This window comes from Ambystoma mexicanum, chromosome 2q (assembly GCF_040938575.1).
Source record: "Ambystoma mexicanum isolate Mex_15411 chromosome 2q, UKY_AmexF1_1, whole genome shotgun sequence".
Lineage (NCBI taxonomy): Eukaryota > Metazoa > Chordata > Amphibia > Caudata > Ambystomatidae > Ambystoma > Ambystoma mexicanum.
This window is the reverse complement of record NC_090924.1, coordinates 164,249,268-164,393,446: the sequence shown is the minus strand read 5'-3', so window position 1 is coordinate 164,393,446 and position 144,179 is coordinate 164,249,268. Positions and strand designations below refer to the sequence as shown.

Below are 144,179 nucleotides of genomic sequence, written 5' to 3'. Positions count from 1 at the left end.
TCTATTTCAGTACTTGTCTCTGGGGACTCTGGGGGGTGATAGGGTATAGTGACACTAATCTCGTCCGCTGTGGTAGACGTCTCCTTCTCCGTAGGTGATGCTGTCGCTGTTCTTCCAATGGCCTTGTCGGTAATGCTAGGCCGGGTCTGGAGTTTGCAGATCTTCACGTCGTGTAGGTAATTCCAAGCACGCTTATCCTGCAACTTCACCGCTCTCGTAGATACCTCCTCTACCAAGTGGGGACCAGTGAAGCGTGGGCTGTTCCACCTTCTATTGAAGTTGCGGAGTAGCACGTGGTCACCTTTAGCAATTTTGCACAGTCTTTCCTTTTCCAATTCTTTGTCGGCGTCTTCTTGTTGGTAACTCTTAGACCCGCCCTGCATGCGCTCGAGCTGTTGAGACACAAACGCTACACTAGTAATCAAAGAAGACACATACTGGTACATTTCATCACCAAGAACAGTTGCAGTATTTTCATAGTCTGTGAATGCTCTTGATGTTGGCGTTAGGGGAAGGTGCATCTGACGTCCGGTCACCACCTCGTGAGGAGTGAGGTGGTGGTCGGACCCTGGCCTATTCCTTAGCTCAAATAGAGCTAGCGGAAGACAATACAGCCAACTCTTCTTTGTTGTTTGCTGTATTTTTGCGATTGCCTCCATCAATAGGCCATTCAGGCGTTCACATAAACCGTTGGCCTGCGGGTGATATGCACACGCAAATTTATGCTTGATGTTCAGTAGGGACGTGATGTGCTGAAACATTTCATTAGCGAAGTGCTGGCCGTTATCTGACCGCAGTACTTTGCACACTCCCCACCTGGGGAAAACCTCCCTCACTAGAAATTTAGCTGCTCTGAAAGCATCCGCATGTGAGCAGGGTCCTGCCTCAATCCACCTGGAGAATGGGCATGCCACTACAATCATATACCTATTTCCTTGACATACATTGATCATATCAACGTAATCAATATGAATGTGCAGGAAGGGTCCCTCTGGCCGGGGTATAGTACCTTTTATCACTTGCAGCATGTGACCGGCCGTAAACTGTTGACATGTAAGGCAATTGCTGATAAAATTTGTTACATGAGAATTTAACTCGGGGCAGAACCAGTCTTCCCTAATTCGTGCTGCAATAACTTCCTTCCCTGTATGAGCTGGGTGATGGAGCTGGCTCAGGGCGGTGTTCAATAGTGCCAACGGCATGACCATTTTTCCAGTGTTACCCTGACGCCATAGTGCATCAGTTGGTGACATTGTACATCCTCTTTTTACCCATATCTCCTTTTCTGCCATTGGTGCGCCCGCTTGTAATTCCATTATCTGTGTGGCTGGGAGATGGGTGTATCCTTCTTTCATCAAAATCTCTTTAGCTATCCCCTCCCTCTCCCTCTCTCTGACTCTGGGGGGTTCCATATTTCACCAAAATACGCAGCATACTTGGCATGTGCGTCTGCTGCTTCATTCCCTTTTGAGATATGATCTTCTCCATTAGTGTGTGCGGGACATTTAACCAAAGCTAGTTTCTGGGGATTATTTATTACTTCAATTAATTCAGCTAACAAGAGAGCATGTTGCACTGGGGTGCCGTCAGCTATCCTAAACCCCCTTCTCCGCCATTTTGTCAATCCCGAGTGGACAGTTGACGTGACATATGCGCTATCAGAATATATAGTAACTCTTTTGTCAAAACTTTCCTTCAACGCCAAGATCAGTGCAACCAATTCTGCTGCTTGAGCAGAATAATGCTGTGGTAACTGTACACATTTCACCGCGACACACACCAATTCCTCTGTCATTTTTACAACGGCTGCACCAGTTCTCCTTATCCCATCACTCTGGTCAATTGTCGATGACCCATCAATGACAAGAGCTCTCCTCCATTTAGCGCATCCTCCTCGACTTTTCTAGTAAATGAGTACATTTCAGTAGTCTGGGTACAATCATGAGCATAGTCACCTTCCTTGATAACTTCCGCTATAAACCTTGCAGGATTAACTGTACTGCATCTAACAATAGATAGTTCTGGTCTAGATAAGATAATCTCATAACCTGACGCTCTCTGCGTGGTTAGTGTGGACTTAGGCTTGTTCAATATTGCAAATAGTGCATGCTCCACAAATAGTGTGGTTGGGCACCCTATTGTAATAGATGATGATTTCTCTACCGCAAAGGCAGCTGCGGCAAGGCCTTGTTCACAAGGGAAGTGACCTAGCATAACAGGGTCCAAGCGACCGCTGTAAAATGCTATTGGCTTGTATCCCAGGCTTGTTTTCTGAGCCAATACTGCTTTCATTACTGCTGAGTCGCAATGTGAAAAGATAAAGAACTGTCGTTCATAATCTGGGGTGGCCAGTACCAGAGCAGTTGATATTGCGTGTTTCAATTCGTCAAATGCTTCCTTCATTTCCATTGTCCACCCCAATTTTTTCTCCCCTTCGTTTGCTTCTCTCAATGCTTCAAGTAGGGGTCCTATGTATGAGCTGTAATCAAAAACCCATGCTCTGCAGTAGTTGCACAATCCTAGGAACTGCTGCAGCTCCCTCACTGTTTGTGGCAATGGCGTGTTTGATATAGCCTGTGCTCTTTGTGGTGCAATCTTTCTTCCGTGTTGGGATATCAATGTATAATACCTGTTCCTGACAGTACTGTAACTTTTCTTTGTCTACCTTGTACCCATTTTCAGCCAATATTGTCAGCATTTTCAATGAGTCCTCTGTGCACCTTTCTTCGCTTGTGCTGCAAATTATTATGTCATCAACATACTGCAGCACCGTACTTTCCAATTCAATGTTTCCTAAGTCCATCTGTATTACTCTGTTGAAAATTGAGGGTGACTCGCAGTACCCTTGTGGTAACCTGGTGTGTTTCCATTTTGTGTTTCTGTACGTGAAGCTTGTCAGGTCTTGTGAATCTGGATGCAGGGGTATTGAGAAAAAGGCATTTTTGAGGTCAATCACTGTAAATCGTGAGGCCTCTGCTGGAATTCCACATAATATGGTGGCTGGGTTTGCTGCTATGGGGTTTTCTGCTTCTACAATGTTGTTCAAGGGCCTGAGGTCCTGGATGAAACGCCAAGACCCTCCTTTAGCTTTGCGCACTGGATACACGGCCGTGTTACATGGTGACTCTGATGGTACCAGTATGCCGTTATTTATAAGGGCCGTTATTGTTTCATATATGCCCTCATCTGCCTCTTTTGATAGTGGGTATTGCTTCACTCTAGGGAGTATTGCACCCTTTTTCAGTTTTATTCTTACTCCCCTGATACTCTTTATGCAACCCACGTCATAGGGACTAGTGGTCCACAGTGATGTTGGAACCTTTGCCATATCCTCCTCATGAAAGGGAACTGGGGTAGATGTGGGTGCTTCAAGTGCCATTGCAATTTTCTGTGCCACTTGCTTGTATGTCACTCTTAGCCATATATCTACACTCATTATAAATACCATTTCACCCTCTTCCTTGTCTTCTGAAAAGAGCTCCTCATCTGACACCTGGGTGAGTCTGCATCCCTCAGCCAGTGCTATCACTGCCCTACATGCTCTTCCTTCCCGGTCTTGGGCATGTACTGCGATATAATCAGCAGTCGCTATAATGCTCTCGATGCTCACTGAAATCACCTTTCCTTCTGGTTCATTGGCTGGTGTTTCAGGTCTGAACAGATAGGCTGCTGGCCTCCTCCAGATCTTCCCTTCCATTCCTGGCATCCATGCTAATGCTATGTCTGTTCCGTACTGGAACAGTTCGCCATCTACTGGCTCAGCCCTAGTCACTGTCTGCCCACAGTATGCTTGCATAATTTGCCGTGCAGTGAGCATGTTTATTCCAGGGGTGGAACAAATTATGCCGTCCTCCGTGAAGGAGATTGTCATATTCTACCTGCTCATTATGTCTCTCCCAAGTATGTTTACTGGCGAGTCCCTTGAATATAAAAGCGGGACGGACATGTCATAATCCCCTATTGATAAGGGGATGTTATCAGTAAAGGGAACCAACCCCCTAGCGCCAGAGAATCCTTGGGTGGTCATGGCCTCACCTGACATCTTAAATTTACCTTCCCTTATGCAAGACCGGGTTGCCCCAGTGTCAACAAGGAATGATAACTTTTTGTCACCTATCATTACCTCTTTGCGTGGTTCCTCCGCACTATTAGGTGTTACCGACAGGATGGGACACACCAAGGACGTCTGTGGGCTGTCCTATTGTGGGTATAATGATTGACCACTTCCTGTGTAAGGGTTGTGTCCCAGGACAGTCACCCTTCCCAGTTGTGTTTGTTGTAGCTGTGTATTGGTGGAGGTTACCTTATGGTCTTGAATTTGAGTGGGCTGCTGTACTTGCTGCACTTGGTGTTGTTGTGCTACCGCTACCTGTTGTTGCGGTTGTGAATATGTCTGTGGCTGTTGCTGCGTTACTAACTGTTGCTGCGTACTACCCTGTTGCAGTGCCTGCTGTTGCTGGTGACCCTGCTGTTCCCTTGTAGGCCCTTGTTGTCCCTGTTCTCCCCACCCAGGTGTGGAGGGTCTCATTCTACATGTGCGTGACATGTGTCCTAACAATCCACAGATCCAACATACAGGTGGTTCTCTGGTCTGCCATGGGAAACTTCCTGAATTGTCCTGGTATACTGGTTGCCCAGTGGGGTAGAAGCTTCTGAATCCTCCCCCCTGCTGTTGTGCGTTATAGCCGTATCCCATCCCCCTCATCATTCCTCCCCTTCCCCTGTTGTAACTATAATATCCAGCTCCTGGTTTTGAGTATCCTCCTCCCAGTCGTGTATGGTGGGGGCGGTGGCAGCTGTTGTGCTACAATCTGTGGTGATTGTATTTGGGAGGGATCTTGTGCGGCCACTACTTGCGTGGGGTTTGGTGTCATTGTTGTAGGTGTAGTTATTAGTGCACCTTCCATCGTGTACTTAGTAAGTTTTTTCTGCACTAATTTAGCCTCTTCCGCTTTCCTATCCTCTTCCTTTTGTTTCATCTTTTCTTGCCATGTCCTACAATGATGTACTATCGTCAGTTGTATTTCCGGCCAAGCCTTTGCTTCCATCCCCACTACTTTCTTTAATTGTTTCTGCACTGCTTCCGGGAGCCCTTGTATATGATAAAATATTGCTGGTGTCTTGTCCCATTGCTCTCTAGTTTCCATACGCCACTTCTCTTGAATTTCCTGGATATAATCAACAGGATCTTCGTTCTCACGCATCTTGCGCGATGTAATTACTCCTTTGTCTGATGTGTCTGGGTACTGTACCCTCAATGCTTGCCATAATGCATGTCTGCAGTTTGCGAATGGCGCCCCGTCGTGGGATGTGTTTGTTATTGTGACCCCAGGGAAGCCCGCTCTCTTCCAGATGTCATCTGCTGAATCCCCCAATATTGATATTAGTAGGCCCTTCACGTCTCCTACTGCCAGTTTCTGTCCTGTGGTGTGTTTTTCCATCTCATATATCCATTTCCCCGCACCTCCACTTAGTGATGGGAGCCTGCACTTTATATTTTCCTTGTCTGCATGCTTCCAAGGGACGTATTGTGGTCTAACCCCTCCTCTCTCCAAAAGTGGCATTAGGTTGTGTCCTACCTTACCCCCCGGGTTCCCCAGTGTTGAGTCCGTATACCCTGTCTTCTACATCGTGTCTTCTACATCGTCTGTTATGTCCATATTTCCCCTGCTTGTAACTGTTTCCCCTCCATCTCTTCCCCTTCGTTTATCATTTCCTTTATTTGATGTGGGCGTGTGTATTCGTTCTTCCTGCCTGCGTCCAGGGAGATCTCTAAGCCTGCCAGCGTAGGGTGTGTGTTCATGAGGGGCGGATGCGGGTGTAGGTGGGCATGTTGCACGGGATGAGTGCAGGGTGGTGGAACATGTTAGACGGGATGATGAGGGTGTAGCTGCACGTGTGTGCCTTCCCACCATTCCTTGCTCTTCTCCCTCACTTCCCCCCAGTTCTTCCTTCCTTCTGCAGGCCCATGGTGATTCCCTGTTAGTCCGGGTGATGTACAATTTATCTAAGCTTTCCCTTTCCCTATTTCTTCCTTCTCTCTCCATTCCTTCTTCTTCCTCGCTGCAAAACTCATCCAGGAGTGACAACCCCCAATCCGTCTTTTTCCCCCTAATCGTCACTGTTTTTAAATCTATTAAATCCGTTCCTCCCGTTTCCTCTTTACCAATTGCTCCCCTTTGCGCTGATGTTGTTGCTACTTCTGTGTTCCTGCGTACATATTTCCTTATTTCACTCTCCCCTCCCCTATCTTCTCGTTCCGCTTCTTTTTTCTCTACTATCTCTCCACCTATTTCCTCTCTTTTCTTTTTTAATTCCTCCATTACTTCACTACTCATCTTTTCCAATAGCCTTTCCTCCTCTCTCCTCCTTTCCCATCTCTCTCTTTCCCGTTCTAATGTGCTTTCTATCACCCTCCCTTCTTCATATTTCTTTGTCGTTTCTGATAGTATTTTCCTCTTCCATATTTCCATTTCCTTTCTCTTCTTCCTCCCTTTTCTTGTCGCGCTGTGCTGCTCCAGATACCCTTTCTGCTGCTGCCTTCACCCTTTCAGCTTCCCTCTTTCGTTCTTCAGTTCGTTCCCTCATTTTTTCCAACTCATTCTTACTTTCTTTCCTTTCTCGTCTTCTCTCTCTTTCCTCCCTCTCAAGCTGTTTGATCAGGGCCTTTTGCTCATTCCTTAACTCCGCTAATCGTTCCTCCAAAATCTCTTCTTCTTCTCGTAACAGCTCTTCCTCCTTTCTTTTCCCCCCTTCCCCTTTCATCTCGCTCTTACTGTCGTTGTCCTCGTCCATTTTCCTTACTTCCTCCTTCTCCTCTCCTGTTAATGAACCTCGCAATTTTAATAACACCTGCGCAGCTACCCATTCGTCGAGTCCTATGGCTGCAATTTTTTCTTCGCTAGTCTTCCCTTCCCCCACGGGCATCTTTGTATAAGTTGACCCTACCGTACTTGTCGCCTCTCCTCCCGTGTAGCCACCTGTAGCTGTATATGGTGGTGGGCTGTATGCTGGGTTCGAATACCCCTCAGCCGCCCTTAATTGTTCTCTCACTATTTCTCGTAGTTCCGTTATAGGATATAAGCCCCCTTCCTCCTTTTTCACTACTTTCGCTAGGGGCATGTCGTCGCCCTGTTCCTTTTTTATTTCTGCTTCATCTGCGTTGCTACTCTTTTCTCCTCCCTCTTGTCCTTTGCCCGTGCAATGTGTGCTTTCACTCTCTTTTTCCCCATTCTGTTCTTCCTCCTTAACCTTCTTCTCCTCCTTTGATTCCCCCACAGTGAACATTCTGTTCGGTCCTGGTCGGGACCCCTGGAACATCCTCCATAAGATAAACACCTCCACATTGTGTGACAACTTCTTCCCCTTGTATGTGTTATGTAGATGGGTCAATAGTGAGTGTTGGACATATGGGTCAAAACTGCCATTAGGCGGCCAGGGTGTTGTCATTTTGTTGTCCGTCCCCTGTGTCCATTCTATGCTGTATTTAATCAGTTTCTCCCTATGGGGTGACAGTGTTTTACATATATGCTGTAGCGGGGTAGTGAGGGTGTTCCCCCACCCTCCCGATCCTGTCCCGTATGACATGGTAGCACTGTGTTGTTATCCTCCCTCGATATGGTAGCGGTTATCTTTCTAATAATAAACGCTATACAATTTCAGATATTTTACCTGGCCCCGTAATTTTGAGGACTTGCGATCGTCCGCTAAAAGAAAATAATAAAATATAGCATTTGCAATCATGTATTCTTTTCTGTCTTTTCTTTTTTTCATCTAACACTGTTACGGCCCCTCTACGGCCGAGGCGCACGTAGCCCCCTGCGGCTGCGTGCCCTGTGTGACGTGCTTATACAGCCGTCCCACTTAATTTCACCCCTCCTCCTCTTCTCCTCACTCGTCGTGGCCGGCGTTCACCGTGCACGGTCACGTCCCTCTCTCCACCTCGCCCCGATATAATCGTTACCGTTTACCTCCGTGTCCACTCCCTTACCACTATTCTCTTCCCCACCACTCTTCAACAATGCTTTGTGCTCGGGTAATCTATGAAAGCCCTACCGGTGACGTCACCAACCTCTTCCAAAACTACCGGTAAGTTCTTTTCATGTTTCAAAAGTTCGAAATAAGTTTGCTATCTATCCCCGTTAACCCCACAGCTGTCTTCTTGTCACGCCTGGAACAAGTAATCAACAATATAATCAGACTGCGCACACTGCGTCGCCTCGCGTGTGATACGCCCCTCAACAGGAGGGCTTAACCAGCCAATTATCTTCCGTATTAGGCAACCAGCTAGCTACCGCCTACAGGAAACCGTCATCTATCTATCGAGTTTCTCTGCTCGATCAATAGGGATCCTCATCTACTCACTGATCAATAATCGCCAATTCGTAGGAAACCGCACACACACACACACACACATCCCCTTACAGGTGGTCGCGACCTAGGCCAATCAGTGTCTACGAGCGGCCACACGTGATGTTTTCGTGCTCCGCCCACCCTTCTTCGTAGCGTAGCGGACTGCTCTCGCACTTGTCCAACTACCATTCACTTTACTGTCAACACTAATTATCAAATCTTCGCCGCGCACCTTGGTAACACCTCCCACCTCCCGTATTCTATTCATCCCCCCTCCCTCACAATTTCACATTGTTTGTTGGGTGTGGCATACTCACCAAGAACTCTTGATGCGGGGCCGCTCGACTGCGTGCACCCCTCCAAGCGGCTCGCCACCTCCCCTCCTCCGGACCACGTCTGGACACTCGCCAACCGCGGGCGGGATACTTCTCAACCGGCTCCCGAGGGCCAATATCCGGATTGCGCTGTCCGGTCTTCTCGCAGTTCCGCGATGGTCCTGTAGTCCTCAAAAAAGGGGGCAGCGGCAGAGGGGGCCGCGCCGTCGGGCCTCCTCGCAACGAGAGCACTCGGAAAAATAAAAGGCAGATCTTAAACAGATCTCAGCAGTGCCTCCAACTTGTTGGGGGGTTTCTCCCGGGGTCGGCTGGCCTTCCGCGGACCTCCGGGCTGGGAGGCCCCAACTCCTCCCGCGTATCCCAAAAATGAGTATGAGACACACACAAGAAGCAACGTGTTTCTGCTGTTTATTGAATAACGGCAGGGATGGGTCTAGGATCGTACGCGTCCGTCCAGACTCTCCAAATTCGTGGGGCCCGCAGGCCCCTTTTTGCCTCAGTATGATGCGCTACTTGCGTCACCTGGGAAAGTTAGCAAAAAACCTATCGCCACTCTGGATTGGTTCCTCGAGTGGTAGGGTTAGTATAGCATAGGTATAGAGAACGCTGTTAGTGGTTAAGGGTCAGTCAGGTGGTATACTTGGGTTGTCCCTTCTATTAGATACTTGAAAATTGTTACACAAAGACCCCTAATGATTGGTTAATGTTAGTGGCGTCAGTGATGAGTGCCCCATGTTCTGATTGGTCGACTCGCGAGCCCCCCAGCCTGGGACCATCGTTGTTCCCAGCTTGCGGTTTACCTGTCATTTGCAACAATATGTAATTATGTGTTTGTGCAGACAATGCGTGGATTTGCTCATATGCCTGAGAGCAGACCATTCCCATCGCTGTAGGTGTCCATTGGGTCATTTCATTTTATGCCGCCTGTGTCTCAAACGTGGGACCCAGGCGACTTCTCCCTCCTGGGTCTGGCACCCTGTCAGGTTTGGCTTGGTCACGTGAGGAGGGACAGTGGTTGAGGCAGAATTCTGCACATTTAAAGTTGTATTTTCCACTGTGTATCTGGTTTAGCTTGCAGGTGTGACCTTGGCGTCGGCTGGTGGCATGCGAGTTGCAACTACGCTACCTTGGCTGTCAGTTCTCGCTGGGTGCATTCTGCAGGGTTAGCAATTGTACTCTTGCTCGTCCAATGTTCGTGGAGGCTCTTGCTTGCGGCCTACTTGGGCCTGGTGCATAGGTGGGGATGTTTAATGCACGGCACTTTAAGTTGCGGTATCACATTGCTTCATAGGCGGGATCATGTCTTCGTTGTATTTTCATCACAATGCAAGGGTTAGGAGAAGCGTCTGCAAGTATTTAGATGTGTGCTTTGTGCGTCTTGCGTTTCTGCATTTCGAAAAAAACCTATGTGAAAAATAATAAAGATGCGCATCAGTGGGTGAGTCCGTCACCTACGTCATAGCACTGAGTATGTTCTTCGTGTGGATTGGTGTGGGGGTGTCCAGTGTGCATGGTTGCACGAGTGTTCTGACAGTTGGCTAGGTCGTCATGGCATCTCTAACGATGTGTTTATTTACTGTTGAAGGGTTTAGTCGAGTCCATCCATGCCGCAGGTGTCGGCTTGAGCAGGGCAGGCTGGTGGGCAGGCTGATAGGCACATCCGTATGTTCCTTTACCAGGGTATTTGGTCGTCTGGTAGATAGGCAAATTCATCTCGTGGCGGGTGTCTGGGTCGCAATCCTCTAGGCCAGGGGCGCGAGGAGATTGGGGGGAGTCTTTTCTCCCATTCTCCCACTTCAGGAACTATCAGTCCTTCTCGCTTCCCCAGGGCGTTCTGGATCCATGCCAGGGGCTCTACTACTGCAGATCCCGATTATGAGGGCTATGTTGCAATGTTCAGTGTCTGCAGTGGACGTACACTGTGCAGTATGCCAAATGCCCTTCCCTCTCCACTAGTCAGGAGTATTTGCACCTCAGGGCTTGTTACTATGAGGCCACTCCACTATCTGTTGGGTTGTACCATTGTCTCTCTTTGCAACCTACGCCTCAGGCTGTGCTGGTGTCTTTGCTGGGTGTGTGTTTCCTCTTTTGCACTTGTAGGTATCTGGTCATTCTATCGAATGGCAAACCATCTAACACCAAACCATCAAATTTTATCCATCGAAATACCATTCCAAAGAATGGTCATTTTGTTGCATAAAATTTGATGGATCTATCGAAACGTAATGTTAGGGTTAGGGTTGGGGCTAGGGTTAGATTAAAGGTTACATTAGGGTTGGGGGTTCGGGTTGGGGCTAGGGTTAGATTAAGGGTTACATTAGGGTTGGGTTTAGGGTTGGGGCTAGGGTTAGAATAAGGGTTACATTAAGGTTAGGATTGGGGCTAGTGTTGGGGTAAGGGTTGGGGCTATGGTTGGGGTTAGGGTTAGGGTTAAGGCTAGGGTTGGATTAAGTGTTACATTAGGGTTAGGGTTATGGTTGGGGCTAGGGTTAGGTTGGGGCTAGGGTTAGATTAAGGGTTATATTAGGGTTAGGGTTAGGGCTAGGGTTGGATCAAGGGTTACATTAGGATTAGGGTTATGGTTGGTGCTAGGGTTAGGGTTGGGGCTAGGGTTAGATTAATGGTTATGTTAGGGTTAGGGTTGGGGGTGGGCGTGGGGGTTGGGAGGACTTGGGGAGAACCCCCAATATACAAAAAAAGTTACTGAAAAAAGCATTGAAATGCTATCTTTTACATGTAAGGTGCCTTTCCATTGAAACCAGTCCATTTGCATTTTCGATGGACTGGTTTTGATGGAAAGGCACTTTTACATGTAAAGGATAGCCTGTAGAACCTTTGGCATTAGATTCTTTGTATTTGATTGTTCGGTATGTAGACCCTATTTTCGAAGCAATCACTATAAACCACACTTGTATTAATGACAGGTGGGGGGGCATTTTTTGGTGTCTCTTATAGCACTTTTGCAAGGTTATTACCTCTTCTTTTTTCTGGCCTCCTCAGCAGGCATGTGCCATTTCTGCGACTTCATTTGTTATGCACAGCAGGTCTATAAACTATTCTGCCTCCTCCTGGGTTTCAGAAACATGCGTGCCATTTCATCTAGAGAGTGCGAGAGCACTGATGAATATTATTAGAGCCCCCAGTTACTGTGGTGCTAGTTGTCTGGCAGCCCAATGTTTCTTATTCCATTTTCTATGGGGCATGTCCTTGCTCGTGGTACTTAACGGCACGCAGCCAGCTGCGTCCTATCTTTGTGACCCTGTGGGCCACAGTTCTCCTACTTCGCTTGTCTCAGGATTCAGCTGGGGCCCGTGCAGGGCAGGGTATGGATTTTACCTTGCCGCCTCCTGTAATGCAGGGGTTAATCTCGAGTCTCCATTTCCTCGGGGCTTGTCGACTGCATCCACCCAACACCATCTCCATCATGGATCTGTCGGCCACCAGCTGCGCTCCTCGTCTCGAATACGGGCATTCCCTCCTCGGCAGCGCGATACATTCCTCAACGTCTCCGAGTAGTGCGTTATGTCTCCATATGTCTTGCTGCCTCATTTTCAGCAAGGCAGGCGCGCCTTCCGGGGTCAGTCCGATTGTGTCGGTGCACCGACACTCTGCACCTTCCTTTCAGTCTGCATGATCCTTAGGAGAGGCCCAGCCACACTCACCTACAGATGCGGCACGCCTGCCCCTCCCTCCGGCAGGCCTCCCGAGTACCGCCCTCAAGTATCTCCTGCACATTCTCCGCTCGGATGACTGTTCCGGGCTGCAATCTCGTACTTCCCTGGTCTTTTTTGTTACTGCTACACCGTTGTTGTTATGTCACCATGTGATTCCCGGGCTCACCAACTCCCGTTTCATGTTCTACTCTTTTATCTTCTGGAGCTTCTAACTTTTACGGCACTAGTTAGGATACATTTTATATAGGATATTGCCTGCCACGGAGCTCCAGATTCAGGCAGCCATTTCCTTTGCTGCTCAAAGGTGACCCCAAATGCGTCATTTCTAAGATCACACGTGGCAATAACAATGAAAATGTTTAATCTACTGGCAGACTAAGAAAGTTCTGTAGGATAAGAACGTCCATTACATTACACCCAGGTTATTGACATGTATGTACTTATGAAGGTTTCTTTCGAAGAGCACATTATTATCTTTTGGCTTTTTGATGGCAAAGGAGAAACCCTAGTAAAAAAGAAATCCACTTTTTGGATTGTTTGGGGATTGCTTCTGGCTTGTTTTCAAGCTGAGGATTTTTTTTGCATTTATTTTGGATTGTTTGGGGATTTTTCCAAGCAAGGATTTATTTGACTTGGGTTAGAGGATTTATTTTGGATTTTTACTGACTTGTTTTTCAGTGAAAACAATCCACTAACACTAATTGGTAGGCACGCATTTTTACAGGATTAATTTTGGATTTTTACTGACTTGTTTTTCAGTGAAAACAATCCACTAACACTAATTGGTAGGCACGCATTTTTACAGGATTAATTTTGGATTTTTACTGACTTGTTTTTCAGTGAAAACAATCCACTAACACTAATTGGTAGGCATGCATTTTTACAGGATTAATTTTGGATTTTTACTGACTTGTTTCTCAGTAAAAACAATCCACTAACACTAATTGGCAGGCACGCATTTTTACAGGATTTATTTTGGATTTTTTGACAAGCAAGGATTGTTTGGTCTTAAGTGGAGGATTTCTTTTGGATTTTTTCCGACTTGTTTCTCAATAAAACCAATCCAGCAACATAGTCACACATTTTTACTGCATTTATATGTTGGTAAAATAATGTCAAACTAGTTTCAATGTTGGTTGCAGTTATTTAGCATTTTAAAATGGCTAAACATTCCACAGAGTTTAGGTTCGATTATTTTGCATTTTATTTGTCCAACTGCACTTGACTAATTCTCCAGTAAATAATGCCTAGTCGCTAACATTCTGGGTATACAAATTTGCAGCAATGGGTAGAAGAAATGGCTAACACTTCGGCCATCCCTTCTCCCATCGCGCCACCTGACTAGCTAGACGGTGGCCGCCTGTCTCCTGCCTGCCACCTGGTACAGCTGTGACCCTCCTCTGTGCCCTTCTGTATACCAGTGATCAAAGTGAGGGAGAGCGGGTGTTAACGGTGCTCCTCTACTTTTTTTTTCCACTGTTACCATTCCTATATTTTTATTTTAAAAAGAAACCGCTCCGGTGCGGTTCTTTTTAAAATAAAAGTATAGGGTTTTAGGACGAGAAGTCAATCAGCAGCACTGCACTCTCTGACTGAGAGATACAGGCTGCAGCAGACTGTATCACACTTGCATAGCCTTGGCCCACGCCTGCGCATTGAGCAGTGACATTGTGTAATTTCCTCACATGCCCACACTATGCGCAAGCGTGGGCCAAGGCAGCGGTCAAGCCTAAACACTGTTGCTGGCAATACCTCACTGGATGCAGCCGCGGAGCCGCCAGCTGAGCCCCGACAGTGGAGGTCGGAGTTGCATTGTTGGTAGGGAATGGTGGAGGAGGCAGAGGCCAGTGTACTACTGGGTCGGGAGAGAGGGACGGTTCAGTGGACTTCATTGAACACTGTCAGTGAAGTCCACTGTAACTGGTGAACAGCCCCTCTCTCCCGACTATATTCCTATTTCAGATGAGACGGGACCGTCACCTTCAGCCTGCCTCATTGCTCTGCAGAGGCAGGCATAGCCATAATCTTCCCATTTGGAACCAATAACGAGGGCATGTCTTCCGCACTAAAATATTGGAAATATTTGAGTGCGGAACACAGGCCTTGCCTCGTTATTGGCACCAAATACATGTTCTATTGTTCGTTTTGAGTTTGTATTCTGCTGGAAAACTCTGTCAAGTTGACAGCATTTCCCGGCTGAATACAAAGTCAAAATAACAATAACACGGGACCCACCCTATTAGCCTGCATTTCCTTGCTGTGCAGAGTGTTGTTGAGGCATTATATATTAAAAACGAGTTGTTAATTGTATGACCTTCTGCAATTCCTTATAAAAAACAAGTGCTATATTTATAAAAATGTGTTTGGGTTAGGCTGCTGGTCGCTTGCTTATATTCAGGGCGGAGGTGGAAGTACTTCTGCCCCTGTAGTGGAAATCAAAAGTTGGCACCCATGAACCCACAGTTTAATTTCGTAATAACTGCTCTCAGCACAACAGAAGCATTTATTTGTGATTAAGCAGTTTACAATAGAAAGGTTTCTAAGCAGCAGCACTTGGTTACTGAACACAGTGTCCAGGCTTCTCCTTGCCATAGGCTAAAATTCAAATGGTTGGCGGGAGTGAGGGGGCAGCAAATTGAATATTCCCTAAATAATAGGGGCAGAGACCTTATCCCCTCCACCTATTGCTCTTGTCCACGGTGCTGGCTGCAGTGCCCTGTATTAACTCAGAGCTCCTTCACTGAGCTTTGGGCAACAGAGGCACTTTTGTGACTACCGGTAATCACTGAGCGAGAGATTTTAAGTTGCCCCAGGTGAGTTGTAAGTGCTACATACAGTTCAGGTTTTCATTGCATTCTGGTACTTGTAGTCCTGCCTTTAAAATAGGGACTAAAACATCAGAATTTGAAGAAAACAGCAAGACTAGGTGTGCTGCTTATGTTACGTTTGACACAGAGCAGTCTGAGACCAAAGTTGTACATTCTCCGCTACTGGCACTGTGAACCGAGAAAACACATCTGTGGGCACTTCTATGGGCAACCGCACTCACTAGTTGTGCAAAGATTTTGCCCCTGTACACACCTAGCCCACATCAGTGGGTACCTGTACCCACTATGTGTGCATTGACACTGCTCTGTGTAACTCTCAGCAACTTCTGTGACCACCTTTTCTCACTTTGCATTCACCCACATTAGCTCTGCGAGCACCTGTGGCACATCTGCTGGCCCGCTTGCCACCAGGGATGCCCATGCACTGCCTTGGCAGCTAGGACACATTAATGGGCTCCTGGAGGGAGTTACTCTGCATGCACCAGCACATCCTGTGAGCACCGAGGACGTATCTGCGTATAAATAACACATCATTATCATTATCTGTGGGCACACGTCCTGATCTGCATGTAATGGCACTGCCTCTGTGAGCACCCAGGGCGCATCTGCAAGCACATACTAACGCTCTAACTGCTAACTTACTCCCAGACCCTACCTCTTTTGACCATCAAAACCCTTATTACTGTTCCAATCTCCCACTTCATCTTCGTCCTCTTGACCTCTCTAATTGCCCCTCTCTGTCCATTTGTACTCGAATCTAAAGCCTGCATATATATATATCCTGCATTACATCCTCCAGGGATTTCTTTATGACGGCTCTATCAAGCAATAGCATCAAACTTCACACTGTAAACGCCTGCCAGTGCAATTTCTAAACAGTCTTCTGAGATGTATAATCAGAGTTGTAAAAGCTAATCTGGTGTAACAAAAATGTCTTAGCCAAGTGTGCCTTCAGCCACTTGATTTATAAGAAGCTTGCATGAATTGCGCTGAAGTCCTGTTAAAACGCGTATTGACAAAGACAAGAGTTTTTGGCTTTTTTATAGGCATTATATAGATAATTGTCTCACATTAATATCATATTTCCGTTTAATTACACTATATTGGATGAAATAGTTGCACGTTGTTAGGCAATGTGGCACAACACAAGGCAAGACGCCAACGGACCGCAAAGCGCAAGCTATTTTGGTGAATGGTGAAATGATATGATTATACCAAGTGTCAGAAAAATAAAATGCATTTTATTAAGTCATTTTTATTGTAATATGGTATGTGTATGTTTTCTATATGTTTATGAAATATTGTGCTATGTTGCTTACTTTTGAAACCCATCCAAAGCGTTTCTGGTGCTTTCTTTTTCTGCTTTTTTGGATGGGAGTTAGTTTGTTTTGGGCTTTTTTCGGAAGGACATGCGGCTTGTTTTTCCATTCCGACTTCCGGCCTGGCAACAATTGTAGCAATGGCGAATGATGAGGAATCGAGCGTGGGCCAGCGGCTGAACATCACAAGCTTAAGGTAAGGATCGGGCTGGTGAGCACCTTTCTAGGCTCGTTTATTTCACAGTGCACCTCTCAGCACACGAGGCTAGCTTGATTTATGAGCTGGCCTGGCACATGCACGAGCTGCGCAGCTCGTGTGCTTCATAAATCAAGCTACCCTTTGTGTGCTCTTGCTCCCGGCAGGCGCCGTGGAATGGCTGGGCTTTCCTGCACTACGGGATTTAAAACGAAAGCTTTCTGTGAACGTTTTACAGACACAGGACAAGTTTTGAGCTCGGCTGAATGCCTCAGTCGGGCATTCCCTTTATCTGATGAGAAGGCGATTTCTCTATGGCAACACACTGACCAATTCGTGACCACCTGCAAGTCCTCATCAAAGCAGAGAGAGGCTCGGTAGCGCTTTGCTTTCAGGATTCAGTTGACTGGGGATTGACCCCAGAAGCAGACTCGCTTTTTTTTCCAGGTAAAAAATACGCACGCAACCAGTCCTGTTTTGTCTGTGCCTTCTAGGATGCATAGTCGAAGACCTGCCACCCGAAAATCACAACTACTAGTACCAGGAGGCAAAGGGCACCTCGTTAGAAACTGTAAGAGATGAGTGATTGACCTGCTGACTAAGACATTTTGGCAGTTGTACGACAGGCTTATATCTTTTGCCAAGATCAACCATACATGTGCAATTTGCTGGCACTTTATTTTGTACCTCCATATCATTAATCCTTCCCTGGATTGAACTAAATACTTGTACCAAATTTCGGTTTATTCATTTTAATTGTTTGGCAACAATAGCAAGGTCCCCCCTTAGAGGTGCGATTGTTTCATGCAAGGCAACACAATTGGCACAAACCCTTTGTTCTAATGCAGCTCACTCCCCGCCTAATTGTTCAGTTTGGGTGCCTGTCAACCGCAGTTGCCAGGTTTGTAGGCTGGACACTTCAGCACTGCACTATATAACCTGATATAAACAACTAAAGATGAAATGTCCCATTTCGGTATTGCAAGTCCTAGAGATAACATTTATATTGGTTCTTGGAGTTTAAAACATGCACACCTTTTAATGTTTTGAGTGACTTCTGCTGTCTCTTCTGTCTTCTTGCCCCCTCTGTGTCTCCTGCTCTCCCTCCATGTGACCTGCTATCTCTTCTGCTGTCTTGCTCTCTCTCGCCACAAAAGAGAGCTGAACATAAATGCAGGGAGCAAATATGTAAATCATACACATTGCAATCTCTCTGAAGTTACATGGTAGTGCAAAGTGAGTTTGGAGTGTGTGCGAGATGTGGGTAGAAAGTCATTTTGTGACTGTTTTCTCATATGCAATACTAGAGACTGATCTTGCTGGTGCACACATTGTTTTGTAATTGATCTCTTTGGGCCCCCCTCTTCTCTCCTCCCTCTCCCCCTTCACACCTGATGAGGTCTCTAGACAAATCCTGGTAATTGTCACCCACCCAAAACTGCCTGCGGGCCACCCCTTGCACTGGGGTACCATACAGTTGCCCCCCCCTCTTTTTCTTCATGCACTTATCAGGCATAACCTGTCTGCTCCCCTAACCCAGCACTTGCCTTAACCCAGCACTTGCCACTTGCTGGCTGCACTGCCACTGTTTGTTGCCTTTTTATTATTTATTTTCTATAATGTATCTGTTTCTACTCTGCTCCACACTTCCCGCCCCCTCAATGCACTTTTCCCCTTTCCCTCTCCCATGCACTTGCGCGTTCTCAATGTCACTGGGCCTAGTAAGATTGTTGTTTTTGTTCCTCCCTTGCTCAAATAGCATGCATTACTAGTTGCTATTTTTCATAAAGTTTATATCAGCGAATAGTTGAAATTAAATATCCGTTTTTAAATTTAGAAAACTATTTTGTGCCTTGCATTGGGTATTTAACATTTGGGTGTCTTTCAGACCACCGATACCATTCAGTGCTTGGGAAGAGAGGATTTGGAGTTTATTACTGACGACTTGCGTGGCAATGATTTGTGCCTTTTTTGATACTGTAGAACTGGACCACGATGGAAAAGATGCGATTATGAAAAAGGATTACTCTGGAACAATTGTATTGTCGGGTGGTAAGTTGTTGTGAGTCACTAGTTGATACTATGCCGGCCATCTGAATCTCTCGTAGCTTCTCAAGGTGTATTTCAATAATGCAAGGGGTATTTGTTAAGAATCATATAGGAATGTTTATGATGAGTTGATTTGTGTAGCGCACCACCACCACCATTATTACAGTCCCCCGGTGCTCACGTGCCCCAGGACATAGCCCATTGTGAACAATACACTGAACATTTAGACATGAGCAGTGTCTTGAGGGGGGGGGGCATGGAATCGTCATTTGGAGATTATGGACCAGGGACAACAGAAGGTTGATTGGCCCCCGATAGACAAAGATGACAATATGGTGGAAAGCTTAACCGGTATGTGCTTTGAAAAACTGCATTGTATTAAAATGTGTAATATTATTTGTGCTATTATTTCAGCATACTGGGACACAGTGGATTCCCGTCAGCAGGTAGCATTTGTGCACTGCTTGGAACTGGCCTTTCAGTGGATAAAGAGGCGGAGGCGGGAGCCACAGAAAGTTTTCCCCAACCCTGGTCCATCAAAAGCATCAGAGGTAAGTAAGTGCCATTAGAGTTAAACAAAAGTTGATTTGTGCCCCTATGAAATAAATGTTTCTCTATTCTAACTTCATCCTATTCTAACTTCATCATAGACAACAATAACATTACAGTAGCCAAGGAAGTTAAAACTCAAAAAACAAGTAAACTCCATGGCCTCCGCTACTGCTTACACCTGCAAGCTAATTAGAGCAGCTAGGCCTTTCCTTACACCCAATAACTGCATCATACTAGCAAGAGCCCTGGTAATATCCAAATTGGACTATTGTAATGCTCTATATGTAGGGTGTAACAAATATATCACCAACAAAATTCAGATCCTACAAAATAATGCTTTGAGAGAGCATTCCTAAAAAAGCCCACATATCTGACCTCAGAAGATCAAATAACTGGCTCTCCACTAAAGATAAAATCTTCCTCAAATCAGCTTCCCAGGCTCATAAATGTTTACACATGGCCACCCCACAGTACCTCACCACTAGATTCCTGTGACAATCTACCAACCGCCCCTCCAGAACAGCCACTGCCAACCTACTTCGAGTGCCCAGATTTCAAACACATGAAGGCAGGTGGTAATAGCTTCCTGGTCAAAGCAGCCCAAAATTGGAATTCTCTCCCACCAAGACATGTCTTGGATTAAGGGACATGACATCTGACTTCCTACCACTACTACTACTACTGTATATAATTGTCTGATGCCTCCTGCCACCATTTGCTTACTTGTATGATATCTGCCAGCACTGTTTATCATGTATTGTACTGTAACACACAGCAATGTAACCTAAGCTGAACAGCCCTCTTTTGCTTTTTGTGCCCTAATACCTTTGGGTCTGGTGCACTTTATAAATAAACAAACAAAAAGTACTTTGATAGCTCTTTTCAAACTTTTTATACATCTTTTTTGCATTTCAGAATGTATCCATGTTAAAGCCAGGGAAATTGGCATTCCAGTACTCTCTGCATCAGAGTACAGAAAAGCCCCCCAAAATAAAATTGGGAACTACCGGATGAAGGAGCCAAACCTCGTCTTTTCTACACAAGTGTAGTTCTGCATTCCCCTGCTCTTTGGCTTCGCCCTGGATACTTGTCTGGACTGGTTCTGTGTCCCCTCTCACCCTTGCTCCCTGGGCTGGACCCCACCGGACTTGCTTGCTCCCTGGGCTGGGTCTAGATACTCGTGTGATTTCCCTGGACTGGTTCTGGGACCGCTCCAACCCTTGCACCCTGGGCTGGACCCCACCGGATTTGCTTACTGCCTGGATACTCGTGTGACTTTCTGGACTGGTTCTGGGTCCCTTCACCCTTGCTTCCTGGGCTGGACCCCACCGGACTTGCTTGCTCCCTGGGCTGGGCCTGTATACTCGTGTGACCCCCCCCCAATCTCCCTGGACTGGTTCCGTGTCCCCTCTCACCCTTGCTCCCTGGGCTGGACCCCACCAGACTGGTTCTGGGGCCCCTCTCACCCTTTATTTTTAAATTGTAAAGCACCCGTGTTTGGGATTGAATAATGTTGTGTTTGTGTGTTATGCACACAGTGTCCGATTGAATCTCTGCCTCTTTTTAATAAATATAGTGGGGGAAAAAATGTGTTGCTTCTTTTAAAAAAAGTTAATATGCCATTACATGGTCTTGATTTTCATGGCCATTTTACCTAAATGACTGACCTAATAAGTCATCACTATAGTTCTAAAAACAATTCAAAATGCAACTCTCTAAAATGGGCAGCAGTTAAGCCACAGTGAGGCTTTTAAAGCCCAATTCAACAAGGTGCACCAAATGTGTTTTTTAAGCGTTTCTTTTCAGGATTATAGTAAAAATTATTTTTTGAACTCCTAAATTTATTTCCAGCTCATAAACCAAAACAATGACTATATTGTTAAAGGATATTTTTGGGATTGCTTTGTTTTTTTGATTTGTAAAGTATTATTTGGTGACTACATTAATTGCTTTTGGATCTCAAAAGGTTTATTTGGGGAATGCATTGCATTGCTTTTGGATCTCTACGAGGGTGCATTAAGCCAAAAGGAAGCCAGATGTAATCCATTGCTTTTGTATTTATTTAGGGATGGCACTGCTTTAGGATTTTTATAGGATTGTTTGGGGATTGCATTGTTTTGGGATTTTTGCTGGATTGTTTGAGGATTGGATTGCTTTTGGATTTTTATAGGATTGTTTGGGGATTGGATTGATTTTGGATTTTTATAGGATTGTTTGGGGATTGGATTGTTTTGGGATTTTTAGTGGATTGTTTGGGGATTGGATTGTTTGGGGATTTTTAGTGGATTGTTTGGGGATTGGATTGTTTTGGGATTTTTAGTGGATTGTTTGGGGATTGGATTGTTTTGGGATTTTTAGTGGATTGTTTGGGGATTGGATTGTTTTTGGATTTTTAGTGGATTGGATTGTTTTTGGATTTTTAGTGGATTGGTTGGGGATTGGATTGCCTGGATTGTTTTGGGATTGCATTCCACTGAGGATTGCTAATTAACATATTTCAGGGTGCATGAAGCCAAAAAGAAGCCAAAAGCAATCCTCTCAGTACAATGGGAGTTTCTGGAGTTAAAGAGGATTTAAAGAGGATTTAAATGTTTGGGAAAATCCAGTAGCAATCCACTTTCAATCCAGATTTTTTTGGTAGGGAAGATTACATTGAAGGGATTGTAGGAGGTGAGGAATAGTAGAGAGGAGGTGAGAGTCAAAATAATTGAAGGTCTGATGGCAGGTTTCAGCATAATTAACAAGTGAGAAGATGACTAGCAAAGAGAAATCCAGTGATGGACTTTTCCCTCTGCCCACACAGGGTTATCATTTTGAACGGGAATGATGCATATTGGAAGCTGGGTATGGTGGTTTAGAAAAGATAAACTGTGGACAGAGAGTGGGGCACAGAAATAAATGGGGGTCATTATGAGTTGGGCAGTAAGGGGTTAACGGCGCCGGTAAAGGTGCCGGAGCTGTCAACCCCTTACCGCCCTATTACGAGGTCTCCTCGCGAGACATGCTAAGGCCGCCTGGTAAAACAGGGCGTCCTTAGCGGGTCCCGCGAGGAGATCAGCATGCTAACAACGGGCCCGTTATTAATGGGCCCGTTGTTAGTATGTTCCCCATTCCCATTGAGCCCTATGGGGGCTCGAATGGGAATGGGGATGTACGAGGTCCGGGTTCCTTGAATGAGGAATTACCGGGCCCTCCAAGGTTGCAATGGCCCGGTAATTCCTCATTTAAGGAACCCGGACCCAGTACCCGATAAGGGGGTAGCCATGCCACTAATAGCGGCATGGCTACCTCCTAACTGGTAATGACCCCCAAATGTCTGTATTTGTGTATTTATTTGTTAAACTGGGATGTCAATTTCGAACAGAAAGCACTTACAATGATACATTTACAGAAGGTGGCAGCATTCCTATGATGGGTCCCGGTACAATAGCGCACAAATAAGAACAAATAGTGAGTCATTTTATGATGAAGTACGAAAATTAGAACATATAACAGGAACAAAACAACCCAAACAGAAACAAAATGTATGTAAGTTAGCAGATGACTTACAAAGGCAAAATTAACCTCAGAGGGCAAGTGCATCAACCTGAAGAGGAGTGCTAATTAAATATGTAAAATTACATTATTATGCATCACCAGAGGCAATGGTGGTGTCAGGTAGGGAGAATGGGGAAGAGGGCTGGGAGAGCTCCCTCTCTAGAAAGTAAGTGAAGTTTAAGCCAAACTTTAAAGAGAGTTGGGGCTGCCTTTGGTGGCTATTGGCAGTTGGTTCCAGTGGAATCTAGGGAGAAAGAGCGAAAGCGAGAGGAGACACAAAGTAAGGTTCAGTGCAGTAGAGGATCAGAGAGAACGAGAAGGTGAGTAAATTGTGGAAGTATACGTTTTGACAGTGGCACAATTGTTCACAGCCAAAATGACTGTGGTCCATTCAGCCATGAAGCCAATTTTGCTGTGCCCAAAACAGCCCTAATTAAAATCCCCCAGCCCCCACCCACCCTACTTACCTTTTTGGTGCCCATGCATATAATTATCCTGCGGTGTCGGATCTGCCGTCCTACGCGGGTCGGATCCGATGGCGCAGGGTCCACTTTTCCTTTTTTATTTTAATTTTTAATTTTTTTGTCCCTGTCTCCAGACCTCCAGAAGGGGGGTACACCCCTGCTACCCCCAAAGGCAATCACTACCAAACATGGGGAGCAGAGGACAACCCCGCAACCTCTGCTACCCATGTTAGATAGTGATTACCTAAAGTGGTTGTTTCAAAACAACCAAATGGTACTGGCCAGTTGTACCATACGCGTAATATGAAACAACCAATTTGGGTAATACCTAAATTGAGATACAATCAGACTGGTACTGAAGAGCAAGACCATTGATAGCTCTGTAGAGTAGGAGAAGTTCGAAAAGAGAGCGGTTGTGCATGTAGAGCCAACTAGCATGTTAAAGGACTATGGGCCTCATTACGACCCTGGTGGTAGGGGGTTAGCCCCCTACCGCCTCATTACGAGGTCCTCATTACGAGGTCCGCTTTTACCAGACGTCCTTTTTACCAGACGTCCTTAGCGGGTCCCGCGAGCGGCCCAGCATGCTACCAACGGGCCCGTCATTAACGGGCACGTTGTTAGCATGCTCCCCATTCCCATTGAGCCCTATGGGGGCTGAAATGGCAGTGGGGATGTAGCGGGTTCCCTGAATGGGGAAATACCGGGCTCTCTAAGGTCAGAATGGCCCTGTATTTCCCCAATCAGGGACCCGGACCCGAGTTTGGGGGTAGCCATGCCCTTATTAAGAGCATGGCTACCTCCAAACTCATAATGAGGCCCTATGTCTAAAAAGGAGGAGGTAGTAGAGACGAAGGCCTAGTAGTAGGCTTGACCAGCAGTCCAGTTTGCTGAGTAGCAGCACGGATATTAGAGTGTTTATGGAGTGGTTAGTAAGAAAAGGACACATTTTCCAAATGTTGAGGAAGTTAATACAAGCAGCCGAGATAGTGGGAGTGGGGAATTGATGCTGTCGTGGATCATTAACAAAAAGGACCACAAGATTGTAAGCCTTTTATCAGGAAACAAGAAGGTCAGGAGGGAAGGAGATAGGAGAGCGGTGGAAAGGGATGGCATTGGAGCAGGGAGAATGATGACTACTGTTATTGAAGAGCTCAGCATGAGGCAGCAAGAGCAATCCTGTGTAAAATTTCAGTGAGGCAGTTCGTAATCTGTTCTGAGATGGCTGCGGTGAAGGATGCAAAGGAGAAAAATATTTGAATGTCGTAAGTAAAAAGTTGATAGTGAAAGCCCAAAGATAAGATAAGTCTTTCTAAGGCAGAGGGATACAGGGTGAAGCGCAGAGGTCCAAGGGCTGATCAATGGGGGATGCTGACAGGCAGAGGGTTGGGGTCAGGGGTTTGCGAGTTCCAAGAGATTTGAAAGGATTGGCCTTCAAGGTAGGAGGCGATACAGGCAAGAGATGATTTCCAGAACCCAAGGTCCTGGAAAGTGATGAGGTGAAGAGAGGAATTGTCAACAGTGTCAAAAGCAGCAAAAAGGTCCAAAAGGTTGAGCATAAAAGAGAGTTGGGAGTGGTGACTGAGCATTAGAGAGAAAGTAAGAGACATGCAGTCTGAGTGGAGTGTTTAAAATGGAAGCCATATTGAAGTGGATCTTCCAGGCTATTATCCTCAACGTACATAGTGATCCGGTCGAAGAACAACAACTGGGGAAAGAGAGAAACTGGGTGATATTTTGCTGAAATATTTTCATATGTGAAGGGGGCAGGGAAGAGTCCAGTGGAGAGAGAGAGGTTAAAGAGCCCAGCAAGATAAGGGCAAGTGATTGAGACTAAGAGCTCGATTCATGGAAATGTGTGCAGAAATCCTACAGAAAGAAAAATGCCTGGAATTTACAGCGCAAAGTAAACATAATCGCAAGTCTTGCCCAGAACGCCCCCGACACACCCACACGCAAAGCATAAACAGCCAGAACAGCAAATTTGGCACGCTCCACTGGGCGTGCATACACGTGTCCGTCAAACAGTGTGTGGGGTCCCCGTAAGTAGGCCTGTGACTCTTGGACCTTGCACAGAGTCCCCCGTAACCATATCCAGCACCCCGAAAATATGTGTATAAAAAATCGTAACTCAGTAAATCTATGTGTGAACCCCCGTAAAACATTCCTGCACCCTGCTACTCTGCTTACTCACACCCCTAAGTTACATTGCAATCATGATTGAGTACACGTACCCCAAATTCCGAAATGAAACCCCACCAGCACACCGAAATCCTACTTGCAAGTGTACTTTTGCCTTCCTTTGGGTGGCGGATCGTATCAAGGACTTGCATGGCCATTAACTAGCCGAGTTGTGCGATCCAATCCATGAATACGTCTCGTGCTGCTCAATTGTGGGAGAGCGAGAGACTGCTTGCAGGCTGTCTGTTAGAACGCCTACTTATTTGCAAGTTCCTCCCTTTTTTGGTGTTCCACCCCCTTTCCAGCCCTCTGCAGAAGCCAAGCCCACCTACTGCTTGGAGTCTCGCGCAAAGCCCCTGACAGCTCGCACAGATGTGCCAAGCCAGCGCAAAATCCACGCAATCCCTGGAAAAGTCCTGCGCATTCCATTCCATGAATCGATGAAGGTGGATTTGAGTGCAGTAGTGCACGCAAGTACCCTATTTTCCATGAAGATAATTCCATGAATTGGGCCCTAAGTCTGGACGATACCAATGGATGATACTAGTTCAATAGGAAAGTAGTAGTTGAGTGCAGAAGAGGTTGGGGAGATGAGGTGGACGGAATGATGGTTGTGAGTCTCACACATATTATAGATTTTAGAGGAAATTTAGTGAGCAAAGTCATTAGCAGAAAGGGAAGAGGCTATGGATATTGGCTTGGGAGGTGAGAGCAAAGACTGGAGCGTATATAAACGTTTGTGGGAATTAATTGTGAAGGGAGGCGATTAGGTTTGTGAAGTAGCAGGATTTGGAAGAGTCCAGTGCAGAGGATACGGCATAGGGCAGCAAGGGAATTTTTGTAGGTTAGGAGTAGGGAAGGTGTCTGTAATTTGTGCCAGTGTTGTAGGTCATGGCACATATTTGTTATGAGGGTCTGCATTTCAGAGGTGGTGCAAGGCTGAAGATGGGTTGGGAAAGTATGCATGTGTCAGCAGAACAGTGTTGGTCAAATCAAGTCCTAATTGCATAGTGGAAGTCAGACAAATCACAGATAAAGGAAGAGGGATGAATAGAGGAAAGAGACAGGAGAGAGGTCCTCGCATAATCAAGGTATGGGGCAAGTGACTAATGCCTTAATTTCCTCATAATCATCAAAGAGGGGATATGAGAGTTAGAAGGTGGAGGGACCATTATGTTAAAGTGAATAATTAAGTGATCAGAGGGAGAGGGGTCAATATAGAGTTCAGTGTAGGGGAGTGAATTCGAGAGAAAGTCAAGGTCTAGAGACTTCCCACCAAAGTGTTTATGCTGGTTGTGGATAGAGTAGAGGGAATAGTCAGATAGGAGGCATTTAGGTTTAAGGCAGGTGCTGGCAGAGTGCATGGGAAAATTTAAGTCCAAGAGCATGACACTGGGGACGTCATTAGGAACAGACTCAAGGAGAAGGGTCAGATCTGGGAAAGAATTGAGAGGACCAGGGGGTTGATAGAGAGCCAAAACAGTTATGGGGGTAGGTGGGAGGAGTTGAATAGTGGCATATTGTAAAGAGAAAGAGCTGTTGTTAGAGGGGGTAGAGGGCAGGGCTGAGGGACTTGTTGATATGGAACCCCACTCATCCACCCACTTTACAAAAGGTCTGTGAGAGTGGGAGAATGAAGCAGTGCCAGTCTGGAGAGCTGCTAGTAAAACTCAGTCATGAGGGGAGATCCAGGTTTCTGTAATAGCAAGAAGTGAAAGTTGAGTGTGATAAGAGAAGAAGTGGTCAGTTATGTAGGATGACTTGTAGCAAGGGGATTGTTCATTCCAAAGGCCAAGCGAAAGAGTGACAGGAGGTGGGGGAGGGGAGCTGGTGTTGTACAGTAGGGGAGGAGGATAGACGAGGTTGGAGATGCTGGAAGCACAGGAGTGTCCTTTTTGATTTAAAACATGAACAATACAGGCTTGGAGCCATTACATAGGCCGCACACATTTACATTATTAGCCTACATAAGAGGCTTGTGCAGGTGAGGAAGGGTAGTCTGCGCCAGTTTGCATGGAGTGGTAACTGGGTGGGGTACACCCGTCTATTGGTTAGAAAATGCAGCTTAATCTGATCTTTAACAACTCGCCAGATGGGCTGGCTTAACTGTCCCTGGTTAGGGCACTCCAGTGGAGAGGGAAAGAAGAGAGAAGTATCTTTAGGTGAATGGGAAGTGGGGGACAGAAAATTTGAGGACTGAGGAAGATCATATATTTTGCGAGAGGGATAGAGTACAGAGAGATGCAGTTAGCAAGGAAGAGGGTTTAACATTTGGATGGATTTATGTAAGAGGAATTGTAATTTAAGGAGAGAGTGGTTTTTCATGGATTGTTTTCCAGCATGATGATGGTGTGCACAGGTAGGTGAGAATCTAATTAAGCTGTGAAGAGTGTGTTTAGTGAAGCTTGTTAAGGAGACAGAAAGAGTAGAGGGGAAGACCAAGGAATAGGCTTCAGCAATATTCAAATGTTCTATTTCCATGTGTTAATATCCCCGCAAAAATATTCCCATACATGAATATTGTCATATTTATGCAGCGATATTGACCCATGGAACCTGCGGGGGGGACACCCGCAATCCCCATATTTCTTTTAATTGAGCGGGTTACACCCCTGCTATCCCGGTCCCATTTACCCCATAAATTATCCGCACCAATAATATCACCTATGGCCTTTCCCCACGACCATATAGATGGTGATATTATTGGTGAGGATAATATTACCTGAGACCAATTTTCTGTGGTTAGGGACTAGAGTTTTATCAGAGTGCTTGGTGTAGTGAGGGCAGTACTGAGATGTTACGTCCTATCAACTGATGTCATAGCTGTAATAAACATCAGAAGTCTGAGATCACTGTCAAAATGGATTCCAAGTTTGCAAGATTTTGCTGAGGGTATTATGAGATTAGAAGTTCAGGAGTGAAGGTGATTTGAGATGGTAGTGTCGGGTTAGCATTGGAGGCTGGGAGAAAGATTACTCCATCTTGGAGGAGTTGACCATCAGGCAGCATACATATAGAGCTACTTAGTGATGGATGGTTAGGTGGCAGTTGGTGATTCTTTCACAGATGTCTGGGTGAAGGATGGAAATGATGAAAAAGATCTGCGCCTCATCAGCAAAAAGGGTTTAGTGGAAGCCAATGGATGAGCTTAGTTTGCACAGAGAGGAGGTGTAGACCATGAAGAGGAGTGATCTGAGGACGGATCCTTTGGGGTCTCCTTCTGGGAGAGGCATGGGGAGAAGGTCTTAGAGTTTCATGCAATGGAGAGGGAGCAGTCTGAGTGAAAGGAATCATCCCAGTTTAGACTAGTGTCCTTGAAACCAAAGCAGAAAAGCTGAAATCCTTTTGTAGTGGGAGAGATATTGAAAAGGTTGGAGGGGTGAGAGGTAATTACAGCTGCAAACTCTTTAGTTTTGTCTGGTGCAGAGGGGTCAAGATGAGTCACAATGGGTCAGCTGAGTGGAGTATATGTAGGCATTTGATTGGGCAGTTGGGGAGAAGTGAGCTAATGAGGAGAGGATCAGGTGACTGGAGGATTAGAGATAGAGGAAGGAGTTTGGGGGATACAATATTTGACATGGTGTCCCATAATTTTGCAATTTTGGAGAGGAATTAAGAGGTTATGTCATCATCTGAGAGAGAATACTAGGTATTTTTTGTGGGGTAGTCTGGAGGGTCATAGAAACCTATTTGCAAGAGTGTGAAGGGAGAGAGGATATTTTAGACTGTTCACCTCCTTGCAAAACAATTCTTTTCCCACTATCATCCTTAAGGTTGTTTCTTCTTTCCAATGCCTTTCAGCAGGAAGCTTAAGGTGGAATAGTATTTTTATTGTCAGGGGACCTGCTATATTTGTAGATGGAGTGCTGTGCATACATCATGTTAGCACATAATCACACAACTAACCCAACAAGCATGCACACCCTCCATGCTTATATTCCAATTATTACAGTCTCATGTTCCCCCATACTCAAGCACTGACAAGCATCTGCTGGTAATTCCTTTTTGGTCTGACATTTATGACACTTCTTGGGTCATGACGGGGTAACCATGGTTTAAATGGGAGCACATTCCTTCTGAAGGCGAGGGAAGAAAGGAAGAGGCTTCTCTTCTAGCGGGATTGTGCTTTTCTTAAAGGTGGGCCTGCATTTTTCCACTTGCAAATTCTACTTCACAGACAGCCTTCTAGAATATTTGCAAATGTATTTTGGACATTTGTTTGGTATTTATAGAACTCTTCATGCCAAAGTTTGAACAAGAATTAAAATAAACGAGACACAATAGGAAGCAGATAAAATATCCAAACTAATAGCAAATGGAAAGAGGTTACTTGGCAGAAAGAGAAAGAGAGGGCAGAAGATGGTTCTTCAATCTAGTATGAAGAAATGTGTAGTGAAGGAGAAGGCTGAATATCGGGATGCAGAGAGTACCAACGTTTTGCTGCAAGAAAAAAAAGAACAGAATTTTGAAGGTGCACAGAGATATTTTGTCACAGAAAGTAGATGCAGGCATGGAGATCAGAGGGCATGGGAGGGGGTTGAGGGTGATATCAGAGACCACAGGTAGATTAGGGCTTGGCCATGGTAGCATTGAATAACTATGATAAGGATATGGAAAAGGAGACAAGATTCAAAGTGAGGGAAATAAATGGACAGAACAGATGAAGTGATAGAAGATCAGGTAGGTGAAGAAAAAATCACCTGTGTTGAAGAATTAAAGACTGAATGAAGTGGAGAGGGATGGAAGAACCACTAGGAGGGCAGAGCAGTAATTAAGTTGAGAGACAATAGAAGTGGATATAGACATTTGGTAGTGTGAAAGTAAAGGTCACATATGACATACATTATAAGGATATGGCAACAGATACCGGCGGTAGTATAAGTATGCTGTGAGAAAGATTGTGAAGAATCAAACATGATCACAAGCTCATGAGAATGAAGGTAAAGGGCAAGAAAGGTAGGAGAGAAGGACAGACCATAAGGGGAGGGCGATGGGGGAGTGAAGGAAGGTTTGAAGAAGAAAATGTCCATCTTGGATGTGTTGAGATGAAGAAAGTGGAAAGACATCTAAGACTGAACAGTAGAGAGGCAGACTGAGACAGCAGAGTGAAGAGAAAGTCAGAGAAGGAGGAGAAAGAAACGAAAATTGGAGAATTGTTGGCATAGAATTGGCATAAAAAGCTCTAAAGACAGAATGACTGCGGTAAGAGGAATAGTGTAATCAAGAAAAGTGGTGGCCTGAGAATCCTTTGGAACCCCATTAAGAAGAGAATTTGGGGTGGAGGTAAGACTAGCCCAGGATACAGAGTAAACGTTGGAAGAAAGATACAATTGCAACCATTGAAGAGCGCCACTAGAGAAACCAAGAGATGTAAGGGAAGCTTACTCAACCCAAGACATTGTGCAAGGCTGTCAGGACTGGATTAAGCTATGTATAAAGTAGCACTGCCCTCTAAGACAAAGACAACTTCCTGGAGAAAAGGTTTGAATTTGGGCTAATATGCATATACACAATGCCTGTCTGTTGCAGCTCAGAACTGGAGGTGAACTTTCGGCAATAGCTACAAGGTGATGTTGTAGAATGTGTGGCTCAATTGGACTATCTTACTTTCACATTTAAGGTTAACTTTTTTTCCCAAACACTTTTTAAGCCCACCATAGCTTTTACATATAAGCAAATCACATTCCATGCATTACATGAATGTTATATTATCATGAAAAACAGGACTATTAAAAAGTGTACTATACATGAACCCTAATTACATACTTTTTTACCTCACTGCTTCCTGGATCAAAAATGTAGGCACAACATCTGCCACCCAAATCTACACAGGTTTAGATTTTTCCAGGAGAAACCAGACTTCAATAGCGTGCCTCTGAATGTACTTTTTATGTATTTGGAAACTCTAAAGCTGCAATTACACAAATCTTTTCCGGACATGTTGTCAGCATCTCCCCTTGTGCTTTGGTGACCTCATTTCTCTTAGGGAAGAGGATGCATTGAATTTGTGGTTGGAAAACGTCAACAAACAGAACTCTTGGAAAGAGGGTTGGAAGCTGGAACTCAGCAATGAAGTAATACTTATAAAAAAGACTATGTTTCCTGGTCTGATATTTTACATGCTACTTTGTTTTTGGAAGTATGCTGCATACATGAGCACTCATTTTGAATTCTATTTAAAAATATTTGTTTTAGTGCTTTGTTAAAGATATATTAGGCCTTTTCAAGTGCACCCAAAAACGAATTTACGTATGCGCTCATAAATTCAACATTTGGACAATGGTGTTCTAACAGAGATGCAGCATGTTATGATGTAATGTTGTGTTATGTTACTTAGCTTTTATAATGCAATAATCACCACTGTATTAGTTTTAACTTAAGTGCCACAATCATGGGCTGTGACCACTAAGAGAAATCCGGAAGCCAGGCGAAGGTCGGAACCTCTTGAAAGACGGTGAATTTAAAGCCGTTGCAGGGGCATGTCTTGCCATACGTCTCCCACGTGCAGAACGTGTCAGCTGACACGAACTCCGCTGTGGTTTGTACAGGCGCCATGGCAACCAGCATCTGCTCCACAATGGAGCTTGCAGACGTGCCGTACTAAGCCGGGAAGCCCGAAGTGTAACAGCTGATCCCTTTCGTTGCTTTGAAACTAAGCAGGTTAATCTCAGTTTTGCCTGCATGGGAAACCCACTGTTGCTGTAAAAATGTCATTTCTTTTTTATTATTGACTCGGAGAATACAAATACCAGAAAGCAATTCTGCGAAAGGCAAAAGGCAAACAAAATGGAGTGCAAAACTTTCAAGGACTGACAGAAGTAGGGTTTAAAAAATAAAATAACGTGGATGCTTATTTGTTCGCCCATCCATGCAGTAACCGGGACTGACCCTGCTTAGATTCAAAGCAAGGAAAGGTCCGGCCCATTTCTCTAAGTGGTTTTGTGCTTTTGGCTCATTTATCTGGCAACATGGCTTGAGGAGGCTGGCCCCTTCCTCACTTTGAAGCTAAGCAGGATCTGTCCTGGTTACTGCATGGATGAGACACCAGGCTGGCAATTGTGTCAATGGCAATGGCCAGTGATCTTTCATCTCTGATGTCACTAAAGCTGTAAAAATATCTTTAATAAAAAAACTGTAACCGCAGGTACTGAACTACACATAACCTCGGCTATCTGTAGTCCTTTACAGCTGGGAAAATCAGCAATACAGCAGGAAAAAAATGCTATAGTACCCTCTTATCTTTGCCAGCTTCCCCACCCCCCAAATGGCCTCCTCACCTCCCCTGCTCTCTCCCTTTCCCCTCACAATTCACGCTGTTTCTGTAAGCCTGTTTGTTTTGATATGACAGCTGTTGGTGGCTACAGAAAGCTTTATGTTGCAAACTCAGAACCTAGACCCCCTAAACCTCCCACATTTCGCAGGGTGTCCTCCAGCCACCCCCCCACCTCAGGTCTGATGGCATTTGCAAATTCTTTGACCTGCAAATAGCTTTTTTCCCTGTGCTCATTTTCCCATATCCTCGGCTATAACCTTGAAAATCTCTCGCATCGAGAGAAAAACAAGATGGCTATCGTTTCATGTCTAAAGACCCCCGGTTTCAGGTAAATCCCCAAGATACAGCTATCTATCTTTGAGCAGGGGGCACCCCCTTCTCTAGCAAATATTTAAATAACTACTGTATGGAATAACCCCAAGCCATGCATTGATTGCGAGTTAATGCTTCATGCCCACGTTGTTTCGGACCTGGTCCAAATCTGTCAAGCGGTTTGGGCTGTGCGCTTTGGCAAAAATGTACCTTGTTTGTATATGAAAATGAACGGAAAGTAGGCTGCACTTCTGGAAAAATTGAATTTTTGGTCTTTTTAATAACATTTTTATTTATGAATAGATCTTCCAAAACTTTGCAGTCTGGGGCGGCCTGTGAGTCCTTAAACATTTTCTAACTTTCAGTCAAATCCGTTACTTGAATCAAAAGTTATTAACGATAGAATTTTGAAGGGTTCCTATTTGAGTCTGTCTCACCTTAATTATAGGCCGGCTATCACACCCTATAATATATAACAGTACACAACGCTACATATTATAGTAAACTTGCATAACAAGCCATTGATATGTGCAAAATTGAAATAGCGAAAGGAGATTAAAAGGGTAAAGCAGGGTTAGGCATAGCAGTAGTGGGGGGGCAAGTGGATTTCCAAAAAGGGCATATGAGCGAAGAGTGCAGACCCCTTTAAAAGAGGCCGAAAGGTCCATGTTAGGAAGAATACTTTCATGTTCACATTCCCAGCAAAGATGCTCTTTGGAACAAAACACATATATCCTCATGACGAGTTTGGCGGTAATTTGACTGTAAATCTGCCAGATTGCCACCAAAGGTTATCATGATGGCCAATCAGTCCTGTGGCCTTACGACAGGATTTCGAGTAGTGGTAGTGGTAGTGCAATGTTAGTCCCCATTTTTGGAGTCCATAGGACTCCATGGGGATTTCAGCAGATTTACTGAAAGCAGTAATTCTGCCTCAGTGATTCAAGTTCTCATGGTTTTGGAGAACTTTCTTTTGTGGCGAGGAAGCAATTCATTGTGTGTATGTCTTGCCCTGCAGCAATTGGCATGTGACCCTTTCTTCTACAATTCTTGCCAAATCTCTAAAGTCTCTTGAATTTAAAGAAGTGTGCAATAAGAATCAGTCAGGAAAATGTATATGGAGGAAGTCCAAAAGAGTGACAAGTTGCAAGAGTGGACCGAACCTTGCACCACAACTTATTGACGTCTGTCATTCATTGATCAGAGGGACGGGTGCAGCAGAGCAGGTAAGGTCCCTGCTGCTTCACTTTGGGGACAAAGTGTTGAGAGAAAAGCATCTAGAGTTGGTGGGGGAGAGCAGAGTGATAGTACAGAAGAGAATGACATAGGTAGGCAGCCTGAGGTGGTTACAGAGTGAAGGAAGTGGCGGGATGGTGGTGATAGCCCAGGTGTGGGAAGATAGAGTAACGTTGTTGGGAACCATTTCGAGTAGTGAAAAGGGAGATACCAGTGCAAACATTTACTGAAGGGAAAGAGAGGACATTTTGTAGACAAAAGCACACAATGGGCAGGAAAAAAGGAGGCAGAAAGGTTTGTGACAGAAGGAGAGAAACCATAGGAGGTGGCATCAAGAAGAGAGACCCACTGAGGGTTACAGAATGGGATCAAGAGAGCTTAAGGCATACAGTTCCCTAGGAACAACCTGAGAAAATATTTAGAAATTGCACTGGACAAGAAGGAGATAGTACATTGGTTGAAAAAGTCAGAATTACCAAGAGGACAAGAAAAGGGGCTAATAGGGAAGGTGGGGGCATTGTGGAGCAAGAGGGAAAACAGCTAGAAGAGAAAGTGAAGCAGTGCAGGAAGTTTAGACTGGTGGTCCACCGCAGGGAACACCTGTTCAACCGCTGCTCGAAACATCTGTGAGTCTATTTCGAGTATTCAGGGATCAACCTCGAACATTACTAGGTCCAAGTGAGATCAGGAAGAACACGACCTGCATGTGTTAAAACATGGAGCACGCCTGCACCCCAAGTGTACAGACCGCTAAGCACCCGAACTACAGCAATGACATCAGAAAAATCCAAGCCAACCATGAAAGAAGTACTTGGGAGGAAAGTGTAAGGGGATGGGCTAGTAAAAATCACGAAGGACTTTTCCAAGGTTTTCTGTTTTTCTTTGTTTTCCAGTGGGTAGAGAAAAGGTAAGTGAAGGATTTTTAAAAATACAAATCACAAGCGTCTTCTGAAAGGGTTTCTCAAAAGGGCAATCACATTGTATGGGAGATTGCAAAACTACAACAATTAAAAAACAAAATGTCTCAAACTAAATCGCAATTCCATTCATGTCTCTAAAAGAACAAAGTTTTGATTGTTGGTCGCCACTCTATGTTGAAATAATATGTATATTTGGTAAGGTGCAAGTTTGTCTTGAATCAATAGTGACTGGTGCAGTCCTGAAAAGTATACATGCCTGTTACAAGTCTTCATGTAGATTGACACAGTGCACTTTGAACATGTAGGCCTTCCAGTGGGCCAGCACATTTTATTGTGTCTGTTGTAAAGCTAAAACGTGCACAATTATTAATGTAGGTCGTTTATTAGACCAGCACAGCGCCCTGAAGGGTTGTAGTGTTGAAATGTATGTATGTTGCTGGTTCCAGGATTTGCATCAGAACAATATGATGCATGTCTGAAGATGTAGTGCTTTTATTGTGGGAATTAAATGTTCTTGAATTTGCAGTCCTCAACTATTCCAGTCTGTGTCGAGCACTGCACATACAGGTATACTGAGACACATGCCTACATACACTCACAATTCACTCTGCCTCACTTAAGTGACATATACCACACTATGACACCTGCCTCTGAGTAGAGGATGTTAAGCCATTTATGAGAGAGTAAAATGTTCAGTCCTCAGCCAGGAATTGCTTTAGTAGCACATCCAGAGCCACACGTGTATTTGAAGGTCCACACATTTAGGAAGGGGATCTCCATGCCACCTGTGATGAATCTAGTGCCTGGATTTAACCTGGCATATGTGTTTTCCCAGTAGGTTTCCCTTATCAGCTGGTCTTAGACATCTTGCTTTCTGACATTCAAGTGGAAGGGAGGGTTCCTGAGCTAAGCTTGATAAGCATTCGTTTTGTTTTGCCATGAATCCCTTTAATTGACACATACCAACATAGGATGGAGGCAGGTATTGAAATGTTTCAGAGTGAAATTCTGAGGAGTTGGATGAACTCCCCATCCTATTATGTGAGAAAGGTTCACTTCGGTGAACTGGGTTTCTCAGGCCTTTACCTGATGCGCATCACAGAGGAAGGAGTGGAATCCTGCAGGCTTATCAACCCCGCCAATGTACAGTATTACATTCCCAAGGGTGTTGAAGAAATCGCAATCAAAGGCCCACAGAAACATACGCATGTATGTATTTATTTATTTTAACAGTATACAAGCGTGCATAGCCCATGGGCATCTAGGCGCCACTTACAGTATTACCGTGTTACAGATTCAATGTGGGTCAAAGGTGCAAAGACAAAGACAAAGACAAGCCACTAATTGAAGAAACGGGTTTTGAGTTTTTTCCTTAGCACGTGGTAGGACAGTTCATCACGCAAGTGGAGGCGGAGATTGTTCCAGAGGGTGGCAGCGCGGACTGGACAGCTACAGTCCCCTGCCTTTATGCAGTTGAATTTAAGTGTGGTGAGACAGTGCCTGTAAGCAGATATTTGTGCTCTGGCCAGAGTATGTCTCTTGAGTTTTTGTGTGAGGTATGAAGGTGCCTCGTTTGAAGGTGTGGGTGATGGAAAGGATCTTGAATTTAATTCTGCCTTTGACCAGGTCTCAGTGAGCAGATCTCCCTGCATCCAAGATATGACCGTGCTTACCTATGTCCAATGCAGCCCTAAGGACATTGTTCTGTATTATGTGTAGTTTGTTCAGGTTTTTTTCAATGGTGCGCACAGTTGTGCCTTGCAATAGTCTAGTTTGGAGCCGACGAGGACTTGTGCAACTGTGAGCCAATTCTCAGAGGACAGGAATAGTTTACTAGTATTCATGAACTTCATGGCGTAGCCTGATGATGAGGCAATGTCGTTTACTTGCTGTGACATGTTGAGTGATGAGTCTAGGTAAACACCCAGCATTTTTACGGATGTGGTAACAGGAATTTTTTGACCATCGATGAAGAAGGCTTTGTATGCGTGATCCAATTTGGCCAGGCGGCTGGACGGGCCGATCAGGAGAAGATCTTTTTTCTCGCCATCGAGACAGAGACTGTGTGAGGTCATCCAGGATTGGATAGCTTCATAGATGGTGTTCACTTTGAGTGTATCCTTTGTGTGAATGCCGGTGAGTGGGGTGAGAATTTTGGTGTCGTCCGCATAATTTGTATACGAGATGACTAGCGAGACAAGGTAGTTGAACAAGGGCTTTGTCTAGACATTGTACAGGGTGGGTGAGACACCAGAGATTGGAGTGGGGAGTGTGACTGCATCGTCTGCAAAGTCTTGATAGGTTCTGTTGGCCAAGAAGGATGCAATCCATTTGGCAGCATCAGGGGAGACGTTGGCTGAGGATGTATGGTGATGGCAGAGCGTCTGGTGGTTGACGAAGTCAAAGGCTGCCAAAAGGTCAAGGAGTAAGAGGAGGGGGAGGTTTTGTCATGATGCCAACCCCCAGGCATCCGGACTAAGCCCATCAGCCCCGGGAGCAGGCATCTAGACATTTAGTAAAACCTCAGCAGCCCCGGCTAGGGGCTATCTGGGTTCAGTCCTGGCGCCTTAGGCGCCAGGCTCATAGTAGACATCAGTCCTGGCGCCTAAGGTGCCAGGCTCATAGTCATTACTTACCTCAGGCAGACCATGCTGCAAATGACTCCAATCCAACATGAAGCCTGAAAGGGACTATTTAACTACAGGGACTATTTTTTACTCAGGTGTGGTTCTAGGGACTTCTTACCTGGGACTACTTTTGAGGCTATTTAAACCACGCCCGACCAGCAACACACGCGTCGTGTTATTCTGGATCCAGCAGCGTAACGCTCACCGTGCCTGCAAGTCAGCTTCCAGACATCTGCCACGCCCGTCCTGAATCCGGAGCTCCTAGAGAGGAAGGAAAGTAGAGGCAAGGTTAGAAAACTAACTTTATTCCAGTTTCTCACCTGATTCCGGAACCATCACGTCTCAGCACCTGGAAAGGACATTCTTTCTACACGCGTCGCATCGCCATCTGCATTTCTTCGCTGGGCTCCACCATCTGAGGACAAAAGAAATAACCAGGTGAGCCGAGAGAGCCAACAAATACAATCTTTCTTACCACCATAGACTTACCTGATTTACCACCGGAGGCATTATTCTTTAACTCTTCACATCTTCAAACGCTGCATCTGAAAACGGAGAGAAAACAACACATTAAATACATGCATCATTTACCGGACAGCATCGGGTAATGCAGACTCTTACCTGAACGCCATCTACCTCCACGAGACCATCTTTTCTCGAACTCCACTGCAAGATAAGAAAGGAATGGGACAAGAGTAAACATCAGACATATTGGACTCTATGAACTCTATACTTACTGGTCTTCGCCAGGAACCTCAGAGTCAACTCTCGTCCGGAACTCCCCAACGCCTTTTAACCAGTGAAGCAACTGGTGTCTACGCACCCCTGCAATCAACGCTGGATGGAGAGCTCATCTTTCAAGACTATATGGTGAGAGTACTGGAAGGGGATTTCGGAGGTGATTAGTGGGGAGAGCAGGGAGGTGCCATCGCTAGAATCCACGGGTGGCTAAATTCCTCTCTCCACTTGCAGGAGAATCCTTCTACGGGTCAAGCTGACGAGATTAGGAGGGCCAGTCCAGTCTGTCATCTCTGCACTACGCATCATGTTGGTGGAGGCCGCAGCAGTCCGGGTCCGACTAACGCCCCTGTGGGAGTCAGTTGAGCGTGACAGAACGCAAAGCCAATCTACAAACACCCACCCGGGCGCCATGGAAACCTCAGAAACTGACCAACTAACCCAATTGTTAGGGGAACTTAGGGCTGAAGTGCACTCTGATCAACTGATCATGTCAAAAGAGCGCACTGATGATCTTGCTAGACCACTGCTGCAAAACCAAGCTTGGCAAACACTGCTACCTGGACTTGGGGGGAATCCAACTCCTGTTTCATCGAGCAATCCTGTGCAAGTGGTCCTACCAGGGAGCATTCCTTTAGCTCCACCCGAACGTTTTGCTGGGGACCCGAAAAGGTTCGCTGTGTTCATGAACCAATGCTGCTTGCACTTTTTATGCAGACCTGGAGCTTTCCCAAACGATCAAGCTAAAGTAGCCTTTGTACTTTCATACCTTAGTGGTAGCGCAGCAGATTGGTCAATTCCACTAGTCAACCAGAATGACCCTCTTCTTCAGGATTTTCAAGTGACCATGGAAAAACTATTGCCAGACATTCACAAGGACAGGCCCTGGATAACTAACTTTTATCCTTACGTCAAGGTAATCAGGATCTGCTAACCTATATCGCAACCTTCAATAGGTTGGTGGTGGAAACCGGATGGCCAGAAGAAAAACGAGTCACATTATTTCATCGTGGACTTCGGGGTGAACTCAAAGATGTTTTGGCCCAAGTTGTGAACCCACCTCAGGATTGCGCAGAATATATAGACTTAGTGGTCCAGTTAGACAACCAACTTCAAAATAGAAAGGCTGATCGAGCTGAGTTCGAGAATCGGGTATTGGTTAAACCTAATGTTAACCCCAAAGGAATAGATGCATCACAACCTATGCAGATCGGGGGGGTTAAGGGACCTCTAACTTAAAAGGAAAGAGAAAGGAGACGGCAGATGCAATTGTGTCTGTACTGTGGTGCCTCAGGACATTTTCTCCGGGATTGCCCTATAAAACCATTCAAGAAGGTAGTTGGAGTTGCTGTTAAAAATCAAACTGAGCCTGACTCGGGAAACGACCACGCCCGACAAGCGTAGAAGTCCGCTTGCTGAGCTTGAAGAAGGACACTCAGACCTCGCACCTAATCATACCAATGGTCCTTATTGATCCAAGGCAGCTATCATGTATACACGCAGTAAGGGCATACATCGATAGCGGGCCGTAGGAAACTATATGGACCACAAATTGGCTTCTAGGATGAATCTATCTCTCTGCAAAAAGACCACTTCGGATGTCATCACCACAGTCGACGGAACTGAAATTGCTTGTAGGCCTGTAACTCATTCCACTACAGAGATGACTTTGCTGGGTCAAGATGGGCATCGAGAGACTATTGTGTTTGATTTAATCAAAGCCCCGCAGTTCCAAATAAAACTGGGGATAGCTTGGTTGGAAACACATAATCCTTGTATTGATTGGCGAGAGAAGAGAATAACCTTCCCGGATTGTGCGCACACCTGTTACCCGGAAAAAACCTTGAACACAGGCCTGGCCACAGTCACTAATCCAGTCGTGCAGTTACCTCAGGAATACCTAGAATTCCAGGACTTTTTCCAAAAAGAACAGGCAAACACCTTACCGCCTCACAGATCACACGATTGTCAAATCGACCTCATACCCGGTGCGCAACTTCCATGCTGTAGGATCTACGCCCTTACGGAACCCGAAAACCTACACCTACGACAATACTTGAATCAATACCTTGCTAACGGCTTCATTCGTCCATCCAAGTCCCCTGCATCCTCAGCTTTATTCTTCGTACCTAAAAAGGAAGGTGACCTCAGACCATGTATAGACTACCGTGCATTAAATCAGATTATGGTGAAGAACCGATACCCATTGCCTCTGATCCCCGAATTACTAGACCAAGTAAAGGATGCTTGCATCTACACTAAATTAAATCTCTGAGGGGCATATCATCTGGTACGTGTAAAAAAGGGGGGCGAATGGAAGACTGCCTTTCGTACCAAGTACGGATTATTCGAATATCAGGTGATGCCCTTCGGGTTGTGCAATGCACCAGCGGCCTTCCAGTATTTTCTGAACAATGTCCTTCGTGAACTCATTGACGTCTGTGTTGTTGTATACATCGACGACATTCTAGTATACTCATCCTGGGAATCAGACTATTTGAAGCACGTTCGTGCAGTCCTCGAGAAACTACGTCAGCACAAGTTATATGCAAAATTGGAAAATGTATTTTTCATGCTACAAAAGTTGAATTCCTTGAATTTATCCTGACTCCAAAAGGAGTCCGAATGGACTCTCGAAAGGTGAATGCAATTCTCAAATGACCATCACCCAGTTCAGTTAAAGGGGTACAAAGCATGCTTGGATTTGCTAATTTCTGCCACAGATTTGTTCCTGACTTCTCACATGTTGTACATCCCATCACAGCACTTTTGCGAAAAAACAAACACTTCTTGTGGACCGAGGAGGCTGAAAAGGCCTTCCAAGAGCTGAAATTGAAATTCACATCGGCACCTGTCTTGAAGCATCCATGCCCCGAGCTCCCATATGTAGTCAAACTGATGCATCCAGTTTAGCCATGGGAGCTGTCCTGTCCCAGAAGGATCCTGAAACCAGTCAACTTCATCCAGTAGCATTTTGGTCCAGGAAGTTTTCAGCCCCCGAGTTAAACTATGCAGTTACCGATAAAGAGTTGTTAGCCATCAAATCCGCCTTCAAGGCTTGGCGGCATTATCTTCTCGGTGCAAGGCACACCATTACTGTAATCACCGATCACAGGAACCTGCAGTATTTAAAGACAGCTAAGCCCCAATCATCGCGTCAACTTCGATGGGCATTATTCCTTACCGAATTCGATTTTGTGATCACTTATCGACCAGGATGCAAGAATGGTAAGGCAGATGCCTTGTCCAGAATAGGGATGGGAGAAGCATATTCGAACCCAGAACCAGTGCCTATAATTCCAGAACAAAGAATTCTTGGTATAACTACTCTACAGACTCTAGAAGATATTCATTTAAAAATCCAACAACTTTTCGATTCTGCAGCCCTGCAAGATTGGGTGAAAAAGGGCCATGATTATTCAGTCATCAATGACTTACCTTACTATCAAGGGCGTCTATTTCTACCACTCAAGGAACTACAAGAACTAGTCATCTCCAATTACCATGATGCTATGATGGAAGGACACCCAGGTATTTCAAAGAGTGAAGCTAAAATTAAAAGACAATTCTGGTGGCCCACCTGGCGAAAAGACGTAAAATCATTTGTGCTGTCTTGTGGTATCTGCGCCCAAAACAAAAGTCAAAAGAAAAAACCAGCCGGTCTTTTACAACCTTTGGATATTCCACCCGCACCCTGGCACACTTTGGGCCTCATTACGACCCTTGCGGAAATGGAAAAATGATGGCGGAAATGCAATACCGCCATCGAACACCGCTCGTTGCGATCATGACCCGTCACCGTAAAGTACGATGCCATTAGCGACACCGCAGTGAACGGCAACGCTAACTGCACCAAGTACGCGCACGCGCGCCTTGCAAAACCGGAATCACCGCCATGGCGCAACGGTACGCGAATTCTGACCCTAGCGGACATGTACTGAACGCCATCAAGCACGTCGTAAAGTACCATTCCGCCATGGCGAGAAATACGGCAACGCGAACCAACCGTAAATGGCCCACTGAGTGCCTGTACTCCACTCCCTGGCCTCATTGCACAACTCCTGGCAGGCGCAATGTACCCACACTATGCAACCAGTGAAATCCACAATTCACCCATGCATGCCAACGTAGAAAAGCATGCAGGGGCTCAAAGCGCCCCGTGAGTGGGCATCCATGTACGGCATGTCACCATAGCCGTACTGACGCAGCACAGGCACGTGAAGGTACAATACATCAAAATGAAAATCAAGAACACATGACACAAAACAACAGTAGTCCCCCATCGCTTGCCACCAGCGCAAGGCAACATCCAAAACAGCATCCTGAGGGGGATTGCACCAGCCCTGTACTCATGCCAGTAAACAAACCAACCATCAGCAGAAGCATGTACCACACAAGTCGGCAGAGTGACTGAGCAGCCAGGCTCATCCCAAGAGGGGCCGATGGGAGCTGCAGGGCACAGATGGCATCAATACAGAAGCTATTCCAATGGACATGACCCCAGTCCCCCTCCAACAAACGCACGCAAACACAGTCACCTGTGACCAGCCACATTCTGAACAACCCATCATTCCACCAATCGACCTGGCTGACAGGCACCAGTCGGCCAAAAGCCAATCCCCCGCCCCTGAACAGCACATCATGTAAACAGTCACAATGGCAGCCCCTATCCGTGACCATACTGTGCTACGTAGGCAAACGCGGCCAGTACTGTACCACACAACTCAACTCAGAAGGCGGAACACAATGCAGATCATCACGCAATACATACCGCCACAAAGCGAAAATCGCCACATCACCTGCAAAGAACAACGCAACACGACAAATATCGGAATACAATTTAAATGCACATCCAAATGACAAAGGCCCCACAGCAATTTGCAAAATACCACCAAAACAACCATCATCACCGAGGGCTGCATCTGCAATAATTGACCGGCTTCCACTTGTGTGACGCCCTGTACCATCATGGCACACAGGGCCTACATCAACGTTCCAAAAGGCAACATGGAAGCGGCAAGAACCGCAGGTCCGTCCCATGAGGCAGGCACTAGTCGAGCTGAAAGGCCGAAATGTTGCACCTAGCCACCAGTACAGCGTAAGGGCATGTGGCCCATTGGCGATCGTCCCATATGATCGAAATGGTGCTCCACTGATTCACCCGAAGCTGCAGGAGTCGAGAGTAAAAACCATCTGGAGGAGTGGCGTAGAGATGGCATCTGCAATAGGGCAGGAGATACCTGTCACCCAAAAGAAACACAAATCAACCGATTGCATTACGGGACTCATGATGCATTACAATCTTCATTCAACACACCAAATCCACACCCATATGCATGCTAGCCCACTCCAAAGGAATATACACACCCCTAAATCAGTATCGAATCATAACGAAACCAATCGAGCTAAATACACCATTGTCAACGTCGGTTACTGTGCATGCGTCCGTCAAGATAGAACCCATGACATGGGATTAGTAACGTGCCTAGACACAAGTGTATGAAGGCGCGTCGAGACAGGGAGGATCCGACAAGGGCAGATAGACGTATGTCCCACTATGGCAGCCTTGCATCACATAACGCAGGGGAAGGGGAGTGAATCAAAAAACCCATGTACATGGCAGACCCTAAACGGAATCATCAGTCCATGCATCCACACATCATTCCCTCATCCCGCAATGAAAACGCATGAATATTCACTCACATAATATGTGAAACTTCCATCGCGTCTGTGCGTAATGCAGTCCGCAAAAACCACTGTGCCCCTGGCCGGATCTGTAGTGTTGTGAAGCAAGATGGATTTGGGAACGTCCTGCCTTATCGTCCACTACGCTATTGCGCATCCCATTCAATTCATATCATTCATTGCCTGCTCGTTATGGGCCATGTCCCAAGGACATTCTACAATAGAACGTTACATTTCCAGCCAGACCTGTGGGCGTATCCTCGCCGCTACTTCAAAACCCAAAATGCTGGCCTTCGAATTCCTCACTTGCAACATTACGTCGAAAAGGCTTCTGTGAACGCTTGCATTCACAATTACATCAATGTAGTGCGGCTGTGTGTCATGATGCTAACTGGCTGCAATCACAAATGGGACGCCACGCCCGTCGGTGAAGTACGTTACTGTGCTGCATGAGGGTCGGCCATCGATCGAGCCCTACATACCACTGACTCTTCACAGGTATGTAAGCGGCTGCAATCATAGCATGTGTAACAATGGGAGCATAGCATGAAGATCAGTCAAAGTACATCACACTGCCATCGGGATTAGATACATGATTCAAATCCCAAGATGCCATGCGGCCAAATGCAGCCTTACGTGCGGGACGTGCTCGACCAGAAGGGATTGCATCTGCCACAGATTCATTCAATCAGCACAGGTGGAGGCCATACAGGCCGACAGCACATATTTTGCAGACCCAAACCCCTCCCACAACCACTCCCACTCCAAAATGCTACCGGCAGGACTAGCGATGTTGGGCCTGGGGTACCAGATAGCACTGCAAGTGCTACAACTACAAGAAGACGACGAACAACAACAGGTACAACAACCGGGCGCACAGGGGAGACGGAGGAGAAGGAGGAGGAGGAGGGCAAGGCAGGGTCAGCAAGGCCCACAAGCACTGCCACTACCACCACGCAGGCGGCCCGCAATCCCACGCCTCCGAGCCGATCCGTTCAACCTCACTGCTGAGCAGATCCACACCCTCTACCGTTTGGACCGGGACACCATAATCGCCATTGTGGACATGACACATGCTGACCTCGTGAGCATGATAGATAGCCCAACCGCCATCCCACCCCTACTGAAGGTGGTGTCTGCACTCCACTTCCTGGCCACAGGCACCTACCAGCACACAGTGGGACAGTTGCATGGCATTTCACAGCCACTGTTCTCACGGACACTCTTCCAAGTGCACGATGCCCTCCTGAAGCACGCCGACGACCACATCACACTACCACGCACGTACCAGGAGATTACCAACGCTAAAGTGGGATTCCATGCACTTGGCGGCATCCCGGGTTGCATTGGTGCCATCGACTGCACCCATGTTGAATTGGTTGTCCCACATGCCATGGAGGTCCAGTACCGCAACCGGAAACAATTTCATTCAATCAATGTGCAAATGGTGTGTGACTCCAACAAGATATTTACGCATTGTTGTGCCAGATTTCCAGGATCTACCCATGATTCTATGGTCCTGAGGAACACAAGAATACCACGCTACATGGAGCGACACGCAGGGCACAGATCCTGGCTACTCGGTGAGTCTCATTCCATGCATGACATCGTGGCCCATTTGATGCGTCAATGACCTTGCAGGAGGGGGGGGGGACTACTTAGCACTATCATTCCACTGACACCCTTTATTCGTCTCATACAGGTGATGCCGGGTATCCACTGAAGAGATGGCTCCTTACACCAATCCGGAACCCACAGAACGAGCATGAGGAGGACTACAACCATGCCCACTCACGTACCCGTGTGGTCATTGAACAGGCATTCGGCCTACTGAAGGCTCGTTTCCGCAGCCTCAGCAGGTCTGGCGGGGCACTCATGTACAGCCATGAGAAGGTTTCTAAGATGGTCATGGCATGTGTCATGCTGCACAACATGTGCATACGTAGGAATGTGCCCATGCCCCCTGACGCTGTACTGCATGCACCTGAAGATGATGATGATGATGAGGGTGGGGATGTGGAGGCACCTCAAGGAGTCCATGAGGCACAGGATGCACGTGCAATCCGACAGAGCATCATAGATGCATGCTTCTAGCAACCACGCATGGTGCCTATTACACGGAAAGGGGACCTGTGGCACTGTGTGTGTGTAGTACAGGCACATTGTGGACTGTACGCCTATGAAGGCCTCGTACGCAAATATCAATGTCCACACATGTCATTGGATGATAATGAGGTGCTGTATTGTTAATGTGATTTGATTTATACACCCTATGGAGCCGCCACCCAGTGAAGCCCAACACACCCCCTCCACCCTACTACCTCCCCCCCCAACACCAGTGTCCAAATATGCATGCTGTCCGTGGGTAGACGCTATTGCAAGCCCCCTCTACGGGTATCAGGGGCACCCCTGCCCGTGGAGCGCAGGTTCCTGCCAGATCTGCGTTGGGGGCTGCCCTGGACGGAACTTGCCACGGATGATGTCTCTGCCTGCTCGCGTCCATGCATGTCTCTGAGGGTTTGTGAGAGCTCCGAGAGCACACGGCGCACAGCAGCAAGTTCAGCACAAACGTCTTTGGACGTCGCATGCAGTTCCCCTCTCAGGCTCTCGGTGCTTTTCTCCATTTGTGCTCTCAGGCTCTCGGTGCTTCTCTCCATTTCTCCCCTGAGGCTCTCACTACTTTTCTCTATTTGTGCCCTGAGTGTCTCGGTGGATGTTTCCATGGCTGCCCTGGAACCCCCGCATTCATTTGCATGGTCCTTGAGTAGCGTGGACGCTTCCTGCTGTTGCTCGATCAGCAGGTCGAGGGACTGTTGCCTCTGCTGGGCCATGGACATTTGCGGTGGTGTGACAGGGGGGCTGCTCAACACATGTTGCCTTGGCACAGGACTTGTGGGGGTTGGCCAGTCGTCGTCTTCAGGGTGCCCCTGCGTGGTTTCGTCATGGTGTAGGGGATGGAACATGCAGGGGGATTGGGAAAGGTCATGGATGGTACCTACGTCGCCAGCACTGTTTTCCGTGTCGGAGCATGCTGGCATGACAGCTGTGTCACCTATGGTGCTGCTACCACCAGAGGCAGTGCCATCAGATACGTTCTTTGGGGGGACCTGTGGTGCTGGGGTTGTGGACTTGCTGGCTGCTGGGGTGCCTGTTGCAGTCCCCTCCAGTGTGCTGCCACTTGATTCCTGCTGCTGCCGTGTCTTGATCCTTGCACCTGAGGTGGAGGCTCTTGGGACGTTGGTCCTGGCCCTCTTTGCAGGCGTGCTGGTAGGGGTGTCCTGCAGCTCGTCGTTGGTATCGGACCCTGTGGTGGAGTAAAGAGGGGCGAGCGTTAGTTATGGGTCTGTCGGATTTGGAATGGCAACGTATCAAATGCATTGGGGTGGTACATGAGGCTGATTTGGGACTGGGCCTTGGAGGTGGTCTCATTTTCGTGTGGATTGAGGATGCATTCATTTGGCTGCCTGCAGTTAGGGGGTGCATGCTGCACATGTAGGGGTTGTTTATGGCTTCTTGATTGATTTGTTTGTTCATTCTGACTTTTAGAGGGCGCTGTCAGGGCAAAGTATGTATTGCACTATGGGGTCACATGGTACTGCACATGTTCGTGGTTTGTGGATTTCGCATTGTTTCTCTTGGCCAACCTACCTGATTCTCCGGATGTCGGCACTCCTTTCTCCATCCCTCCGACTCCCTCTATGCTCTCCATTCCTATGGTGGAGGCGCCGATTTCCTCCCAGGGGGTCAACTTGATGGGCGACTCTGAACCCCCCCCGGTAGCTGTGGCGATGTTCCTGTTCGCAGAAAGTATGCTGCGTACGCGGATCCGCAGGTCGTCCCACCGCTTGCGACATTGCTGTGGCGTGCGGGGTGTTGTCCCCACCGCACTTACGCGCTGTGCCACCAGGGCCCATATGGCCTTCTTGTTGGCAAGGGCCGTCCTGGTCATTTGACTGGAGAAGACGACGGCGGAATTTTCCTGGAGGGTCTCGGTGAGCACGGTCAGTTCCTCTCGGGAGAAGTGTACCTGCCGCTTGCGGTCACACGCTTTCTTGGCTACCTTTCCCATATTTATTTTTTTAACTGGGGTTGCTAACGGGTTGGGATGTGTGTCAGGGTCGGATTTTTTATGGTTGTGTTGGGATTCGGATTTTATAGTTGTGCGGCGTGCTGTTTCCCGTTCCGGCCACATGCTTTTACTTCCGTTTCCGTATATTTACGGTGGCCGTAATTTGCGGTGCACGCTCGTTACGGTGACCGCTCATTACGGTGACCGCTAAGATGGGTGGCGGTATTGCACCTGGTGCAGCGTACGGCGGCGGTAAGGGCCGTTTTGGGGTCATTTCCGCCATCGCAGCCTTTCGGATTCCGCCATGGCGTAATGCTCGTGCCCGATGGGTCGTGATTGGCCGCACTTTGCTCCTTCGTGCAATGGCGGAAACGCTATTTACGCTGTTGCGGTCCGGTCAGTCACTTTCCGCCAGGGTCGTAATGAGGCCCTTTGTCTTTAGAATTTATTACAGATCTACCTCCGTGTAATGGGTTTAACACCATTCTGGTTATTGTTGATCTTTTTTCCAAGATGGCCCACTTCATTCCTTTAAAGGGATTACCTTTCGCTTCAATTTTGGTGAAAGAATTTCTTGAAAACATAGTTCGATTACATGGATTTCCTTCCGTATTGGTCTCTGACCGAGGTAGTCAATTCATTTCACAATTTTGGAAGAAATGTTGCCAATTGGTGCAAATCGACGTGAGGTTATCAACCAGTCACCATCCCCAGGCCGATGGTCAAACAGAGAGGATCACCCAGACTCTTGAACAATACCTACGTTGCATGCTACACCAGACCGAAAACAATTGGAAGGACATTTTATGGATTGCTGAATATGTATACAATAACTCAGTACATTCAGGAACCGGACAAAGCCCCTTTTATACCATGTTTGGACATCATCCTCGAACCTCAGAACTTGATTCGCCCCAGCACTTGGAAATGCCGGCAGTGACCCATCTGCACTCTACTATTACACAGGCCTTTAAGGAGGCAACTGAACATTTGAAACAAGCAAAAGAGAAATACAAGAAAAATGCCGATCAACATAAAGTGACACTCCCCAATACTAGATTGGAGATCAAGTATGGCTGGCTACGAAACACATACCTCTAAGAGGAACTCAAACTTTTAATCCTAGATATTTGGGACCTTACACCATTAAGGCCATTATCAACCTGGTGGCCGTCAAATTAAAACTACCCTCTAATATGCAGATCCATCCAGTCTTTCATGTTTCACTTCTAAAACCAGTTCAACCCGGAACAAGATTAACCAAACCACCGGACCCCATCCTGATAGATGGAGAACCTGAATTCTAGGTAAGAAATATCCTGGACTCTAAGATGGTTAAATCAAAACTTTTTTATTTAATCGAGTGGAAAGGTTACGGACCACAAGAAAGATCATGGGAGCCCAGTGACCACGTTCATGCACCTCGGTTGGTGAAAAGATTCCATCGGAATTTCTCAGACAAACCAGGGCCCAGGGGAAGAACAACTTTAGGAGGGGCCTTGGGGGGGGGAGTGCTGTCATGATGCCTACCCCAAGGCATCCGGACCAAACCCATCAGCCCCGGGAGCAGGCATCTAGACATTTAGTAAAACCTCAGCCGCCCCAGCTTGGGGCTATCTGGGTTCAGTCCTGGCACCTTAGGCGCCAGGCTCATAGTAGAAATCAGTCCTGGCGCCTAAGGCGCCAGGCTCATAGTCATTACTTACCTCAGGCAGACCAAGCTGCAAATGACTCCAATCCAACATGAAGCCTGAAAGGGACTATTTAACTACAGGGACTATTTTTTACTCGGGTGTGGTTCTAGGGACTTCTTAACTGGGACTACTTTTGAGGCTATTTAAACCACGCCCGACCAGCAACACACGCTTCGTGTTATTCTGCATCCAGCAGCATAACGCTCACCGTGCCTGCAAGTCAGATTCCAGACATCTGCCACGCCTGTCCTGAATCCGGAGCTCCAAGAGAGGAAGGAAAGTAGAGGCAAGGTTAGAAAACAAACTTTATTCCAGTTTCTCACCTGATTCCGGAACTATCACGTCTCAGCACCTGGAAAGGACATTCTTTCTACACGCATCGTTTCGCCAGCTGCAGCGCCACGCCATACTCACCAGTCCTCACAGCAACTTTCGATCGGGCACTGCCTCCATCATTTCTTCGCCGGGCTCTGGCATCTGGGGACAAAAGAAATAACCAGGTGAGCCAAGAGAGCCAACAAATACAATCTTTCTTACCACCATAGACTTACCTGATTTACCACCGGAGGCATTATTCTTTAACTCTTCACATCTTCAAACACTGCATCTGAAAACGGAGAGAAAACAACATGTTAAATACATGCATCATTTACCGGACAGCATCGGGTAATACAGACTCTTACCTGAACGCCATCTACCGCCACAAGACCATCTTTTCTCGAACTCCACTGCAAGATAAGAAAGGAATGGGACAAGAGTGAACATCGGGCATATTGAACTCTATGAACTCTATACTTACTGGTCTTTGCCAGGAACCTCAGAGTCAACTCTCGTCCGGAATTCCACAACGCCTTTTAACCAGTGAAGCAACTGGTGTCAACGCACCCCAGCAATCAACGCAGGATGGAGAGCTCATCTTTCAAGAATATAAGGTGAGAGTACTGGAAGGGGATTTCGGAGGTGATTAGTGGGGAGAGCAGGGGGGTGACATCACTAGAATCCACAGGTGGCTAAATTCGTCTCTCCACTTGCAGGAGAATCCTTCGACGGGTCAAGCTGACGAGATTAGGAGGGCCAGTCCAGTCTGTCATCTCTGCACTACGCATCACGCTGGTGGAGGCCACAGCAGTCCGGGTCCGACCGACACCCCTGTAGGAGCCAGGTGAGCGTAACAGGTTTCTGATGTCATTAGCATCATCCAGTTGGTTTTTAAGGTCCACAAGGGATGTTTCTGTCACACGTCTTGGGTGGAAAACGATTGCCATGTGCTCATAATGTGGTGGGATTCGAGCATGTTCTGAATTTGGAGGTAAGCGACTCTATCAATATTTTTCAAGAGGAAGGTGACAGTGGTGAAGGGCTGGTAATTTTCAAGGATTTCTGGGTCAGGGTAGGCTTTTTAAGCAACAGGGTGATCCAGGATTCTTTATGGATGGCTAGGACAGAGCAAGTGGCAAAGGAGGAATTGGTGATGACAGATTTGAGACGAAATAGGGGTTCTGCACCTTTGTTTACGAGGGAGGCTGGACAGATGTCACCTTTACACTGTGATTGTTTGAGACCTTTGTTGATGGTGCTGAGGACAGAGTAACAAATAGCTTGGTCATGGAAGAGGGGGATGTCCTATTACGGTCTGAGCTGAAAGGCGGGTGGTGAGTTGCCTAGTGTGCGTGATTGATTAGTTTGTATTTTGGCTGGCACTTTTTAAATTTTTCCTGTGAATGTATCTTGGATGTTACAGCACCAAGTGTTGCCTTTCAGAACTGTGGATGGAAGAGCAATGGGGGTCTCGAACTATTGGAGGATAGAGAACAATTCACAAGAGATAGAGGAAGCATTGCTGATTCTTGTATTGTATGATGCTGCTTTAGTGGCATGAATCATTTGTTCGTAGTACAAGGAGATTTATTGAAAGGCAGGCTTTGTTTGCTGTGGTGGGATATTTACACCAAGCAGTTTCAGCTGCCGTTTATTTGCTGGTGTGTTCTTGAGGTCAGGGCTGAACCATAAGCTGTGGTATCTGACGTTTTTGGCTTTCCGTGCTTTGAGGGGGCCCGGGAGTCGACTGCTTTACCTAGCAACCAATTGTAATGGGTCACCAGGACAGCAGTATCCTAGAGAGGGGGGAAGGGAATGGCTGCCTAAAGGAATGATACAGGCACTAGCCAGATTGCGAGTATTGCGGGCAAGAGGGGTGGGTGAGGGGCTAGCTTGGTGCATGATTGTATGTATTTGCTTGGAATGGTGTAAGTGATAGTGTGGTGATCTAACCAAGGACATGGTAGATTAGATAGGACGATGATGTTGCTCTCATGGCCCAAAAGCCAGTCTAAGGTGCAACCATGGAGTGCATTTTGCAGTCCAAGGCGGCTGTCAATTTGGACAGGTTGGTGGCCTCTAGGTCAGATGGGTCATTAAAGCCAGGGTTGAAGTCTCCCATGATTATGAGAAGGTCTATAGGCTTAAGGTTCGGGCTGGACTACCCCTTTGGAGGTGGGACCAAGCCTGATTTGCATATGGTCTTTCCCCTTTTCTAATGGCTTGGCAGGTGAAAGAACAATGGTCTGGAGGGTTGCCCAGAGCGATGCCAGTGGTTAAGATTCATTCTAAACCGTCCAGCCATCACCTCTTTTGTTTTGCTATTGTCACCCCGAGTGGGACGGGTATGCCCAGACGTGGGTCCCGTGCCTGCTGGGCCTAGAGACCCAAGCTACTCCTCACTGATGACGCCCAACAAGGCTGAAACATGTCTGGGGATGCTTGTGGTCTCGTGCAGAAGGGATGTGACCTAGCAGTTCGGGCTGGACTACCCCTTTGGAGGTGGGACCAATCCTGATTTGCATATGGTCTTTCCCCTTTTGTAATGGCTTGGCAGGTGAAAGAACGATGGTCTGGAGGGTTGCCCAGAGCGATGCCAGAGGTTAAGATTCATTCTAAACCTTCCAGCCATCACCTCTTTTGTTTTGCAATAGTGGGAGCATGTCAGCCAAGTGGTCTAGTAAAGCATCCATCTTCCACTATTCGTGGCCTCACTGCGCGTGTTTCTGTAAGAACAATGGGTGTTGGGGTTTATTAGTGGGACAGTGGGAAACGCAGATGTGAAACCTGTGGTGTTGATTGGTGGAGGTCGGAAGTAGCAATTTCCTGAGTGCCAATCTGCTTTCTATGGGTTTGGTGGAGAAACATGGGAGTATGTTATCAATAGGGAAGAGCCCAAGATCTGATCGACTACAGCACTTTGGGAGATAGACTACAGGATGGCGAAATGATCAGCAGGCTTCTAATTTCTCATGTTGCACATCTCACTGCTGCTTTATAGTAGATGGCTGTAAACTAAATATTGCATGCACGTATGTCCTTCCTGTTAGACCGAAAGGATGTAATATCAAGATTTTTCCAGTTATTTCACCTACACAGTTTTTTTTTTTTTAAATTTGGCTTTTTTGTGCGTACCTGAATTCCTATTGTTTAATCACACAGACAACATTTTGAAGGAATTCAAAGGACCAGATAATCTTTGGGATTGTGCTTATATTTCAAGATGGGGGTCTCTCCACAGGTGTCCCTTGGATACGTTTGTGTTTCTTCCAACGTTGGAATAGTATTGTTGGGAAGCCTAGCCCATTTGTTTGCACCATGAGGGATCGTGGAGTTGGACTGTTGTCCATTCCTCATTGGCAGTGAAGCTCGACCATCAGTAGTCTAGAAATTGATAAAATAAGAAGTTTAATCTTGGTAACCTGCTACAAATGTCTACAATAATGTCTACAAAAGCTCTTCAGGGGCATAACACTCTTAAAAGTGAATTTGATGCAAATTTAGGATTGGGTAATGAAGGATTTGGGATATATTTTTTCAAGGTAACATTCAGTGATGATTAAAATAGGGACAAGGAGTTGCTTAAGTTTGTAGCACCTGCCTCTGGTAACACATTTTAAAGTTGGGAAGTTTGATAGAAAATTGGACAGATTCCCATTTTCTTTGGCAATGCCAGTTATGATGCCATAAACCTATTTTGGAAAGATGTTTAGCTCGGCAGATCAAGAATCACACAACCAAAAAGTTGTAAACTCCACCAGGGTACCATTATTGCCCACACATACACTATGCATTATTAGCAGTTAGGTATGGATATTAAGTGTGTATAAAGGACCTAATTTATGCCATTTCACAGAGGTTTTGAAGGATGATATCAACAATGAGTTTTGCCAGGGTGGTCCACCTGTCCCCCTTTCAGGGCATTATCGAGTTGGTAATTCATATTTACTTTGTCTTAAAGGAAAGAGGATGCAAAGGGAAATTATGTGTGGTGTGGTGACTTTGAGTTGAGTTGAAGACATAGGTTTCCCACAGTCAGAATAGCTTGTGCATATTGGCTCAGTTAGAATGCCATGGACTATTGAAGAGAAGGGGTTGCCATAATGCAAATCTTTGTTATGGAGAAAGGAGGCACTAGGTGAATCACGGGTCAACAAGATCACCACCTTAGGTGAGAAGATAGAGCTTGGGCGAGGCAAATACCCCTGCGTACAGTTCTGAGTATCTAAAATGCCGCCAAGCAGGTGTGATGGTTCATTCATTTACATTGAAGGAAATCTTGTCATTCGCTGCAAAGACATTTGAGGCACTAGTATTGGTAAACTTTGGGACTTTCGACATATGTAACCATCAGAGTTGTGATAAGGAAAGTTATATTCCAGTAGTAAGCAATGGTGATGTAGTTCGGACTTATGGTCCAGAAGAAACCTGCACTGTGCCTGGCAGCACATCTGTATAATTTGCTGGTTGCGGCAAAACAATCCTCACATGAACTGGAGTGCTCATTTAGTAATAATAAGGTCTGGAGTATGTGAGCAGTCTTGTATTGGGGCACAGAATATCGGAAGCCATGATGGGAAGGATGATTGGGATAGAGTGATGATTGCAAGCATATGGTGGCTGTTGTGTCCAGTCTTTCATCTCTGTATCAGGCATTTTATGAGAATTTTCAGAAGCCTTTTAATAAGTTACAATCCCTTCGAATTGGACATACCTCAAACTAGTGTTCACATTAGTTGCATGTGTCTATTATTAGAGATTGTTACATTGAAGAAGTATCTTCAAGAGGATTGCCCTATAGCTGTTTGGTTGGATATCTCTGTTGTTTTGTTGCACCCGAAATGAGTTTTGACTTTTAGCCAAGTGGGAAAGTGATGGATGCAGTAGCATAACCATGACATATTAGTCTCATTTGTCATTGATCAGTGAGACTTTGGAATCTTGGATGGGTGGGTGAAATCACCATTTGAATTTGGCAGAGCGAGCCACTGTCAAGAATGTTTCTTCAATGATTTGTGGCAGCTGAAGTGATCTGTGGCTCCAAGGCTTTTGGAAAGACCCCATCAAGAGGAGAGGGCCATTCATCAGCCTATAGTGAACAAGCTGTCTGTGCCACAGTAGAAACTCCAGGTGTGGTATCTGCGATCAAAGGGGAAATCTGACAAATGGTATCCTGCTATCTGACCTACAGGTTAGGGCAATCCCAAACATACCCAGAATGCCTGATGCGTAACCTGTCAGCACCTAAGAGAATGAAAGCAGATGAGCATACAGGTGAAATACTCCAGGGATTCCAACTCTGACCTGTGGGGGAAGGAGAAAAAGAAGAAACCGAAAAGAATCCACTGAGGGGTGAGCGGGAAAGTCTATAGATGCACATTGTAAGGATATTTGGCGTGTTACAGCACAGAGTACAGCACTACTGCACAGGTAGCATGTTTTTATGCAGCACCACTACACCACTACATGGGTGTGGTGCATTGCTATATGTGTTGCCAGAGTAACATGGACATAATAGTAAAGACAGGCTATTCAGTCAAAAACGATTTTTACATATAAGATGCAAATCCATTTTTACAGTTAAAAGCACACATCTGCACATTCAAAATGCACACTATTTTTCACCTGAAATGCCTATGTTGCAAGAGACACATTTGAAAATTAATAACTAATCTTTTTAACAACTAACCTGACTAATAAATATTCATTTAACATAACCCACTAATAAAAATGTGTCTCCACTGCAGAATTAGGCCTACTCTGAAAGTGAACTTTTAAACGCACATTAATTTTTTTCTCTGCTGCTCTGTCCACATAACTACAGGAAGCAAAGAGCTCGAAGGAGCAGGAAATCAGTTTGTTACAATTGCCACTGTAGAAGTGAGCCATTGTGTAGTGAGGGAGGAGATGACATGATTGATTCTGATTGGAGCAGCATCATAGCAAGTATCATGCTAGAGGCTGTGATTAGAACTTTGCTGGAGAAGCTTGAGGATAGGGGGAGGAGAGTCGACATCTTGCAGAGCTGGAAGAAGGATCTCTTTCCTGGTTGGGGCATTCCTGCTGCAAAAGCTGAGAGCTCCAGCAATAACCCCGGTTTGAGAACGGCAGATGCTTGTTTTCACTGGGGTTGATCTTCAAGGGAGCCAAATTCAGAAAGAGAATAGCCAGAGAAAACTCATGCTGAACAGATAAGGTAATTACAGAAGCGAGTGGGAGCTGTGCGAAAGTGCGCGAAGCTGTTCAGTCAGTGTATTAGAGGGAGTCTCAGTCTCTTATCAGCATATTTAATGTTACCAATTGAATATATTCTCGCAGCTCTCTGTTCATTTTATCACAAATAATGTTGTACCATTTTATTTATTTCTGTAAAAAAAGTTAAACTGTGTTTAAATGAAATTTCTATAATACAAAAATATTTGAAAACAGATAGCAAGTGTGTATTATTTTTCTCTTTCATTTTGCATGGGGAAAGGTTTAAACGTGGGTAGATTTTTAAACAGTGCAATTGTCATTTTAAAGCAGATGTGTGCATGATTCTATTCAGTATGGACAGTTGTGAGTGACTGTTTGTAGCATAGCCTGTTGGAGGTACATGAGTCAACGGGAAGAGAGACTCTCTGGACATAGTTCCATACCGTATATGAGGTAGTGGAAATTACCACAAAAATACCACAATTGCCCATGGTGGCACACAACACTAACACTGAAAATGTGGTATCCCTAAAATGTAGGCCTGAGGTCTCTCTAGTGATCAAGAACAATCTAGATAAAAAACAAGGGATGTTGGATATTGGGGCCACAAATAAATCAACCACTATACCAACCAACCACGCAAACTACCGCGCATACCATCTAAATAGATCTGAATTCTGAAATAATGCAATGTATTATTGTCATGTGTGATCCAATATGAATACAGAGAGTGATTATTGCTAAAGGTTTTTTGGCGGTAAGAAAATACAGCAAAGCCCCAAATATCCACAAAATACCCAACATATTAATGGTGCGTTGCAGGCCAGGAAAGTGATCATAGAGTACCTACTGGGCGTGGCAAGCGTGTCTCACACTGCCATTTGCACATTAAAGAGAACCCATTTTATATTAGCAGTGTGCCACTAAAAACGAATTTCAGAATGTCACAAAGGGAAACCACATTTTCAGACCTAGTGCAATATTTAGAGGCAAAGTTGTTTGCACATGGGACGTGGTCGTCGAACAGCACCTTAGAATGGCGTGACCGCATTCAGGGTGAGGTGCAGAAAGAAAAACTAGACAATATTTTTGCAGAAGGCAGCATAATTCAGGTCTGCCTTACAAGATTATTGAATGCAGCCGATAAAAGTGCAGAGAAAGACTGTTTAATACGGCTATGCAGCAAAATATGGTTTATTTTGAATAAGTCCCTGCGAATGCAAGAAAATGATACCCAGCTAATTAAAAGGTTAAAGACTGAATTAGATGGAGCAAGTAAAAATCAGGAAATGTTAAGAGCAGAATTGGATGTATGCCAAAAAGAGATGCAATTAAAATGCAGAGACTTTGATGCTCAGTTATCCAAAAGCAAGAAACAATTTGAGGATAGTGAGCAAGAATTGGTACACTTAAAAGCCTTAGTGGACCACATTAGACAGGATAAAGATGAGGTTGTTTCAGAAATGCAGATTTTACAAAAAGAACATTGTGAAAAAGAATGTGATCTCCAGAGTGCAGAACAAGAAATGATTAAAATGACTCAAGAAAGAGACAAGAGAAATAAAGAGTTCAATGAATGCCAAATGCAAATGTGCGACATGCAGGAGGTGATTAATAAGATGAGTGATGAAAACAACTATTTGCAAAATGAAGCAAACAGACTCCTTAAAAAGTGTATGGACTTAGAACAGCAAATGTGCATTCCCAGGTCCCAGGAGAGGCGGCAGGGTACCACATTCAATGGAGTGGAGGTGAATTCTAGTTCTGCCCAAAGAGCTAGTGCTCCAGTGACTGGGCTGGTGACTGAACTTGGTTGCAGCGCTCGTGGGGGATTTGATACTCCCATTGGGGGCAGCCACCAATCTCATACACCTGAAAACAGGATTGAATCACAAAGTAGTGCAATTCCATGCATTGCAACAAGTAGCCCCATAAAAATAATGAAATCCATTAAAGCCCTGATCAAACCGTTTAAAAAGGGAGGTGAATGCTGCATTGAGGATCACTTAGAAGCGGTGCATGACATTTTTAAAGCACTCCAGATACCTAAGGAACAGTACAGACAATATTTTCATTTAACTTTAGATGCCCCGACGGCCAGCATCATAAGGGGATTAAATGAACAGCAGAATATGACCTGGGTGGAGTTTGAAAAAGAAATTAGGCGTCATTTTTCTCCTTTTCAGTCATTGCAGGAGGCAAAGAAAGTCGCTTACACAATCACTGCTGGACCTAATACATCCCCTCGCCAATTTTTACAAGACTTAAAAAGAGCATTTTCTCGCTTTGATGTATCTTTTGACCCAAATTCCAATGAGTTTAAAACTGCATACTTCTATGGGCTACAGAAAGACATCATATCCCAATTGGTCCGTGAATTTGACCGTGACAACTCCCTTGAATGGATTGTACATCAAAGCACAAAACTATATGAGGTACTCTATTGTCAGGGTAGAGAAAGTGATAAAATGAAAGATACTAGACCTAAATCTAAAGAACCCTCAGCCACAGTAATGGGAATCAGGTCAGCCAAAATGTCCCTTGAGTCTGCTCAAAGCCAAGGTAAAAATAATGTGACAACTGAACAAAGGGGTAATCAACAAAGATCGCCATTTCCTGTACCAATGTTCCAATCACATGATCCTAGTAATAGGGAGAGCTACATCTGCCCTAGGTATTTAGGGGACAGACCCCGGGTAGGATATCGGCCTGATATGGCAGGTATGAACAATAAACAGAGACAAAATCAAGATCAAAGAAATGATGGTCCCTACCAGTCATTGGGGACACAGAGCAGATTTGATCACAACACCATGATATATGGTAATCAGGATAGACCCCGATATGTGGATCGATTTACTGATAATGGAAATCAACATAGGGGCCAGTACCCACAATCTGAGAGACAGGACATGAGGCAAAACATGAACTACAATCCACGTCAGTACAATGATTCCCCACCAGGGGACTATAATCAAAGGATGGGTGCACCCCGCTCCCCACCACAAATGAATCAAGAGTTCAGAAACCATCCCAACCGACATCAATCACCTGAGAGGTATCAGAATAGATCCAATCAGGGGGAAAACAACCAATATCGACCTAGGCCATAGAAAGAGGATTCTAGAGAGATGGAAAGGTTCCAGTGCCTTGAGGCCCAAGTGAAAATGTTAGCTGAGTAAATAGGAAAGCTCTATACAGCGCAAAAACAACCTTCCAAAGAGGGGGCTGATGGCAATAGCAATGACCGGGGGGCTTCCGAAAAGTGACTAAGTACTCATGATAACTGCAGTGCCAAAATGACAGATTGCTCTGATATAATTTTGCATAACGACTCTGAGATGCCTAATGAATTAAAAATGAAAGTGCCAGTAAATGAACATGTGACAGAAAGTGCAAATACTTCTAAAAAAGAGGTACGGTTTAACCTAGAGCTAAATAAAACAATAAATATTTGCACAAATGAAAAAGAAACATTAGGAATTCCAAAAGAACAAAGGGACAGATTTAAGAAAAATGACTCATGCATGGGGAATACCAGTGAACAGGGAGTAAGTGGGGATGCTATAGCTCCTTCCCTGGGCCAGCAAAACAATGACCAAACACAGGCAGAAAAAGGAAATACTCAAAAGGAGGGTACAAGTCAATCACCTGAAGAATTCTCTGAGCCACATATTTTTGAAGAGGCTGAAAGGGCTGGTATCACACTAAATGATCACAAATGCACAGAATTAAAAAATGACAAATTGCTGAATGATGTTGTTACACATGTTCAGTTGGAAGGTTGTAATGTGGTCTCTGATGTTACCCAGATGGATGGGCGAACAGTGGCCACACTCCAAAACACCTCTGATCATGGACAAATGAATAAAGTCTCTCGCGCAGAAATGGGTAAAAAGGAGGGAAAAATGTCTTTCCATTTACCAATGTGCTTAGCCAAAAGTGAAAAAGGCCTGAAATCAGTAAGAATTCACACTTCTTATGTGTATTAGAGGAAGTTGAGGACAGAAATTATGCACCCATCACTGTAAAAGAAAAATGCCACACCTTTGCTATGATTGACACTGGCGCACAGGCCACAATTATGTCCAAGGAGCTGGTAAAGAGTATCAATGAAGGGAGACCCCCACAGAGTCAGATCACAGTGAAGGAAAATCAAGGTCCAGTGCATAACTTTAATGGGGAGGAGGTGCCCATCATAGGTGTAACTGAGGTTGACATAAAAATAGGAAAGCACAGAATGAAACAAGAGGTATTGATCACATCTATTTGTGAAATTCCATTTCTGATGGGGACAGATTGCCTGAAAAGATTGTCTCCTCTCATAGATGGGGTGAATGGAGTGCTGTGGTCCTTAACCAAAAAACCATTGAGGCCTAAGAAACTAAAATCACAAAACAGCAACATAAATGAATGTCACACCGTTGCCAAAACAAATGATGCTGTGGAGGTATATCTCCAGAATAGTTGCATACCTAGTGTCACTGTTATATTAATGTGTCGAGACAAAATGCAGAGCGACAATGAAAAACTGCCTGTACAAATATACTTGGACCCAAGGAAAAATTGACAGACTGCCATAGATGAGCACACATTACGTTTTTATTTAAAAGAGAAAACATGCAAAAAGAATATTGCTCCTAAAACAGATTCAGAAAAACACATTACCACTCTGGCAGAAATACACATGGAAGATGAGCAACAATGGGTTCATGTTGGTATAAATGACTATTTTAAAACAATAAAAGCCACTTTAGGGCTTGGACATGAAAGGAGTTTCATTAATGAGAAATTGTTGCAAAAAATAATGGAGAGGGAAGAAATCCCGAAATTTAGGATTAAAAACCAATATGTTTCTGAGTTGGACAGTCCAGACTTCGAAAATCGAATTGCAGGCAGATGCATGCTTAAAATTAGCATTGGGCAGAAAACAATTTACCATAATGTATGGATAGTGAGTGGAGCACAAAATGAATTTTACATGGTCAATGACATCATGCACAGAATGTGTATGGTGTTAGAGTTCCTTAATCAAAAAATATGGTCACACCTAGGTGGGCCGGCACCTGAATTTGAAGACAAAAGAAGGGCTTATCATTGTGCACAACTGGTTCCTTATGCAATCGAATTACAAATGAGGAAAGATACTATTATTCCTGCATTTACAAAACAGTTTGCAATAACACTGAAATGCAAAAATGGACAGCAGATGAAAGACTCTGATGCATTTGTATGCCTGAATGAATCCATAAAACAGCAAGGCCTGGATTATGAATACATTCCATTGGTAGATATTGGTGAAGGATCTGTAAAAATTATGGTAAATAATAAAGGTTGTCAGGATATTCATTTAGAGGAAAACTCCCCATTAGGAATGGCCATACAAAAATCACATTATACGGCAGATTTAAATAACATGGTGATTGGAAATATCCCTGAAAAGTATGTAGATGCCAAGGGTGAGTTGCCAGAACACCTGGACTCTCAGCCCAAAGGAATATTTAAAATTCATTCTGTGTATCCTTATGATTCAAATGAGACAGTGTGCTGCCATCAAGAGGATTGCATAATATTTAATTTAAATGAAAATGAAACAGAAAATCAGCCCATTGAAGTGGAAGCTGATATGCAAAAATATTTAAAAGTGGCAGCTTTACAAAAAGACACAGCCACACAGTTAGAGGAAAGCGCTGAGATTCCCTTACCAGAGGATTTTCCAGAATTTTCCAAAATGGTAGAAGAGCAGATCTCCTTAGCAGATGCGTGTGACAGCAATGAGGATAGGAACAATCTGAGGGAGATATTTATGGAGTTTAAGGATGTATTTGCAAAAGATGCTTATGATTGTGGTTTAACTGATTTACATGTGGCCACACTACCAGAAGGGTGTAGCAGAAGTCCAGTGTTTGTACACCAGTATAGACTACCGCTGGCATGTTTAGAATCATTGGCAGAGATTATTAAAAATTTGGAATCGCGGGGAATCATCAGGCCCATTCATAGCACATCCAATACACCTATCTTAGGTGTGTTAAATCCAAATGGTCAATGGCGGCTATGTGCAGACTTGAGAGAGTTAAATAAAAGAGTACCATGATCTAGATGGCCACTGCCATTCATTGATCAGGGCCTAGCTCAGGTACATGGTTCAAAAGTATTTACCACATTAGATCTCACCTCTGGATATTGGTGCGTGCCGTTGGCAGAGGAGATACAACATTTATTTTCCATTACATTTGACAGGACTCAATACGCCTGGCTTAGAGCTCCGTTCGGGTACATCAATAGTGGGAGTGAATTTGGCATATTTTTGAGAAAGGCCATGCCGGATGCAGCGGAAAGAGGAACAATAGTTTACGTGGACGATGTCCTGATAAAAAATGAAGGCCTGAAAAGCCATTTTGATGAAATAAGACATGTGCTAGGCCAATTGCAGAAAGCAGGCGCCAAAGTATCTTTACAAAAAGCACAATGGTGCAAGAAAAAAGTGAACTTTCTAGGGAATGAAGTGACTGAACATGGGCTAAATCCACAAAAGAAGAAAATAGAGGCCATGCAAAGATTAAAAGATCCTAAAAATGTGAAAGGAGTAAAAAGTTTATTAGGGATGACAGGCTATAACAGAAAGTTCATTGAAAATTATGCAGAAATCACTCAACCATTGACTAAACTGCTTAAACTGAATACTCCCTGGAAATGGGAAAAAGAGCAGTCTGATGCAGTGGCTAAATTAAAGGAATGTCTTGTAAAGGCACCATGTTTAGCATATCCCATAAAGGACAGGGATTTCTTTATAGAAATAGATATAGAAATAGATTTTTCTGAACATTGTATGTCAGCAGTGTTATCACAAAAACACAATTTGAATACAAAACCATTGCCTATGCAAGTAAGGCATTTTCCCAAGTTGAAATGAAATTTAATGAATGTGAAAAGGCCCTATTAACCACTGTGTGGGCGCTACAACATTTCCGCCCCATTGTTCAGGGAGAAAAGGTGATTATTGAAACAAATCATCAACCTTTGCAATTTTTAGAGAGTAAAAGAATTAGATCAGGTAATCTAGCGCAGTCCAGAATCACTTCATGGACGCTGGCATTACAAGGTTTTCCTGTAGAAGTGAGATATGGACAAAATAAAAAGAACCCAATTGCTCAAGGGTTAGCTGACTTACATGACTGCGCAGCTGAACAAATACCAAATGTAATGGAAGTGGAAACTAGTTTGCAGAAATTTGAACAATCACCACACAAAGCTTTTGATGAAAAAACATGCAAGGATTTGCCAACTGTATATGTGGATGGTTGTGCTTTTCACATTGAAAATGGCAGTAATAAACAATTAGTGGCAGGAATAGGAAATGTCTGTTTGAAATGTGAAGGCGACCCCAGTATAGGGATGAGGATTGGAGCTAGGAACAGTCAGGTGGCGGAATTGGCAGCCATTTATAAAGCAATTGCTACTGTAGTTGATAAAAAGTTCAGTGAAATTGTCCTGGTGACTGATTCTGACTATGCACGGAATAGCTTTGTGGAGTATTTGCCTGGTTGGAAAGCAAGAGGCATGGTTACATACAACAAAAAGCCACTTAAACATGGAAAAATGATACAAGCCATAGACAAATTGGTGTCAGAGAATGATTTAACAATATACTGGAGAAAAATTTGTGGGCATTTAAAAACACCAGGAGAGGATAAGGAGGGAAATGATAAGGCAGACCACCTGGCTAAGATTGGGGCTGTGATGGGAGAATTGCTACCTATTGATTATTTAATGGGTGAAATACAAATTGATGCAGTAACACGTTTTAAAGCACCAAAGGAAGTAGATCAACCAGTGGTACAGTGGAGTCATGACACGCCAGACAAAGATTTGATTGAGGCACAAAAGAATGATCGAATTTTGGGAATCTATTATAATCGTTTGATAGATCCTGAACAAAATGCTTTAACCCTATTAGTGCCCATTGGAAAACACTCAGTGCCATGCTATTTTCTCTGATTCTTAGCTGTTGTATCTCAAATTGCTGTAGCTCACTAGAAATCGATAATACTATAGGATAACCATACATTTTTTGTTTCAGTATATTTTTCTCTATAAAATTAGCCAAAAAGCACATGTTTGTGTCACACCCTGAGGTCACATGACATAATTCAATATGTTGGACACATATCACTGTAAAAAGTATATATCACTGACGACAAAGGTAGCACTTTTAGAAAACTATTTTTTTCAGTAGGTAGATGGGCAGATTTCAAGTATATTATGTTTGCAGCTCAGACAAAAAACTGAAGTTTCATGTTTTATTTTATTTATTTATTTTTTGGGGCTTAGCGTAAGTGCATCCCATGAATGTCAAATGTGAACTTTTTTTCCAAACCACAAATGTAATGAAAAAAGTAAAAGGAAAAGACCAATAATTTAGAAGCATCATTAGGGAAATCAGGTTTTACTTAGTAGCAATATGATGCAAAGGAAAATAAATATTCTCAAACATTCTGGGTAGTCTTACATACACTTCAAAATGGCTGACATTGTTCATTTCCCTTGTTGTTTTCCCTGCAAGAATCTCTATTGCAGAACTGGGACTCAATAAAGTCTAGTAAATGGTTTGTTCTGGTATGTATGTTTAGTCATTAGACAATTTTCGAACGTGTTATCTCTGTATGTGAGCCAATGGGTCACAGAGTCTTTATATCTGACCTTTGACCTTAAAATGCACTACATTAAATGTGTTTGTCATCATATCTTTGTAACCCTAGATCTGTTTATCTTAATTGCGGTGTCTTTTGAAAGTTAATGACATGTTCTCCATAATCCATTGAATAATATGTTGAGAGGTTATGACATTTGACCTTTGACCTCTGAATAATCAAGTGCAAAGTGCTTTTTTAGTAATTGTTATACAACCATGGGACTGATTTTGACAAATGAGGTCTCTTCGAAAGTCCTGAATTGTGCTTCTTAATTTATGGATCAGATTAGGCCTCAGGATTTGTTATTTGACCTTTGACCTTAGAATCTCTCACCCAAAAGTGTTTTTTGTTGTTGCTCTACTACCATTTAGCACATTTATATAAAAGAGGTGTTATTGGAACAGTCATGTTGGGTACTTTGACTTGGAGGCATCAAGTAGGGTCTAGGGGGGTATGACATTTGACCTTTGACCTTAGAATGAGCACTTCCAAAGTGTTTTTGTAATTTCTCAGCAACCATTCATTTGATTTAGCTATGTGGGGTATCACTGTAATGGACATGGTATGTGCTACTCATCAATGGGGCAGATACTCAAAGTGGCCTTTTTATTTGACCTTTGACCTCAGAAAAAAGGATTGTAAATATGATTTATTTGTTATATTATGACAATTCTTGAACAGTTTTAGAAAAGGGTGAAGCCAACACTAATGTATTGGTATGTACTATCACATCTATTGGATATATAAGTCAAGTGGAAATTATCGTTGACCTTTGACCCTTAGAATAATTATTCTCAATGTGTGTTTTCCTATTGCTTTGGAACTGGGTTCGATATAGACAAATGTGGTGTCATCTCAATCCCGTGGTACATTCTTTCGTATAAAAGGTACAGATAGTTTGAGATGCTTTGGGATTTGACCTTTGACCTCTAAATCATTCAACTAAAACTTTTTTTTGTTCTGCTACCATGTAGAACATTTATACAAGCGAGGTGTTGTTGGAATGGTCATGTCATGTACTTTGTCTTCTATGCATCAAGTAGGGCATGGGGGTAGGAAATTTGACCTTTGACCTTGAAATTTGCATTTGCAAAATGTTTTTTTGTAATTTCTCAGCAACCATTTGTTTGATTTCGATGAGTGGGGTATCACTGTAAAGGTTATGGTATGTGCTATCTCATAAATGATGTAGCTAGTCAGAGTGGCCATTTAATTTGACATTTGATCTCAGAATATTCTAAATATGACTTTTGATTATATTTTCACAACTCTTGAGCAGATTTATAAAAATGTGAAGCCATGAGTAATGTGTTGGTACGCACTATCCCAGGATTTGGATATCTAAGTGAAGTGGAAATTATTGTTGAGCTTTGATCTTAGAACAATCATTCTTAATGGGTTTTTGGCAATTGTTTTGAAACCGTGGAACCAGTACAGACAGGTGTGATGTAATCTCAAAGCCATGGTACATACTTTCCTATTTTGTTCAAAAACCACGGACCAGACATACATTACAGAAATGTGACTGTAATATGGAAACAACACCTGATCTGGCAGGCCACATTGCGGGGCGATGGCCCTGAGCCCACATTATAGGCCCGAGCACAGTGAGGACCTCAGTAATGGGCCCAGCTGCCATTACCCCATGATCTGGCCTGCCGGATCTGGTGCTATTGCCAGTAGTGTCTCAGGTTTCCAATCCGGAAACCTGGCTTCTAATAACAATTTATTTTGTTGGAATAAATGGTATGTTTCCCATTCAAACAAAATATTAACTTAAAATGGGGGCCGTGGAGATGGAAGGTGTGGCTCCAAACTGAGTCCCTCTTCTATTTCCACGTCGGCCCATGATGGAGGCTGGAATGACGGCAGCAGTTGTGCTGCAGCTAAAAGAATAAGCTGAGTCGGTTAAAAGGGTGTGGAGGGGAGGAAACGATGACCGGAGGGACAGGGGAGCATGGAAGTAAGATGGGTTGGAGAATGATTTGTTCTTTGAACATTGACCTCTTGAATTTGCCAATGGCCATTTCCTGAAAATGGGAGAGCCAGCAAAAAGCATGACTAGCCATTTAGCATTAGTGTCTTATAAAAAAAACATATAGGAAAAAACAAGGAATTTGGTCTCTTAGAAAAAACTGGAGGTTGGAACTAGAATGCATGTTTATGACATTGCCTGAAATTATGTGATCTTTGGAACATCCCTTACAATAGCTTTTCTCAAGGGGTAGAGGCAAGCGGGACCTCACTGGGTGAGACTCCCCCCTATAACCCACCATTAACAGCTATAATCAAAAAGAAGACAAAAAGACCGAGCTACTGTTTGTTACTGTGGTATAAAACCATTGTTTCACCATAAGGAGAAGTATTCTTGTAATACTGAGAAGAAGAGTGCCCGAGTAATTGAGAAAACTCAGGAAACAGATACAAATGACTATGAGGCTCCGCTCTGGATGCCCCAGCAACATGTCATAAAACAGAAAGAGTCCCATTGGAGAGATAAGTACGGGGGTTTCGAGTCAGCTGTGCAGTGAGAGATGAGAGAGACCGGGACATGCAGGGTTCAAACCTGGAAGAAAGCTGGCTTGGGAATGTGACACAAGTGAAGCTGGAAGCAGGAGAAGCTGGAGGAAGGGAACGCCAATGAAGATACCGAACCTTAGGTGGTGGCGTGAACGAGCGTCAGTGGACTGTTAAGTCCAACAATGACGCAGAAATCACAGACCCGCTCACATCAAAGAGCGGACACTGAGCGAGAGAAAGAGAAGCAGAGAAGCCTGAAGCCAACCTGACAACATGAGAAAAGTTCTTCTTCCTGAATACAGGCCCGATGATAGTGGTAGGGACAGAATAGATTAGTTCTGGATGGAGAACAGATCTTCAATTTGGACTGACTATTACTGACGACCACCCTAGTTAGTTTTGTGTAAGGCATAGAAAACCCATAGTTTTGGGAGAGTTAGGAGTTTACATCTTTTCTTGTAATTGATAAAATACTTGATACTGGAAGATATCAGTCTCTGTCCTTCTTCAGACCATCCACATTACCAATCCAAATGTGGGTCAGCTTGGACAAGGGAATACATTCAGCCTTGAAAAGAGGTAATATGTTACCCTACATATAAAAAAATGTCTATGTTGAACAAAGTGTTGCACATAAATTCATAGTGCTCTGTACAGTGCTTGCTGACAGCGAACATGTTTTACATACCATACTCAATAACCCTAGCTAATATGAAATAACAACACACACTCTCTAACACGCTCTCTTAATGGGTGTGCAAAATGGACACAATCCTTTTGTGGACCTTAACCACAGCACATTGGGAGGCTAGTGGGTGCCTGCCTATGTTGTTCTAGTCTCTAGGGGAGTATGCACAGTTAAAGTAGCTGTGTATGTTAAAACAAGTGGAACAGAGTAATTAGTTTGGTTTGGTTGTTTATTTGTATAGCGCGCATCGCCCTTAGGCATCTCGGCGCTTAGCGCACACACCAATCAATCCCCAAACCCATTCCCACCTCCCTCAATCCCCCTCACCCATGCCCTCCGACCTCCCTCAAACCCCAACACAAAACTATTTTTAAAAAATTCAAAATTGAAACATAGAGGCTGAAAATTAAACTAAGATTACTCCCTTGCTTGCTGTGTCTTCCTCCTCCTCTGCACAGGCTCCCTTGCCTGCTGTGCCCTCGCTAACTTCAATCTCTCTATCTCTAACACCCTTGATACTCTGGCCCCTGTCATGTGGGTCGGACTGAAGCCTTCCAAAAAGAGCAATTCTTGGTACGACTCTGATCTGGCTGCCCTTAAACACATGTGTTGGGCAGCTGAGTGGAAATGGAATGCGTCAGGTGGACCGCCCCTCTGACAAACCGGCCTGCCGCCTTCTTCAAAGGCAATATCGACTCTGCATCCACTCTAAGATAAGAGTCTTTATTCAAGCACGCAACTCTGCGGCATCAAACAACATGGCCGATCTTTTCAAAGTCTGTAAGGAACTGGCCAATCCTGCAGCAGCCTCCTCTCCTGTGACACCCACCAAGGACTTTTGTGTGATCTACAGCCTGGGTGAACAGTACCAGTACTTAGAAAACTGTGGCCCTCATTCATGGCATTCAAATGCACTCCTGGCAGATAATGGAGTGGAGTGTACCCAGGGTACACATCAGGGTTTGAAATTGAGGGGAGCTGGGTGCTAGTTAGCTCCTGCTTGTAGCATAGTAGAGCCTGGTTAGCTTAAAACCAACATCTACCAGGAGCTACCATTGGCTCATATGGCCAACTGGTGCCTTCCAACCACGGAAATGTGACATTAACTTTGAGTATTTGGGAATGTTAATACAGAAGAATTAGAACACATCTAATAAACATTTAAGCACAATGGTTCATACAAAATGAACAAAAAGGAGCATTTCTGGTGGCTCCTGGTTCCCCTGTGGTAGCTCCTGCCCACAGTGGGATGCCCAACACTCAGGAGCTGGATTTAGCTCTTGCTCATTGAATCTCAATTCCAAACCCTGCACATGTATGGTGTCTAAACAGGAATCTGTAGTGTTCATCGTGGAGTGGGTCATTCTCCCCTTTGTCGCACTTGCAGCCTGCCAAGCTTGCCCATGGGCACAAAGCTCTCTCTCAAAAGGATCATTCATTTCAACCAGCTGAGACGCTCGCCTGTCACTTTAGGCCTGCATTTTGGGTAAAACGTGTTCCCCGTGCAGGCGGTAGGCTATGCCATCAAGAACTAAGCTGGGATTCCCCTTTTTCGTTACTTGATTTTGCTTGTGCACTCCCATGTATGGCTGCTCTGGACAGGGCAGGCCGTGGAATGGAGAGGGATCAGTCTCCAATGTATGTTAGCTACAGCCTGGGAGAAGTGTGTTAGTGCTGAAAGTAACACTGGCCTTCTACATGGCTTGAACAATGCTCTCCTGGCTGTCACAGCACTGGAATGTACACAGTATCCTCACATACTGGGTCTGATGAGGACTGCACAGTGCTCATCATTGCTTAGGGTCAGTCTCGCAGTTGTCACACTTGCAGCCTGCCAAGCCTATCTGTGGGCACAAGGCTTTCTATCAAAAGAGTCATGCATTTCAACCAGCTGAGACGCTTGCCTGTCACTTTAGGCCTGCATTTTGGGTAAAACGTGTTCCCTGTGCAGGGGGTAGGCTCTTCCATCAAGAAGTAAGCTGCGATGCCCCCTGTTTGTCACTCTGTTTTGCTGGTGCACTCCCACGTACGCCTACTCCGGACAGAGCAGGCTATGATATGATATTTTATTTGTATTGCGCTCATACACAAGTGTTTCAGAGCGCGACGAGGCAAGTGAGGGGAACAAGGGAGGACAAAACAACAATCTTACTAGGCCCAGTGACATTGAGAACGCGCAGGTGCATGGGAAAGGGAAGGGGGAAGGTGCAAGGGAGAGGGGAGGAGTGGAAAGTGCAGAGCAAGGGATAAAACAACAACAACTGGTAGTGCAGGCAGCAATGTGGCAAGTGCAAGGTTAAAGCGCAGACAAGGGGTGTCTGATAAGTGCAGGTAAGGGGAATGTAGGGTTACAGATACAGACCCAAGTGCCAGGGTTGCCAGGAGGCAGTGCGGGTGTGTGGCTGGGTGGGCAGGGACCTGGGCCCGAAAATTAGAGGGTAACCAGGTGCCCGGTGCCGAAGCAGACAGATCAGCAGGGGAATGGAATGGAGATGGGTCAGAGTCCAATTTGTGTCATCGACATGCCCATTTGTTAATTATTTTTACGTGTATATTATTTCTAGGGACTGGGCACTTTGTGAAGGGCTGTTAGTGTTAATTTTATAACATGTATTATATTTTTCCAGAATATATGTACAATGAAATATATTTATTAAAATAGGGAGGGAAAATTATTTGACAAAAAAAATGGTAAACATATTTTTTTCACTTTATATTTTTTTGAGTATTTTTTACTTGTTTTCCGAGTTAAACTTTTTTAAACATTTTTAAAAAAAGAAGCCCCCAAACTGCTTAATCTATCCCCTCCCCCACATGGAAAACCTGATCAGTTTTATAATGGGAGGTAAAGTACATATAGGTGTTTGTGTAGACAATATTTTGCAGTGTCTTTCATGTGTATCACCCTACACTTGAATCATCCGGGTCTATGTTGCATGAGGTGTTATGAACAAGAAGCGGGTAGCATCTTTCATGGATGCCAACATTGCAGCCTGGGCACCAGTGGCGTGATCTTTTTCGTCCACCAGGCTTACTTCTGTCAGAACATATGGCACAGTCCCTTTCTTTCTTTGCCGGCAAAATGGCAAAACCATGCTCCTATGATGATGGGGCGAGCAGTGGGGTTGCTGCTGAGTGTTCAGAGGACGTTCCCTCCTGAGACAAGCAGAGAGCCTCTATGATATCAACTACAAAGCTGTGCCTGCTAAGGAGTTTGCTGTGTTCAGTATTAATTTTGTAAAGCTCATAGGCGTTCATTATGGAAACGTCTATGAGGTTACGCCATATCTTCGACCAATACCTATGTGTTGGTCTCTCTGCAGCAAACTCATATATTTTTCTGTCGCTTACATCAACCCCACCCATTCCTTTGTTATAGTCAAGAATGATTTGGGGCTTGATGGCTGACTGGCCACATCTAGTATGCACGAGTACATCACTTGCCAGACTGGCAGTGGACAGCAGCAGCACAGGCTTGCGATGGCTTTTTTTTTCTCTAAAGGCACATGCCAACAACCCACCTTTTCTCAAATATTTTGATCCACCCGGCTGTAACTTGGCCCTGGTTATCTCGGGTGGCAAACCCTTAGAGTTCACCCTCACTGTGCCTGTTAGAAGGGTTGTGGTCAATAAGAGATCCTCAGCAAGGCCGACACTGGTGTAATAATTGTCGGTCATTAAGTGATATCCCTTATTAAGTAAGTCACAAGACTTTAAGAGGCTCATGACCTTGTTATATACAAATCCCTTTTCACACCCCGTTGTTTTATCCCTGCCTGCATACAGGTCAACGTGCAAAATATAGCTGTAGCTGCTGTCACAGACCTCAAATTTTTTAATCCCAAACCTGGCATGTCTTTTGTTGGGCATGTACTGAATATAGGCGACCCTATTCTTCATGCCAATCATGGACTCATCAATGGAGAGCACCTGCCGTGGCACATAGTATTTTTTAAATGCACGGTTCAGGGAGTCCAAAACTGGACGCACCTTATGCCAGGGATCAAACCCTTCCTCTCCCCGTGCCTTTGCAGTGGCGTTGTCGTTTAAGTGGATCATCCGTGTGACAATGAGATATTGCCACAACGGCATGACTTGGCCAAAGAAAGGTGTGGCCTGAGAAGGGTCTGTAAGGTCCCAGTACATTTTTACATTTTTCTTGCGAATAATTCCCATATTTATAGAAAGGCCAATCCATTTTTTTAGAAGTGCCACAGTCAGCCCTCCATTCATCCACCGGCGCAGCCGTGAATGAGGATGAATTTGGATCCACTCTGCCTTTGCTGCTAGTAGATCCCTTGCATATTTGTTTGTCTCCCTCACTATGTGGATTAGAAGGTCCATTGTGAGGAACAAGTTAAAATACACAATAGGAGGGGAATTTCTGAGTGGAAGACTGCGACCCCCTGGGTTCCTGACGCTGAACTCCACTCCATTGCTGTATGGATCCGCACCAGGCAAAACCTCATCCCAATAGGCTTCACAAACATCTTCCTGTGACAGTCCCTCCTCCCCAGAGTCGTCATTGCACTCATCCTCAGAGGGACTATCCTCTCCACTGCTTGTCTCTGCCAACCCCTCAGGCTCAAACTCAATATCACTCTCCCCTTCTGAGCTAATGTCTGGTGCCTCTGCCATCAGCTCAAATAAAGCATCTTGATTGTCAATTCTAAATCTTTTGGCTGCCATTTCTTTCCCCTAAAAAATCCTGTCAAAATGTTTTCTAAATTAATTGATCCTTTTCACAATCTTTTAACCCTCTCAGAAAAAAGGTCTAATGACAGGATGGAGACAAAGAAACTTCAGCCAATAAAAAACAAAACAAAAACACACAGGGATGGTATCCTGTGTCCTAGAAAGACTCAGGAAGGGGTAAAAAAAAAAATTATATTTCCTTCCCAGTAAAGCTACACGAAGTAGAATTTACCAAAACACAATCACCTAGTCACCCAAATTTCCAAATTCACCTTTGAAATCAATCTCCTTGACAAAGAATTGGTTTCACACGAGCAGTAAAAACACAACCTCTCTCCTTCACACACAAAGCCCTCAAAGAGAGATTCCAGTCAGTCAGAGGCTAAATGTACCTTTTTTCCCCTTTCACTGCCGCATGGCTGAACTTTATTAGCAAAGGTCACACACAATGGACATGTCTGGGCACTGTAGCACCCCCTGCTGCCTGGTCATGCCCCATAGCTAACATTTGTTATACACATGAACCCCTTTGAGGAGCCTTTCTGAGAATACTTGACATGTTTTATAATGTGGTCAAATGTGGGGACTGTGGGTGGATTTGGTTATTTTATTGAAGAATATCAGTACTTTCTTAGAGAAGAGAGAAAAAAGAGCTGAATGGGTTGTGTGTGACTGTCTTGTCAGAAAATGTTTTTGGAGAGCCTTTTTCTTGAACAGTCCCTACAATCTATTACTGTATAGTGTGTGGTAAAATTATAATTTAACACCAAAAAGCACTTATAAACCAAGAAATAGATCTACATTTTCTGTCACAAAAATTGGAGAAAAAAAAGTCTACTTCGCCTCACACAGAGAGCCCTGTCAGAAGGCCTGCTGACAGAAAGCAGGTAAATGTATCTATTTCAGCTCTCCATGGCGGCAAGCTCAGCCCCTTTTGCAAGCAGCACCCAATGCACATGAATAAGAGTAACCACATCACATTGGTCATTTATATTGCATGCTTTTTAAATGGAGAAATGGTAGATGTTGTTAGTAATCATGAATGTCAGTAAAAACATGAAATTAATGCACTTCCTCCTCTTTTAAAACACCCACTTCACTATGGGCAAAGCCTGCTTGGAAAAATGCTGTAGTGCAATCAAAGTGTGGCATGAAAAAGAAAGGGTTCCAGGGGAGTACAAACTTTCAAACTGCAGATCGTGTGGGCTGCAAAATCCTTCCACCATGACACATATTGATTATATTGAGGAATTATGGGTGTTGTAGTAAAATAAGTACGATCCCGAGAGCCACATGTTGCAGACCCCTTCTGTGGGCTTAGTTACCTCCTAATTATAAACACATTTCATGCTTTTAAATGCATTCCATTTCGGTAATAAGCACCACAAACAATAATTTTAAGAGAGCCTGGCCAACCATAGACAGAGCTGGGATCACTGATGCGGGCAAAACCTCCTATGATGGTAATTTCTGCTTCTCTAACTTCAACATAAAAAAAAATCTTATGGCATCTGTCTTTGACCAGCCCTAAGACCGAACATGTTGGGAAGATCATTAAGCACATTTTGCACACAGAAAATGTAAACGAGAATAAAAGGTATGCACTTTTATTCAACATATTCCATGTGGCCACATTTGGTATAAACTAGCAACACCTGAACAGACTGCCTTCCTGAAGATTACAAGAGACATGAAAGCGCTTGGAGCAGAAGATCAACTGGACTGTGGAAGGTATACTAAGCTGGGAACCAGAGTGCGCCCCGCACCTCCTATTTTTTATATATATATATATATATATTAATTCACCTACAAAAAAAAACAGAGCAATAGAGAAGCAAGATCAATAGTGTTGCATGCAACATGTCAGGCCGCTCAAACTACTACAGTGTAAAGTCTCCTAAAACAGGGTGACTTTCCTCCTGAGAGCACGGCGTCCGTGATAAGATATCACACACGGCAACCAGGCGGCTCAGGCAGAAAGGGGGGTGAAGGTGGTTGGTGCAGTGTTCACTCCCATGCTGCAAAGAAAACACACAAAGAATTGGTTGTCACCCACAATAAGACTAAAATACTCCCCCACAAACTTATCAATAGACGATCGCGATGTCCAAATGGTGGTGAAAGTAGGGCAAAATCGTTTTGCGAACCTTAACCACAGCACATTGGAAGGCCAGTGGGAGACTGCATATGTTGTGCTAGTCTCTAGAGGAGTATGCACACTTTAAGTAACTGTGTATGGGAAAACAAGTGAGAAACTGAGTAATTAGCCCTCACAAACCCATCAATCCCCCACACCCATGCCATCCCACCTCACCCATGCCCTCCCACCTCCCTCAAACCCCAACACCAAATTATTTTAAGAAATTACAAATTGAAACATAGATGCTGAAAATCAAACTAAGATTACTGCGAGCAACCAGTAGTTTACTGACATATTTAGAAATGCATTAATTAAAATACTGCTGAGGCCTAGTCTAGTGGTGAGCCCTTGTCTACTGTGTTGGGTGTAGAGAAGACGATGCCCGCGTCCACCTGCAAAAAAAAAGACGGATGCAGTGATTTTGCCGTCAACCAGCTGCTCAGGGGAACGCAAGGCGGGAGAACTCACTGCCCATCAAGTGCTCCGATGGGCAGGTTGGATAGATGCAAACTGCATGGGCCTAATCTAGTGGCAATCCCTGGTCTACTGTGTTGGGTGTAGAGAAGACGATGTTGGTCTACTGTGTTGGGTGTAGAGAAGACGATGCCCGAGTCCACCTGCAAAAAAAAGACGGATGCAGAGATTTTGCTGTCAACCAGCTGCCCAGAGGAGCACAAGGCGGGAGAACTCACTGCCCATCAGGTGCTCCGATGGGCAGGTTGGATAGATGCAAACTGCATGGGCCTAATCTAGTGGCAATCCCTGGTCTACTGTGTTGGGGGTAGAGAAGACGATGCCCGAGTCCACCTGCAAAAAAAAGACGGATGCAGTGATTTTGCCGTCAACCAGCTGCCCAGGGGAACGCAAGGCGGGAGAACTCACTGCCCATCAAGTGCTCCGATGGGCAGGTTGGATAGATGCAAACTGCATGGGCCTAATCTAGTGGCAATCCCTGGTCTACTGTGTTGGGTGTAGAGAAGACGATGTTGGTCTACTGTGTTGGGTGTAGAGAAGACGATGCCCGAGTCCACCTGCAAAAAAAAGACGGATGCAGAGATTTTGCCGTCAACCAGCTGCCCAGAGGAGCACAAGGCGGGAGAACTCACTGCCCATCAGGTGCTCCGATGGGCAGGTTGGATAGATGCAAACTGCATGGGCCTAATCTAGTGGCAATCCCTGGTCTACTGTGTTGGGTGTAGAGAAGACGATGCCCGAGTCCACCTGCAAAAAAAAGACGGATGCAGTGATTTTGCCGTCAACCAGCTGCCCAGAGGAGCGCAAGGCGGGAGAACTTACTGCCCGTCAGGCGCTCCGATGGGCAGGTTGGATAGATGCAAACTGCATGGGCCTAATCTAGTGGCAATCCCTGGTCTACTGTGTTGGGTGTAGAGAAGACGATGCCCGAGTCCACCTGCAAAAAAAAAGACATATTCAGAGATTTTGCCGTCTACCAGCTGCCCAGGGGAGCGCAAGGTGGGAGAACTCTCTGCCCGTCAGGCGCTCCGATGGGCAGGTTAGATAGACACAAACTGCATGGGCCTAATCTAGTGGCATTCCCTGGTCTACTGTGTTGTGTGTGGAGAAGACGATGCCCGGATCCACCTGCAAAAAAAAGACATATTCAGAGATTTTGCCGTCTACCAGCTGCCCAGGGGAGCACAAGGAGGGGTGGAGGGAACACACTGCCCCATCAGGTGCTGGGATGGGCGGGTTGGATAGATGCAAACTGCATAGGCCTAATCTAGTGGAGAGCCCTCGTCTAAATTATAATTTTACATGGAGTAGACAAACCTCAGAAAAGTATTTATATTCATAGAGCAAGAAGAATTCTGGTAATAAACTCGGATTCCTAGTAAGTATACCATGCTGCTTCAAAAGTCACCACATGGTGCCCACAGCGTAGGTATACCCAGCTAGTCACCGACTTACCTGGAAGATGATTTCAATGATCTGCAACACTTGCCTGCAGATTGATCTGGTAGTGTGCGTAGACATCTGCAGCCACCGTTCTCAATGAAATAATTCCAAAAACATAGAATGAAAAGAAGTCAGTCATAGAAAAAAGAGGCACAATCCCTCGCCCCACCCATTACAGCCGATTTCTGTTGTCCAATTTCCATGTCTCAGCAGGCTAACAGTTCAACCTCTTACAAAGAAACATCAGCAGGAGTTCTCACTATTCCAGGCATTTGCATCAGACACCCATTTTACCACAAGAGTTAAGACCCATTCTCCTGCACCAGACCAGAGAAGACTAGATGGTGGAGTCACACGCATGTTGCAAAGTGTTAAGAAGGCAATGGAGGGGAAACAGAGGACACAGGTGCAGAAGACGTACCCAGTGTTAAATATTCCCAATTAACAGAACTATAAGACATCCTGAGGCACACACCCCCATCAGAGACTCACTTAGGCCATTAGTCCCACTGTCACCACATCCAGCACTTGCATACCACATTGCTTCATCAGATGCTCACCACAGGCAAACAATATCAGACCATTCCTGCAGTCAATCCCATTAGTCAGTAACTCTCTAATCTGGACTCAAACACTCCCTTGCTTCTGATACTCCTCGATCCTTCTTCTGCCTTTGACACAGTCAAGCAGTTCATCCTCATAAACCGTCTCCATGATACCTTTGGATTCCCGGACAGGGAATTTACCTCCTTCCTTTCAAACAGACCATCTCAAATGCAAATGGGTCCTTTTCTCTCCTCCACCTCACTCTCTGCCTGTGGTGTCCCTCAGAGCTCTATCCTATCGCCATGGCTTTTCAACATCTACCTGGCCCCCATGTTCTCCACTCATTACCAGTGTTATGCAGACGACACACAACTTTCTTTGAAGCTGCCATCCTCTACCTCCTCCTCCGTCATACCCGACTGCCTGACCGCTATTCAGGCATGGTGCTCTGCCAATGGGTTCTGCCCTAATGCCAGTAAGACAGAGATCCTTCTCATTGGGATGCCTGCTCCTTGTTTGTTCCCCACTCTCTCGCCAGACTCCTTGTGTCCCCTTCATCCACTTGTGCGGCAAAAAACCTTGGGATGATCTTTGATTCCTCTCTCTCCTTCTCTCCACTCATCACAGACCTTGCCAAGGAGTCCAACCTTCAGCTGCACCTCCTTCGGGGCATTCTACCTTTCCTCATCTTAACCCAGGAGCCCAACATCTCCAGAGCCCGGGTTCTCTCTAGGCTGGACTACTGCAACAGCCTCTTCCTCTTTCCTCCCTTTCGACACCCCTTCAACTAATACAGAATAGAACTGCAAGACTTATCCATGGCCTCAAGCCCAGGGACCACATCTCTCTAGCCCTAAAATCTCTCCACTGGCTCTTGGTGACTGCAAGGATCAAATTGAAGACCCTTTGCATCATCCACAAGGCTGTCGGTTGCCTGGGTCGACTATACATCCAGCTTTCCCTCCATAAATTCCTCCCGGCACCTGCAAAACAAAAGAACGCTGGGACCACAAGGCCACCTGGTAATAGAGCCACCCCCAGGTTGGTAAACACACTGCGGGAACGTAAATTAATATTTTAGAGTACTCCCAACACTAACGTGCAGTATAAAATCTAAAGATGGCCGACAGGGGGGGAGCTAAGGGAGTGTTTCCTACTGGCTATGCCAGTATGACCCAAAACGACAACTATAGAGCACTAAAGTGACTGAAATTGATTGAACTGGCACGGAAACGAGGGGAAGATCCCGCCATGATTCGACTGAGTCACAGCCCCAGTGCTGGCAGAGCGCCTAATGCCATGACATCAATGACTGCTGCGTGGTTGCCCTAAATATTTAAAACATATTTGTAAGCACTTGCAATTAGTAAGTGCAGCTCATAATCTACTGTTTAGTGGGAGAACAAACGTTTTTCCAAAGCGTGCCAATGTGTGCACGGAATGCAACTCCCTGTGCACTGCACTGCCAGCTGTCATGTACGCATCCCACAAGGGCACAAGCCTTAAGAAAACAAGTGTGGGGGGCACTCTAAAATATGCAAGTGAGCAGATCTTAAATGGACATGTTTATACATTCAATTGGTCTTTCACAATCAAAGAAAGTGCACAGGGCAAATAATCATGTGCCTTTAAACATCAACACCCGACAAATAATCAGGTAATGACAAGGGCAACCAATAAGCATTTTAACACATCTGTCATTTTGAAAAATAAATACATCACTGATTAGCCAAAGGTTTGCTAACATCTGAACATTATTGTTATCTATCAGCACACCACGGGACACCGTGCAGCCATCAAGGTCAACTGCCCTTACTTAGCATATCAAAGAGGTGCTAAGTTTACCAGTTATCAAACCGGCACTTGGCGCCTCTTTGATAATTGCAGCTCTCTTGTGGATTTAATGTGCTTCAATACAGCACACATCACGAAAATAGCAAAAAGGGACTACTTTGAAATCAGCACATCCCCCAGATTGCATGCACCAGTCTACCTGGCGCATCCCCCCACCCACTGCAGGCCTCAGCTGCCACCTGGGCCCACTGCACTCTCATGCACCTTCCACCCCCACACTCCATGGCACACCCGTAGGAGCACCCTCTTACCTGGCTGTACTTGAAATCCTGGTCCAAAGGGGTCTTCTCAAAGTGGACGAGGAAGTGCTGAAAATTGCTCATGCTCATGGTGCTCCACTCCTCCAGCTTTGGACTGTGATACGGGGAAGCCTTGTTCACTGCCGGGGCAAAGAAAGAGCAAAGGTCAGTGGCTTGGAGACATGGGTGTAATACATGCACAAACACATGTCACATGTTCAAGGACACACCTGGGTGAATGCCCCCCATACCCCAATCCTCTGAATGCATGCACCAGCATACCTGGTGCATCCCCCCACCAACTGCAGGACTCTGCTCCCACCTTCCACTGCACACTTCTTGGCACACTGCAGTCACCACACTGGGCCATAGGGGTGCTCTATTACCCAGCTGTCATTGGTCTCCTGGTCTCCCCCAGTGTCTCCCAACCCTTAGCATGCCATGCACTCCACACCTATGAGCACTGTTACTCAGCAAAAAGCATGGCATGAGCAGGAAAGACAAATTCTACAGAAAGTCCCACAAACTAGAAGAGCCCTAAGCCTGAGAGCCCTCGTATAAGCACATTTGACACTCATCACCACAGCAAAAGCAAACCACGACATAATTCTCATGGAAGCTTCCAACAAGAGCAGAGCGATCTGCCAAGCTATGAAGCATGTCATCAGGCTGTTGCCAGACCCTGCAACACCACAATCCACCTACAAGTGCAATACCAGCAGCAGCTTCTTCAGAGACAAGATAGGGGAACACATTAACAGCTTCAAACACACCACAGACATGCTAGCCCAAAACAGATAAATATGAACTGAATTCAATATAGTACATACATACACACATTCAAGATACTCAGATGTTTAGAATGGCAATTGTCTTTCAGATGCTTCGGTTTAGAAATATCACTGTTAGACCATATATTAGTGGCTTATTTCTTATTCTTTTGTATCCAGTGCTTTCTCGTCTACTAAAAACGTCAATGTGGTGTTACTCCTGAACTGGATTTAAATGGTGGGGATAACATTCACACATGCCCCCTACACCAGGGTCACTCATGATGTCTCCATGACAAAACCAGCCCAAAAAAAAACAGTAGGGTTAAAATGCACAAACACCTGTCACATGCTGAAAGACACACTTGGGTGAAGGTGGATTGGGGAATGACATCAAAAGCACAGTGCCCCCACCCCCAATCCTCCAAATGCACGCACCAGCCTACCTGTTGCATACCACCCAACCACTGCAGACCTCTACTGCCACTTTCTCCCTCTGCACTCTCCTGCACCTTCCACCCCAAACTCCATATCATGCCTGTAAGGTCGCTCTCTTATCTGGCTGTACTTGGACTCCTGGTCCAGAGGGGTCTCATCAAGGCCGACGAGGAGATGCTGGAAGTTACTCCTGCTCATGGTGCTCCACTCCTGAAGCATCGGACTGTGATCAGGAGAAGCCTCATGCACTGCAGATGCAAAGACAGGACAAAAGTCAGTGGCTTAGAGACGTGGGTGAAACACATGCACAAACACACGTAACATGCTCACGGGCACACCTGGGTGAAGGTGGATCAGGGAATGACATCCAAAAGCACAGTGCCCCACCCAGTCCCAATCCTACAAATGCATGAACCAGCTTGCTATGACCAGGACACCGTATCAATCAATAAAATGTACTTCATCATACAAAATTGGATGGCGCTAAACAGGCTACGTCTTAACGATGAGAAGACAGAATACTCAACCATCAATATCGATGGTACCAATATTCCCGTGCTGAATATAACTGTCCACTAATGATGTAATGTAACCAATGTAATGGTGTTTTTATTAATCTCTAAGCTTTCTTATAACCACGCCGTGACACCCGAGGGTCTGGGCGTGTAACAAATAAATTAAATAAAATAAAATCCCCCCACCACACAGCAGCCTCTGTGGAGAGGGACAAAACTGAAAAGGTGTCCTGCAGGCATTTGAACCCTTTCAAATAACAGGTGCCTTAAGCCCCAAGAAACTGCCCCCATATTCCCAGTCAGCAGTCTAATAACATGGAATAATAATGCTTTATATATTACATACATTCTGGGGCTTACAGTGTGCGCTTGCATCACTTGGCTTACAAGCTGCGTTTGCTGCAGCCCGTCTGGCTGTCACTTCCATTGGGGAAAAAAGAAGTGTTATCACTGCATTGCCTTTCAACACTGGTTCCTCCATGCCAGCCACTTGCTCACAAAGAAGGATTCATAGATTAAAAGGCCCTGGATCCCTGGATGGCGCCAGGGCCTTTCAACTTTTTCAATTGAAATAAGCCTCAGTCCTCAGATGGGGGCCTAGCCACTACTCTCATATTGCCATCAAGCATTCTAACAACATGGTTATATAATCCTTTATACATTACTAAAAAATGGGGCTTACAGTGGGTACTTCGTGGCGCTTGCCTTACAAGCTGCATTTGCTGCAGACCGTCTTCCATTGGGGAAAAAAGAAGTGTTATTACTGCACTGCCTTCAACACTGGTTCCTGCAGGCCAGCCAGTTGCTCACAAAGAAATATTCCAAGATATTCAGTGGGCATTCAGTGATTCAACTCCCTGCTGGATCGCTATACAGTGATTTCTTTGAAAATATCTAAAGGGGCAAACATACCTGGGTGGGGGCATCTAACTTTTATAGCATTCTAATGAAACTCTTCTGGTGAAGATTTAATGTTACAAGCAGTTAATTCTCTCCTTCATGTCCGAAACCACACACTTCAGACCTGCTGTGAGAATGTGATGCCTCCTTTCCCCCCTACCCTTCCAATGACTCTCATGACATGCAAGTACTAAACCCACATTACGATTTCAGTTGCCTAAAAATGTCACCCCTTGTCAAAACAGGAAGTGGCATCACACAGCATTTTTTCTAAGTACACTACGAAAAATATGGTGACGATATCACTATAAAGTGAAATACATTTCATACAAGAATGGATCACCATATGTATCGTCAAAATCAGTGCATAAGCCCATACTGCAAATGACTGAATGCAAGCGTACGAACAAGGCTAAACGATGATGATGAGTTATTATATAGCACTTACGCTTAAGTGCTTCATACATACAATATCACCCAAACAGTGCCGGCAATCATTTCTCAACCTCAGCAGGCCCCCACACATTTTTAACAAGGCCTGCAGAACTCGCACCTTAACTTTCTAATTTCCTGGCAGCCTAGTCTGTGAGCAGCAAAGTTAGTCAAAGCGTGTCAATAGTTATTTTCGATTGCATGTATATTTCATCATTTCATGCAAACATGCAGATTGTGTTCCCTGTGTGCTGCTTGTGCCATTTCTCAAAATCTCAAGAACCAGAAGTACATGCGAGTACAAGGGACGCATTTGCTGCTACAAAATGGGACCAACCCACTAGTGATAGATGTGCGGAAAGTGCAAAATGCGAGGGGAGCAACCTTGTGTATTCAACGTCCATTTTAAGTAAAGCAAAAGTATGTTCGCACAATGTAGCTACACATCGGGAAAGGCATATTGGAATTCCAGCCCTGTACTTCTAGTGTATTATGTTTTGCCTGCTGAGCCAACACCACCTTCCCCCGTACAATGGTGTTCTCTCGTGCTGCTTTGCGAGACGCCATTGTGAGATCTTAGTTGCAAAATGAAATTGGGCCCTGCAATGGTTAGACTGAAACCTGCCAACCTTATGTCTATTCAGGGTTGGCAGAAGTCTGCACACATAAACTGGGGGTCTGATACTGGAGCTTAGAGATGTACAGTCTGTATACCTGAAAGGCAGAGGGCGTATGGCCAATAAGGAGAGTGAGTAAATGAATGAGCTTGCTTTCCCTATAAGGGGACGCATTTAAATGCGACTCACCAAAGGCTTAATCTTACGGTCTATGGCGCCTGCCAGCCAGTCGGTACAGGTAACTAATTCGTGAAGTCTGGAATATGTTGGCACAACGAGTTGTACAATGGTTTTTATTTTTAAACTATGACTTTAGCACACTGCACAGGTGCATTACGTTTCCCAGTGGTGTCAATAAGATCTCAACCAAACACAATGAGAGGGGGTGCTATAAGGCAGGAATTCAGTGCAGTTCACAGGTAAAGTGAAACCCACAGCCCTAACAGACATCAAACCCACCCTTCCTGCAGCACTGTATGGGTTCAGTAAATCCTGCTCGCTGACATCTCTGTGAAGACTGCCTAGGGCCTAGGCCCTGGAGCTTCTGTGCACAGCCATGGACGATCAATGTGAGAGCAACCAGCAAAATGCAACGCTTTCATGCAAGCCACCCCCTTACTTCTAGTACTCCGGAAAGAAAGAGACAGGCAGCAAACGGGCTAGCAAACCTAGCATTCGAGAAAAAGCCATTCAATAACAGCCAAATTAGTGTACATAAGGCCTCGCCATGCTAAATAGCGCCATCATTTAAATGTGCATCATCCGTGTGAGAACAAATGCCCGGTATATTGTCATAGGTTTTAAATCCAATTACCTTCAAATTAGTCGCCACAGGTTAATGCCATACTCTAGTTTCCTGCAAGCTTCAGAGCACAACATTTCAACAAAAGAAAACGTCCAATGTGTAAAAAGATTGGAATAATAAACCGTCAGAGCATACTTACAGCACTGGGAAACAGCAACTGCACATATCCAGGGCCTTTCACTCCGATGCAAACATTCCGGCCCTTTACCTCCAGCGCACCTCATGGTGCTTTCCCAGGGGCCTGCAGCGTTTAGCAGAAATGTTGCATGATGCAACAATCAAAGTTCCAGCAATTGAGAGAGCGCTAGTTTTCACCAGAAAATCCTGCAAACGCGGGAGTCTCGGAAGTGAAACCGCACGACCAATTAACTTTCACCTCTTAGACTCGTGCATTTGCGGACTGGATTAAAGCGGCAAAACACTCGTTTTTACATGTTTTCTGCACAGAGAGCACCTTCTCACATTGCAAAGGCAGTAACAGCGCCGGCACAGGTCTAAGAACTGGAACGTTCAGAACTGACCTGTCAGTGCCGTTTCTGCAGAAATGGAGGACCCGACATGCGTAGTCATGCTGTGGGTTTCCTGCCACTGTTTAGTGAAAGTGGCCAGCAGGCAGCCAAGCTGCACTCAATGTTAGAAGCCCAGCGTAGATTGGGGTGAAAAAACGAATCCTTTACCCTATAACTGCTAATGGCGAGGGCAAGCCAGGCTGACTGCACGTAATGGCGAGGGCAACCCAGGCAGACTGCACGTGCACAAAATGGACACGTGGGAGTAGAGGGGCAGGACTTACATTCCAGAAGGGGCTGGATAAGGAGGGGGTGCAGTTTGATTGACAGTGGGAGCAGGAAATACTGAAAATGAAGCAGGGGTGGACAAAAAATGAACTGGTCCAAGTGCAGGGAAGAACATTTGAACCACTTTTTATTTTGAATATTCAGACTAAGAAATGATGTACATTGGTGAAGCAAATCATATACAGTAAAGAATAAAGCACCCAGGAGCAGACTGTAATGGCAGGGCTTGGTTTTGGAGAGGTGTATATAACAGAACACCCCTCCTATTGATAGGTATACCTCTCGGCCGATGCATTCGGCCTAGCACTGACAGTTTCACACAGGGGCCGTTTAGATCGGCCCATGGCACTTCTCAGGTTAACAGAAAATGATTGTATGGGAAAAGAAGAGTTGAGGGTGCTATTGAAGAACAAAACACGAATTAGATTACAGGATGGACTCATGATTAGAGAGTCCATAACAGGACAAATACAGTGGGTGGTACCCCTTTCATTCAGAGGGCTAATGCTACACCATGCACATGATGCCATAACTGCAGGCCATAGAGGTTCACAAAAAACATTGGAAACACTAAAAGATTATGCTTACTGGCCACATATGTCCCAAGATGTGGAATTATATACTAGAGGATGTCTAGTATGCACCCAATTTAAACCTGCTTCACCAATGCATAGAGCCCCATTAATGAAAAGAGGCCTAACTATTCCATGGTCAGATTTGCAAATAGACTATGCAGGGCCTTTAAAAAGGTCGAGCAGAGGAAACTGTTATATTTTAAGTGTGGTATGTTTGATGTCAAAGTGGATTGAATGCATTCCTGCACTAGATTGTAGATTGTAGTGCGCAAACAGCAGCCACATTGCTTGTGAACCATGTGTTCTCAAGGTTTGGGTTGCCACAAAGAATTGAGTCAGACAGAGGAAGTCATTTCACAAGTACTCTAATGAGTAAGGTATGGCAAATACTGGGTGTGAAAAGAAAACTACATATTGCATATCGGGCGGCTTCTTCAGGTGGAGTTGAACGGTGCAATAGGTCTGTTGTGGACATTTTAAAGAAATTTGTGGCAGAAGCAGGTTCCAGCTGGGATTTACGATTACCTTTGGTTTTAATGGCAATCAGATCAACTCCTGCCAAAGCAACAGGTGAGGTCTTGACAGGTAGGAAAATGGTGTTACCACAACACCTGCTATACAGAACACATGAGCAAACACTTGTGAATGCATCCACAGTTCATGAATATATTGATGAACTGAGGAGGCATTTGCAACATGCATTTGCTTTTGTGCAGAGAAATCTGGAAAGAGCTGCTGACAGTGCAAAGTCTTACTATGATAAAAAGACATCAGTAAAGGAATACAGTGTAGGGGATCAGGTGTATAAATTTCATTTTGGAAAAAGTAAACAGAAAAATTCTAAATTTCTAGCAGCATGGCAGGGGCCATTTCGAATTATAGATAAGGTCTCTCCTGTGGTTTATAAAATTTTGAAAAATGAAGGTGAAACGGCGATAGAGCAGTTTGTCCATGTAAATCAGATCAAGCCATGCCATCCCAGACACGAGATCAGGCGGCTTGAGCATGTAGAAACAGAAAGCCCTGGGGCTACTACCCACTGATGCACACAATACAACAGAAAGTCCATTGAACACAAAAAGATAAAATAATTGGGTACAGTCAGGAGGCAGTGACAGAGAAGTTAAAAAGTTGATTATTATAATGGCACATAAACACTGTAATATATGTAAATAAATAAATAATATAAAAAGTAAAAAAAAATATATAATAGAAGCTCATGGTCGGTGTGCAGAATGAAAATGCATTGAATTTAAAATGTTGTTTCATGTATGCTTATTTTCTTTTTAACCTGTGTTTAATTTCAGAAAAACAAAAATTGTTTTATTTTTGGCAAAAGGGTGGTTAGTATTGTGCAATATACTTAATCTGTTTCTTTTCTATTTTGGTTTAGAACATTAACTATTTATACCGGAGGTCACGGGAGACAATGGAGTCCTGGAGTCCCCTGGATGAACACCAAAAGATGCCTGCCTCCAGGTGGAGGTGAAGACAAGATAACCAGAATCTTGTGTTATCATTCTTGGTGATGGCCCCCAAATTATGGAACAGCCTGCCCGAAGTGCTGAGGTCAGAGGTAAACCACCTTACCTTCAGGAAGCACCTGAAGACATACCTCTTCAGATGAAGAGCCTGGGGAAAGCAATGTTTCGGGGTCCCTAATAGGCCGCAGTGTTCGTTACTTTACGTCTGTCTTGTTGTTGCTGTATTGTAAGTGCAAGCGCCCTGATGCCCACGGGCTACCGGCGCTATACAAAATAAAATACATACATACATACATACATACCAGAATGCCAAAAAAGATGACTCCTATGGATCCAAGATTGCCAAGATGAAAGAGTACTCGAATGAACCAAATGATGTGACATCGCTGGTCGGGACATATCAGAGGCAGACAAGAGTTCTGACATATGGAGTTCGACGTATTTATTATTTTAATTATTTATTTTAATCTGTTATGTTAATTATTTGTTTTAGTTAGTTGTTTTATTTTATTGTTTTTAATTGACTTATAAAATCGAAACTTTGGACTAATGCCACTTCCATTGGGAAGGCAAATGTAGAACATTTTGTAAACTAATGAACTCAGATGAATACTGTGTTGATTGCAACTTTTTCATTGATGCACATGAATATTCATTTTGTTGGATTGCTACATTGTGAAAAGAAGAAAGGGGGCAAGTTAGATTTCTTTCGATTGTGGCTTGGACAAGGGCCAAATCCTCTGAAAAGGAGCAGTTTTTTTTTTGGAATTGGCTTGGATCGTAGCCAAATAAAAAAAAAAAAAAAAGGAGGGTATGTAAGGATATTTGGCGTGTTACAGCACAGAGTACAGCACTACTGCACAGGTAGCATTTTTTTATGCAGCACCACTACATGGGTGTGGTGCATTGCTATATGTGTTGGCAGAGTAACATGGACATATAAGTAAAGACAGGCTATTCAGTCAAAAACGATTTTTACATGTAAGATGCAAATCCATTTTTACAGTTAAAAGCACACATCTGCACATTCAAAATGCACACTATTTTTCACCTGAAATGCCTATGTTGCAAGAGACACATTTGAAAATTAATAACTAACCTTATTAACAACTAACCTGACTAATAAAACTTCATTTAACATAACCCACTAATAAAAATGTGTCTCCACTGCAGAATTAGGCCTACTCTGAAAGTGAACTTTTAAACGCACATTCATTTTTTCTCTGCTGCTCTGTCCACATAACTACAGGAAGCAAAGAGCTCGAAGGAGCAGGAAATCAGTTTGTTACAATTGCCACTGTAGAAGTGAGCCATTGTGTAGTGAGGGAGGAGATGACATGATTGATTCTGATTGGAGAAGCGTCATAGCAAGTATCATGCTAGAGGCTGTGATTAGAACTTTGCTGGAGAAGCTTGAGGAGAGGGGGAGGAGAGTCGACATCTTGCAGAGCTGGGAGAAGGATCTCTTTCCTGGCTGGGGCATTCCTGCTGCAAAAGCTGAGAGCTCCAGGCAATAACCCCGGTTTGAGAACGGCAGATGCTTGTTTTCACTGGGGTTGATCTTCAAGGGAGCCAAATTCAGAAAGAGAATAACCGGAGAAAACTCATGCTGAACAGATAAGGTAATTACAGAAGCGAGTGGGAGCTGTGCGAAAGTGCGCGAAGCTGTTCAGTCAGTGTATTAGAGGGAGTCTCAGTCTCTTATCAGCATATTTAATGTTACCAATTGAATATATTCTCGCAGCTCTCTGTTCATTTTATCACAAATAATGTTGTATCATTTTATTTATTTCTGTAAAAAAAGTTAAACTGTGTTTAAATGAAATTTCTATAATACAAAAATATTTGAAAACAGATAGCTAGTGTGTATTATTTTGCTCTTTCATTTTGCATGGGAAAAGGTTTAAACATGGGTAGATTTTTAAACAGTGCAATTGTCATTTTAAAGCAGATGTGTGCATGATTATATTCAGTATGGAGAGTTGTGAGTGACTGTTTGTAGCATAGCCTGTTGGAGGTACATGAGTCAACGGGAAGAGAGACTCTCTGGACATAGTTCCCTACCGTATATGAGGTAGTGGAAATTACCACAAAAATACCACAATTGCCCATGGTGGCACACAACAATAACACTGAAAATGTGGTATCCCTAAAATGTAGGCCTGAGGTCTCTCTAGTGATCAAGAACAATCTAGATAAAAAACAAGGGATGTTGGATATTGGGGCCACAAATAAACCAACCACTATACCAACCAACCACGCAAACTACCACGCATACCATCTAAATAGGTCTGAATTCTGAAATAATGCAATGTATTATTGTCATGTGTGACCCAATATGAATACAGAGAGTGATTATTGCTAAAGGTATTTTGGCTGTAAGAATTTACTGCAAAGCCCCAAATATCCACAAAATACCCAACAACATCCAAATCCAGATTGAGACAAGGGGCAAAGACAGAAACTAGACAAGGAGCAAGCAAAGTGTAGGGATCAAAGCTGGGCACAGGGATCCAGAGTAAGTTTGACAATGTTGCCAGGGTAATCAGAACTTACTCTCAGGAAACTGAAAACATACTGGCAGTGTGACAACGCTGCAGGCTGTGAAATTTAGTCCTGAACCCATTACAGAGTGAGAAAATATTCACCATGTGGCAACTCTGCTTTTGGGAATGCAACTCTGAAAGTAAAGATTGAACCAAGGATGCAAACTTTTGGGACCTTCAATGACCCACATTCATTGTGTTTGTTAAATCTGGTATATTTCCCAACTGTGAAACATGCCAGTGTTACCAATTGTGTGCTAAACAGTGACAATAATAATAGTCAGGGAAAGGGATCATTTGGGGGTCCAAACAGTATGGTGTCGATGCAAACCATGTGGGATGCTCTCATTGACACTTGTGAATCAGCAGTAGACCAGTCATTATATACAGAGTGACCCCAGAGCCTGTAGTGAAGTAAATACAATGAGTATTTAGTTGTTCATCAATACATAATTGTTACACTTTTTATGGCATAGTAAGTAAACATTCATAAATGCATATTTAGTGTGCCTTAATAAAATATGACACCCACAGTTTAATTTCGCTTTAAGTATGTGCAATGTCTCTTATGACATTTTTGTTTTCTAGGTTCTCATCATCCTTTGCTGTGTATCAGGGTATTTGATGCTTGGACAAGCTATGTCATCCCCCTCTAGCTTCCAATGGTTTGACGACTCAATTAGTTGGACTATTGTGTAAGAATGTATACAATATTATTTGCATTGCTTTCTGAACCTATGCATGTACAGATAACGCGAGGCCGATTTCTAAATATTATGGGCAGATCAGTGCTCCCTCAAGTTGGAGAAGTATGAGTTTGAGAAGTGTTGCTAAAATACTCTGGGGTTTTCCTGTCAATAGGTGGCTCTAAAGGAGACAGTGTTTGCAGCCTGATGGCTAGTGCCTTCTGCTTCTGTGAAGTAGAATCAAACCGTTTTTTACTTTCTTCTTAGAGGCAAATTATTGATCAGAATTCCTATTCTGTGTCTGAATGTTCCTTTGTGCTTAAGAAAGATTTATTACAACCGGGTTTCCAATGGGGTGGTAGCCACGTGAGGACCTAACATTCCAACTCAGATTATTGTCCCAATGTGATTGCTTCCAACAGGAACGCAATGGTTCAGACAGCAATCATAGGAGCTCTGGACACTCCCACTCAAATAACAGTTAAAACTACAAAGAAAGATAAACCCTTTATCCACATCAACATTTGTCTGAAGGGCTATAACTCACCCAAGACTCAATACATGTGCAATACAGTGTAGTTGTTTACAACACTAATATACATATAACCAGGGAACAACCACACTCTACCCCAAATTACACTGCTAAACTAACCCAAAACACTAACTGCCACTGTGCACACAGTACTTCCAATGACTGCTATGCTCATGAGGCCTTAAGTTGTCTGTGATATTTGGATCAAATAACCAGACGAATTCCAAAACTGCTATCAAGCTGGAGCTCTAACTGGTCTCCCCGATCTGATTCTCCATGAAAAAGGTCAGTGAAAAGATGATGCATGCCAATTACTCTCAACCTCAGTAGATGCCACTGTCATACGTGTTTGGAATCCCACCTTCAGTTTCAGTTTCCTGATATTGGAGTTGGATGATTTATTTTGTAAAACTATGCAAGGGAAAGTATAATATAGAGAATCCATTGCTTGAATTGTGCAACATATCATGTTAGAGTGTTGTCCTTAGAATGTTTTAAAACCATTTTCGAGAGGCAGATGAATACATCATCCATAGATATTGCCCTTCCTCCGACACAATATCGCACAGGTGGGAAACGTTACTCCCTTAGGCAGCCATACTGCCCATATACCAGACAGGTACAGAAGAATATGAACATGATCTAACCTAAAGATAGCGAGAATAAACAAACTCACAATGAAACAACACATGTTCATGCATTAGACTTGAAGCAAACGTGCATACAACACGAAGGGATACACTGGGTCAAATATGCATTTATACACAAATAATATTGACATTGCATCCATAACACATGAAGAATACTAACATAAGCAATATATATTTGCTGAATGCAAAATGAACAACATGTGGATATAGCTCAGTAACATAGAAACACAACAGTAATGGGCAGCCATATTTTCCAAAATGGAAACCACAACATGCTTCTAAGTAAATGAAAGACCTCAAGGCTTCACAAGAACTCAAAATGCTGAATTACTGAAATACAGATTCACACAGAGCTCAGAGAGTAGCTATGCAGAACAATCCAAGGTTACTGAGAAATTAGGGAGGGTTTGAATGTTGCAGAAAAGGCACAAGATGATAAGTATCATACCACAAGAAGAATGCACCCTATGTAATTCAAATTTAGTAGAACTGACCGTTGTGAGTCAGGTGCAGAATAATTATAAGCCCAATGACTCCATAGGGAATGGATCAAGAAAGTCCCCAGTGGTAGAGAAAACAATAACATTCACACTAATATTATCTAAAATCCCAATTAATGCGGGGTGAAAACATTCCCAAGTGGTCTCATCACACATGATACATAATTGAAGAACACTGTCTATTCATTAGCTACGAACACAAATAGGACACTTGCCTTAATCGTCATGCCTATTCCCAGACACAAGGTTCCATATAAGGCCTACTACAGAGGAATCGTCCTGGCTCTTGGCCTAGAAATATGGGATAGTCTCCTTTTTAATTAGAAGGAAAGCAGTCTGCTGACCTCTCTCCCCCTACTCCTGTCTGGCTCATGTCTTGACGACCTGTCAATTGCCCAAGGTTGGTCAGTAGAATGTCAAACATTCCAAACCTCTGATGCTAGGCCGCCCAGAATGTATTATGCCAACCAATAAGGTTGTGCAGAAATGGTGTGTACTCACTACTATCAATGTAGAGGTGGTCTCAGGGGGTGGGGGGGCATCAGATAGTTATTGTCCAATTAGAAGTTTAGCCCATATACAAGCTATATGTAGAAAATCCCCTTAACCAAACTGTAGTCTGACTTCAGCTATGACGAAAGTGTGCCTTAAAACTGTTTTGCACGGAAGCTTTGAGAGCAACAACCTTTTTGCTTGTATGCTGCTCCTGCTTTATTTTGGATGTTAATAAAGCTGGGCTTTGCCTCACACTTGGTTATTTCCATTATTGAGTCTGATTTCTCTGGCCCTTGATCTTTTTGAGGGTTTCCCAGGTCATTTATACACCATTAATTAATAAATCAGAATCCCAAATTTCCTTGAAAACAACTGAGAGATTGGAGCATCCATTTTCCAATTTTGATGTGATTTCGTTTTTATATTTGTTTTTGACTACTGATTAATTCCATTATATTTCAAATGCCCTTGAAAATAAAATTCACTTCTTTTCATGTGAGGATTTGAAAACTTGACAGTGTCAGTTTGGTCACTGCTTCAGTTAAATACATCACATGTCTTTTAAAGGTTCCATAGGTGCTGCAGTTCTTATCATGTGCCTGACACTTCTGAGGTCCTGCCCCCAAATATATTTTCATAACTGGTTAGGACCCATTTAGGTTCCCTATCACATTTAATGCAGAAACTCTCATTGGTGTATGCGGTACATGCCCAGGATACCTGCGTTATTATTTCCTTCATCCTTCTCTGTTGCTTGGATATTGCACATTGAAAATGATTTCCTGCAGGAACATTTTTATTGCCAACCTAGCGTGCACCATCAGCCGTATGTACTCCAATCACTTGCATCCCATTACCCCTATGTAGATATCCACTTTGACATTTTCAGGATATGTGCTTTGCTTTCCAATACTTGTTCAAACAACAATGATGTGTGCTGTTAGCTCTCTCTGACACCAGTAAGCCCCCAAGCAGCCTGCATTTCCACTGCAGCCATTGCCGGAAATGGTCTCCATTAAGCCTTTGCAAAGGGCCGGTGCAAGGATTTTTGCCACCCTAGGAGGAAGGTAATTTTGGCACCTCAATGCCAACTCAATGAACCCTGACTATACCATCCATTCATTCCAGAAGTCTTCTCACCTCTTCACCTGCATATCTTACTGACCACGTTCACAAGCCTCCATATTTCCATCATGTTTTTGACCTTTTCGTAACAAGGTAACATTAAATCACTCTCTCTTACACACACAATATATAATATACAGGCTGGATTAGAAGCTATGCCCAGATCAGCAAGGATTAGAAATACAAATAGGCAGAATCACGAAAATTCTATGATGTCATTAGATTTCAAAATAATGTCCACCTTCCCACACTGCTTTACCCCCCTCACCCCCCACACACACATGTGCATGCCTCAGTTAGGCAGTTTTCTGGGTCGTTGTAAGCCACTTTAATTTCTTACTGTAGTAATGTATAAGTATGTAAACTGCTTTTTACCCTTCACATATTTATGGGGGAGAGGAAGGGTGGTGGCAGAAAAGCAAGTTGCTTTCCTCCCCGCCTCTCTGCTATACAAATGATTGAATATGTGGCATTGCATGATTGAAAGACATTTAAGCCTTCCTCAAGGCTTTTATGCTTTTCAATCACATTATGCCACTATAGAAAATGACCTCCTCTAGGTATCGAGCAAGTGACCCTCAGAGAAGGAACTGGAAACATATGGAGCAACAGTTAAAGCTTCCATCACACACTGGATATATAGATCGTAGTCAGCAACACAACAACCTACTATCAAACACCAAACAGGTACAGCATGGGAAACAGCAGGTCTCAATTCCCTCACAGGCACCCATAAATCACAATCTAGGATTGCAGTGCCGCAAAGTTTCTGAAAGTACAATCTGTCCTTACACACACAACATATACAGGGGCTGATTCATGGAATTATTTGCGCCGAAAAACGGGGATTTGCGTGCCCGCAAATCCCCATTTGTTAAACAGGGATTTGCGGGCAGAATGGCGCACAAATCCCCGTTTTCCGGCGCACATAACTCCATGAATCAGCCCCACAGTTACTAGATTTACAGGACCAGACAGTCTTTTCTCAAACTGGTACAAAACAGGCCAGGCTATTTATTGCAAACTTTCCTCCTAATCCATGAGGTACTTCATGGGCATGGGCAGTGGACACTTGCCACAACCAGGTACAGCATGTGCAGGGTCACTAAACGTTCTCCTAACAACCAAGTATATATTCAGCATGGACAGGCCTAGCGCGAGATTTCATCTCAAACAGGTACAGCATCTGTGCAATGAACGCAAGCTTCTCTCACAAATGGTACAGCATGGCCAAGTGGAAGTTGACTCTGAAAAAAGTCCTGCAAGCATCCCTCACAAGCAAGAACAGATGTAAAGGGGACATGCCAGTGTAGACTTCCCATGCACTTGGGTACAAATACAGCATAGACGGAGTATATATATCCTGCTTCTCTAACAAATGGGCACATGGATATCATGGTTAGGGCAAGGAAAGCTTCCCTCACACACAGATACATTATGTGCAGGTGTCAATACGAGCTTTGCTTGCAAACAGACACGACATGGACAGTGTCAGTGCAAGACCTGTGCATGAAAGTACTGGCACAGCATGTCAGTTTGTTCCAGTTACCATGTGCTAGTTGGAGCTGGGTAGTGGGGCGGGATGTGCACTGTGAAAACGACCCTGCTTTCTGCAGTCTGTCTCATCAATAGCTCATTACTACACAAACACACGAGCACACACATTCCCACATAAACACACATTCACACACTCCGAGGCACACACATGCACTCACACATGCACACACACACGACGATTACCCATTGCAGAACGCCTCATCTCCTAAATCTGCCCTGCATGCCCACTAGCTCATCTCATGTTGTCCAAGGAGCGTGGAAAGTTCAGCCAGGACTCAGATCATAAGAGCTCAGGGCAGTGCAGCGTCCTCTATGTTCAATAGCAACACTAGTGGCTTGTTAGTTGCTCTGGCCCTGCTTTGCAATGACATCAATTTGGATGGTCAGACCTTTTTCCATCATCAGATCGCTAGTATTACATACCCAAATTCTCAATTTGTTTAATACTTTCACTGAGGTCAATGCTGGACCAGCAGTTTAACAGAAGAAGAACCACATACAACGTTTGTCTGGTTGAATGCTATTTACTCTCAACCTGTGCATAATCTCAGCCAACATACTTATATTGGATTTATAACTCGCAATGGATACAAATATACTGTCAAGGGAAGCAAGGCTTAACAAGTACTGCTTTGAAAGTCAGAATTGAAAAATGCAAATTAATTCGACATATTTTTGTTGTTAACTTTCCAAACAATGCTTGATAATGCTTGCTTGTGTTCCCAAAATAAAATGTATTTATTTATGCAGTAGTTTTACATGGGCTAGAAAGCAAACGCTGCAATACATCAATTGTGGGTCAATACTGAAATCAGTCCTTCCATCATTGCTTAACATGTCTATCAGGTTGTTCAAGCTAACGAAAATGGTTTAGAGTAAATTTGCTGCAAGCAAAGCACACTTTAACCAGTTCTCAGATTATGTGGATAAACCCCTTTAACTCTTTGGTGCTGAACTTGCATGAGGACCCTCCAGCTATGCATCTCCACCCTGCTCCTACTGGTGAGGGATGCTTCCCCTGGCCATGCTCTGCATCCAGATATTCCGGGAGGGTTGTACCATGACTGTTGCATTACCAGGTTTGCATTCCTTGGTACTGATGACATTGTTTTATCAACATCCGTTGCTGCAAGGACTCTCTGTGTTTTAACATTATCCAGAACAAGTGCTGAAAATTGGCAGTAGGTAATAGCCCTGCTTACACCGTCATGTTCGGGGCACTTAGAAAGGTGAGCACTGTGTTTTGCAGCAAGGCACGCCCAAATTGTAGTAGGAGGACATTATGCAGCTACTTTCACTCAGATTGGTTTACATCTCTTTTGTAATTCATGGAAGCAGAGGGACACACCTGCTATTTGTCACCCCGTGCTGGCTAGCATCCTAGGCAGCTGCCTGGTTTGCCAAGTGCTTGCACAGTCCTTTCTCCTGAGAGCTTCCAGTGGAGTCCAATGGTGTCTCAGGGTATGCAGTAGGCACATGAAGTGCCTGACCCTCCTCTGCCCACCACTCAAGCTATTTTCCAGTGCTACCAATTCTTGCTACAGAACACCTATTAAAAACAACCACGTTGCTGTCAATCAACGTGTTTCTTTAATTTCAAGGAAGTCTCTGCTCCAAATAAGCAAACAAGCAGATCTTCTACCAGACCTCAGCTGACCTGAACAATTCAGCAGACCATGTGTCTATCAAACAGGTTCTCCTTACAAAGTTACAGGATACAGGTATGTACAATGTTATTATAAAACCAATAACACAGTTCCTTGATTTTACATTGCTATATTTCTTACAAAAGTCATTCTACCACCAATTTTCTCTGCACCAAGTAAACTTCTCATAAAGTTACAAAACTTAAATTAGCACCTGGGCCTTAGCCGGAGCCAGTCAACTTGCTTTGATAGTGCGCTGAATCCCACTATCCAAGCCTGCGTTCCAAACAAGCTGGAAACGCCAAGCGTCCACCCTTTCCCCCCACCACCTCTCTTTCCCTTAAGTCTCTGCTCCTCACCCCTATCAAGCCCTGCTCCATTACCTAATTCTTCCGGTGGCGGCGCAATCGCTGCTGCTCCTGAATCCCAGGTCACAATGGAGATGGAAGAGGGGTTCATGGAGCCCCGCCTTCCATTTTAATGGTTTCTATTTGAGGTGAGTATTTGTTTGAAGGAACGGGAAACTGCGAGTGCACAACCCGTTCATTTTAACAAATAGACTGCAGCCCGGATTTTAAAAAAAACATGTGTGCTAATAGATGTAATACCCTTGCCGGTGGACTGGATCCTGCGCAATGGCAACAGAGCCCTCTGTTAATACCATCACTACTTGGGCTCTGAGCTGCTCCCGCCTGATACAGCCTGCCAGCTCAGATATGATTGCTATAATAGAAAAACAAGCAATAGGCCATTGTGATAAAAATAATTAATTAGAGCCCATATTATAGTACAATTATGAACCAAAAACAAGTGAACAAATGTAGTTTTACACATGTGTCATAGACCATGGGGCATCTCGCTGAAAGTGTGGGTACATTATGACATTTTTTCCCTAAAGAGCCATTTGTGATATTTGCACTATATTTGATCATGGCAGATTAACTTTGATAACTTTGATATCAGCACTGTGGTGTGCTGCTGGCAAGGGGCCCACTCTGATGTTGGCAGTCAAAGGGGATATGCTATGATAGTGCAATGTTTGCTCCTGATTGGTCCCTCTTGTTATCTGTACGGGGAAAAGGGATGGGAGGAAGAGATCCTCTTTATTTGATATATGCACTGGGATAGTTTTTCCTCGTGCGATCACCTACGATAATTTGCAAGGTCATTATGTAGACTAAGTGGGTCAATCTGTCATATTTACCTATGGTGGTGTCATTTGCAATGTCTGCTCAGGAAAAGCATGGTGTTACACTGAAATATCTGTACGTTGAAATATGTGTGCCTCGATGGGGTCCATTATGATGTTGATTGGTGTGGTGAGTGGGCACCACTAAATGCTGTGTTGCTTCTTGAGTAAGATGGTCAGCGATATAGTATCAATTCGTTTCAATAAAATTATGAGTGGGATACAACCTACTGTGTAGTACCTCCATGCTGGGAACGTAAAATAACAATGATGAACAGTGCCTAGGCTAATTAGCCTTTGGTGTGGGCTGCACACCCTTGTAACCACTATTTAGGCTACATCAATTTGATTCAGTAAGTAGCGTATTGAGGTGCCTTTGTAGAAATACTTTGTATACATACGTAGATATCTCAAAAAACAGATACTCAAATAATGCTATATATTTAATCACATAAAGTAGTTGCTGATGCAAGTGGTTGCCAATGAATTTTGGACTGCAATTAGTCCTTCATCAGGGCACCTATACATTATCTGATTAGTATAATATTATTATACATATATACATATCAGCAACATTCACAAATGTAGATATGTGAGACTCATGTTATCCAAAAATACCCCGCAAAATTCTGCCGCATGTTGGCAACCGGCATACAGTGAAATTCATAACATAACTGTATAACGTAATCCCCCGATTAGTACAATCAATAAAAGAAAAGAAAGAAGAAAACAGGAAGAAAAAACATTCATATGTCCGTGGCATTTTAAACATAATTCATGCGTAATTGATCATAAACAAAATCCATATTAAATGTAATTTGTAAATACATTTAGAGCCACGAGACATCCATACAGAAAAAACAATAAAAAACGTAAAGAAAGAGAGATAAAAAAGATTCATAAACTACTGCACTTAATTGGCATAACAGTTATAATGGCACAATGCAAGGTGTGCAACCTTATCTCAACTAAATAGCCTAGTAGGTGTTAGTAGTTACGGATACGTGTGATAGTCTGTAGAACTCCCAGAAAAGATGTGCATGATCTCATGGAATACCCACATCAGCTGTGTGAGTAGCATCAGAAGAACAGTAACAAAGGTAAAAGTGAACTATCTAGGGAGTACAGGAGCAATTACCTAAACAGTGTCAGTAATGAATAAGTCCCAGTGACCGCAGTGCAAGTGAGCTGCCTGTGAAATACTAACCACGAATCAAAAAATGTGCCGTCTTCAATTCGGGAAACCACAATGTATGAAGAGATTCATTATCTAATGTAAAGAAAAACATTGTTGTCTAACAATGTCTAAATCTAACATGTGATAATCTACACTGCTCAACAGTAATGATTCGGCGCTCAACTCATGTCTGATATGTCTCAGAAAAAACAGATATGATGTGCCCTGTGAGGAACGCGACCAGCGTGTGTATGCAAATTGTGCGGTGAAAGCTGCTCACTTGCATAAACAAATCGTTTCAGTAGCCACTGTGCAAGAAAAAGAAGGTGACCAGCGTAGCATCTGTTGTCTACAGGGCAGGTTATTACGAAAAGGTAACGTGACCATACTCAAGCTGATTAGATAGAACATGACAGAGGGTCGAAGGTACCCATGTATACGGGAAACAATCCTGTTTGCAAAAAGATGATATATACGGTTGAATGGCCTTAGTCATACCAAATACTGGAAACTGTTCAAAGATGAGTTGTTTCAACTGCCTGAGTGGACATAATGTGTTTGAGCATTCACTGCTATTAAACAAAGGATATTGACCCTAACTGTAACACAAAAGTATTAAAGAAATTAAATAGACCATCAATAACAAATAATAAAAGTATTAGTCTCTTCTTTGGATAACAAAATAACGTGAAGTAGTTGTTAGTTGACGGTTATTACAGGAAACAGTTGAGGTCCCAATATTCGTTCATCCCCTTAGGATTTAGTGCATTAAGATGATAAATCCAGTAGGCTTCTCTCTGTGCTCTAAGTCTCTTGAGGTCTTTTCTCTGATCCTTAGTGTCAATAACTTCAAGTACCTAGAATTTCAACTGGGTAATGATGTGCCCCTTGTTGTGAAAATGCCTCACGACTGTGGATGTCATATTCCTGTTCCTTATACATGATTTGTGTTCATTCATTCACACACCACACGTATCTTATTCCTGTTTCTCCCACATAGTAAATGCCACATGGGCATCATATGCAATATATTGCATATTCTGTTAGGCAGGTGGCATAGAGTCAGCTTGATTTTTTATCCAGTGTTCGGGTGGAACACTACTGCCCCTTTGCTCACATTGTTACAATTGCCACTGTTGAGGTATGGAAAGGTATCTTGTATTCTTTCTTTTGGCATTAGTTTTGTGCCAGCCCTCATGTTGATGAGTAGGTTCATGAGATAATTGCTTCTTTGGTAGGCAAAAGTAGGAGGATTGCCAAATAATTATTTGGTTCTGTCATCACTCGTGAGTATGTTCCAATGCTTTGATATGCATCGCTGGATTTGCTGGCTTTGTGTTGAAAACTTGGAAACAAACTCTAACAAGGGTGTTTCTTTTGCCTTCTTATTTTGTAAAAGGTCATGTCATGTGTGAGTCCTTATTTTGGAGGCTGCTGTCTTCAGGTCTTCATCCGGATATCCCCTTTCCTTGAGTTTAGTACACAGTCTGTATGGACTGCGTACTAAACTCAAGTACATAGGACACATTCGGACAATCGCTCACTATTCTCTTAACTTTGACCATTTGACCATATTGTATGTTTTTCAGTGTGTTCTGTGGATGAAAGCTCAACCTGTACAAAAGAGTATTCCTGTCAGAGAGTTTGATGAATAATGTGGTAAAAATCTTGCACTCCTGAACCTCGATTTGTACATTCAAGTAGTGTAGGCCTGGGTTGCCAATCTCAGCAGTGAACTGCATCCTATAATCTATTGTATTCATGTATCCAAATAACTCATTGCACAAATTAGTGTTCCCATGCCATACTCCAAAAATGTGTCTATGTACTGTACCCATGTTTTAATGTTTTTAGACCAAATAGGATGTCCAAAGATGTGTGTCACTTCAAATGTGTGCATATAGCTATTTGCATAGTCAGTGCCATAAAGGCCCCCATGGCTGTTCCTGATGTTTGTAGGTAAAACATATTGTTATGATTCAAGTAAGAATTGTGGTAGATAAACTCTAAGAGTACCATAATTAACTCTTTGGAAGCCGCTATCGCTTCTTCTTGCAGGAGCAACCACTCCACAGCTTCATGTCCTTGGTCATGAGGAATACAAGTGTGTAAACTACACACATCATTGGTGAACGGGATGTCTTCCTCTGTCAATTTGATAGAGTTCATGGTTTGTAAAAACGTGTGCTGCCTTTAATGTACATGGATGTTTTTTTTGTTGAAGAAAATAGTCAATGTAAGTACCTAAAGGTTGCAGGATACCTCCTGTGGCTGCCACCATATGTCGTCCTGGTGGGTTTTGCAAGCTTTTGTGTATTTTGTGTAGCAAATAAATGTAAATAAGAATGATCTTGTTTTGTGCGAGATCCATTCATTTCTTCTGCTGTCTTCAAAACTGTTTCGAAGTTGGTCATAATCTCGTTGGTTGGGTCATGTTTTAGAACCGCATACACTGATGTGTCAATTAATTGTCATGCACATTCAATTAAATAGTCACTTGTGTTGAGGATCACCAGTGCTCCTCCCTTCTGCTGGACTGATTGTTATACGTTCATCAGAATATAATGTTTGAATCTGTGATAATTCCCCTCTGTTCAGGTTGTTATGTTTAGGGTTCCCAAAGTGTAATTTTTTCAGGTATCCTAGTACAATATTTTAAAAAATATCAATAACCAGAAAAATAATCGTGGCTGTAAATGTGCTTATACGTTTAAACTCAATGAATTCAGGATTGTTGGCGGATGAGCACTCTGATGGACTTAGTTCAGCAAAAACACTTTTAGTTTTGAATTTGCGTATAAGGTTGTGCAATTCGACTTTGGGGTACACAGAGAAGTCAATAGGATATATTGTCTTAAAGCGCTAAGTCCTAAGGGGATGAATGAGGATTGGGACCTCAACTGTTTTCTTTAATAACCGTCAACCAACATCTACTTCACGTTATCTAATTATCCAAAGAAGAGACTAACACTTTTATTATTTGTTATTCATTGTCTATTTAATTTCTTTAATACTCTTGTGTTACAGTTAGGGTTAACCTTCCCACACACTACTCTGTCATTATGCACAGAGAAACACTGGCCCGAACCGAACAGCACACCTCCACGGATGCCGGAAGCGTTCTCAGCAGCACACTGTGACAAATTCACCCCCCCCCACACACATAGACGATCATACATTTCCCCACTTTCCCATTCCCTCTGGGGGCCCCTCTCCCACTGCTCAAGCTCTCAATCTAGGTAGACCACCACCGGCGTGCCAGCCAATCGCATTGGACATAGAAAAACAACATTGAAGATTAACTATATCCGAGTTTAAGGTATGTATGCCTTGCACCACGTCTGTGAACACATGCAAAAGACACAGACACCCATCCATGCACTCTAGTATGCAGCTGTGGTTATGCGATTCCAGTCCTGCAGCCCACATAACCATCCACACTGATACCCCTGACCTACCTCAACACCTCTGCCATTAGTATACTGCAACAACCTATGAACGTTTTTGGTCTAGCTGGGCACACATCGAATCTCTGGCACTAGCACTCTGTATCTTATAAATTAAGTCTTAGAATCTTCCACACATGGACTTCGGTCACTGAGGGTGTTGCAAGCACAAAGCGCATTGAGGTCATACAAATGGGCAAAGGGAACTAAATCACAAATACAATAAAATACAATAGAATACATATAGAAACCTTCTATTTTTAATAATGGCAATATAGTTTCCCCTCAAATTATGGCCTCTATTTCTGCAGGGCAAAATGGACACACAAATTATTTTCAGGATGTACCCTTCCAAGTTCCTTTAACCTTCAAATGGGAATCGGATTGTGCAGATCCAGAACCACTTAGGGAGCTAATGGGTCCAGGTTGTATACTCAGATCTTTCTCATTAAGGAGGGAATAACGTATGGATCCTAATTGCATTTTTGTTCCACTCCTGTAGCTCTCTGTCTGTTGGTACTGCTCTCATAACCTTCCTTTTAACTAAAACTTTTATATTCTTACAAACACATTGGATTCTCAAACAGTTGTCCACAATTAATGGCAAACACATATAATTTTTCACTCTAGGTATTCTGTGCACATTGGCATTCCATTATATTTTCCAGACTTTTTGAGAGAGCATTGCAAATTCTATACCCAAAATGGAAACCCATAAGAGAGACGGTGCAGCAATAACATGATCTTAAATGTATTCATTACCCTGCTTATTATGCAAAGCAAAGGTTGGAGCTCAGTTAGGCAACCCTGGTATAGATTTACAAAATTAATTCTCCACAACTTGTGTAGGGGTTGATTTCTCTGATCCACATATCCTTGTACCAGGCCTTTGCCAAATATGCTTTCCTCATGATTACATTCGGGTGTGACATAATATGATTTGCATTTGTAGCAAAGGTCTCCCGTAACTTGCTGCATATACTATATTTTAACAGATGAGAGTTCCCATGAAGGTGTTCATTAAACCAGATAATTAAGTAATTGAAATAATCAGTGCTTGCATTGTGAAGACTTCCTGAACAAGATGTCCCATGGCTTTCCATTCAACACATTATGAGTCTTCATGAAGAATAAACATTCAAATATTGCTATAGTGCTCTCGCAGTCCATCCAATTAAAACAATTGTCTTATTGTATTTATTTATTTATTGTGCATTTGTTAGGTGCTTATACAACAAGTAAATTGTGTTTCAAAGCACCCACAGGGGAACAGGGAGAGAACATGGGATATATAGCAACTACTACACTGGCGGATAAAGACAAACCTGCTAGGCCTTGTGAGCATTCAGAGCGTGCAAGTGCAGAGAGAGGAGAGGGGAAGAGGGAGAGGGGGGTAAGTGTTGGAGGGCCGGTGCTCGTAAGTGAGGAGCAGGTGTAAGTGCCCAGTGTAGAAAGTGCTAGGGAACTTTCAGCTGTAATAAATAAATGGTTAAGTGCAGGCCTACAGTGGTGAAGGCCAGTGAGTGCCAAAGCAAGGGCTGTGAGCAGGCGGAGGCTGAAGGCGATTGGGTGTGGGAGGCCAGGGCCCTGCACGGACGCATAAGGGCCATGGCCAACAATCTCAGCAGCTGTGGAACTAACAGAGGAGGGAAGATGGGAAGGAGGAGGTCAAAAGGAAAGTTTTGAGCAGCTTCTGTAATTTGAGGAGATCCGGCTAAAGATGAAGAGGGAGAGGAAGGCTGTTCCATAAGAGGGAGCAATCTAAGGAAAGAGTTTGGCCACCGGCCCTCTATTTAGCTAAATGCTTGACACACATAGAGTTGGTACCAGAGGACCATGGAGGTCTGGAGGGAGAGTATTTAGTAAGCGCAAGTTGCAGATAGCGTGGTCCCCATCCCCAGACTGCCTTATGGATGATGCAGAGGGATTTGAACTTGAACCTTGCAGCAACAGGGAGCCAGTGAAGAGTTTTTAGGGCAGGAGAGATCCAGTACCTGGGCTTGAGGCCAAGGATAACTCTTGCTGCCCTATTCTGGATTAGCTGAAAGCAGGGTTGTTGCTAGGTCTGGAAAAGACCCGGGGCTACGCTAATGTCGAAACTGTCAGGACTGGGAGCTAGCTAGCCTTTTGGTTGTAGCTCCTGAGATTCTATCCGGGGCTACAACCAAAAGACCCGGGGCAATAGCCCCTTTAGCCCCCACCTAGAAACGCCTCTGGCTGAAAGGGTCATAGGGAGGAAGAAGGTAGATTCAAGAGAAGGCTATTGCAGTAGTCTAGCCTAGAGAGAACCAGAGCTCTTGGTAAGATTGAGCTTCTGGGAAAAAGTGAGATAAGGGAGAATCCATTTGAGAAGGAAGAGTTGAAAGTGGGACTTCTTGGCAATGTCCTGAATGTGAGGGAGGATCGAAGATTACTCCAAGGTTTCCGGCTTCAGATGAAGGAGAAGGGAGAGAGCCTATAAAGGATGGCCAGAGTGAGGGTAAGAAAGAGGGATCAGAGGTCCCAATAGGAAGGTTCTGAGTCTTGCTGGCATTGAGGCAGAGATTGTTGGAAGTGCACCAGTAGTGGATGGCAGATAGGCAGTACGGATGATGGAAGAACCAAGAGGGTCAGCAGGAAGTTTGAAGAAGTGTTGAGTATCATCTGCATAGCACTGTAGGATAGGGCAAAAGGAAGAAATCAGGAGTGCCAGCGGAGCAAGGTAAGTGTTAAATAGCCAGGCGGAGAGGTCAAAGCCCTGGGGGACACCACAGGTGGAGAAAGAGGTAGGTGAGGAGAAGGTGTCCAGAATAACCTAGGATGGACGGTCAGTTAGGAAGGAGGTCAGCCAGTCCAGTGCCCGCTCCAAAATACCAAGGGTGTCATGGAGTCATTTTATGAGGATGGAGTGTTTGACCGTGTCAAAGGCAGAGGAGATATCAAGTAGCATGAGGACAGCTGGAGAGATAGAATACAGAGATGCAAGCAGTCCTTCACCAGTGTTCAGAAGAGCAGTTTCCTTGACTCTGGTTGCTCAGCATCCTGAATGATGGTCGTGGAGGCCGCCAACAAGTTCAGTGTGTGAGGTAAGTTTGGGGAAGTCCAGCTTCTCCAGGAGTTTCCTGAGGAAGGGGGTGATAGAAATACGGCGGTAGTTGGCCGGACAAGTAAGATCTGCTAAAGGTATTTACTGTAGGGGGCGCACAAGGGAGTGCTTGAGGGGGGAGGGGAAAGATCCAGTAGCAAAAGAGTGGTTGCAGAAATCAGCAAGTGCATGGGCAAGAGAGACAATGTTGTCCTTAATGGTTCTGGAGGAGCAAGGGGAAACCTGTTTGGAGGAGACCTTTATAGAGCAGGCAATTCTGGTGACCTCATAGGTGTCAGGGGAGAAGGATGGAAAAGAGGAAGAAGGTGGGTTGGGGGCCAGAGGAGGCAAGGGAGTGGTGATGGAGTTGGGGGAGAGGACAACAATGGGACTTGCAGTGAAAGAATATATGAGGTGCCACTAGCCGCATATAGCAATGGCTCCTTTCTGAAATCATTCTGTGCATTTGCTCATGTGGAGTTATCGTCAACCAAAGTGATCAGCTTATTATTCATCATACAGGAGAATATCTGTTCAAGAACTATTTGGATGGGAGATTGGTTTGTAAAATTCCGGCCTTGATCATCCACTTGCTTACATCCAGGTGTTCTTACTGCAGTTCACCAAACCATGGAATTCAGTTGGGTACAGTAATTGAATTAGAAATGCTTAGTAATAATGGACTCCGGAGATATGTACTACACTCAAGCAAATCAAAAGTGACGCAGTCTGAACCAGGTGCTTCCTGCTCTATTTATTCAATGTCAACCTGATTTATATCGATGTGAGCATCACATAAGTAGTTAATATACCACTAGGATTTAATTCATGCAATAATTCATCTGTATCCAACACAAACAAACACCATCACATATTTCTGTAAAATACCTCATATACTAATCATATTTAACATAGGTTTCAGCTTGTAAGGATACAGTTGGATTTAACCCCAATGCTATTAATTTCCAAATTTCTGACAAATCCTCCTCCTGCACTTCTAAACCTTATTCTTCCCATTCCTGTATCATCAATCAATTAATGTTTATGGCACATCCTTACAAGGTTATACTCTCTGATATTAGTGATAACTAGATCTTTGTCTCCTGGAACTACCTTTACCTATTCAATTAGAGTATCCCTAGATGTTGCAACTTTTTTAATTATCCATCCTGTCTTCTGAGTTCACTTTCACAAAAGTGATTTGGGTAGATTTGTGGTTTCTCACAGATATTTCCTACAGCCCGAACGTTCCAGAATGTCCTTTCAGAGCCACACATCTTCATGGACGTTTGGGAGATTTGTGGGAATGTTTTGTGGGAGTCCTGTGCATCTCTGAATGTTATGCAAGTAGTACATCGCATTCATCTCTGCAATAAGATATCTCAGTAGATCATCACAGCCTCTGCAGAGATCCTTGTGTAACCAGCATGTCACAGGTGCATCAGAAGTTGATCAAATTAGTAAAGTTAAAGTGGTGAATTGTAAGATTGATTGACAAGCCAGCAGAATCAGTCACATGTGTGGTATGCCTTGGTCTGCCTATCATCATTCAGACGTTGACAAATTGTTTATTATTGAGGTGTGTAATAGAACACTATAGTGTTGTCTGAAAAGGCTACAGGGTGGAGCGGGGTAGAGTCAGTCATTTATTAGGGTGCATGAAGTCGCATCCTGCTGTATTTGCTTCCATGAGAAATACTGAGTTTTTATATTTAATACATGGGAGAATCAATGTGTGCATGACAATCACCCCAGAAAGACCTGTAGGCCTGAGGCTAAGCCAGTTACACATCAAGCATGCATGATGTTGACTCTGATGTTGCTTAAAGGAATATCAGTTAGTTAATGTAGAATTGCACTATGATCTCTGTACTTGTAAAAACACATAGCATGTATCATTAGCGATTTATGGGTCCAGGAAGCACCATACATCCTCCTGACACTAATGTATGCAAGCGGGCTGGCCAATGCATAATTTGCATTGTATCACAGCTCCTAGGAATGTGCAGGCCATTTTTGTATATGAGGTGCTATGCACATTTATCAAAGTATAGAAAAAATGGGCATCTTCTTGTCACCTGTTATTTACATTACATTTTTGGATTTTGCACTATTATTTTGAAAATGATTACACTCTTTTGTCACCTACATCACCTGATTCCCAGAGCGTTTTCCTAAGGGACTGCACCATTATGAAAAGCTTCTGTGAATCAGGCCCATTGAGTTAAGTTTGATGTCTATATTAAAGAAACAGCCATGTGAAAGCCATGGTAATTGAGACCTTTTGGTTTATTTGAGCATCCATGGCAGGATAGGTTCTGACCTTCTGACCTTTTTAATTAATTGGATACATGGCTTGCTTTTAACATGTGGCAGGAACAGGTCTGACCTCTTAAAGCTAATGTTTACAGCAACATTTCATCAGCATTTATACTAAACAAAACCTGTGACCTGAATCACCTGAGTACATATTCCTCAGCCTTGAAATCAATCCACAGTTTGAAGTTAAAATCACCTCTTCCCCCCAAGGTTTATAAAGGAAATATAATTAGAGTGAAATGCATCCTTCCTCTAAAAATGTTTTATGATCTTCAAGCAAAATACAGTTTCTTTTCTTCAACAGCATGCTGCAGAAAATAACCGGATAGTTGATTTTATTCCGAGGATAATCTAGATGCAACACACACATGTTATCTGAATCCAAATGAATACACTCAGTATTAAATGATAGTGAGACTTGACTTGTGACGAGATATTATATTGTGCCTCCTTTGTTGCATATATTGGCCTAAGCCCAGTCGCTCTGCGAAGAAATCCGCGTTGCAAAGTTCCGATCTTAGATTGACTTAGCTGCCATTTTATGTCCGTCTGCCATTTTGATTTCCATTCTAAAGTGATTCTGCGTTTTAAAATGGTGGACAGTGTTTCCCACTTGTAACTGAGCCGTCCTGACCTTTGTATGAAAGTTAATGTATAAACTGGCCGAATGTTTGGGTCGAGTAAAGAGACCTTGTCCCAAGCCTATAAACTGAAGATGATCCATATGTATATAGTTGGACAAACTAGAAGTGAACTCGGCACGAACCCTAGAACGAGTATCATTAACCTGTAGAGGGGCTGGACATTATGATTGGAAATGTATAAAATGAACAACTGTTTAGACGTCCAGTACCTCTCGCTCAAAAGGCTGGTATTCGGTGTGATATAATGAGGGCCAGATAGCTATCTGATACTTTGTTTCTTTGTAAACTGTACAGTTATAAATAAAGATCTGTAAATCTTTATAAGCCCGTGTTTGGTGTATTTCCTTTTGGGGTACTCAGCCTCGATATTTTCTTTTGCTTTTACAGATGGCGCCCGCGTAGGGACCCTCAAGATTGATGCCATCTCGTGTTAGGTTGACGATGCTATCGGACCGGGATCGTACGGTGTAAAAGGTGGCCCCTTTCTTGGATGAGATGTGACACCTCAGCAGCGCTGCACGATCCAATCCCTGGACGGTGAGCATGCGGTCCGAGACAGTATCTTGACGAGGGTCCATATATGGAGGCGGGCAGATTTGCTGAAATCACCAACCACGTGCGACCTTTTTTAGTACTTTGAAATCCGATCGAACCTCCTTAGGATTTAATCAGGTGAGTCGTGACCCGATTATTAAGTATCCCGATAATTTGTTTTGGCGTATTGCACTCGCGATTACAATTATTGACCATTTAACACCAGCATTCTGATATGCCTGGGAAATTGCCTGCTTCAGGGCGTTATTCCGCAGTGACAGACAATCTTTGGAATGGTCGCCGGCGTGTACTATGTACTGTAAGCACGGCATTGGTAGTATAGTATTTAATGATATTTGGCACAGACAAACTAGACATGCATCCGAACTTCAGTGGCCAATCAATGGTAGTTTTGAAATCCCTCGTATTGAATACTTAGAATCAATATTATTAAAGAAAAAGGCTAGACCTGCAGCATTTGATGTATTACAGAACTGGAAGAAAGAAGCTATGCAGCAACTTAAGAGTAGAGAAAAACATGCGCGCAGTCATATGACGAATGCCGAAAAAGCGTTGTTATATGATCAGAATAAACAGTCTGAGTCAGTTAGGAATATGGATAGGGCTTTTTCACTTGGTATCCAGAAAATATATCCTTCTAAAGACTTTCATGTATCTGATGAACTGATTGACAAACTTTTAAATGAACGAAGGCCTGGCGCCACTGCGCCACCTCCATATGTTCCTCTTCCTGCTGTTTTGCCTCTTCCTGCTGTTATTCCTCCTCCCGTAGCTCTTCCTGCTCTTCCTATTGCTCCTCTTAATGTTCCTCTTCCTCCGGCTGTTGTTCCTCCTCTTGTCATTGCTCCTCCACCTGGTCCTCCACCTTTGCCTGCTGTTACGGGTCTGGTGGGTTTGCCTGCTGCACCTGTGATAGCACCTCTGTTTCCAAATAAACAATATTTGCCTACTCTCCCTCTTCCAAGTGGTTCTGCACCACTTGTAGTTGATCGGGGGGCGGGATCGAGGGTTGTAACTCGTAATACTGTGTCTTCAGAGAGAAAGCATGAATTGACTGCATGGGCTAGACATTGCATGGAGAGGGCTGAACAAGCTGATGTTTTTGCCACACTCTATAACTTAGACAATTTTCCTGAGAAAAAACATTTTCATTGAAGAGTTAGGAGTTCATTTATGTATAATGTGGAACAGATTAAATGATATAGATCTCCCACAAGGGTTAAGGGATCTGAATACTCTAGAGATACTGCAGAGAAAGTACAGGAGCATGTAAAGAGGGTTTTTGAGTATAGAAGGGAGTTGGAAAAGTTACGGAATGAAGATATAGATGGTGATAGTTTGGACGCTATGTTGGTACAGAAACGGTTCTTTCCTTGTCGTGAATCGATAAATGAGGAAACGCGAATTTGTACGAAAGATGCGATTAGGTGGATTTCAGACATGTCGATAACTCCCGTTGAAGTATATGACACGTATAGTCAGTATACGCCAGAAATGCAGAGGAAAGTGATACAGGTAATAGTAGAGTACCTACAGGATGATTGTATAAAAAGAATGATGTGTTGTCCCGCAGAATTACTGAATATTTATAAGAGGACTTTTACATTTGACACTTCTTCAGCTGCTTTAGTGCTTGATTTGGCTTTGTTGCTCAGTAAGCGTTCAGAGTTTCCTATCTCTCAGTTGCCTATGAGAGAAGTTCCTCTGACATTTGTCCCAAAAGTTGAGGTTCCAGCTAATGCTGGAACGGGTGCAGCTGCCTATGAAATTCCTGCACATTATGTGTCGCAGTTCGTTCACGTCCCGTTCTCGAGATAGGAAGTGAACACCATTAAACAATCTATTCCCGATATTAGGTAGAATCCGACAGGGTTCTACAAAGAAATACAGTCTGTCTTGCAATCGTCAGTGTTTACCTTAAGCGATTATGACCTGTTGTTTCCCGTACTCCTGCCTGTTGACTTGTGGAAGCAGATTAGGACTGTAGATAATGTACCAGGGTTAGGAGATACAGGGCATAATATGGTTAGGCTCGATAGAGAAAGGCCAGCTGGCGAGAGACCACCGCAGGTAATAATAACTTTGCCTGACAGAATAGTTACAAAATTGAAAAGCTATAATTCCTGAAAGAAGGATTATTTGGGACAAGATTACTGCCTGTATCCAAAGAAAGTCTGAGGGTGCTACGAGTTCTTTAATCAGTATTCTCGGATTTCAGTGGATAAGATTTGAGCACAGAGTCTGGGAAACAACTATTCGTGGACAAATTTGTTCGTGGATTGCTGCCTGACATCCAGTCACAGATTATGTCCTCAGAGAGCGCTTGGCAAACAAAGTCTCAATCAGAAGTATTGCATATGGCTCAATGCTATGATAATCGTGTCAATAACGAAAAAGAAAGAGTTGAAAAGAGAAAAGGTGACTTAAAAAAAAGTACTATTGCAGCAAATTGTTAGAGGCACTAGAGGGGATAATTCGCAATTTAGAGGTCAGTATGTTCCCCAGGGAAATGGGCCATTGGCTCCTGTAAACATAAACCAGTGTGCTTATTGCAGACAAGATGGTCATTGGCGTGCACAATGCCCAATCCTCCAGCAGAGGTCGAATAACGCATTTGGTAATATGGGTAGATGATCTAGAGGCTGCCCTGTGGCAGGGGGTCCTGGTAGAAGTCAGTTTTCACAGGATTCACAGCAACCTTTTTCACAGGGCAATCAGGCACTAAGAGTGGATAATAGAAACATTTTTGATCATCCTTCTGCTGCTTACCTCTCTGAAGAACTTCCTTTGACGACATTCTGTTTCGCTAGGATTGCCCGAAGCAGGGTTTGGATCCAACGCCTATTCCCGTTAATCAGAAAGGTCCCTACAATGAGATGGTAGTGGGAAATAGGAAGCATCTATTCTTGATAGATACAGGGGCACAGAAGTGTTCCATTGACCATTCACGGTTTCCAAACATTCCACTGTAAGGGCAAACCAATGTTTCTGCAGGGTTTTCTGGCACACCAGTTGTCTGTCCGGTTTCTTCACCGGTACCTATTACTTTGGGTCCATTTGGGGACCGTTGTCCATTCCTTTTGACTACGAATTACGGAGAGAATGTGTTAGGGTTGAATCTGTTCAAGGAATTAAATGCGGTAATTCATTGTTCTTCTGATGAAGTGCATTTGACGATTTCACCACAGAAACTTTCTGTCTCTCAATTCTTAACCAGACCTTTGCCACCAGAATTCAGTAATGTTCCGGAGTGTTTATGGGCAATTGATGATAATGATGTTGGTGTTTTGCAAATTGAGCCCATTAAGAATATTTTGAAACATGGAGTGCAGCTGCCACGTATTCCCCAGTATAAGATTTCGGTCGATGGTGAGCAAGCTTTGAAATGCATAGTTTCCCATTTTGTGCATCGTGGTGTGATTGAGGAAATTGCAGGTCGTTTGTGCAACAGTCCGACTTTACCCGTGTACAAAAAAGGCGATAATGCAATTCCTTTCCGTTTCATTATTGATTTACGTGGCATCAATAAGATTGTTGCTCCACAATTTCCCATTGTGCCTGATGTGACAACAATATTAATTATTATTCCGGCTTCAGCTACTCACTTTAGTGTTGTGGATCTAAAGAATGCTTTCTTTAGTATTCCTATATACAAAGACAGTAGATACTTGTTCGCATTAACCTTAGGGGGACGCTCGTTTACATTTACCCGTGCACCGCAAGGTTACACGGAGAGTCCTAGCATCCACAGTAGGGCTTTGAAGGAGCAGCTCGACACACTTGAGTTGCCCACTACATGTACACTGCTTCAATATGTCGATGATGTACTCTTAGCTGCTGACTCAGAGAGCGTTTGTAAGGAGGGCACTGTGTTGTTGCTTATCCATCTAGCACGACATGGACACAAAGCTTCACTTAAAAAGTTTCAGTATTGTCGACAGGAGGTTGCCTATTTAGGCTATCTCCTGTCAAAGGAGGGAAGAAGGTTGACGCCGGAGCGGATAAAAATAATTTCTAGCATGTCTGTCCCAAATACACAGAAGGAAGTTAGAGCCTTGATAGGAATGGTTTCTTACTGTAGGCAGTGGATCCCTAACTTCTTCTTAGTGATTAAACCAATGTTGGCTTTGACAAAGAAGGGCATTTCTTCACCATTGCCGTGGAACTAGGATCAGCAACAAGCATTTGATCTGCTCAAGACTGCATTGTGCTCGGCACCAGTTTTGGACACACCAAACTATGAAAAGGCCTTTGTGTTGTATGTGCATGAACGTGATGGATGTGCTTTGGCTGTATTAACGCAGGAACATGGAAGGAAGAATAGGATGTGCGCCTACTTTTCTTCCGCCCTTCATCCTGTCGCATGCGCTTTGCCAAGATTACTGAGAGCTGTCGCTGCTGCCGCAGCATCCGTAAAACAGAGCGAGGAAATGGTCCTAGTCCATGCTTTAATCCTGATGGTACCTCACTCTGTAGATGTTCTATTAAACAGAACACAAACGCATCACCTCACTTCTGCACGATTAACGAGATATGAATTGATCTTGTTTGCACCGCACATCCAAATAAAGAGGTGTTGTGTTCTTAATCCAGCTGAACTTTTACCTTTCCTGCAAGGTACTGCTTGCAGTGACGAAGAGTCACACGACTGCCTTTACACAACAGAGCAAGAGACAAAAGGCAGAAACGATCTAAAAGATATTCCTTTGAATAACCCATAAGGGGAGCTGTTTTGTGATGGCTCCTGCTTCAAACTCCCGGATGGTACATCCACAGCTGCTTATGCAATCACCACATTGAGCACGGTCGTGGAGACCAAAAGAATCACGCATAACTCTGCGCAGGCCGCAGAGATTATGGCATTGACCCGAGCTTGTGAACTTTCCAAAGGGTTTACCGTAAATATATATACTGACAGTCAGTATGCCTTTGGGGTGGTTCACAAGGTCGGCAGACTTTGGGCAGAATGAGGTTTCTTGACCTCACACGGCACTAAAATCGAGCATGACTCCTAGATAGTACGGTTCCTCTCAGTGCTTGCACTCCCTACTCAGCTAGCAATTATGAAATGCACAGCACATCAGAAGATTATAGATAATTTAGGAAAAGGGAATGCTTTCGCTGACCAGATAGCCAAACATACTGCCACTGATCTCTCTTCAGATATGTATACTTCAAGGGAAGTCACAAATGCTTATACTTTGGATGAGGGTATTGAAACTGTGAAAAACATTCAAGCTGATGCCACGTTAGAGGAATCTAAGAAATGGGCTGAGGGTTTGGCGAAATTGGATGATGATGGGTGTTGGGTGGACAAAGTAGAAGGGAAATGGTTACTGCCTGATGCATACATTACGATGATGGTTGTTATGGCTCATGGTCCCACCCATATTTGTGCACGAAAAGAAACCAAAATGTTGCAAAAAGTGTGGGTAAATGATAAAATCCCTAAGGTAGGCGAGCGCTTTATCCAAGGGTGTATGATTTGTTTGTAGCATAATGTGGGAAAGGGCACATCAACTCCTAGGGGTAGTTTTGGTCCACCTTCTGTCCCCATTGAGGTCACACATTTTGACTTTATTGAAATGGAGCGTTGTAATAACTACAAATACGTACTAGTTGTTATCTGCGCCTTTAGCAAATGGGTTGAAGCTTTTCCTGTCAAAGATGCTACAGCTATGACCACGGCGAAGACTATGCCGAAGGAATATTTTTCTAGATTTGGTCTGCCAAGAGCCATCTGGTCAGACAATGGTCCACATTTTATCGCTGCTGTAATTCTGCAGATATGCGCGGGATTACAGATCAATAAACGTTCCATTCGTCTAGGCACGCTCAGAGTGCTGGTTTAGTAGAAAGACACAACGGCATCATCAAGAACAAGCTCACTAAGATGTGTGCCGGCACCAAACTGAAATGGCCGGACGCCTTACAGATCGTGTTATTAGCTATGAGGACGAACCCTCAAACTAAGACTGGGCTCTCTCCATTTGAGGTTGTCATGGGTAGGCCAGCTAACATTTGGAAGCCCCGTTCTTTACGCGAGGTTGAAAATGTACTTCTTTCTGAATACTATGGGCAGTTAACTAAATTAATCTGTATTTGATTTATCACCAAGTGCGAGAGGCTTTACATGTAAAATTCGAGGGCCCAGGTCACAGCATACGTCAGGGGGACTGGGTCCTGACCAAGTCGTTTGAGCAATCTTCTTGCCTCGCACCTCGTTGGCGGGGCCCCCATCAAGTCCTCCTGGTCACACCGACCGCCGTGCGAGTGGAAGGCAAGGGGCATTGGATCCACGAGTCCCACGTCAAGAGGATTCCTTACCCTTTGCTATACGCTACAGAAGATACAGAACTACTCTCCAACACTGTAACCAATGATCACAAAGCATCATACAGCATCGAGAGTGCGTCGGGGACTCTCCCTGAGACCGTGGGGACTGGAGAAAGAGCCGCTTCATCTCCACACTCTCCAACGGTTCCTTTTTCAAAATCTTTGAATTCGCTGCTTCCATCAGGAAGTAACGCCACATTGTTCACAGATCATTCAGTACCAGGGATCACAAGGTACGATCTGTATCCGAGGAAGTAGAATTACTGCACGGTTCAGCAGTGCCATCAAGGAAAATCATCGAAGGGCTTGTCTCTTTGGCCCGATCTTTTGTACATAAGGGGATTCTGTTGGCTAGGGTTTGTGAAAGGACTAAGAAGACGCTCGGCCTGGAGTTCGCCAGCAAAATTAACTTTGGCACATTCGTTTGAAGAGACAATGCCTGCAACCGCTCCCACCCATACAGAACAGATAAGAGACTGTGTGATTAGATGTGAAAATGAATAATCGAATGCGTGGGCCCCCCGAAAACGTATTCTTGTCTAGTGATAATGTTAACTGGTTTTATAATAGTCATTGCCTTAGGATTCTGGTATCTGGAAGAAGTACATCCGCTTGAAAATGTGTTACCCACTGAAAATGTACCCACTGTTTCTACGCCTTTTGTGCATCTGCACACTCTATCTCCTAGAGATTCTCAGCACAGACAGAGTTAGCATAATAATACTCTATTATTCATCATGAATGCTACACATGCCATTTTCAATAAGTCTAATTGTTGGGTCTGTTCACATTTACCGCAACACAGGGATAAAGGGCTGGGTTGGTATATTCATCCTTTACCTTTGACACTGCCTGCTATGCTTCTCTAGGGGCACTATTCTTTGGCCCATGGAACGATAGCATCTCGGGGAACTTTGATGGTACTAACGTGAACGATTTTGAGAAACGTGTTCTAACGCCCCTGGGATGCTCACTCTTTGAGAATAGGAGCAAACCTAATGTTGCTTCTATTAGGCCTTCTGGTAGATTGTCCCGTCCTTTTCAATCTTTGATCTCTTTCAAGATGGCTCCTATAGGCAATAGGGATGCCATGCCACCTTCTTATACTGTTAACCACAGCCCAGATTCAGTTTCTTTCTGCATACAAAGGAATGGTACTCAGTCAATGGGTGATTTCAAAGGTTGTGCCAATGTTGCAAATTTGACTAGTGAGGACAGACCTTTGTATGTAGGCGAACCTGTCTACTTTGTTTGCGGTAATGTAGCATTCCCATGGTTACCCAGGGATTGGCAGGGAACCTGTTATTTAGGGATTCTGTTACCCGGTGTATTCATTGCTAGCACTGTAGAAATTTCAAAGGCTCGTCCATGGTGGGACGAGAATGGTGATACTTCAGCACAAGTTCTGGGCAATGTAGCTAAATCCTTTGTGCCATTTTGGGGGCAAATACTGAACTCCGAAGATATCAGGAGACTAGCAAGAGTACTGGAGAGGGCCATCAACCGGACCACTGACATACTCTATAAAATGACTTTAGAACAGAAAGCAATAAGGTTAGTGGCACTTCAGAATCGGATGGCATTAGATGTCATTCTGGCTGAGCATGGTGGGGTATGTAAATTAGTGGGGTCCGCTTGCTGTGTTTCCGTGCCAGATTCCACCCCAACTATCTTTAGGGCGATTTAAAATCTGCATGTTCTCAGTTCAGAAGTGCATGTTCCCGAGGGAAACTAGGATCTTATGGCTTGGTTCTGGGACTTCTTGCGATCTTGGGGATGGAAGCTACTTTCGGTCTTGCTGATTATTTTAGGTATTTTGGTGTTTTTCTGTTGTTGTATAAAATGTCTTCCTGGTATGTGTTCGATGTTAGGAGGATGTTGTGCACACGCAATGGGTACAATAGGGCACAAGGTGTACGCCCCAGAGAGAATATCTAATGAATTTGTGCTGAAGGAAATCTCAGTATCGGACCTCATGGCAATTGATATCTCTGATAGTGATTCGGGATGGATGGACATTGAGACGTGGAGTTACTCGTAAAGTTTAGCGCTTGGCTTAGGCCAAAAGGAGTGTTTGTTAAACGAGATATTATATTGTACCTCCTTTGTTGTATATATTGGCCTAGGCCCAGTCGCTCTGCGAAGATGATCCATATGTATATAGTTGGACAAACTAGAAGTGAACTCGGCACGAACCCTAGACCGAGTATCATTAACCTGTAGAGGGGCTGGACAATATGATTGGAAATGTATAAAATGAACAACTGTTTAGACGTCCAGTACCTCTCACTTCTCACACTGAAAGGGCTGGTATTCGCTGTGATGCACTGAGGGCCAGATAGCAATCTGATACTTTGTTTCTTTGTAAACTTTACAGTTATAGAATAAAGATCTTTGAATCTTTATAAGCCCATGTTTGGTGTATTTCCTTTTGGGGTACTCAGTCTCAATATTTCCTTTTGCTTTTATAGACTCATAATCCAGAAGCCTCGTAAATTGCAACCACTAGGATTAAGAGTAGCAGCAATACTATATGTTACAAAACCATCAGATAATAATGTGTTAACAAGACCACATTTAATGAAGGAATATGATGTCATTAGCAAGAATGATTGAATGTCAATTTTGATCTGATATCTTAGAATCTAAACCGGTTATATTCTAGGATAATATTCATAATTCAAAATTATCTTCCCAAACACAAGTGTAGACTAATAGATGCCAATACATCTTGACTATCCTCGTTAAATATACAAGAAATACTACCATTGCCAAGGGGATGAGCAAAACAACAGGAGTTATCAGTTAATCCATGATTGTGGTTTGTAGGGTCCTCTTCACTTGGGTCGACACGATCAATAATTAAGGAAGGATAATCACACTCAATCATTGCTATATAAAGCGTTGAGTGGCATACATGTAATGCTTAGTATTGCTTAGTATAGCAATCCCCATTATTAATGTTGCCAAATTTCTTTGAGAAGGTATTTCTCTCACACAGGGACGTTTTCATAATCCCTCCCCATATGAGAGCATGGGCCTCAAACAAGTTTGTCAATGGTAAAAAAAAAAACTGGTGGTAATAGGATTACCACCACTTTGACCACTCCCCAAACTAATGCTCACCAATAGTGGGTGCTAATTCCTCAGACGAAATTAGCCCTAGAAGAATTAGCACCAGCGGAATTACAGACTAAATAAATCCCCAAGGCTAATTCCGCTGGAGGAATTAGCGCCAGAAACAAAAATGCTAATTTCTCCATGTTAGAAGTGGAAATACTACTGAAATAACATAAAAGAAGTTGATGGCAACGAAGCCACTCGTGCACCCAATTGACACTGAAAGCATATGCAAGGCCCACACGTCCCTAAACACACTTCCCAACACCATTCATCCACCCTCCGTAACATACCTCGAGACTCAGGACTTCCTGCTCCACATTGAGCTGCGGAAACATGTACAGCAGCACCACAGTGTGCAAGCTGTAGAAAGGAGGAAGAAACGCCTTTCAAGGAGAGCTCCTCTTCCTCAGGTCAGACCATCAACCTGATTAGTAACTGATGGGCAGCCCTAACGTTCTTCCAAATTAACAGGGAAACTATAGAAATGCTGATCTCCCTCACATTGCCTGATCTAAAAAGCAGGATTAACATAAGAACACCAATGCCACCACTGCTGAAACTTGTGTCAGTGCTGCACGCTTTTGCTACAGACACTTTCCAGCACTCTGTGCGCATGTTGCATGGCATGTTACAGCCCTCGTTTTCTACCATGCATACCCAGCTGATGGACACACTCATGCAGCAGGCACCCAAGGACATCTCCCTGCCCACCATGCCTGCACATGTAAATGCAGCAAAGGCATGATTCTATGCAGCTGCCGGGTTCCCAAACGTCATTGCAGCTCTGTTCTGCATGGATGTGACAATGGTAGCACTCCTGCCACTGGAAGAGGTCTTCCATAACAGGAAACAACAACTTTGTCTTAACAAACAGGTTATCTTTCCGCCGACCTCGCTGTGGTCCACTGATGTGCCAGTGGTCCTGGTTCCACCCATGATAGCATGGTCAAGTGAAACAGTACTCTGTCAGCATATAGGGAGACCCTCAGAAGTTAATGTATAGGGATCTTGGTACAATCACTATCAAATCACACACGTAGAGGTTTCTTAAGTGCAAAGGGTAACAGCAATGAGGAGGGGGGTGCCAATCACCTATTCAAGGTCAATGTAATGCATGAACTGTCACTGCACTGTGTATGAAGGACCTGCCCTATGACACAACACATACGATGCACCACCCCACTGGACAAGTCTCTGCAGGACAACATCAGGCCATGTTGCAAACCCCAAATATACAAAGAGAGAATTGCGGGTACCACAATGCACAAGGAAACCATAATAACATGCTTCTGTGCAATGTTCCTGTGCAAGATGACAGAGCAACACCGACAGGCAGTCCGGTCATGAACGCTGCCATCCATAAATGACATTTCCCAAGAGCAGGAGCACTATCACAAAGTGCTCAAGATTACCAAAACGCTTATCAGATAACATTCACAAATACCCAGTGCTGAATATGACATATAACATGTTCTTTGCCAATCCAGTCCCAGTCCAGTGTATGACAGTTATCCCTGGGGGACTGGGGAGGGGTCAGTGATGTGTGAAGTTAACCATTTCCCTCCTTATTCCATGAGATAGACAACTGGTGAATTTCAAATGTGCAATACATACAGTAGCTGACATGTTGACCTGTGTGTCATGAACAATTGTTACACTTGCTTATAGTTCTATAAACACCACCTATCCTCATTGTGCATGCAAGCGACTCTGCCTATCCCTAACACCTGTGCCTGTTGCCAAATGTCCAGAATCCATGGACAGCACAGCAGGATGAGTACAAGAAGGCACAAGTAATGACCAGGATCAGGCTGGAGTGTGCATTTGGCTTGCTGAAGGGACAGTTCTGGTGTGTCATCTGGCAGGAGGTGCCCTAAATTACAAGTCAGACAAGGTGGACACATTTTCTTTATTGTGCTTGCCATGATGCACAAAATAGGAATGTGGAGAAAGGATGTCCTGCCCCAGATGCTGGCATGGTCCCCTAGAGGAGGATGATTACACACATGCTGGGGACAACTGGCTGTTACGCATTGCCCATGTGGAAACGCAGGGACGAATGTCAGTTGTGGCGGAAATTGATTGACAATTTCTTTTAAGGATATTTGATATCACATACCTCACTCAATTGTACATAGTCACATAGTAATTCTATCACATCCACTCAAAGATGACTGTGCTCACATCTGCTCAAGTGTATATGCGAATTAATTTGCATTCCAAAAAAACCTCTTGCCCTCCCATCGTTCTCATGCGCAAATGCCATACCCTCTCACCTCCCTAACATCCTTGCTCTCGCTCATTCCCAGCACTTGTGGCTTCCCACCCCCCTTGTGCCTGGAATGAGTGTGACATGTAGTTGAATGTAATTTGTATGACATTCGAGGCATGGAAGCTTGCTAGCATGCATACCACATTTACTTTTGACCGACGATGAGGACTGCCAGGCAACTAACCTTCTGTGAGAGTGGTAGAAGTAGAAGGTGTTGACTCTTGGCTCTTATGTGCTGCAAGATGAGGAGCATGGTCCTTTGCAAGATCTCAAAACCTGTGGGCCATGACTGCATTTGTGGTGTTGCTGCAGATAGGTGGCAGCACTGCTTGTCCATTGATCTTGCTATACAGCCAGATGATCATGCATAACTTCCTCAATTGCTTGCAGCCATTAGAGTGATGGAACCAATGAGGAGGGGCAGTGAGGGGCCAGGTGAGTGGTTGCCAGTGTCAACCCATTAGTGGTGGTGTTGTCATCATAGTGGTCATTGGTCTCCACAGAGGCCTACACACTGGTTTTGTTGGCAGCTGTCAGCCTGCAGCATCAGCAGCAGTGTTGATTGAGGTGCTGGTTGGTGGCACAACGGTAGTATATAAAAGAAGGTGTAAAACATGACGCACAATATATCCACAGGAATTGCACCTACACGTAAATCCGTATATTCCTTTAAAACATGTCTTTATTTAATTCATTATAACACTCTTAAAATGATCATATTACATAAAATTCATCATCCAACACACAAGATATAAAACATAAAAAAAGACTCAACTTTACAACACATAACAATCCCAAAAAAATCGGGTTAAATCTGCTGATTTTTACATTGACTCCGTGTGGGACTCCACACTGAAGAAATTTCTTTTCAATATCAGTTTTATTAGTATTTCCATTGAGGAAATACTAATAAAACTGATATTGAAAAGAAATTTCTTCAGTGTGGAGTCCCACACGGAGTCAATGTAAAAATCAGCAGATTTAACCCGATTTTTTTGGGATTGTTATGTGTTGTAAAGTTGAGTCTTTTTTTATGTTTTATATCTTGTGTGTTGGATGATGAATTTTATGTAATATGATCATTTTAAGAGTGTTATAATGAATTAAATAAAGACATGTTTTAAAGGAATATACGGATTTACGTGTAGGTGCAATTCCTGTGGATATATTGTGCGTCATGTTTTACACCTTCTTTTATATACTACCAGTCTTATCCATGTGGTAAGGAGTGTGTTTTGTGATCCATTAATGCATGGTTTTTGCCGTTTGAGAAAAATATGGTGGCACAACGGTTCCATGTGTTAATATCCCTGCAAAAATATTGTGATACAAAAGTATTGCCATATTTTTGTGGCGATATTGACCCATGGACCCTACGGCGGACACCCCCGCAACCTCCCCATTATTTTAAAATGTGCAGGGGACACCTCCGCAAACCCTGCTCCCACAAATTATCCCCCCCAAAAATATCACCTATGGCGAGACTAATGGCCATATGTACAGCGACATTTTTGGTGGGGATATTTTGTAGGTATACCGGCACAACATTGGCATCAGTGGTGGTGTGTCAGTGGTGTCAGTGGCCACAAATGCTGGGATGGCATCAATGGGTCTGGCATGTGCAGCTGGCATGCTGGTGCTGGTGCCCAATGCTTTTTTGGCAGGGTTATTCCTTCAGGTTCCATGGATGTGGTGTGCAGAGGTGGAGGCAGAGGTGCTTGCTGTTGTTGTTGGCCCCTCCGTGCGCCTAGTGGCATGTCCCATTTGACCTTGATGTACTGGACCTAGTTTCATCTTCCCGATTGGTATGTGTACTTTTTGTGTGATGAATGATATGCAGTCACTCATGAAGTAGACTGCACAGGGCATTGCACAACACTCATGCATTTCAAAGGATGTCGACAAAGGCTAATGATGTTAGGTTGGTTCACATTCAAGAGGAAGGATTTCTACCCACCATTGGTACATATTGTCTTTGAGGTGGTTGCCCCTTGCAGGATGTGAGGGTTGATTTGTGACATGGTTTTTGGTGTGATGTCCACCTAGTGGATTGCTCTGTAGAGTCAGCATGAGACATCATGCACAGTGGATTTTGTAAGGTCTGACACACAGCACTTGCGAGAATGGACAAGGGCAAGGAGGCACAGGTGCTTCGCTCACCATGTATGCTGTCCCTCATTGGCCAATGCTTTGCTCACATGTCATTTACATATGTTAGGCCAGTGATTAGGTATGGTGGTTTCAATATAGGTCGATTGGCATTTGTTTATTTAAGGGATGCATGTGAGGAAAAACTGTTTGGCCATGGGTTGCACTGATAGGTGCATCGCCAGAATGCATGAGGTCACATGTCCAGCATATACCATGGTATGCATCTATTTTCACAGTCATGTGGACATGGTGCCCCCACTGGATAGCACATGGATCTTGTTGTCCATGCATTTATCCCAATGCCTTTGGATATTGTGAATCCACAGCCACACCCATTCCTCGGCTGGCGAGCCAGTTCAGGCACAAACATTAGAGAAATGACATTCGTACTCCACAGCCTCAGGGTAACTGCCTGTACCAATGTCTGATCTTCATATTCCCTCAATGCCTACTATCTGGAGTGCACGGCTGACCTTTGGAAGTAAGACAGAGCCCACTGCTTCTTCGTTCCTCACCTGCACACCCTCAGCTGTCGCAACTTCCCTGCTGCACTGATATATGGGCTGAAGCACCATAGATACAGTTTTTACTCTGGTGTCCGGATATCACCTTCTAACTCTTTCTCATTTGGACTGCATTCACATTATACTCCCCCCGAACCCCTGTCAAGAAGCGCATGTTCCCCAATCTGAAACAGGAGCATGCTTCCAGGAAACCATCTATAACTACATCTGTTTATGGAATAACATACCACCCTGGTGTTTGGTGTCACATGTTGCCACACAGACCTGGCTCCAAGGTATGTGTCACAACAAGCTTTAATGTCTCCACATTTCCTTCGTCCTTCACACTATCATTTACCAAGATGCACGGCCCTGTGCCCCACTTACACTGTTACTGGCATATCCACCCTCCCCACTTACTCTGACCACGCACCCCACGTGCAAATCACCCCTCTAAAAACACAACTGGTTTTCTACAGTTATAGCCGGTGAATAGTGCACAGGGATGAATTTGGGACAAAATCAGGAAATCACAATCATTTCATGCATAATGGGTCTGGAATGCACAATATATTTGGTGCCCCCAGACAGGATTCGCCCCCGACATATTGTATGTCACATCACATCTATCCTCATGCCATGGCTAATTTCCAACAAGGCCTAAATAAAATGGAACAAGACGCATTATAATGCAGCACACATGAGGACCTATGGAACTAAAGAACAAGCACGTGGGCTGCTAGATGTCACGTTTTTCTGCTTGCAATGCCCTGGAAGAGCACTGCAGTACAGTAACAAGATAGGTTAGAAAATGACCATCCTGTGCTGCCTGTTCCATAACCTGGCAATCAGTTGGAAAGGGCTGGTGTGTGACTTGGACTATCAGGATTCAGACAGTGATCAGCATGGAGAGGCCCTACTCCAGCTACCCTCCCACAGTGGCATGAGGGGTGATTGAGCCAGGCACTACGAGCTGTTAGTCGTTTTTAAGGACATTGGTTGCATTTCCTTACCACTTCACTCACGTTTTAGCTCATTGTTTGGAAGGATGCAATACCACATAGCATATCTCTTTATTACTCATAAAAACATTCAGCTCATGAAAAAGACCTCATAAACTCTGCCATAACTCAACCCCCACCACGCCACAACTTGTCCTCTCTAGCCCAAACAACCATGGCGCACCTCTCGCAACCCCAAACACATCACACCCCTCAATGTTCCATCTCACAGCCATTCCTCTACCTAACCAAAAATATCTATCACACCACTCCTCCAATTCGTTCTATTTGGTATCAGGGGAAAGTTTAAATTTGTCGTGAAAAAAAAAATGAAGACTCAAAATGACGAAGAAGGGAACCAGGAGTTGCGGGCGGTCCCCTGCCTGCCTTCTTTGACATTAAGGGAATTTGGGGGTGGCGAGGGCGTCCCCCACCTCCATAACAAGGACAGGGGGTTGGGGGGACCCTGCAGCCGAAGTTCTGCCTCTCAATGGGGATGAGGACGTTGCGTCGCTGGGACGGAGCTGTGGCCCTGCATGGGTAAGGAGCAAGAGGTATGTTTTTAAGGGTAGGTGGTGGGGGGATAGCAGGCGGGGGTCATGTACGTGATTATTTGTATATTTTCATGTTAAATTTGTGATTTTTCGAATTCGACTTTTTCGTACACGGAATAATCCCCATCACTCACCACACAACCTATCCCCTTCCTTCACAAACCACACATGACACCCTGCATGTTGCTTTTTTCTCATAGCTGGTTCCCACTGCAAGTGCGAGTGGGATGGGGAGTCCCGCTTTAGAGCCTTCCGGGACTTCAGCCCACCCTGGAAGGACACAAGAGGCAAGGTGAATGAGGACCAGGCAGTGGTTGGTATTCCAGTGTCCCACGCCAATGCAAGCGCTATGGTGTTTGCTATCCTCCTCAGGGTGTTACGCATGATTGTAAAAGTGTGGCTTATTTCATGCCCTGATTCTCACATCGTCCTACTCTTAGTTCTATTAATTACTGCCCAGCAATTGATTTTATTTCCAAAGCCACACCTCCTCTTGACTGACCTTGCTGACCATTTGTGTATTGCCAATGTCAACCCGCCTATTGCCTGGGAAAACGTCATGTTCACTTTCTGTGCCAGGTCATCCTGCACACTCTGCCTACAGCCATCCAAGAATATGATGCAGGCACGTGTCTCTAGTGTATGGTGTGGTGATGGCTGGAAGATTTAGAAATAACCTCAACCTCTGCCATCACTTTGGGCAACCCACCATGCCATCATTCTTCAGCCTGCCACACCATTACAGAAAGGGGAAATATCAAATGCAAAACGGGCCTGCCTGTTCCTACACGAACACAGGACGGTCCAGACCAAACTGCTTGGTCACCTCCCTTCTGCTTCAGACCACCAGCATCCGTATAGTTTAATTACAGATTTACATGAGCTCCTGGTGCAATAAACATGTCTTCATTTGATTGATAAACAATGTTAATCTCCTTGCACCTGTTTTGTGTATTAAATAAAGTCGTGTTAAAAAGCAATGGCAACAGTGTTGGCTTGTGAAGGGGTACTAAAGAGGCATGTGCCAAGCACTTCCACAATATGCCTTGGTACTTACACCATCTTCCATATGTTGCCATCGTCTGCCCATTTAGTATTATTATGGCAGTGCCTGGCAAATGCCTGCCCCATGCCTGCATACAAGCCACAACTGTAGATGTTTCCAATGCATGTTTAGCTTGTCAACAGTCCTGGCATGTGTGAAGACCTTGAATACATGGTCCTACATGTGGCTTGACGGTGCTTATGGCCACCTTGGTCACTGTTATCAACATGAGTTTTCCAGATTGCACCCTATAAGGCTTAGATCTGTTGGGGTATGGTGCACTGGTATACAACATGAAAATAAATACACACTATTGAAATAAAAAGTGAATTAAGCAAATCTATGAATCCAAAAGTGGAACATGTAAGGGACGTCCAGAGTTGGCAAAATCCCAGGACGTGATTAGGGGGTCAGATCCAAAACCCCACCATTTGTCATACCCTCTCAAATGTTGACTGAGTGTCCAGAGATTGCTCGTGTTTTCCAGTTAACACTAATTTATAGTCTCATTTACGGCGGAGGATAGGACAAGCTACCAATATTCCCTGTTCGATGTTCTGAAGTGCCCTCGTTCATTTTAGGAGAAAGAACAATGGTTTACCTACTGCTTTTCTTAGACTGCATGCTTTCCATATTGGTTAGGCAGCTGAGATATATCATTGCTGGGTCTAGTTTCCCATCCACTCTTCTGCCATGCAGCAGCTCTCTCATTTGACGTACCACGGATGCTCCACTTTGGACCCTGATCTTTCTATATCACCCTGTGGCCATACAATGGGTATGCACCACAATGTCTACACCATCGGCAATTTTAGCAGGCTGACGGTTATGTAATACCCTTGTCTCAGATCCATTTAGACAATTACAAGGCCGATAGAGTGCTCTGTTTGTGTATAGAGATAAATACTTTGAGCCTGCTCTAGCGATGTAGAGGCTGACAAGTGATATCCTCAGACATCTCCTCAAACCTTCTCAATGTCCCCTCCTGCTGAGCCCTGAGGCTTTAGGAGGTGAGGTTATGAGCTGCCTGCCACACCTGTCCTGCTGTAAATGCAAGAGCTGTATAACCAGAGCACAGCTGAAGATGGAGGCAGTAAGGAACCTCTGGGTTTGCAACAACATGTGTTGGATTAGCATGTTAAGTGTTTTTCCCTGCTACATTAAGTGTTTTTGCCTGTTACTAAGCTATGTAGTGGCATGTAGGTGTTGGGCAAGTGATTTTGATTTTGAGCAGGCATCACATTGACATGTTTTGAGAAACATCTATCAGGTAGCAAAATTGAACACACTACAAAGGCAATCATCATAATCTCACTCAAAAGGACTATTGTTAAAGTCAATGTGAAAATAAAGTGGGAAGATGAAATGCATGGACGCAGAGTGGTGCAGGAGTGGTCATTTGTGGCTTTGATCATTGGAAGCCGATCCTTTCTTGCTGTTGGTAGATGAGTTGCTTGTCCTGACTCAGCTTCCCTTCAACTGCATACAACTTCCAAAGCAGCACGGAGCACTGCACGAATGCAGAGTATTGCAGGAGTGGCCATTTGTGGCCAGGATCGTTGGAAGTCTGTCCTTTCTTGGGAGAGGAGGTGCCTGCCCTGACGTAGCTTCCCTTCAACTGCATAAAACTTCCAAAGCAGTGCAGAGCACTGCACGGATGCAGAGTTGTGAAGGAGTGGCCATTTGTGGCCAGGATCGTTGGAAGTATGTCCTTTCTTGTTGTTGGAAGAGGAGGTGCCTGCCCTGACTCAGCTTCCCTTCAACTGGATATCATTTACACAGATACTCTGAGCGCTATGTGGACGCAAAATGTTGCAGGAGTAGTCATTTGTGGCGGGAACATGGGAAGTCTGTCCTTCCTTGCTGTTGGAAGGGGAGGTGCCTGTCCTGACTCAGCTTCACATCAACTGGATGTAACTTCCACAGCAGCGCAGAGTGCTGCGCGGATGAAGAATGGTGGGGGAATGGTCATCTGTGGCCGGGATGGTTGGAAGTCTGTCCTTTCTTGCTATTGGAAGTGTTTGTCCAAGATTATATTTTAAACCATCCCTGGGTAATTGTGAGACTGAGGTCTCTGAGACCTGTCATAAACAACGTAATTGCTTCCTTTCCAGCAAATGCGGATGGGGTGGTGGCTATCAACAGAGATTAAAGTAATTAAGGCAACGGCGTCTCTGCTCTTGCTGTCCTTTTTCGCTTTTTGTCAGCATCGTATTGTAATTTTTAAAGGTCGCAGAGAGTTTGAATGAAATACTAATTCTCCCCCACATTAATGCCGCCTAAAAGAATATACATTTTATATCTGAAAGGCAAGCTATCCAAAATTGAGAAATCCTTGCAGAGGTTGCAATTTATGGAATCAGAGTCCATCGACACTGATATAAGAACAAGTGTGCAGCCTCTGACTACAAGCGTTGCTTCTGTGCAAGAAGCTTCAAAAATGAGTTTTTTTTTTTTTTAAAGTGCCACCGAAGATTCTTAGCGCTGGAATTACTGTGCATGCTACTGGCCAAATAACACAACCAGGGTCAGGTAATTTCCCAACACAAATTGCTAACAATAATGAATTACTTAATCTATATTTGTCACTACAGAATTACGTTAAACAATTACTCCCAGTACATTTAACCCCCAAACTCTGGCTACCATGAGTACACATATTGTGGGAAATGTGGCAGCCCCAGCGAAATTCAATGAGAGACTCTTCTGCTCACCTGGACTAACTGGGTTAAATGTGGCATAATTAGGTGAAGTGATCTCCCAGACATTATTGGATGAAGATTTGGAGGGGCAGAATAGATCAATATCTGTGGAGGAGTAAGAAGGTTTTCCTGTACAGCATGAAGCTATCAACTTTGAGCTAAAACTATTGTTGAAACTCTGCAACTTTATTTATAATGAGCCCCAGAAACAAATGCTTCTTCTGGAACAAATATCTCGAAATGCCATTGTTAATATAGTGACTGTATCCAGATTCGGGTGTAATACTTTGGAAAAAAAGGCCCTCTCGACCAATTGAACAAATAACTTTGGTCCCACAAGTGATGGTGAATGATAAAGTAACCCAAAGTGAGCCAAGATGTGTTGAGCATCTAACCAGACCTGAAATACAAGTGGTGGAGGAGGAGCCAAATTATGATTTGGTTGCGTCAAGAAAAGAGAGGCCAGGGAGATTGAAGCTAATTAAGGGTAACAGTCAAAAGGGCTCAAAAGTATCTGCTACTTTCATCTCTAAGATGGTTCCCTCTCAGAAAACGGCGCCTAAATAGCCCGCTAGAAGATCCAGACATAACAAGAGTAAGAAGGGAAATGGTTGGTAAACTGTGACACCAGCAAACAGGTGCAAGTAGAAGCGGATCATCCTCCCCAGGATGAAGCAATCACCGAAATCTGAACTCTCTGAGGCTGAACATTTGACAAGTATCTCAATTGAGCCCCCCCAATTGGAAGTGTGGGTAAAAAGTGTTACCAACTCAAAACCAGCTTGTGTGAAATACAGCTCTGAACACAAGAACTCCATACACCAGCGGCTACCACCAACCTCTTTTACCATTTCAATACTATTTGAGGACAGCAAGTCGCCCATTGAGCGGCATGTCCTGCTAGATTTGTTTTGCCGTCTGATAGCTCTTTGTGTGCTACAGTGCAACAATTTAAATTTTGTGGAGCAGTTGGAAGGCTACTGCTCCACTGTTACCAGAGTGCATTGTAAAGGTACGGTAATCCCTGCGCTGTTGCGAGGAAATGCCACCTCTCTATTAAAACGGGGCTATAACAATGTTCAGATTGTTGGCACAAGAGGTTGCCGATTCATTTGAAAGTTACTGAGTTGGCAAATGCTGCTAATATTGCTCATCAGAGAAAGGTGACTTCCCATGTCCCTGAAGTTTGCACCTCCTCCAATTCTCATGATTTTGTATCTAAATCTCATTTGGGATTGCCTTTTTTGCTTTTTATCCACCCCCAAATAGCATTCCTAATATTGAACTAACACTTTGCTCCTGGAACACACGTGGCAACCAACGTTTATTTCTACAGAGTGGCTCATACATTTTATTTTATGATCAAGACATCATTTTATTTCAGGAGATTTAGCTGCAGGAGGAGGTCATTTTTTATGGATATTGTGTATCTCTATACCCAGTAGAAAAGGCGAAAATGGTTGACATTATGTAGGCCTGCTGACACTATGTTCTAAATATCTGGTAGCAATGGCAACATTTATAACTAATGATAACCCCAATGTATTGCTGTTGGATGTCGAGCACCATGATCCATGACATATTTTGGTGTTACATCTCTATGATCCTCCTGGAGGCTCCTGCACTGAAAGGGAGTGAACTGGCTATTTATGACATGAATACATCTGATATTAAGAATTACCAGTCCATGGATTTGATTATCAGAGAAGATGTTAATTCTCCATGTATCGATTATCTGTTAGAAGATAACGGGTAAGTGTTGATTCAGTTTAAAACCAGTTTAAAACCATGTAGCTCAGCATGCCTGTGGTCTGTATTTTGTTTCGATTTGTGGCTTCAAACGTTCAACGGTTGCATAAATGGAGACGTAGCGGCGACCACGACTTGGCATAATGGTACCGCTCAATCGACAATTGATTATTTCTTTGGGAGTATTTTTTTATATAATTAGTCCTATGCTATATCTGTGGTAAATAATACATAGAGCGATAATGCAATTTTGAAAATCAAGTTACATCTCCTGCCTATGATACTGCTCGAACAAGACAGGGTGGGGGAGGTAAAAGTGAATAACTCCCAGAATAGAATAGAATAGGTTGGTCTGATAGAAATATTGCTGAAATCACAAGACACATGAATGGTCTTGATATCATATGTGTGGACTTACAATCTCCCAATCAAATAATAGAGTGGATTAGATTGATCAACAACCTTTTTTATACAGAGGGTCTGCTTCTCTATCCAGGGTAGGGCCACATCATGTCTACCATTATGATAAATGTATAATCCAAAAAAAAAAGAACTCTGAGGTAGGAGATCCGTAAGGTGACACACCGAGGTATAAATAATAACCTTAAATTTGCCAAGATCAGGAAAGTGAAAAAATGCTATTTCTCTTAGTTAAAGTGGTACCACCTGAAATGACATACTAAAGATTGGAGGGATGTATACAAAGTAATGTATAATACTGTTGCTAAAGGTTTGTGGTCCTTATTTAAGGTTAATGGTTCTCAATCTCGGTCTATGGTGGTTAACTCTATTGCGATCAAAATCTGGGAGATGTATTTGGGGCACAATTTTGCTGCTACAATTATCACTCTACTTGTTTGTCATCACCCTCATAATTTGTCCTTTGATAGGGATAATTTGGTGAACATTATAGGTAAAATAAAATAATCTACAGCACCGGGCCCGGACGATGTCTCTAACTTAGATATGAGGGCTGATTCTGACCTTCGGGCAGATATATTATTAATACTCTTTAAACAAATTGTGGACTTCAGAGAAATTCCTGCCTCATGACAAGAAGCATAGTTTATTTCCATCTTTAAGCATGGCAGAGTTGACGATCCCTCAAATTACAGGATCCTATCCTTTCCGAATGGTTCAAGAAAAATCTTTGGAAAATGTCTTTTATCAAAAATAGAAACATTGATTGGTGAAGACAGTATCCACAGTTGTTATCAGACCGGATTTAGGAAGGGTCTTTCAGCTAATTACAATGTATTTATTGTCAACACTTTGATAAGACAAGCTCAGGCAAAGTCCACTTTACCTCTGTATATATTATTTGGGTAGATCTCTCACTGCTGTGGGAGAAGTTAAAGATATTAAATATGCCAGATGTTTTGCTTTTGGCCGGTCACGAACTGCATGAAAATAATTTTGCTTGGGTAAAGTTGAACAGTAGGTGAGAGCTAGCTGTTCCTATCAATATAGACAGAGGGGTGAAACAGGGGTGCATACTGTTTAAATTGTTTATGTCAGATGTTGATGAATTTTTAACAAAAACCCACAACTTTCCCCCTAAACTGGGTGACATGAAAGTCTTACATCTGACATATGCAGACGGTCTGGTGATTTCTGATACCACACATGCAGACTTATGCAAAATTGCAAATGCAGTGATTGAATATGCAACACTTCATCATATGGTGCTCAATTTGGATACATCAAAGTTTATGTGCTTTGTTAAAGTCAGAAAAGAAAAGGCAAGGATAGTGACATCTGGAGTTTCGCTGCAGCCTGTATATAACTATAGATATTTCAGATAGAGGCTTGAATCACATCCTCATGAGCTGATGTCCCTAAAACCGTTTGTACCAAGGCCTTTTCGATAATCCCACCAACAAAGAAATGTGTTAATTCCAGTGTTGGCTTTAGTTTGATTGGGATAATAACTTTCAACCGTAAAATATGTGCACTAGCATTTCATAGGCACAAGAATGTTCTTATACCAACTATGAACAATGGGTGAATCTGCTGGAGGAGGGTATTTGGCATGGTGTCCTGGGTGTTTCCAAAGTGACTCATATACAGTCCATAAGGACGGAGTTGGGCCTAACGTCACGGAATACGATCATCAATGTAAATAGCAGTAATCAATTTGCAAAAATAATGTTCAATGATTCGAATTAAGAATGGAAAGTACTTTAAGAACATATAAAAAGGTTGTTGTGTATATGTATAGTACAATTTATGTTTTCGAAATTCTCATTGTAAGTAAAAAGAAAAACCTAGCCTAATCATGTCAGTAAACAAAAACAGGTGATCCAGATATGTGATGTCATCAGTGATGTCATCAATGACATTTGTGATGACATCTTTCATGTCCTGGGTATTAGTCTTAGCAGTGCACAGTGGTGGTGTGAGTTATGGTTGCTTAGCTTACCATAACTGGTGAATTTCTTGGGTTTTTCTGTTTTACTTGTAACCATAACATCCCTTTCACAAAGTTTTTTCATTGAATTTCATAGGTTTTTATCAGTGCTACTTAACCATAACCTACCTTTAACAAAGTTTGTTCAGTGAATTTTATAGGTTTTTACTAGTGCTATTTTACCATATGTCCCTTTAATAAAGTTTTTACAGTGAATTTCATTTGATTTTACCACTGCACGCAAATTTCCTACAACTTACTAATATCATACTTACCCCAATATAACAATATTAATGTCCAATTTATAAAGTTTCATCTTAAAACTCTGCCACTTCACACCTTCTAGCATAATTTTAAAATGTCCATACACGTTTTGCAACTTTTTCCACTGTTTTTGTGTTCGTCCGCGAACATCTGACATCATCAAAGACTTTTCAGACAGTGTCTCATAACCACGCGCTCGTGCACGGCCTGATGACGTGACCTCGAACGTGTACGCACTTTGCGAAAGGGTTGGTGCTTCCCATAAACAGTTTGGAACTGCATTTTCAGCTGAACTAGGAACTTTGAAGCTCACAATGTACCTTTGCACAGCTCCTACACCCATTCCTACTCATTATCCATTAACAATCTAGCACACAGCACATACTTGGAAGAATATTAGCAAAACTGCTAATTATCTTAAAAATGGCATCAGCTATTGCCATCCCTTCTCCCCAAAGGGAACCATCACCACCAGCTGGAGAACCCACACAACGAAAAAAAGTGCAGTAATTCAAGAGACAATGAAAAGGACCAAGAAGATAAAGTAGAAGAAGTACCAAAGGCTAAAGTTACCAAAGTGAAATGCACTGTGTAATCAGTCGCAGTCTACCTGGACTGTACTCCTATGGGACCACATTCATGGGCCACAACACCATAATCCAACCACCACAATGCTCGCAGAAAGGTTGTTCCACCTCATCTTCCTCAACTAATACTGTAACCACACAGCCTACTTCTGTGTGACACAAAATCCCACCAGCTACCTTGCAAGCGATAAAAGAGGCTGTTGATCCATATCTTTCCAGACAACAGCACTCTGAATATACTGCAACACACCACTCTGCATGGGGGAGCAATTTCGAAGTGTTTTTTAAGCAGTAACCAAGGAGCTTGAGAAACACCTCCCCTTACCATAGATATAACAAACACACAACATCGTCCCCTGTCCACCTGCCCCTCCATATTTGTGGTTGGTACATCTTCCCTCATTTCTCTGTCCACCTTAATTTCTGACCTCACCACAAATAAAAGTTCAAAAAAACACCCCCCCAAAAAAAGTTCCTTTAGGAATCACCTTTCACAATTAAAAAATAGAACAAAAAAACATAATTTTATAGAATCCATGTACTTTACATTTTTCAGTAAAGTAGTTCGACTCAATACGATTCCCCAACATTTCCATTAGCATTTTGTGTTATGCTAATGAGAATAAGGAATAATGGACAATTGTATACTAGAGAAAAATATAAAAGGACATAAACTATTTTCGGTCCCAAATAATTGTCTTTAGTAAACAATAAGGACCATAATCAATGGACCTTTATAACTATCCACAGTCTCCACAGTCCCCAGATCATTAAAAGACCCTGATGGCACGTGCACACCATCGGGCAGGGCAGCCCTTCCACCCTTTTTAATTTTATATTTGTAACACTCCCTCAATGCCTGCTTTCAAACAGTCACACATCCATCCACCAATCAATTCCGAAAACTGTACTTATGACCATACTAAGCTTCCACACACCAACTGCCACTTAAGAATCTTCTACAAATCTTTTGCTACTGCAGTTCCCTTACTTATATAAACTAATTGTACACAGTGTTCCTATATATGCACATATGCATTGTGCAGTGAGAGAAGTGCATAAATGGAAGGAACATTATGGATGGGCAAGTGTTCATGAGAAACCTGGAGGGAAATGTTGACGGATGTCAAGGTGGGACACCACTGGCTAACTACTGGAGGAAGGGTGGGATGCATCTTAACCGTAACATCCCTTTAACAAAGGTTTTTCTGTCAATTTAATAGGTTTTTATAAGTGAAAAGGTTTCATGGTGTTACATCACTGTATATAAGTTATTAATAATTCCTCTTTTCATATATATGAAAGAACTATAAACGTCTTTTAAGAAACATATTTTTTGCAACACATACGTATGTCTGTCATCAGCAGCTCATGCTGTGGATGCAAATCATCATTCAGTTGCCCATGGCAGAAGGCTCAATCATAACCTCAGCCCAAACAAGCCATCCCTATTATTCACTGCACCTACCCTGCACCTAACCTGCATCCTAGCTCAGTGTCCGCTATACCCTAATAATGTATTGAATGACCAGTGTTCATGACTTGCAGCCATGGCCAGTCTCCAAATCCTTGGGGCACAGTCTTCTGCCATGCCACATTCAATCAATAAGTAAATCAGAGTACACATTTGTGTTTGCCGAGGGCCAGGCCCACTACCCAGACACCAAATGTATATCACTAGTGTTTCTACTTACATTCTTAAACTTTGAAAAAACTAAAAACAAGACATATTTCCCAAAACACGCGCTCAGGTCCTTGCTAATGGTTGTCGTGCAAGTTGGATGTAATCTAGTCCACCACTTAGGCTGCAACCATGAACAGAATCATTTTTTCCCATTGAAACCTAACGCTTCGGCCAATGCCGCATGCCCAATAAGCAATTCACAGTACAACTCTCTCCTTGCTGACAGCCAGGCCCATTTTCCTGACACCAATGTTATATCACTGTGGTGTGACCTTACATTTCCACACTTTCAAAAAAAGAAAAAAACAGGACATATTTGCAAAACCATGCTTTTAAGTTCTTGCTGACCCTACTTCTGCATATTTGCTGCAATCCCATCCAGCACTTCCACTTGTACACACGAGAACATGTTTTTTTTCTCATTGAAACCTACTCCAATTTCAAAATACTTTAGCACATATCCAGTCCCTGGTGTCCATGCACACTATAACCCCATTTACTGGTCCCTCGTGGTCATGGCCAGTAGCCAAATTGTCCAGATAATGGCCTTGAGCAGATAATCTGGCCGCTGCCCATGGCCATAGGCTATACCACAGTCAACAAAGGTAAAAATAAAACAGAGACACATTTGCAAAACCATGCTTTCAGGTCCTTTTCAAAATGTACATACATAAAATAGACAAGTAACTTTGCCCCCACTAGACATAATCCATTCAGACTTTGGACAAAAAAATTGAGGTTCGGTCTATAATCTTTCTGTGAACTTTTGTCACATGGCAAGAAAGTTATAAGCCATCTAAAAATGTTGAAATCCCCCTCAAAATCCCACCAAACTTTGCAAAAACATTGACATCTAGATCTAAATCTTTTTTGCAAACTTTTGTGCAGATACACATTTATAAGCCTTTAAAATATTTTGGGACACCCCCTCTAATTGTGTTCCTTCTTGGCAAAACAGCGCCACATTTTGCAGAACCGGTCAGGTCTAGAATGAAATTCCAAAATGTGATGCAGTTTCATTGAGTGCCGCCAAAGTTATAAGACATCCAAAAACTGCTTTTCACCAACCATGTAATGCAGAAATAGGCAGAGATGTGCCTGAACATCTCAGATGTTCGCACACATGACAAGGCTGCCCTGGACATCTGGACTTGTCCCAGACATCGGAACTAAAAAACGCCTTTTGGGGGGCTTTTTAAGGCCATATCCCATCCCATCCTCATCACTTTTCATCTCCCCAGAGATTGTTTCATTAGTTTGACAAGTGCAATGTTGTGTGTTTTAATATGCTTTCACTGCAGTGTTCGCAGACAATGGCCGTTGTACGTGAATCCAACATGACAGGCATTTCCAACAATCTTATGCATGTCACGCTTTTCACCATCCAATCATCGGGTGCCTCCGATGTACACAGACCTCATGCTGCTCTCTGGGCCAATCGGAGGCCCTTCTGTGGACCGAACAAGGAAGTGAGTCTGCAGACCAAACCCAATTTATAACACATTTTTGTTTTCACCTACTTTTTGGCTGTTTTAAAAAGAACTTCTGTACAGATTTACACAAAATGTACAAAAGCATGCTTTCGAGACAAGTGTGCCGCTCCTGCCGCAAATTTGGTGAAAATCCATCCAGCAGTTTTGCTGTAGGTGTGACCAACATTTTATTTCCATTGCGTCTATGGGAAAAAACCCACATTTTGGTACCCCCCTATAACTTTGCTCCCACTCACCAAACTTTGCGAATCAATCTAATGTGGCGATATTCTTTTTTTTGCAAATCTTCATGAGGATTCGTCCGAGTGGGGCAGGGGACAAAGTTATAAGACTCCCAAAAAGTGCTCCTCCTATGGGTTAAGCAACTTAACCATAACTATACGGCTGCTACCGCAGGCCATGTAATGTATATATATATATATATTTATTTTCTTAACATTATCTTATCAGTTAAATTAACAAATTGAACAGTAATTTTCAAAATCTCTTGATACACCTGTAGGTACAGAGTTTATAAACGAAAATGGTGGTGTCACATGAATGGTGTGTCCACCCACAAGAAGGGAAACATTGGTGAGAAACATTGGGGGAGATATTTCTGATGAAGAATATATATTGATGCAAACTGCATTTGGATCTGCATTTGAATCACTGGATGTGAATCTTATTGATAAAGGAGGAGTGGGTTTTGTGAAAGCTATGCCTGGCCATGAATGGACAAAGTTGAGCAAACATGTTTGCAAATTGATTCTTTGTTCAAAGAGCTTTTATTGTTTAAGAATCTATCTACATTGTGTGAAAATAAATTAGAGTGTGTTATGGTTCATATGTTCTTCATTAATATGTACTTAAGCTCTTATGTGCTCACACTGGTTTCTTTCATTTGTGAATGATCACAGGAATGCAGGATTGTGATAAAGAAATGGAGAGGGCTTTGCATTTTATCTGATTGCTTTGTACTCAGGATTTGGACATCCACCATCCTAATGTCGGGCACTTCCCATTCCTGTGCCTAAAGCTGGCCATGGTCACAGTCTTAACTTGAACATTTATCACTGGATATGCTCAGGGACAAACTTTTCCAGCAACAAAAAAGAGTGATATGCACAAACATCACTCTTAGGTATTGTTCATGTTGTCATGGCCCGGTAATACAGAGACAACTCAAAGTCAAGTCCTCATTACGAGGAGTGCGGTAGGGGGTTAACGGCGACAGTAGAGCTGCTGGTGCCGTTAACCCTCTACCGCACCATTACGAGGTCCACTCACAGGGCCCGCTAAGGACGCCTGGTTTTACCAGATGTCCTTAGCAGGTCCCGTGAGTGAACCAGGATTCTAACAATGGGCCCGCCATTAACGGGCCTGTTGTTAGCATCATCCCCATTCCCATTGAGCCCTATGGAGCTGAAATGGGAATGGGAATGTACCGGGTCCGGGTTCTCTGAATGGGGAAATACTAGGCCCTCCAAGGTCAGAATGGCCCAGTATTTCCCGGACCCGGAATGGGGTAGCCATTCTGCAAAAAGCGGTCGTAATGAGGACCAAGGTCTCTGAAACACTTGTCTACGAGCGTGATATGAATCAAATATCATATCATTTTATTTAAGGTTGATGTGTCTTTGTTAAAAAAAAGCAATGCTAAGGAATTACCAAGAACATCAATAGCATGGTGGGAAACTAAACAAAATATAAACAAAGCAGGCTCTCCCGAGAATCATAGTCCATCAATTGGTTCTTTTCTTGGATTGCTTGGCTTTCATAGAAGTTGACAGGATGCCATCATTTTCTGGATATGGAGCGAGGACCACAATCCCTAGTGCTATGGGTCATCTAACTCTGGGCTAGACATCAGTCTCCATTAGATCATAGCCAAGAGCATGCAGCCCCCATTGGTTGTCAGGCTTAACCTGCCTCCGCTTTGATGATGCTCTCAGAACCTACCACAGTCTCTCTGAGCCCTTGGGTCATAAGTACCCTGGTAGTACCTTGCCCCTTGACTTGGGCACCACCTCTTCCTTTTTTCACTCTGGCATGCTCCTCTTTCGGCCCCTTAACACATATTTCTGGTCTCCTTGCCTGCTCGATGCCGAACATTTCTCTCTTTTTCCCTGCTCCCTTCTTAGCGTTTCTTTGTTTAACCTCTCCCAAACTCCCCTCATCACTCCAACCCGTTCACCTCCTCTCCTTCTCTTTAGGCTGCTTGCCACCACATCTGTAATGTTCTCTATAACCTCTTCACTCCCTTTCTCCTCTATTGTTCTTTCCTCCTCTTCCTGTTATCCCCTCTCAACCTCCCTCACCTCCACTCAACCTTTTCTTCTTTACTTCCTTCCATTCAGTTGTTCTCTCCATTGCCCCTGATAGTTTCTTGCTCCCCCCTACAGGTCCACTCCACGTGTCTTATTCCTCACCACCTTCTTCCGGTCAGTTTCCCCCCGCCCCTTCGTTTGATATTTTCCCTTAGCTTCTTTCAACTCCAATACGCCAATGGAGTCTTCACCACTTCATGTTCCTTCTCGTTCATCCCCTTTGGTTTCTTTCTTTGCCTACACCTCTTATTTGCCTCTAGCCCCCTTCCTGCACTGCCATGCACTCTCCAGCTCTCTACACCTCCATCTCTGGATATGGCAGTTTGAAGTATGAATCCATATTATGTTGTTGATGAGTTACACTGATATGATATGATATGGCATTTATACCACGCTTATACACAAGTGTTTCAAGGCGCGATTGACGTAGGAAGCTGCTCAGAACCCAATCTTTTTCGAAAACGTAATGCTCCACTAAAAATGATGAGTGACTCCAGCTGCAGGTCTGACATAAGTGACTTTTTTCAGTTCAGTCATCTGGTACTAACACGAAGGGTCTAAAAGGTCTGTATAGAGCTATTCTAATATATAAGTTGGTCTGCAACATTCGGTTCTGCATATGTGTTCAACCACACATCCCAACACCCCCCTAGCCAGAATATTAACCAATTAGAGAGCACAGGTGTTGCATCCCTAACCACCTGGAGGATCACACGTTGAAGACTACTATTATGGGGCTGCTTCGCATCTCAGGGGAGTGCCTGGAAGGTTTGATGTCCCTGAGCTGATGGAGAGGGCTGACGTTTATGGCCCTACTGATTGTGACAGTGACAAGCAAATTAAAATCAATTGGACACACCATTGTTCTATTGTTGCCTCAGCAAGCTACATTGCTGTAGATGTTGTTGATAAATTCCATTTAAGGAATAACACTGCATAAGATACAACCATGCTGCGAGCCAGTTCCTTTATAAATGAGAAACACGTTAAAAGGGTTAATGGAGGCGAAAGAGAGAGTATGGAAGTCACTTTCACTGATCCGGGTAAATTGCTTCAGTCTCTGCCCTTAACCCTGTATTGTCAGAGATGGGGCTGTCGGTGGTGGGGTCAGATGAGTGCATCAGCCCTCGGAATGTCAGTCTCGCCTTTACCGTTTAATACCAGACTGAGAACATGTGTCTGAGAAGTTAAAACCATTTTGAAAGCTATTGCGCTAATGACCAGAACAAACCCTCTGGGTGGTTTGTCAAAGCACTCCCGAGAATGATGGCGTCTGGGGAAGAATTCAGCGTGGGGCCAACAGACTTCCATCCACAGCAGCCCGAGCTGAAGAGATGATGTCTTCATAACTGGGAGGGTCATCCAGGGGGCTTAGGTTCATGTGTCTGAAAACCAGCACTCCGCTGGCAGGACTTCACTCGAGTGGAATGCCTAGGGTGAAGCTATGGTTGTTAGACATGCGGTTTTCAGGGATGGACTTGCCGTCCAATTTCAACTGCGTGCTGGGTCACTCACATGTCTGTTTTATTTTGCTAGAACTCTGGTACACTAAACTCTCGTTGCCTGAAAGCACCTGCTCAGCTTTTCAAGGCACCATGTTTTGACATTTGTCGTTGAGTTTAGAGGCGCAGGCCCAGTTTCTAGCACCCGGCAATTTTCACTGGGCTCCAGCGGTTTTCTGATCCCGCTGCTGATATTTTATGAGTGGTATCAGGTTCCAAATTAAACATTTGGATATTATTCAGCTGGATTACATTCCGTGCAAAAGTATGCTGTGAAAAAGGAAAACATGATTAGTCACGGTATTGGAAACAAGTGTGATGCTAACTTGTGTAAGCAAACTAGTCTGGAGAGGCGGTTTTACATAGACATCCGCAACAAAATAAATTAAATATTCCAAACTACACGTTCTGTTGTCTGTAAAATGGTAGCACATAAACGTATGCTAAAAATATAAAGGACATACGAAGCCCTATGTTATTTTAATCTTCAACAGGTTTTCCCCAGTCCAATATGCAAAAACGTAAAACATACAGTGCAATGTTCAAAGCACGGTGTTCACGATGTTTGGAAATTAAACACAAAGGGAAGAAACTTTTTACTACCTAGATATTTTTCACTTTTCACTGAGAACAGGAGACACATATGGCATTGTTGGCAATGCCAAACAGGTTAATCACCACCAGGGTTTCTGAAAGAACCGTTCTATCTTCTTGCAAATAAGCCGAAAACCAAAGTGGGCTAACACTATCTGGCACACTCTAGAAAGTGCCTATTAAACTTTCCCCAACATCATTGATATGGCAGCTCCCTCCATTAAGACCTTCATTAAGAGTGTCCACCCAAGCAAACGACTAAACAGCGAGTAAGGGTGTGCACATGTTTCTTGCAGGCAGCCATCATTTGACTCCTATTGCTCGGAGAAAGGTACAACAGCTAGGAACCAGGCCGGTGTATAGTAAAAATATATATTTATTTAAGTTTTTACAAAGAATAATAGGACTGTCACAAAACCATCAGCCACCAACCCTGTGGCACTACACAATACCACAATTTCAAAGTACTTGCACCAATTGACTGACCTTTATTTCTAATAGACTTTCAGTTACTACAACACACAGGTAACATTGAATTATGAACAGTAATCACTTTACATTGGATTTCTTGCAATTGAACACATAGAGAAATGTAAAACCCACAGTGATTGCTTAGTTTGTTACCATGCTCTTTTCTCCCAGAAACTCTCACCCTCCAGGAATTAAGAGGATATGACCCCTTTGGTGTGAAGGCGAGGTACAGGGAGTGGGAGTGCAATGGGAAAATCCTTTTGGCTTTTTATTTCAAAGGCAAGGTTTGGGAATTAACTCTCTGGGAAAAATCGTTTTTCAACTCACAAGAAAGTGAAATGCAAGGCTTTGGGGATTCTGGTTTGATAATAAATGGGAATAAATGGGAAATTTCGTTTTGCACCACCCATACAAGGGAAATCCAATGCTTTGGGATTCTTGTTTGAAATGAATGGGAACATTTGTTTTACACACTAGATTCACTTGTAAGGCAGAGTTTTAGGGATTATTCTTTTTGGGATTAAGGACACCCCTTCTGTACAGGAGTAGGGGGTTTCCGGAAAATAGTCATCCAAGAACTTGGTTTTGAACTCTAACAACACTCATCCTGTGATTTTTCTATATGGGAATTAATTGGTTTAACTGTAATTAAATGTGGTCTACTCAGTTTCACCCCTTACCCTACAGTGAAAGGTAAAGGATTAAGGGAAGCATTTGCCAACACAATTCTATTTAAATTGATAGGATGTTTTTTTCTATAGAGGATTAATAGAGTTATATTTTTAATAAAATGTGCCAAGGATCTACCCAGGGTCTACCCAGTTCCACCCCCCCACCGACTATGCGAGAAGGGGATTAAGGCTGGCAGATTCCCCCAACACTTTTGTTAGCATTTGTATGAATCTACTTACATGGGAGGCCAGATAAACAGCAGGGCTCCTCTGAGGACAGTACAGATCTGGTCAAAGGCTTTGGTCAAGGATAGCCCCCATCACCCAGTCCTCAGTTGGCTCCTCAAATGGCAGGCCCAGCTAGCTTCTAGATTTCCCCATCTTTGTCTCCTATGCAAGATTGAAGGCCTTTCAACATAAACAGCTTTGCTCCTGGCACGGTTTACCCTGATGGCCTTGGTAGCTCTCCTTACCTCTCTGCTAGTTGTTCCTCGCAAGAGTCCAGAAGTAGACTACCTTTCCGAATAGAGTGAAAAAAGTCCCTCTAAGATTGAAAACTGATCTCTTATAGGGCTGATGACACTCACATATTATAATAATTCCCAGAATATGGATTGGCTAGCTCTCTCCCTCCCCCTCGCACGATATACGCCCACTGCCTGCTAATAGGAAAAGGAGTTGGGAGGTGTGGATGATGGAGGCTGAGGGAGGAGAAAGATTCATCATCCCAAGATTACATGTGGTTTACCTTTTCAGTGTTCTTAAAATCTCACAACATGGCAGCTACCTTAATTTTAAAGATATCTTCAAGCACATACGTATTTTTGAGTTCTATATTTTATGGCGAGTCGGAAAATACTATTCTTATTTTGACATTCCCTTCCTGGAATGAGCTACCATTTTACGCCATTCCATACTGTGCCATACACCATTGAAAAATATGACTCTCCCCAATTCACATCTTAATTTCACAATCTAACAAACTACCACTTGTGAGAACGCCAGAATAAAATAAATTTTCATAACTCAAATTGTATACATCACACAGAATTCATTTTTACATGGTTCCCACAGTAGTCTTAGCTTGAACTCAGTGGAACACACAATGATATTTTTATTAAGAAAAATGTATTCCTATGTTAATCAACCAATGCGTCACATGTGCCCCTCGGATTTACAATAGTCCCCATTTGTTCTTAAGTTCCATTTCTCCATTGTCACATGACCAGGACATCTGCCTGACTCATATTATACTACCCTCCCCTCATTGGCTTCAAAAGACCCTACTCGAGGCTAATGGACAGTTAATGGGGAGGTTTCACCTTAAGGTCATTTCTGCTGTCCGTCTGATCTGCAACTACCATAATTCTGATCTAACTATCTGTATTTCTTAGCATTTAAACTAAAACCCAGACCCTTTTCTCATTGAGGGCCTCAGCCAAAGT

The 144,179-nt window shown here is 43.9% G+C and overlaps 1 protein-coding gene across 1 annotated transcript; it reads right to left on the bottom strand.

Annotated features, from left to right (window-relative positions):
* Positions 1–71,557: 71,557 nt before the first annotated feature.
* On the bottom strand, positions 71,558–73,147 carry LOC138568679 (piggyBac transposable element-derived protein 4-like). Its single transcript, XM_069646462.1, has one exon. It carries the CDS (start codon positions 73,145–73,147, stop codon positions 71,558–71,560), a length of 1,590 nt encoding a protein of 529 aa, XP_069502563.1.
* Between the last annotated feature and the right edge of the window lie 71,032 nt (positions 73,148–144,179).

Excerpts from the sequence above, each read along its gene's own strand:
- LOC138568679 (XM_069646462.1), bottom strand. The coding sequence starts at position 73,147 with ATGGCAGCCAAAAGATTTAGAATTGACAATCAAGATGCTTTATTTGAG.